The 124,598-nt window shown below is 43.6% G+C and overlaps 2 protein-coding genes across 2 annotated transcripts; one reads left to right on the forward strand and one right to left on the reverse strand.

The window, feature by feature from the left end:
- Positions 1–18,530: 18,530 nt before the first annotated feature.
- Positions 18,531–48,583, reverse strand: C24H18orf63 (chromosome 24 C18orf63 homolog). The gene is made up of 14 exons (XM_061399520.1): positions 48,380–48,583; positions 45,549–45,717; positions 43,213–43,291; positions 40,275–40,331; positions 36,917–37,028; positions 36,161–36,202; positions 33,744–33,820; positions 31,119–31,228; positions 30,129–30,225; positions 29,864–29,949; positions 28,769–28,952; positions 21,932–22,918; positions 21,655–21,741; positions 18,531–20,334 (listed from the first exon to the last, which is right to left on the reverse strand). Exons 2-13 carry the CDS (start codon positions 45,680–45,682, stop codon positions 21,688–21,690), a joined length of 2,019 nt encoding a protein of 672 aa, XP_061255504.1. The 5' UTR covers positions 45,683–45,717; positions 48,380–48,583; the 3' UTR covers positions 18,531–20,334; positions 21,655–21,687.
- Positions 48,584–59,427: 10,844 nt separating this feature from the next.
- On the forward strand, positions 59,428–93,585 carry LOC133237464 (cytochrome b5). Its single transcript, XM_061399521.1, has 5 exons — positions 59,428–59,721; positions 83,930–84,058; positions 86,149–86,178; positions 89,993–90,027; positions 91,896–93,585. Exons 1-5 carry the CDS (start codon positions 59,593–59,595, stop codon positions 91,975–91,977), a joined length of 405 nt encoding a protein of 134 aa, XP_061255505.1. The 5' UTR covers positions 59,428–59,592; the 3' UTR covers positions 91,978–93,585.
- Positions 93,586–124,598: the final 31,013 nt, after the last annotated feature.

The following is a 124,598-nucleotide window of genomic DNA, read 5'->3' on the forward strand; positions in this document are numbered from 1 at the left end:
GTTAATAAATCTTTCTGTCGCTTAGCTGGCACCCTCCTCGTGGGTGCTGTGCAGCCTGTTCGCCTAGGCTGATGGAGAATCCTAAGTGGTTCTCCCCTGGAGGAACTGCTTCTCAGATTCCATTTCCTGGGGTGGTGGGGGGACGGTCTGAAAAATACGGTACTAGGATTTCCATAATATTTAATCCCTCCTGATTAGCATAATTTTCCAATTAGAAAATTAGAGATACCAAGGGAACATTTCATGCAAAGATGGGCTCAATAAAGGACAGATATGATATGGACCTAACAGAAGCAGAAGATATTAAGAAGAGGTGGCAAGAATACATAGAAGAACTGTACAAAAAAGATCTTCACGACCCAGATAATCATGATGGTATGATCATGCACCTAGAGCCAGACATCCTGGAATGTGAAGTCAAGTGGTCCTTAGGAAGCATCACTATAAACAAAGCTAATGGAGGCAATGGAATTCCAGTTGAGCTATTTCAAATCCTGAAAGATGATGCTGTGAAAGTGCTGCACTCAATATGCCAGCAAATTTGGAAAACTCAGCAGTGGCCACAGGACTGGAAAACGTCAGCTTTCATTCCAATCCCTAAGAAAGGCAATGCCAAAGAATGCTCAAACTACTGAATAATTGCACTCATCTCACATGCTAGTGAAGTAATGCTCCAAATTCTCCAAGCCAGGCTTTAGCAATACATGAACCGTGAACTTCCTGATGTTCAAGCTGGTTTTAGAAAAGGCAGAGGAACCAGAGAACAAATTGCCAACATCCGCTGGATCATGGAAAAAGTAAGAGAGTTCCAGAAAAACATCTATTTCTGCTTTATTGACTAAGCCAAAGCCTTTGACTGTGTGGATCACAATAAACTGTGGAAAATTCTGAAAGAGATGGGAATACCAGACCACCTGACCTGCCTCTTGAGAAATCTGTATGCAGGTCAGGAAGCAACAGTTAGAACTGGACATGGAACAACAGACTGGTTCCAAATAGGAAAAGGAGTACATCAAGGCTGTATATTGTCACCCTGCTTATTTAACTTATATGCAGAGTACATCATGAGAAATGCTGGGCTGGAGGAAGCACAAGCTGGAATCAAGATTGCCGGGAGAAATATCAATAACCTCAGGTGTGCAGATGACACCACCCTTATGGCAGAAAGTGAAGAAGAACTAAAGAGCCTCTTGATGAAAGTGAAAGAGGAGAGTGAAAAAGTTGGCTTAAAGCTCAACATTCAGAAAACTAAGATCATGGCATCTGGTCCCATCACTTCATGGCAAATAGATGGGGAAACAGTGGAAACAGTGGCTGACTTTATTTTTTGGGCTCCCAAATCAGGGCAGATGGTGACTGCAGCCATGAAATTAAAAGACCCTTGCTCCTTGGAAAGAAAGTTATGACCAACCTAGACAGCATATTAAAAAGCAGAGACATTACTTTGCCAACAAAGGTCCGTCTTAGTCAAGGCTATGGTTTTTCCAGTAGTCACGTATGGATGTGAGAGTTGGACTGTGAAGAAAGCTGAGCACCAAAGAATTGATGCTTTTGAACCGTGGTGTTGGAGAAGACTCTTGAGGGTCCCTTGGACTGCAAGGAGATCCAACCAGTCCATCCTAAAGGAGATCACTCCTGGGTGTTCACTGGAAGGACTGATGTTGAAGCTGAAACTCCAGTCCTTTGGCCACCTGGTGCAAAGAGCTGACTCATTGGAAAAGACCCTGATGCTGGGAAAGATTGAGGGCAGGAGGAGAAGGGGAAGACAGAGGATGAGATGGTTGGATGGCATCACCCACTCAGTGGACATCAGTTTGGGTGAACTCTGGGAGTTTGTGATGGACAGGGAGGCCTGCCGTGCTGCCGTGCATGGGGTCGCCAAGAGTCGGACATGACTAAGAGAATGAACTGAACTGATTAGCATAAGGCCTTTTAAGTCTCTAAAATATTTTCGTCAAGAATGGAGGCAAAGGAGCCAACTATATATTTTGGGGGTGAAGAAACCCCTTGGGCAGGGCTGCTCACCCTACAGATGGAAACCCAGGTCGTGTTCCCCTTACCTGGGAACAGACTGCTGTGTCTAGGCCCTGATCAGGGCCAGGAGTGGGGGACCCAGGCTGCTTGGGGTTTTCTAATTCCCTTTCCCTCTGATCAGTTTCTTGTTGCCACTGTAGCAAATTGCCACCGACTTATTCTGTGAAGCAACATGTATTAGCCATCTGACAGCTCTGGAGAAGTCTGAAATGGGTCCTGTGGGCTACATCAAGGTGTCAGCAGGATCAGATTCCTTTTAGAGGCTCTGGGAGCCCTGGTCTTTCCAGCCCCTCATTCCTTGGCTCCTTCTTCATCTTCAAAGCCAGGAACATAACCATCCTCATATCTCCTTCTCTGACTCCCCTGTCCTCCTCTTGCCCTTAGAAGAGCCCTTGTGATTACACTGGATCCACCTGAATATTCCGAGATGATGTCCCAGACTCAAGATCTTCAACTTAATCATGCCTGCAAAGCACTTTATGGCGCATAAGGTGACATGAGTTTCCCTTGGTAGGTCAGACGGTAAAGAATCCGCCTGCAATGTGGGAGACCTGGGTTCAATCCCTGGGTGGGGAAAATCCCCTGGAGAAAGGCATGGCAAATCATTCCAGTATTCTTGCCTGGAGAATCCCATGGACAGAGGAGCGTGGTGGGCTACAGTCCATGGGGTCGCACAGAGTCAGACATGACTGAGCAACTTAAACACACACAGGTGACATGTAAAGCCTCCACTTGCTGATACAGGAGACACAAGAGACCTGGGTTTGATCCCTGGGTCAGGAAGATCCCCTAGAGGAGGAAATGGCAACCCATTCCAGTATTCTTGCCTGGAGAATCCCATGCACAGAGGAGCCTGGAGGGTTACAGTCTATGTAGTTGCAGAATCGGACACAATTGTGCACACATACACACACACGTGCACGTGTACAGGGTGACACACTCAGAGTCTCTGTGAACTGGGTTGGTGCATCTGGCCAGGTCTCCATTCTGGCCCCGCCCCATACACTGTGGGACGCTGAAGAAAGGCCAGTATTGGCCAGGTCTCCATTCTGGCCCCGCCCCGTACACTGTGGGACGCTGAAGTAAGGCCGGTATTGGCCAGGTCTCCATTCTGGCCCCGCCCCGTACACTGTGGGACGCTGAAGTAAGGCCGGTTATTGGTCCTTCTCATTCCCACCTTTTTCGCCCTCAAGTCCGGCACGGGCAGCGCTGCCTCCACCGGCTGGATGCTTGCTAAGTGTTCATTGACGGTCTGATACAAGGCTTCTCTTGGACATTGACTTTGCTCCATAAAAGGATGACAGCCCCATCTTCGGAGGGCGCATACACACACACCTGCACCTTCTTTGGTTTTTATCTTTATTATCACCTTCTTTATTCTTTATTATTAACTTCTACCTCATTTTCTTATTTTTTGATTACGTGAGAAGCCTCCAGGACTTAGCAGAGGAAAGGGAGGAGAAAGACGACTAATGGCAAGGCAATGTTTCTTTTATTCTCCAAACGCAGCTGTGAGTAGAGTCAGGAGGGGATTTTGGAACAAATCAGGCAGCCTGGAACTGGGTTTTTGTAAGCACAGAAATGTGCTAGAACTTCACATCATTTCTGCATCTTTTTCCTCTGTTAGATGTGGCGTTTTAATATCCCTCTCTCTTTCCTTGAAACAATAACAGCCCTTACATAATTTGGTGGCTGGACAGACAAGATAAGCTCAGCAGTTAGTTGTTTCGGAAGTGTGAATTTTAAGATTAGGAAGCAGGAAAGGAACACGTTGCTCAGGAAACTCGAGACTCTCAACAGGAATAGATGGGCATGCTTCCATTTTCAAGGTGACCGTGCCAAAGCCTAGGAATTTTCTTTAAAGACAGAACCCAAAGCAATTCATAGTCTCTCTATTTTTTTTAACCTTAAAAGCTTTTTTCTTTTTCTTCCCTTGAATTGTTTGACTTCTATCACTTTCAATACAGTAAACAGAAAAGATGGGGGTGGGATGGGGGTGGCGATGGCCTTTGGGTCCCCAGACCCAATTCCAGGACGTGTGTGCAGGCTTCCTCACACCAACATACCATTCTCAGATGCCAGGTGATGAATTCAACTCACCTCTGAGGCCCTCTACCTGGAGACAGACTCCGATTCCACAGGCCAAGGCCTCAGCCCCAGAAGGTGGCCTCTGTGTCAGATACCAATCTCAAGGCCAGGTTGTTACCTGCACTTCTGACCCACCGGCTATAAATCAGAGGCTCCCACCACCCCACTGCATGTTCCATTCATGTGCTAGGATGGCTCCCAGAACTCAGGACACCTGTTTTCTCACTAGATCATTGATTTACTCGTTGTTTAGTTGCTAAATAACAATGCACAGGCATGAAATTAAAAGACGCTTGCTCCTTGAAAGAAATCTATGACCAACTTAGAGAGCATATTAAAAAGCAGAGGCATTACTTTGCTAACAAAGGTCCGTCTAGTCAAAGCTATGGTTTTTCTAGTGATCATGTATGGTTGTGAGAGTTGGACTATAAAGAAAGCTGTGCGCCAAAGAATTGATGCTTTTGAACTGTGGTGTTGGAGAAGACTCTTGAGAGTCCCTTGGACTGCAAGGAGATCCAACCAGTCCATCCTAAAGGAGATCAGCCCTGGGTGTTCATTGGAAGGACTGATGCTGAAGCTGAAACTCTAATACTTTGGCCACCTGAAGCATAGAACTGACTCATTGGAAAAGACCCTGATGCTGGGAAAGATTGAGGGCAGGAGGAGAAGGGGACGACAGAGGATGAGATGGTTGGATGGCATCACTGGACATGCGTTTGAGCAAGTTCTGGGAGTTGATGATGGACAGGGAGGCCTGGCGTGCTCAGTCCATGGGGTTGCAGAGTCGGGCATGACTGAACCGAACCCTACACAGGCGTGATTGCTTACATCGTTGGCCACTGGTGATTGATTCAACAGCCAGCCCCCTCCCTTCCTGGAAATAAGGGGGCGGGACTGAGGGTTCCATTCTCTAATCATATGGTTCTCATGGCAACCAGCCCCTCCCCTGCATGGGATTCCCTGATATGTTTTCCGGAACTAAAGACAAGAGGCCACATATTATCTCATTTCCCTTATTGCTCAGGGAATTCCAAGAGTTTGGGGAGCTGTGAGCCAGGAACAGTGGATGAATGACCAAGTACATATGTCTCACACTATTTCTCATCTGAATGGCCAAATACACTTTTCCAGGGATCGAACCTGCCTTTCTTGTGTCTCCTGCATTGCAGGTGTTTACCACCACACCTCCTGGGAAGCCCATATCTCTGCTATAAAGCACAATATTGCCAGCGGGCCCTGGGGCACACACGATGGTTCAAATCTGGTGCTTGTCAACACAACAGTGAGTAAAGAGTGAAGGCAGGCTTAGATGCTTTTACAAACACAAGAGGTTACCTGAGGAAGGTGTGCCAGCCCCGTGGTGCTCAGAGGAGCATCACCTGGGAGCTTGCAGGAGATGCAGCTTCCCAGCCCAGAGTCGTACATTTGAGAATCGTCCTCCTCTGGGACAGTCAAGGAGCCTAGTCTGCAGGAACTGTTGTCATCCCTAGGTCCAGCTTCCACTGTCTGAGTTGAGACATTCACGGACAGGATCCCTCTCCCAGCCTCCATAACCCCTGCAGGACATGCAGTTCCACGATTAGCGGTGCGGTCCTTTTGCCCAGTTGTGTCCGACTCTTTGCGGCCCCATGGACTGCAGCACTTTGAGGTTAGGCATTACTGCCCCCTTTTTAAAAAAGGACGCTGAGAAACACTTTCACTTATACTGTGCTCTCTCTGTGGCTGCTGGGCCTCCTCAGACCCAGGGCTATTTTGACTGTACAACCAAAGAGAGTCACAGCTCCTGCAAGGACATCTTGTGTCATTTCAAAGATTCTGGCCCTCTGAATTCCTTTAATGTCATAGAATGAGATAAAAAAGTATGAGGAGGTTGGGATTGACCATGTAAGAAAACTAACACAAGTAATCTGCATTTTCTGTATACAAACATCTACCTGTGTGAGGGGTTTCCTTCCTCTGTTGCTCACAGGGTGGACAGCTGCAGAGAGAGACCCCTTGATTGCAGGTTTGTACTGGCTTTGTGCTGAGGAAGTGTCCCCTACGTTTTACACAAAGAGGACAACCTGGACTGAAAACCTGGAGAGTTCTAATCTCCCTCGTCTGTAAAAATTGCCCAGGTTACCTTTTCTGGAGCTGAGCTACCTTCTCAGGGGAGAGGTGCTGATAAATACATATTTGAAAAGCATTTAAAAGTGCTTTTTGCAACTGCAGGGCACTTTAAGTCTTGAATGGTTGCTAATTACTGTTTTCCCCAGGCTCCTAATTTCTCCAGGTGCCAGAGACCTGTGAGATTAAATGAAACCTTAGTAAATACCTTGAATGCTGCGTTTGTAATGTGGATAATTAACTGTGGTATTTCAAGTTGGGAAATCTGAGGCCATAAAACATAAATTGGAATCCTCCGTCCTGGCCCCCGCTCTCCCTTTGGAGCTCTTATTTATAAGAGATGGAAGTAGCAGCCTTTCTTGAGAATATGCCCAGAGATCTGGGGCTGGGCAAACGTTTGCAAGCCTGAGAAATAAGACAGTGTCGCAGGTTACAGTCCTGGAGCATGTCTCTTCCCCTCGCGTCTCGTGGTGTTGGGCTCTGTCCCTCGTGCTTCTGGCGTGCCCCTGGCGAGCCCCAGCTGGTCCAGGAGCGAGGGCGCGATGCTCGTGTGAGCTGTGTGCTCGAGCAGCCCCCACTGCAAGCTGAACGGTGAGGCAGGGCTGGGAGACGAGGCAGTGCGGAGAAGCCAAGTGCCCGGAGCCTCAGGAGGGATGAGAAGCCCACGGCCAGCGGCTGAGAGCGCCGGCTGTGGACAGTCAGCAGGAGGGCAGTTCTGCTGAGTTCCCACTGCCCCGCCGTCGGCCCGCAGAAGACCCCAGTGCTGTCTGGCGTCTCCGGGTCTCATTAACGCATGAGCATCTTTTCATGTGTTTGTTAGCCATCTGTATGTCTTCCTTGGAGAAATGTCTGTTTAGGTCTTTTCCCCACTTGTTGATTGGGTTGTTTTCCTGGTATTGAGTTGTATGAGCTGCCTGTATAATTTGGAAATTAATCTTTTGTCAGTTGTTTCATTTGCTATTATTTTCTTCCATTCTGAGGGTTGTCTTTTTACCTTGCTTATAGTTTCCTTTGCTGTGCAAAAGCCTTTAAGTTTAATCAGGTCCCACTTGTTTACTTTTGTTTTTATTTCCTTCAATAAAACAATAAATTGAAAAAATAATGCTTGAGGAATAATGCTTAAAAACACACAATGGTAAAGTTTCAAGGTAAATAAAATTGAGTAAGAACTAAGCCCTATAAAAAAAATAAAATATGGGCATTTCATCAATATGAAAAGTGAAAGTGATAGTTGCTTAGGCATTTCCGACTCTCTGCAGTCCCATGGACTATAGCCCACCGGGCTCCTCTGTCCCTGGGAGTCTCCAGGTAAGAACACTGAAGTGGGTGGCCTTTTCCTTCTCCAGGGCATACTCCCAACCCGGGGACTGAACCTGGGTCTTCTGCATTGCAGGCGGATTCTTTACTGTCTAAGCCTGCAGGGAAGCCCCTCATCAGCAAAGCCGGTCCTGGTTTCCCCTCTTGTTTTAGCTTGGCGTCTGTAGGATGGCCATGCCCAAGTTCAAGGGGGAAGATGGAACAGAAGAACAGCTGTTCTTTGTGGGCATCGAGCGGTGCTGATGGTTGGGAGGGCTCTGACACCTGCCTGGCCCTGCCAGTCCCCTCCCTGTTCTCCCTGTGCTCGTGAGGCCCAATCAGGAGTGCTTCACACCGAGGAATGTGTGTGTGAGTTTCTGAAATCATGAGAGCCAGCAGCCTCTGACCTTAAGCTCCACATAAAGAGGAAAGTGCAATGTTCTCAGCTTGGATTAGGAATGTCCTCGCTTGGGGCCTGGCAGAGAGAGCCCGATGGGTACCAGGCCATGGAGAGGAGCGAGTGCTGTCAAAGCGGGCAGAGGCAGCCACCGTGAGGCCAAGAGGGCTGTGAGCACTGCACAGCCTGGGGCTCGCTCCCTGTGTCCTGCCTCACCTCCCTGTAGGTCCAGGTGCTCCGCCCACCAGAGAGGTTAGATAGGCTCACACAGTTCATCTGTTCACAATTCCTATTACAAGATAGGGTGGAGATAAATAAATGCAAAATGTTCATGGAAGAACTCAGAACTCTTTTGAAGAAGGGTGTTGTATTAGTCAACACTCTCCAGGGAAACAAAACCCATTGGGTATATGTACTTCTGTTAAACACACACATACACACACAAGTATGGAGATTTATTATGGGGAATTGCATCATGAAATTGTGGAGGCTGAGCAGCCCTGTGATCTGACCCCTGGACTGTAGCCCACCAGGCTCTTCTGTCCACGGGATTCTCTAGGCAGGAATACTAGAGTGGGTTGCCCTTTCCTTCCCCAGGGGATCTTCCCCAACCACAGATCAATCCTGGGTCTCCTACATTGCAGGCGGATTCCTTACCGCCTGAGCCACCAGGGAAGCCATGAGCAGCTGGTAACTGCTGGGCCAGCAGCTTAAGGACAGTGACAGACACGCATCTGGAGAGAAGCTGAGTTGTTGCCCTGGCTCCCCAGCCTGTAGGATGTGGAGCTTTCCAGTGTTCACTAGAGAGACTAGAGGAATGCATGACATCTCCTCTCATTAGGCTGTGGTTAATCAGGACTTGTGGAACTCAAACTGGAGCCTGGAGGAGAAATATAAGTCAAACGTGAGGGTGATGGCTAGAGTGGAACTTAGTGTGCCAGCAGAGGCACGGTACGACCTCAGATGTGGGGTGGAGGCGGCTGACCATTTCCAGTGAAGCTGTGCGGAGAGAGACGGTTTTACGTACCCCAAGAAGAAACAACCATCAAAAGAGAGTTAAAAAGAGCCCTCAAGCTGTTCTATTTAAAGTTGATGCCGGCTGCCACATGACTCCGTAACCCATTTCACAGCTCCTTCTGTAGCCCACTTCCTCTTTTAAAGCACAAAATTCTGAATGATGGGAAAAAAAAACATGTCCCTTGCTTTCTTCCCTTTAAATATCACTAGATTCCTCAGAATTTGTGACTTTAAGGACTTAAAATAATCCACACTACCTCTGCCACAGTGTCTTCACCTACTTTTATCAGCTGCTCCTTTGTTAATTTACAAGGCAGAGACCTGCACAAGAATATTTATGATCCAACTCAAGGGACTCCGTCTTCTGCAGCAAGAGAACTGACCAGTGTCTTAAAACTTACTAGAATTCCAATGTCGTGAGAACTAAGTGGAATAAGTTCTTAGCTGAAATTCCCAGACACTATTACAATTACGAAAGGAAGAAGGTAGTGGGGATAGGAGCTGGCATTAGAGATCAGTAGGTACCCACCTGAGTTTGGAGGTTATTTTTATGTTCTAACCACTTATGGAAAGCAAGGCAGAATCTGTAATTTCTAATTCAATGATTCTCTTCCTCACTGAAAAATAGCAATAAAACACAATGACTGTGCATGAGACCAGCTTTGTAAAGAGAGATGAATGGAGAGAGAACAGAAAAAATGCAATGATTTCCTCCCTTGTGAGAGATGAGAATTTGAATTTGTCCTTGAGGCTGAATATCTTTTTCTTCTGGGAAGCCACCGCAATGGGGAAAGACCCTCTTCTGGGAAAGGAGATATTTGAAGCCGTGTGGCTCTGGCTCCAACCCCTCTGCATAGTAATATGAAGGTTGTAATTATTGTGGCCCGTCACATTTCTGCAGATTGTGATCCTTTAGAGTAATTTTCTTTCCCAAATATGGGTTTATACTGCAACATGCTGTTCAGTTGCTACGTCGTGTCCTACTCTCTGTGACCCCATGAACTGCAGCACGCCCGGCTTCCCTGTCCTTCACCATTTCCTAGAGTTTGCTCAGTCTTATGTCCATTGTGTCGATGATGCCATCCAACCATCTCATCCTATCGTCCCCTTCTCCTCCTACCTTCAATCTTTCCCAACATCAGGGTCTTTCCCAGTGAGTCAGTTCTTCGCATCAGGTGGCCAAAGTATTGGAGCTTCAGCTTCAGCATCAGTCCTTCCAATGAATATTCAGGGTTGATTTCCTTTAGAATTGACTGGTTGGATCTCCTTGCTGTCCAAAGGACTCTTAAGAGTCTTCTCTAGCTCAAGAGTCTTTGAACTTTCACCACAGTTCAAAAGCATCAATTCTTCCCTGCTCAGATTTCTTTATGGTCCAACTCTCACATTCATGCCAATATTTTATTATTTATTTTTGTGAAGTTGCTACATTGTTCCTCAAAGGCAGTGTTGAGAAAAATCCCCAGACTGTAGGAAATCTATGCAGGTCTGACCTTCACGTCTCTGCACCGGAGGAGAGATCATTGAAAAAGAAAGAGAAAGAAGAAGGAAAAGTCCGGATAGCAAGGCCAGATAAAAAGGGGAAAGTGTCAACTGGCCTTGGGGTGGCCCATATGTATCCCATACACGGGATGTAACAAGTCTTGTATGAAACAAGTCTCAGTAAATTTAAAATAAATGACCACAGTAGACTTCCTAGAAAGCAAAAATAGAAAAAACATCTGGAAAAGTCATAAATATTTGAAAATTAATCAAGCTTCTAAGGAGAAATTTAGAAAAACTCAACTTAAACTGAATTGAGATGAAAGCACATGTTAAAATTATGAGATGTGCTTAAAGCATTGCCTAGAGGGACATTTATAAATGCTAAAAATGCTTGTGTTGGAAAACAGAAAGCTCTAACATCAGTGTTCTGAATCAGTTTACTCTCTGCATCATGCTAGCACAGCCTCCCAACAGCAACCCTCATATCCAGCCTTGTCTTTGTCTAATCCCAAATCCCCCATCCCTTCTGTCCAGCAGCGTCTCTCAGTGTTCCTTCCTCCTTGCCTCCTGCTAGCCTCACAGACCTGCTTTAGTTCCTTAGACTTACCACGCCTTTCTCTGGTCTTCTCACACACAGGTTTTCCTCTGTCTAGATCACTCTTTCTGGGCTTCCCAGGTGGAGCTAGTTGTAAATAACCCATCTGCCAATGCAGGAAACGTAAGAGACGAGGGTTCAATCCCTGGGTCGGGAAGATCCCCTGGAGGAGGGCATGGCAACTGACTCCAGTATTCTTGCAGAGAATCCCATGGACAGAGGAGCCTGGCGGGCTACAGTCCATGGGGTCACAAAGGGTCAGACATGAGTGAAGCAACTTAGCACACAAGCAGACCACTCTTTTACCTCCAGGGCACACTACAAATTCTCACCCACAGAAATATCCTTAAAAGTCTCTTCTTTCTGGAAGCTGTGCTGCTGCTCTAGATAGCTTCCATAATAGCTCATTATATAGGGTTGGCCAAAAGTTCGTTCTGTTTTTTCTGTATACTGTTGCAGAAAGAACTCTTAGGCCAACCCAACACTTCCTTTCTGGTAGCGTTTAACATCTCTTCACAGCCTGATTGCCTCTCTTCCCTGCTGGATTCGGGGAGGACTGACTGGGTCTTTGACATCTGATACACATCTGGCCCCTAGTGCAGTTCCTGGCACATTTGTGTTGTGTTTTTAGTCGCTAAGTTGTGTCCGACTCTTGCTACTCCATGGACTGTAGCCTGCCAGGCTCCTCTGTCCACGGGATTCTCCAGGCAACAATACTGGAGTGGGTTGTCATTTCCTTCTCCAGGGTCCTGGCACATAGTAGGTGCTTTCTAAATATTTGACAAATGAATGAGTGAAAGCCCATTTTTAGTGGAAATATGACCACTAAGGTTTTGGTTACAGGTCGATGAGGTCAGGGTTCTGGGGTTACAGCTTGCAGCCAACATTGGTTATTTCCCAGCACCCACTTGCTGCTGCAGCTTAACAAGGGCCCTGAATTCTGTTTGGGGATCCACGTGGTTCCCAGGAAGCATACATTTACCGTTGCTCCAGTAATTACTTAAATACTCACCCTTGAGAAAGCTCATCAGCTCTTGTGGTTTCAACTGCTTGAATCTGCAGTTTCTCAATTCTGAGTTACTGGGACTCCCTCTGAGGCTCCAGGGCTCTCCCGTCTCCTTGTCTTCCCGCGCTGAGAGCTGGCGTGTGTGACGTTGTCTGGCAGAGCCCCTCTCATGCTTCCTGGGAGGAGGGGTTTGGGAGGGCCTGGGGGGTCACCCAGTACCCTCGAAAGAGCAAAAGCAGAACTGGGCACACATCCGAGGGAAGCATGCCTGATGCCGTGAAGAAGATGAAACAGATAAGAATAAAAGAGGAAAACCAAGTGGAATTAACCTAAACAGCGTCGCTCCCGTGATATTTTGTATATATAAAGCAAAAGGAAAAGGCTGTCTGGCCAAGAGAGAAAAATACTGTCTTGCTCTAACTGTTTAAAAAACCTGTATTAGAGTATAGCTGATGTCCAACGTTGTGTTAGTCTCAGGTGTACAGTAAAGTGAATCAGCTATGGAAGTGAAGTTGCTCAGTCATATCTGACTCTTTGCAACTGTCTAGTCCATGGGATTCTCCAGGCCAGAATGCTGGAGTGGGTAGCCTTTCCCTTCTCCAGGGGATCTTCCCAACCCAGGGATCGAACCCAGGTCTTCCGCACTTCGGGCGGATTCTTTACTGGCTGAGCCACAAGGGAAGCCACACGTATCCCCTCCTTTTCGGATTTCCCGTCCACGCAGGCTGTTACAGACCACCGAGGAGAGTTCCCTGTGCTGCTTCTCTGGGGGCAGGGAAGGAATGAGGTCAGGCAGAGACACTGAAGACGCTCTCAGGGGGACTCCCCAGTGGTCCGATGTCTGAGACACCGCACTGCCAGTGTGGAGGGCCTGGGCTCAATCCCTGGTTGGGGAACTAGACCCCACAGGCCGCAACTCAGAGTTTGCATGGCACAGCTAAAGACGGAAGACTCCACATGTCGCAACTAAGATCCAGCGCAGCCAAGTAAGTGAATGAATATTAAAGAAGAGAAGCCACATGTGCACCCATTGCTGATCCATGTCAGTGCATGGCAAAAACCACTACAATATTGTAAAGTAATTAGCCTCTAATTAAAACAAATTTTTTTTAAAAAGAAGAGAAGCTTCTGAGGTACTGAACCTCGCATGTATACTTTATAAACTCTTTTGAATCCATGATATCTTTCACAATTAGATTTTTTAAAGAGCAAGATGGGACTAGAAAGCAACAATTATTTTTTCCTCGTCATTATAATAATAACGTGAACCGCATTTACTCTGTACCTCAGTTCCCTCACTGCTCTGAGGAGGACTTGGACCCCTCGGCCATGATCTCTTTCTGGTCTTATGTTCTGTCCTTCAGCAAAGAGCAGGCAGGTTTGAAGGAAACTTGAGGGGACATTTGGTCTATTTCCATACTTCCCAGAAGATTTGCCAGTTAATTAAAGCCAGTCCAGGCAAAAGTGACCCAGTTTGACTTGGAAATTCCACTCTCCCCTTCTCCAGGAAGAGATTACACAGCCTTGTTATGTAATCAACTTTAAATGTCTGAAAATTCTTCCTTTTGAGTTACCCAGAGGCTCTATGCTTTGCGGTCTCTTTTCAAACAGTGAGATGACGCGTTCAAAGTTGGAAAGCTTTGGGAGACTAAGTCTAACGAGAGCCGCCTGTTGGAAACGTCACGGTCCCCAAATCCAGAGGGAGCCGTCTACCCATTCCTCGAGCACCGCAGGGTGGAGACGCCACAGAGGGAGACGGAGGTGTACAGAGGGGAGCGGCAGGGACTGCGGGGCTGATGCTCTTCTTGGCCAAATAAAATCTCTGTCGCGTTGGCAGTACAAATACAACTCAGGGATCTCTCAAAGGAGAACCCGCCTGGTGTCTGTTAATGTTCCTATATGCGAGGGAAACTCAAAACCGTATGTTTCAATATAAATGTTTTCTGATCACGTAGAGCAAGCATTCTGGTTCTCATAGCCCCCAGATTTGAACTGCACTTGAAATCAGGTTAACTAGAGCTAAATTTAATCATTGTGCAACCGGATTGGGTGTATACAACCTGGGGTATTGAATGTCCTACTTCATGTTTTTTTTTTTTTTCATGTTGTTTTTACTCTCAGTTTCATCTAGTTATTTCCTCAGGGACTGCAGAGCAATAGTAGGCAGCAAAGTAATGAAATGTGGTAAATCTGGTTAAAGAGAAATATGACTAAAAATACTTTCCTTTGTTTCATCTCAGCAGCCGCATGTATAGCATGGCTTTCTTTAGTTTATGAAGTATGAAAACTAGTTCTTAGGAGAGAAAAGGCAGGCTGGATTTATTGCTCTGGGAAACATAGCTTGCTTAATGTTATAATATATAAAAGTTCTTTGTTTTATAGATATGCCGTAAAAGTCTAGGTCATAATCATTAACTGCTTTTTATGTGTGTGTGTGTGCGCTCAGCTGCTCAGTCACGTCTGACTGTAGCCCGCCAGGCCACTCTGTCCATGGGATTTTCCAGGCAAGAATGCTGGAGTGGGTTGCCGTTTCCTTCTCCGTAATAGTGTGTAGGCACCCATTAGAAGGACGCGATGCTGCTTTGATGAGTGTCTGAAGTGTTAGGGTCTGTAGTGCTAACAATGTTAGCACGCATGTGTACATGAAGTTGGTTTCTTATCCAGTAACTTTGTCAGGATGAACCTCTCGAAACTGAAGTGCTGGGTGGAGAAGCTTGAAGCAGTGCATCCCTCTGCGCAGGACGAGACGAGCCTCACGGGACTGCCCTGTGAATCCCACACCCAGGCGGTACTGCTGCTGCCCTTGCCCTCGCTGCTCAACCCCATGCCCCCAAAGGCAGCTCACTCTGCTTTCAAGCTGCTGTTACATTCTAGGAGCCCTGGGCGCCCACCATCCTTCAGAGAACTGTCAGAATGCAATCGTTATGAACTACAGCCCCATTTTACTACCTTACAGCCCCAAAGGTAAGACCTTTCCGGCTTTTACGCTGTGTGAAGGTTTTTTTTTTTTTTGGTATTATTTTTCTCAAAATCACACACACATATACCCCATGAAATATAACCTACACATTCAAAAGTGCATAAACATATAGATAGAGTTTAATGGACAATTATAAAGTCAATGCTTGTATAATATCACCCAGGACAAGAAATGAAATGGAAATTACCACTGTTCCAGAAGGACTTCCTACCATCTACCTGCCCAGGTTACAGTCACTCCCCTCCCTTGGGAGGCACCACTGTACTGGATTTTTAAACAACAGTTTCTTCGTTTTCCTTTATAATGTGTATACTTATATAGTCATCCCTGAGGGGTTCCCCAGTGGCTCAGGAGATGCAGGAGACTTGGGTTCGATCCCTGAGTCAGGAATATCCCCTGGAGGAGGGCATGGTAACCCACTCCATGTTCTTGCCCGGGGAATCCAATGCACAGAGAAGGCTGGCAGGCTACGGTCCATGGGGTTGCAGAGTCAGACACGACTAACTTAGCACACAGGTAAGCATTCATCCTCAAACAACACGGTTGAGTTTGTCCTCTCTTTGGACTACCCATGAATGGAAGCTCTTTTGTTACCTTGCTTCTTTATGTTTGTAAAATTCGTTACCAGTCATTTAGATTGTGTTTGAGCTATTATGAACTGGGATAGTATGCAATCTTATATGTATCGGTCCCTTTCTGGACTCTGTTCCAGTGGTTTGTTAGTCTGCATACCAATACCGTATTGTCTTAATTATTACAGCTTTGTATAAATCTTGCTATCTGGAGAGCAAGTGCTCCCTTCTTATCTTTTTTCCTCTAAGAGTCTTTGCTTATTCTTGACTTTTACATTCCATATCAATTTTATAAGAAGCTTATCAAGTTCTAAAACAAATATGTTGAAATTTGGATGGAAATCTCTTTCAATTTTTCTCATAGATTGAGTTCCAATCTATGAACGTGACATAGTTCTCCATTTACTTGGATAGTATTTTTTAATATAATTCAATAAAGTTCCATTTCTTCCCAAAGGTTTTGGCATTTCCAATAGTTTTATATGTCTGGTATTTTAAGCTAATTCTTGGTTTGAGGTTTCTTAGATCACCTTGGTGATATACATTTGGGCAGAAATCCACTGGGGGGCCCTTTACAGGTCCCTGGGGGAAGAGAGCATGGAGCTAGTTACAAGGGCGTCCCTTCACTGTGGGCACAGCCTTCAGGGTCCAGGAAAGCGCCTGTGCTGCAGGGCGTGCCGGCATCTCCCTTGGGCTCTCTGTCTCTGCGGGCTCTGAACTTGGACATTTGTCTCCCTTCACTCTTCAATGTCGTGGAAACACAGCTCCATGTCAAGTCTGGATTATCACATATCTTAGGAGCAAAAGTGATTTTGAATTCTCTGTTTACCTTTCTGGTTTTTTCTTAGTGTTTTTTGACTGTAATTCCATATGTCACTTTGGTTCTTCGATGTTTCTACGAACTCTAAGAAAATTCATCCAGCATTTTTAGTTGCTTTCCATGAGAGGGTTAGCTTGAATAACCTAGCGTGCCATTATCAAAAACAGGAACTCCAAAAAGGTAGATAGTTTTCAACTTCTGATCCAGACCAAAACAAGCATTCACCAAGCTGAGAACCAAAGGGAAATGAGGGCAGTGAGGCTGCATTTTCTTCATAAAAGTCCCATATTTCTTTCTTTTTGGTAGTAATGGTAAGGGGCAGACCTAGAACTGGATTTGGAAAAGGCAATTTATATAAAATCCTTACTCTTAGAAATAAAACCTTATAATGATTTAAATAGCATGTTTTTAAAATTCCATTATGTTATTCATCTTAGCTAAATGATTATACTGACATGTGTTCCCTCTACGTGCAGACCCAGGATTTTATTTTAAAAGCTGCTTAACTCAGAGATTTAAATATTTTATTCCCAAACAACTCTAATGGTGAGATAAGTAGATATATAATAAACCACAAAGCCAATAATTTTGCCAGATTTCTCCTTGAATATGACTGCAGTTTCTAGTTTTATATAGGAATATGTATTTCTTTTTTCCTACATTTGTCACCTTCTAAAACATACCTTATTTGTTATGTTTACTGTTTGTCTCTTTCTGCCAGTGTTCACTGGTATATCCCAAGCATCTGCAATAGCTCTTGGAACACAGCAAATACTAAATAAATGTTTGTTGAATGAAAGAATGTGAGACTTGGGGCTTCCCTCGTGGCTCAGTGGTAAAGAATCCACCTGCCAACGCAGGAGACATGAGTTTGACCCCTGATCTGGGAAGACCCCACATACCACAGAGCAACTAAGCCCCGGGCCGCAACTGTTGAGCCTGTGCTCACGAGCCCCGGAGCTGCTGCTCCACACTAAGAGAAGCCACCGCAACAAGAAGCCCGCACACCGCAGCTAGAGAGGGGCTCCCACTCCCTGCAACGAGACAAAAGCCCACACGCCAGCCAAAGCCCAGCACAGCTGAAATAAATAAAACTATATTAAAAAGAGGGATGTGCAACTTTGAGAATAAAGGTTTTGTTAAGGGGTGAGAACCTAAAATTGTTTTACATGGGTCCAGCAGTAAATGCATGCGAAGAAATAGAACCACAGAGGTAAAGGAATTTATTATTTATCCAAGCCTTTCCAGTCCTACTTACAGTCACTCTGACATAGGGAAATACATCTATTTGAAATACATTATTTTCATTAAAAATAAGACACTATGACACCATGTAGGATACAACATGAGTATTTTAAGCATCAATAAATAAAGACCATGACATTTTTAAGCACTTATCAATACTGACCATTCTTAAGTATCAGCAAATACTCAATATATTGTCAGTTTCAGCATAGCAGCAGATGATGTGAAATTTGAAAAAGAGCAAAAACTGGGTAGTCAACTGGCTAGTCAGATAAAAGCTAATCACTGACTAACTCATATTTCTTACTTGCTATGTAAGCAATAAATAAAATATAAATAAAATGAGATATAAAAATTATAGTAATATATAATAAAATACAAATAAAATAGTGATATAGTAAGCAATATTGTGAAATTTAAAATATAAAAGGTAGAAAAAAATTTTAATGTCTATGAAGGTGATTTTTATCATTAATTTCAGCATACTTGGTTTTTAAATGCAATGGCTGATCTTTTCAGATTCTGTATTTAGGCAAACAAAATCATTTATTTATGGTTTTGAAATTGTAATGGTACTAAAGCTAACAACATACAATTGGAATGTGAAAAATGATTTGAGGGCAGAGTTAGGTAGGGGTATCCCACAATGCATACAGATTACCAAAAATTTAAACAAGAAAATAATTAAGTTTTCCTTAATTAGATTTGGAATTATTCTGGCTTTCAAAATTGTAATCTTTAAAATGAATAAAAAACTTCACTGATTTCTCCAGTGAATTTGTGCACAATGTGGTCTGAATATGGACTAGTAAATTATCAATCAATTTATCTTTATAGTAAATCATATATATACACATATATGTATATGCATTTATATGTTATATGTGTATATATATATTTGGTAAATTTTCATTTAGATATTATAAATATTACAAGATGAAAAATAAACCTACTTTACACCAGAAAATATACTGATCCTAACATAAGCAGGCTTTTGCCATGTAGGTTAATATTTATCTAAAGAAATACCTAAAAATTCTAAGTTTTAGACACTAACAGAGTGGAGGAGGGGCTATCAAGATTTTTTATATAATGAACAGGAAGATATAATACACTACTTGATCAAGTGGATTTATCTTTTTAAATTATTTTGCTAAGTCTAATAGTAAAATAAGTTTTACCTACCTGAGGCATGATAACAGAACAGTAACAGGAAGGCAGTCTAGAGATACATGGAACAGAAGGAATGCTGGTTTCAGGAATGAGTGTGTTGTGGATGACTGATCAAGTGATCAAATAACAGCACTTTCATAAACAAATATTTCCACCATAGCCTCACAAAGTGACATACCGTTTTTTACTGCAGTCTACTAGTTGTCCATCATACTAGTTTTAGAATGAGAAAGGCATGTTCAAAATAGGGTTTAAACCAGATGTACTTCCCTAAGAAAATGGTAAAATAATTATAAAGATAACTCTGGACAATAGAAATGTTTACAGCAAAGGTATACAGTAAACTAACAAGGTACAATTTTAATTATATTATTTTTATATTTACAGTTTTGAAATAAAATCTGTGTTCACTTTTGCCTTTAATTGCAATGGTTTAGGGAAGTAGTAAAAGCAGTAAGTCACACTATAAAATTAAGCTCAACTTATATTTGACCCTCTGCTGCTCTTTTTTAATGAAGGATTATTTCAGTGGATCATCAATAAGGATTTTTGGTTTCTTTAAATATCTTACCACAACAATTATACCACATTTTGTAAATTAAATATCTAAAATGTTTGAAAGCCAGAATAATACTTGTTAGAACAGAAGCTCCATTTCAGTTTCCCTCTTTTTAAATATTAGACCAAATGTCATTGTTGACATTTGCTTCGATGTATTTATACTTCTGCATCTTGGCCAGGAACCCAGAATGGAATGGGACTGCTGGACACGAGGCCACACGGTCAACTGCAGTCTTATCATTTCAAGACTGAACGAATAAAATCACCCTCCAGTATCCTGATTATATGACTGAAGGCTCTAGTTCTTCTGTGAAATTTATTTTATTTTTATTGAGGCCTTCCTGTTGGTTTGCCTATTAAACTAAAATGAAATTTAGTGACTCAACAAAGATATGGTAGACCTTCAAAATGTAATGTATATAAACACATTCTTTTTTTTTCTTTAAAAATATTCTATGCTTTATCTGTATGAGAAAACATATTTTGGGTAAAACCAAATGATGTGCTGAATTTGCTTTAAATTAGTATAATAAAAAAGTGTTATCAGTGAGAAATAGATGAAACAGAGTGGCAAAATATTAATAATTCTTGAAGCAGGGTGATAGGTACTCAGAGGTTTTTTACCGTATTATCTGTATGTTCTGTGGTTGAAAATTTTAACAGTAAAAATAATGAATCCAACAAAGTTTCAATAATAAAAAAGCTACTGTATAACTGGACATTTTGCAAAGATCTGTACTAAGACTAATTATGTAACTCGTTGTTATAGTGAAAGGTTGGGAACAACTTAAACATCAATCATTAGGAACAGTCAAATATAGTACATCCACATGCAATGGAATCCTATCCAATGATGAAAAAGCCTGTTAAGTGAAAAAAGAGTTTCCACAGCAGCATATGGAGCCTGATTCCATGTTCACAGGAGTGTGTGCATGTCCATCCGTTGTTCAGAGTGGTTATCTCTGCAAAGAGGAATTGCAGGTGGTTTTTTTATTTTTATTTTTTACCTTTTCTTGAACCTGTTTTGTATTATTCAAAAATTTTACAGGCATATATATAAATTTTATATTTGGGGATATTGTTTTCTATAATAATATCCTATGATTTTTCTCATCATGTTATTCTTCCTAGCTGATGGAATGATTATTTAATTGTTAAAAATTGTGTTAGGTCTTATGTAATTCAAAGAGGGCTTCCCAGGTGACTCTAGTGATAAAGAACCTGAGACGTGGGTTTGATCTCTGTGTTGGGAAGATCCCCTTGAGAAAGAAATGGCAACCTACTCCAGTATTCCTGTCTGGGAAATCCCCATGGACAGAGCATGGAGGGTTATAGACCATGGAGTCGCAAGAGGTGGATAGGACTTAGAGACTAAACAATAAAAAAATTCAAAGTGGCAAAGTGCTATACTTCTAAAACAACATGAAACCCAGAGTAGATGTCATTATCTTAAACAATGGAAATAAAAATTTTTCCTCAACCATCTACTGGTTGTTTAAAGAAAGACATCAAACACTACATGAAACATAAAATTATAAAATAAATGAAAATAGACTTAATTATCTCTTGGTTAATTCAAATCAGGCTAAAATTCTATTAATTATGGAGAGAAATAGCATTTGGAAGAGAAAATAAGAAAATGCTTTCTAGTTCATTTATAGTAAATTTGAATTGAAAATATTCCAGCAGTTCTATGCAGAAAAGTATTTGTGTATATTTTAGTAATATGTTTGTTCTTAGATTAACCAGATGGCAGGACAAAATAAAATGCTTTTTCCAGATGCATGGTTTTGTGATTTCAGAGCTGTGGACTCAGCATTTTCAGCTAAATCTCATGTTTAACTCCAGCCAGCACTGTAAAATTCTTTGGAGTAAACTTGAACTTAATGATTAACTTTGGAAATATCATTTGAAGTTTGTTATCTTGGGTGAGAGTCCAAAAGGTAGGTGCTCTAGCGGCTGTGAAATCCTACATCTTTAGGCAGTCAGTTGCTGCAGCGCCCTCCTCTTAGTCTGCTGAGACCCCACAGTGGGTGGGAGCCAGCGATGGGACCCCTCTACCTCACCCCTCTTTAGGGCCCTCTTACAACACACCACAGCTGTTGCACACAGTCCGTCGTCAAGGGCTGTACTGTCCCCACCATTTACTATTTCCTAGATTTTAAGGCTTCAAGGAATTAAAGGTAGTTCCTTTGGTACATGAGATTGGGGACCCCTAATCTTGATGATTCCAATTTGGGTAATGTCATAAAAAACGACTCAGAAGATATTACTGAAGTTACCTGGTGGATATTTCCTTCTTTCACATCCATGTCCTAAGCTTTAGGAATGAGAGACTTCTTGGGTTTTGATTTGTCCAAGTGATGTATCTGTAACCAGATTGAAGAATCACATTTTATTATAAATTAATTGTATATACTTGCAGGTGTGTTAGATACTCTGATTCTCAGTGTGTTTCTAAGAGATCTTTGGCAAATCATTTAAATCTTTATTTAGGGGGTTTAAAAGTGTATCACATGATGAGTGGCCCCAGATTAAAATTGCATTTTGGTTTTTTACCTGTTTCCTAGCACGGGATTGTCCACAAAGGACAGTATTGGAGTGAGGCTTCTTTGACGTTTTTAGAGAGTCCTGACATAACTTCTTAGACTTGGGGGCTGTTCTGCTTACTGTTAATTGGTGGTCAGTTACATCAGCTTCTTTAGTTTGGTCAACTGATTGCGGCTGTAGCGGTTGGGAATCTTCCGGATCTGTGTCTGACTCAAAAATATGTGGTTGTCTTTTTAGTTTTAGTGACTCATGGCTTTTCCCTAAAACCTGTGTTATATATTTGCTTGTCAAATTCTCTTTTCCATTCACTTGGGAGCCAACAGCACTTTTTAGTACCTCTAAATTGCTAGTTGGCATCTGAAATACTGAACTATTAGACAGGTGTAAACTCGTGATCAATGATTTTCCCCTAGAAAGGGGATTTTTTGTCATATTTCCATAGGATTCAGTGTTTTTTTCTTGCAGAGATCTACAAGTCTTGAGATTCAGATTTTTAGCCTTCATCTGAATGCTATGACTAGGTCTTTTTTTAGTAGTTGGATCTAAATTTGGTTTATCGTCCTGGATCTCACTAGATTTCAGTGAAAACAACTTAGATTCTGTATCAACACGTTTTCTTCTCAGGTTTTCAGGTGCTAAGATACTTTTGGTCATCTGTAGCGGTCGACTTTTGAAAACTGGTATGAATCTAGGGGCAATATTATGTTGGGAGCTAAAGTTTGTGTCTTGAGCATTTCCTCTGGTGGGCTTGGGTACTTCCAGTACTTGTGCGGCCTGGTCAGATGGCGCTTTCTTGCTGCTCAGAACAGACTCTGGCTGGAGGCGCAGAGAGGAGGACCCCGAGGGCTTCGGCGGGCTGACCGAGCGCGCCCCCTTGTGGCACGCAGCTGCTGAGCACGGCGGGAAGCTCGGGGCCCGGGCGGCTCTTGTGGAAGGGGTGTGAGCTGGAGAGGACTTGGCTTGAGCAGTTAGATTGGGCGGCTTGACTTTGTTTCCCTGAAAGGATAAACATTAGAAAATGTAAAACTATCCTTAAAGGAAAATAAATAATTTATAAAATATCATCAAGATAAGAATAAAAAGTAACACTACAATGTATAGAACAGCTAAAGAAAAACAAAAAGCAAACAGGCCTTACTGAGGACATGTGTGTGTTTCTTATGATTTGTATCCTACTTTCGATACTATCCATTCAAGATAATGTTTTAAGATGAAGTTGCGCTCTAAACTGTAAAAACTATACACTTAGCTACTCCCGTTGTGTTTCAAACGTGCTCATGCGTCCTTCTCCCTCAGAATATCTCTCTTCTCTCCATTTTTTTCCCTTTCAGCTTCCCAAAGATCATTTATCAGTCAGTATTTGTCACACACAAAAAGAGGACAGTGTAGCGCTCTTGTCTGTTAGTATGCATGTTCACTCTCCCTAAGTAAATACTAGACTCTTTGAGGGTAGGAAAACCATGTGTTACTTCTTCTTACAGCCTTCACATTCTTAAATCCTCCACACAGTTACCAACAAAACACCTTATTCAAAGAAATTAAAGTAATGGAAGAGGCATTTACACTGGGCCTTTCAGAGTAAGTACGATATTGACTATAGGGCAGTGACTGTCTTAATCATTTTGTCTCTTCATTGCCTACTAGAGTGCCTGGTACTTGGAAGCGTTTTGGAAATATTTGTCAAACTGACTTGTCAGATATATCAAGGAGAAACAAGTGTTCATAGTCTTCTTAAACAAACTGTGGTAAAAAAAATATATATAAAACATCAAATATACCATGTTAACCATTTTTAAGCATACAATTCAGTGGCATTAAGTATACCCCCCACTGTACTTCTGCTGTATAATCATCACTACTATTTATAAAACTTTATGCCAAACAGGAACTTTGGAGGCTTTAAACAATAACTCCGTTTCCTTCTCTTAGCACTCTTTCTAGAGCCTGCTGCTGCTGCTGCTAAGTCACTTCAGTCGTGTCCGACTCTGTGCGACCCCATAGACAGCAGCCCTGCAGGCTCCCCCATCCCCGGGATTCTCCAGGCAAGAACACTGGAGTGGGTTGCCATTTCCTTCTCCAGTGCATGGAAGTGAAAAGTGAAAGTGAAGTCGCTCAGTCGTGTCCAACCCTCAGCGACCCCATGGACTGCAGCCTTCCAGGTTCCTCCACCCTTGGGATTTTCCAGGCAAGAGTACTAGAGTGGGGTGCCATTGCCTTCTCCGTTCTAGAGCCTAGAAATCTAAAATGAACACTTTCTCCTTTGCATCTAGGGTTCAGGATGTGATTTAAGATCAACCAATCAGATGCACTCATACAGTATTTGGAAGAGAGAAGTGAGGTAAAGTCATACTTCTGTAGTTTCTGCTGAAAGGTTTACTTATGGATGACTGGAATTTTGGTGGCAGAGTTAGCAGAAGTTCAAGTGTCCATTCACCAGCTTTGTAGATGTCTGGAAACAGAGCTTAGGACAGTCACTTTCCGGGTGTGGATCATATTAGGTAAACATACCACATGCACTTCACCACACACCACCAACCTCACCCTACGAGGCTTCCCTCTGTACACAGATGCTACCACGGGGAGAATGATGTCTAAATTTGCATAAAATTCTCTCTCAAAAAGATGCTCTGTCAGAAGTGACTAAATCATCTTAAACTGCCTAGAGTGAATATTTTGTTTGACGAAAATATGGTTCAAGAATTAAGTTGAAATCAATTACAGAAAATCCAAGAACACTTTTAGACTCTTGGTTTTTATAAACTGTAATGACTGTTAAACAGCATACATACTACTTGGGATACAAAAAGAAAAACTCAATCTAGGCAGATTTATATAAGAATAGGTTACTTGTATTCTGATATAAAACTCATCTAGAATATGTATCTGAAACGTTTACATTCACGTCCAGTTTTGTCTTCAGGAATATACTTAAATATACTTGAATATTTTCCAGGAATATACCTCTGATGGCAATAATTTCCAGGGGCTTTTTTTTTGCCCCCTAGCCCTTTAATATATTATTTATGCATTCTTTCAATTTCTAAAATATAGTAAACAGCCCAAAGGGGGAAACCTCTAGGTTTATATTCAAAAAAAAATTTAAAGGCTACAAAAAGGGCTTATGTAAACAGCAGATGAAATCATAAATAATTCACAGAACTTAAAATACATAAATGGTCAAAAAACCAAAGCTTTGTGAAATAATAACCTAAGAGAAAACATACGCTTTACCACATTATGACCACTATTCTGCCAGGTGTCACTGTGGCTTAGGTGACTTTTAACTTCTAGAACTGTATACAGTTTATATCTTTGTACATTAATGTAAAATTACAGAGGGAAACCAAAAGCTTTAACCTATATTTAAATAGATATCTAATAGAGGCCTAGAATTAAGGAAATCTTTAATACAGCTTGAAGACTAACCAAAATGATGCATCAAATGTGCTTTATCTATTAAAATTTGGTTCTGTGCCTTGTACCACCTGAGTGTTTCTTTAATTAAAGTCGAACCAGGATTCAGTTAAGCTCAGATTTAGCTAGAGGTTTGTAGGAAATATGGGTCTTGGAAGAAAGTGTTAAGTTTAAAAGACATGACAACAAGGAAACCATCATTCAAATGCAAAATATGGAACATTTTCCAGGGTAAAAAATCCATTTTCCCCAGCAAATAACTGGCATAAATAAAAGGGAAAGCAGTTTGGGATGTTATATAATAAAAGAGATCTAAAAAAATATAACAACCAAATTAAGTGGACCTTTCCTGGATTCTGATTTAAACAAAACCTCTAAAATAAATCTTTGAGATAAATAGGAAATTAGAGTATGAACTAGGCTTAGATGGTAATAAATCTGCCTGCAATGCAGGAGACCCAGCTTCAATCCCTGGGTGGGGAAGATCCCCTGGAGAAAGGAATGGCTACCCACTCCATATTCTTGCCTGGAGAATCCCATGACAGAGGAGTCCATGGGGTTGTAAGGAATCGGACTGAGCAACTAAGCACACACACACACACACACACACACACACGGGAACTACTGTTAAATAATTTTTTAAAAAGCTCTCATCAGAAAAAGACATATATTAATGCTAAAATCTCTATAAATTAAATAATAGTATATCCTGGATTTGTTGTAAAATATTACAGTTTATCCCACACTCCAAAAATATGTCAAGGAGTAACCAGATGGTAGGTATACAAGAGTTCATTATACTATAGTAATTACTTTTATGTATCTTGGAGAATTCTCATAATTTTTTTTTAAGCTAATTGGGCTAGATACTCCTGCTAATTTATGAAACTCTTTTTTAAGTCAGTTGAGTTTTTTCAAGCAGTTTGATCTATTGATTTTTCATTTTTTAAATTTATTCTTTTTTAGTACTACTGCATGACTCTTAGAGCTAACAAGGTGGTAGCAATAACATAAACTAACATTTACTGAAGGCTTAAATACAAGCAACTGTTCCAAGGAGGATTATCTAATCTAAAAATAAAAACCACAAAACCCTGTGTAGTCTGGTGCTGGGAAGGAAATGGTGATGTGCTGCATAGAGCTCCTTCCAGAAAGGGGGATCCTCGCTGCTGGGTGCTATCAGCAAGCCTCCTTTGGCAGTCAGCCCCTGCAGAGACGGCCTCGGTTATGGACGCCCATCTCACCCTAGAATTTGCCTGTCTTGAGGTCGCCCAAATCTAGCAACAGATTGGAAGAGGGTATAAAGGCCTGCTACTTTGGCCAATGCAAAACCACCGTGATTGGCCATTTTAGTACCTGCTTTGGTTTTGACTTCTCCCTTCACCCAATCTTCCTTCCCTGCCTTCCATAGCTGTTGATTCCAAGGGTAGTTCTCAACAATCATCACACACACTGGACTCTGTCTCAGAGCAGGCTTCCTGGAGAGCCCGATTTGTGATGAGCGCTAGCATTACCACTACTGTGGTGCCCCATTTTACAGCTGGGGGAACAGAGGCACAGAGAGATCAAATAACTTGTCCAAGATTATACATGGGCTTCTCTTGTGGCTCAGCTGATAAAGAATCCGCCTGCAATGCAGGAGACCTGGCTTTGACCCCTGGGCTGGGAGGATCCTTTGGAGAAGGGAAAGACTACCCACTCAAGTATTTTGGCCTAGAGAATTCCATGGACTGTATAGGTCATGGGGTCGAAAAGAGTTGGACACAACCGAGCAACTTTCACTTTCACTTTCAAGATTATATAAGTAATAAGGGGTTCAAACCCAGGCAGCCTGTCTCCAGGGCCTGAGCTCTTAACTACAAATCTAAATTTTCCAATTTTAGAACTAAGAATCTGATTCTTCAGGTTTCAGTTTTAATTTTGCAATGTATTTAACTGTGTGGCTTTGGCTAAATTACTTGAATGCTGTAAGCTTCAGTTTCCCTTTCTGCAAAATTGAGAAAACAATTTTTTACCCCAAGGGTCTATTTTGGTAATTAAATGAGAAGGCATACAGAAGGCGCTCAATAAAACTGAGTAGGAGAAATTCTTATTGTCAATGTTCCAATTGTCAGAGGCAATATAAAGATCAGAAATTCCATATAAGTGTTATTTTACATTTAAGAAGCAAATTTTCACAAATACATTGTCTGTATTCACCATTTCCAAAATAGACATGGGTTGGAAATATTAGGTAGTCAATAAATATATAAACATATTTGAAAAAAGTGCATGATGTAATGACATGTCTTCTAAATTCCTCAGATTTAGACTTGGCCAACAACTAAACTCTTTAAAATGTTATGTCTGGCTAAAATTTTAAGATGCATAAAGTTCAAAAAGAAGTCAACTGATACTCATCTACCCACACTCCCAGCGAAATGGCCTTGCCTATAGTACCTGATATCTTGCCTGTCATGTTTTTATAGCATTTATATGAGGTGTTGACCCTTAACCCAAGGACACCAGACCCCCACGCTGGCTAGTGACAGATGATGTGATCTGGCTTGAAAACATAAAGCAAAAAATGTCATGAGGCATACTGTTGGAGCCATAGCAAGTCAACATACATGAAAGCCTAAGTCATTTGAGCTGTGGAGGCTACAATAAAACAAGGCGCTAGTAAGTCAAGAAAGGAGACTCAGCAATATTCCAGTAATCCATATTATATTTCAAACTGCTCAAATTATTCAAACCTTTGTCTTTCCTTCTGATGAAAACATATTATATCTGTCATTTAAAAGAAAGATCTTGTTAAAAAATTTAAATTAAATTTCCATTTGTTCTTCCAAAGCTTCCCTTTTGATTTTGTTGCCTTTTGACAAAGAAATTGTATCCTACTGAGTGTGAAGACAGGCCATCTTATTTTCTTCATCAGTACTGCTTAAACCACTACTTATTTTTTTTTCATAAATAAGATTTCACTTGGCATGTCATCTTACAATAAAAATTTTCTCAAGTTAATTCAATTTCTATCAATTATTCAAAGGCTTTCTCAATCAATTGGACTTTAAATGACAGAACTTCAAAGAAAACTTGGATTTGTATGAGGCAGACGTTTCCAAATTATCCTGTAATTATCATTTATTCTTTGAAAAAGCATGTAATGAACATGTATTAAGTACCGGGAACTTAGGATATGTTCTCTGCCTTCTAGGAAGTCACGCTACATTAATTAGAAGAAATAGACCAACAACTACCATGATACCAAGGTAAATGCAATAATAATAGGAACGACAGTACAATAAAAACAAACAGCAGCAGGGAAACACCGAACTGAGGGAGAGGACCCAGCATAGTGGGTTAGGCTGTCCATCACTGACGGCAAAGATCCGAGGAATAACGTGCAGAGCATGTCTTAGAGAACTTGGTAGGACAGGAAAAACTACTCACCTGCAAATGCAGTGTGGTTAGTTCTTGTGTGTAGTAGCACGGTTTAGTTGTCATCTTTATGGGAAATCCACATATATGGGGCAGCTTAGATTTTAAATCTGAAAGAAAACTTCTCAGCACACCTTCCATATCTACCCTTGGAAAGAACTGTATGGGTTGGCTTCTGACGCAACTGAGAGGGTACCTGAGCATTGTTAAAGAACAATGGGACTTTTTTTGCAGATAGGAGACAGCATTTTTTTTAACTGATGTAAAAAGGTCTGAAAATTGTAACTGCTGAAAAGGTACAAATAACTAAATCCTAACTACTTTAAATTTTAACTTTCACAATAAAAACAACTCACAGTAGTACCCTTATTACCATATGGCTCTTGCCACAGACTGGCAAACTACGCTATCCAAAAAAAGATTTATAAAAAAGACATGATCTTCATAGATTGTAAACGTAAATATTCACAGTAAACAATAAACAGGTTGCATCTCCAAGAACAGTAAAAATTCAGCACAGAGAAACACCACATATGAATTGCATTCAAGCTCTGAACGTGGTTCTTTGAGCAAAGCAGTTAACTTTTTCTGATATAAAACATTCTGAAGACTTGGAATAATGTCTCGGCATCTAATGAAGGGGAATAATTGATAGCTGTTAACTTCAACTTTATATTAAGATTTGGGTTAGGAAATATAGAATACAGAAAGAGAACACTAGGCTCCTCTCTCTTCCTTTTAGGGACCAGCTGGTCAGAATACAAAGAAACAAAAATGATGAAACCAGTATTAATTAAGATGGGAGAGTTTCACCTGAGCACTTGTGCTCTGTGTATAGATTTTTAAAAATAACACCAAGAAAAATATTTTCTCAAATCAATGAGGTGCATTAAGTGCAATTTAAATCCTCTAAACTTTGCCTGTGAAATTATTCTCCAAAAAAGAAATTTTCATTAAGTGACATTCAATTCCATCCTTTCAATGGTGTCCAATATGCCACCGGAGGGAGCCCTTGGCTAAGGAGAATCCTATACAATTTCTTTGTTCCTTTCTACTGGGAGTCATGCCTGGATCCTAGGGAGGGCAGAGAGCATCTGTAAAGGATATGTGAAGAGCCTTTCTCCTATCATTTTGAAGTAGATGCAGCAGTATATTTTAATAGTTCCAAGGTCTTCTGGAAGCTTATAACCATACTAAAAGTTAAGAACAAAGTTGAAATTGTCTTGAGTGAAAGCTAAACTTGAGGTTAAACTACAAGAAGCAAAATTAAATAGCTACTGCGTGCTGTGATTGATGGAGTTGCAAAGAGTTGGACACGACTGAGCGACTGAACTGAACTGAACTGAATGTAATATATATTTCTATTCCTTACCAGGCCATCCCAGTGCATCTGGAAATCTTCATACGAGTGAAAAGGACAGTCAGGGGGTATGGTGTGAAGAATACTTATCATTCGTCCCATTTTCATGCTACGAAAAATACAGTTGGTAAAATACTATGAGCCAGTGCTTAGACATGGAGCTTCCCAGGTGGCACTAGTGTGAAGAAACCACCTGCTGATGCAAGAGATGTAAGAGAACTGGTTCTGACCCCGGGTTGGTTTAAGTCAACTATGTGATTTGGAAAGCATTCAAAAATTATAGCAACTATCAACATATAAGTAATAAGCTACTCATTTGCTCCCAGTTCTAAATTAACATTGTATTAAATTCTTAACAAAGAAATGTTAGGAAAAACAAAGTTGAACTGATGCAAACAATATGCTAGTTACAAACACAGAACAGTGACTAATAAATACAGTGTTGCCACACAGAGGTATGCCTGGTAATTTTAGACTTTAGGGGAAAGTTTGTTAAGAGTTGAATGAATCGGAAGCCAATCTATGTTCCCTATCCACCTCTTCTCTGCTTCAGTGACCAAGTCATAATGCAGATGCCACTACTTAAACTTCTAATCTGGTTAAAATTTCATGCTAATAGTCATATTTATATTAATAACAAGTCATTTTTTCCCTTGAAAATAGTATAAACTTATAACTTAGCTCATATCAAATGATATTGAATCATTAATTATATGTACATGTTTATAAGGTTCTATTGATGTTACATATAGTTGTATATCTATAAATTTTACTGTTTTAAAATGAGGTCTAATAAAGATAAAATGTATAATAAAATTATTTTAGTAATTTGATGGCTTCTCCAAGTATGACAATATTGTTTCAATATATTTTTAGAGTTATAATTCAGTTTCCAAAATTTACAAAAATGGTTTATACTTTGCACATATCAATGTTGAAGCAAAATAAGAGAAAACTACTATATCCCAAACCCAGCCCAGATATGACAAACTGAAATCTCACCTTGGCAAAACGTAGCACCAGTTGCTTAAAATGGACTGTTCCTCAATAACAGCATTCTGGTTAGTCTCAAAACTCTTTATAATACTCTGAGAAATATCAAATTCTCTTAGCTTTTGATAGAAATAAGAATTTAATGCATAAGTAAGTCCGCCAAAGAATTTGGCAAACAAAAGGAAACATTTAAAAACACAGATTTCTTTAAAAAAAAAAAAGAAATAAAGATTTATCACACATACACCGTCAGTTAAGAAACAGTTTCAAAGCCTGTTATTGAATCACGTATGACCACTTTACACAAGGTAATCAGTGTTTCAGCGCGCCCGTTTCTCCTCTACACAGTTTATCGAGTATTTCATACTTTCCCTCTTATGGTCCAAAGCCAAACTCCTATTTTGTACTTATTTGAACTGGCTTTCAGTTTCTTTAATTATGTTAAGTGGGAGTTGAATCTCTGTCCAAAGGAAGATATTCACATTGTCAGAATAACTTCTTAATTAAATTTTAAACACATTTTTTTAAGTGGAGGAGGAGGATGTGTTAGGGAGTTATGCCTTCCTCTGGTCTTCTGGAGGCAAGGGGGCAGAAGCAGCCCCTGTGCTCTTTTCATGTCCCTTCTCCAGGATCTGGAGTGCTGTTTCCTGTGTCCTCAGGTGCCCTGTCTGGCAACTACTCGCCACTTACAGCGCCCTCACTCTGGGTAGTGTGGGCCATTTTCTTATAGTGAGGCAGAGGTTGGAGAGGCCTCAAGTGAGGTGCAAAATAAAATATTAAAGGGTGGAGGACACTGCGTTCATAGAGAACGTTTCACATCTCTCGCTCTTATTCATTCATCTTCGGGGAAACAACATTCTAACTCTACTGCCTGCTGCTTCTCAATGAACTCCAGCTGACCCAGCCAATTTTCCAATTCCTGGACAAGCCATCAGCATTGTAACAAGGCCCTGGCTTAAAGCACTGCCCCCACACTGATTTATCTGCATTCTGCCAATACAAACCTTACAGGCCTAGATCTAGACCCTTTCCCTCCACATTCAATGACTAATTGTGCTCTGAATTTCCATTGCGTTTCTGAGATGAATGGAGATACTAGGAATATATGTGGTGAGGGACAGTGTGGAGGTTTTAGTGGGTGAAAGATTACAGCAGGTTTCGAGCTTTAGGGAGGTTCCTTGTCAGTACAAGATATTCACATTATGCCACTGTCTCTGTGACAGAGAAGAACCAACCTGAAATATATGCGATAGCCCATTCTCAAGCCCTGCCTCCCAGGCCTGACCTTGAAAGGTGTAACACTTTTCATTCAGATAGAGATAGAAAGTTGTGGAAACTTTGTCTTGCTGGAGGTTTATAGGAAGATTGTGACTTGACCGACATGGACAACAGCTGCAAGAACAAAGGATTTGGGCACCAAGGAGTTCGTAACAACTAGCCACACCCGCTCCCTCTTTAGTATAACAGCAACCTGAGCTGGAACTTGGTAAGACGGTTCTTTGGAACGCTAGTCCACCATGCTCTCCAGCTGCTGACAGGTCTTTGCCCAAACACCTCGTGCTTCAATCTACTGGCCTGCCATGCAGCGAGCAGTAAGAGGATGGACTCAGCAGCAACTCCAACTACACATATTCAGGCCAGCTTTCCTAGTGGCTTACATAACTCTTGAGGGCCAGAATGGAGATCCTATTCATTTTTGACTTGTCTATTGCCTTAACATAACAAGTAATCAAAAAATTATAGAGAGACGAATGGAGCAGCATTTGAGCTGGTCCCCGAAGAACAAGCAGAGTGTATAGCACATCAAGGGGCGCTCTAAGCAAAGAGGAGTCTTCTGTCCTGTGCCTGGGCTTTCTCAGTGTGGCCACTGTTGATCATTTGGGCTGGAAAACTCTTGGTGGGGATGGGAGTGGAGGTGCTCCGGTGTGCTCTAGAAGATTCAGCGGCATCCTGGCCTCTATCCACGTAACGCCAGTAGCAACACACCTTCCCACCTAGTGACAGCCAAGTTTTCTGCAGACGTTACAGATGTCTCACGGGGAACAAATCACTCATTTCACCCTCCACCCCTCTCTGCTCAGAACCACTGTCACAGAAGAAGAAAAATAACATTCACTGAGTTACCGTTAATGTGAAAGTTTCTATACTGGGTGCTAGGAGAATAAGCAAAATAGAAGACATATCCTTCTACTAAGAAGGCAAAAAGTGTTAGGTGTAAAAAAAAAAGATGAAAAAAACTATAGTAATGCCAATGTGGGTTTATTATTAATATATTTAGTATGAGCTGATAGAGCACTTTTAACATTTGGAGGTGAAAGAAAAGGCAAAGAGCGGGTGCTGAGGCAAGGCAGCATTGTGGAGTCTTGAACGCTACCTAAAAAGATTTTTGAGAAAAGTAGTAACATAAGTAGATCTGTATTAAATTGACAGAATGATGTTTTCTTTGGTAAACAGATTTAAGACAATATCAGTATGTCAAGTATTTAATAATATGGATTTTGATAATAAAAAATTTATCATCACTCTTATTAAAAATTAAAACCTCCTAGCATATCAGTAATGATAATAAATACATTAATTATATAGTAATAAAAATACATTAATTATATATTAAGAAATGAAAATATGTGGTACCTGAGGTGGTGGCAGTCTGACTGTGTGAACTTCTATGCTTAGACAAACTTGAGTTGATGTTACATTGATATCTAACACTGAAAATAAAATTATTAACCATGAACTTTCTGGAATTATTACTCCAACCTAACAAATAAAGTATTTTAGTAACATAAGAAATCAACTCAATTTATTCAAGTTAGAAATTCAGTTAAGAATTGATTTTTTTCACACATGGTAACATTCAAATAGTCACCTTATATGGTGAATATATTATTTGATGGTCTACAGATGAGACATCTAAAAGAAGACAAACGCACAGAACAGTACTTATGTGGGTATAATGTGTAGGGCACGGTTACAATGAGAAAAATGAGACATCCCACAATTGAGAGGAAAACTCAGCAGACACCTCCTAGAGGCCTGACATTTATTATATGTGAAAAATGAAGACTCTTCTTAAATTAGAATAAGTACCATCCCATGTTTTTGACTTACTAACAAATGTCCTCAAATATAATGGCTGATATATTTCAAATCTTTCAGAGCCCCAAGGCATCTATCTTGCTTTCTCGTAATTATAAAATATTGAAGGCAAAAAGAGAAGAGGGCTGCAGAGCATGAGATGGTTAGATAGCATCATCGACTAATGGACATGAATCTGAGCAAACTCCAGGAGATCGTGAAGGACAGGGAAGGCTGGTGTGCTGCAGTCATGCGGTCGCAAAGAATCGGACCTGATTTAGTGACTCCACAACCTCTAAGTCAGATAGTGCTACCTGAAATACAGCATGCGGGGGCTTTATTTGTTTATTTTTATGGTGTACTGGTAATGTTCATTTCTTGATCTGAGAACTGGTTATAAGGATATTATTAGTTTGTGAAAATCCAATGAGCTATACATCTACAGCTTGTAAGTTTTGCTATAGAATATTACATTCAATAAAACTAAAAGAAAAAGTTCTAACACATGAGTGAGGAGTTTTGCTGTCCTAAACTGTTCTCTTTACTCTCCGACAGCTTAGTCTCCTGATATTGTTTGGGGACAGGTAAAGAACTCATTCATCCAGAGCTGAAGCACAGTGACTGCCACTGCCCAACTTACACACAAACCCAGAGCAAGAGGGGCAAACGGGCTTCAGCTTGAAAGTCAACTCAGATGGAACAGTCCGTGGATTACATGTAGATTTAAGGCTATGGTCAAATGCTGGTGAAAACCACCATGATTGACAATGTCTGTTTGGCTCAGGATTTCCCTCTATCTGCCATCTCTGGACTACTGATAGGAATGTGTCTACCTGCAATAGAGCCATGCATGTCAACGAAACAGTTAGATTAGACCAATCTGCGTCTCTTTCATTTCAGTTCAATCACTCAGTCGTGTCCAACTCTTTGCAACCCCATGAATTGCAGTACGCCAGGCCTCCCTGTCCATTACCAACTCCCAGAGTTCACTCAAACTCATGTCCATCGAGTCAGTGATGCCATCCAGTCATCTCATCCTCTGTCATCCCCTTCTCCTCCTGCCCCCAATCCCTCCCAGCATCAGAGTCTTTTCCAATGAGTCAACTCTTTGCATGAGGTGGCCAAAGTACTGGAGTTTCAGCTTCAGCATCATTCCTTCCAAAGAACACCCAGGACTGATCTCCTTCAGAATGGACTGGTTGGATCTCCTTGCAGTCCAAGGGACCCTCAAGAGTCTTCTCCAACACCACAGTTCAAAAGCATCAATTCTTCAGCACTCAGCTTTCTTCACAGTCCATCTCTCACATCCATACATGACTACTGGAAAAACCATAGCCTTGACTAAGACAGACCTTTGTTGGCAAAGTAATGTCTCTGCTTTTGAATATGCTATCTAGGTTGGTCATAACTTTCCTTCCAAGGAGTAAGCGTCTTTTAATTTCATGGCTGCAATCACTATCTGCAGTGATTCTGGAGCCCCCAAAATTAAAGTCGACACTGTTTCCACTGTTTCCCCATCTATTTCCCATGAAGTGGTGGGACCAGATGCCATGATCTTAGTTTTCTGAATGTTGAGCTTTAATCTTTTTCTAAAAACAAGAATCATGTACTCATAAAAAAAAAATCAAAGCTTTTACTTACAACAGTACTAAAGAATTCTTATAATATGGTTCTAGAGACTATATATTATAAAATACCTACAAAATTAAACTCTTTTTTAGTTATAATTTTCTTTAACTAGTGAAATTTAAAATGCAGCTTTTATTTCAATTAAGAAAAGTGAATTTTTTTCTCATGAAGAATATATATTTTTGAATAAAAAGTGATTTTGAGTGAAACTGTGATTTAACAGTATCTGATTAACTTTTGATACAAGCTAATCATCAAGATTTTAACAACCCAACAATCTATAACACTTTTTAAACAACTATTTTATTAATGTTTCATCTATTAACTTTTATATTTTTACTTACCAACAGCACTTTGCTTTCCCATCTGAGAAAGAAATTCTCTTCCTTAAAAAATTCATAGGATACACCATATTATTAAAACTCATAAATCATGCTTAATATAACTTCCTTATGCAAAGTTATCAAAGCTGCAGAAATGCTTTACAATGCAGTTTTATACAAATGAATATATGATGATAGTTCAGAGAAAAAATATAACACTCAAAAATATCTCTTATATTAAAAAGACAGAAATACTCAATTCTTCCTGCAAATACTTTTTCCTGGTATAAAATATTTAGAAAACAGATCACAACACAAAATTCAGAATAGACTTTTGGTTCCAACAACACTAATAATTCGTGTTTGTTTTATTATAGTGCTCCATAACTTATATTTGTTCCTTTTTAAACATCAAGTATTCTATAATAAAACCACTTTTTTCCATAGAAACACTAGGAGACCTCCTCTGGATATAACTGCAAAGGAAGGAGACGACACTTTTGTTGATGGGGCCTTGCTTAAGAATGTTTGGTTGGGGCTATGCTTTAAAAACCATTCCCTGTGGATACATGTATAATATATGTACAGCTGAATGTTTTTGCTGTTCACCTTGAACTATCACAACATTGTTAATCAGCTATGCCCTAATACAAAATAAAAAGATTTTTTTTGAAAAAACATTCCCTAAAAACAATATATTTTGAAATTAAAAACAGACGTACATAATAGAAGTAATCTGGTTCAGAAAGCCCTAATGATTGAAAGAGATAAAGTCACCTTGTATCAAGAGATGGCCAGCTTTATTCCAGGCTGGAGCAAGTCTAGCCGTGAGTGAATATGAAAGGCAGTTTTGAAGAATTATAGGAATTACTTGTTGTGGAGCCTCCACCTAAAAATATTAAAGCACAAAATATGGGCAAGTTCACAGTAATTGTTATGCTATCCTAGAAACTCAGAGAAAATGCCTGTGCGCTTAGATCACCTCCCAACAAAACTGGGCTATCCTGAGTAGAAGTTACAGCCATCACTCCAGCTAATTCTATCTGGTTCTGAAGTTAAAGAAGTGTTAAAATATATTCACGTTGACATTATGACTGTAATGGCCAAATTCTACCAGTTTACCCTGCCCTTATATGCAGAGTACATCATGAGAAACGCTGGACTGGAAGAAACACAAACTGGAATCAAGATTGCCGGGAGAAATATCAATAACCTCAGATATGTAGATGACACCACCCTTATGGCAGAAAGTGAAGAGGAACTCAAAAGCCTCTTGATGAAAGTGAAAGAGGAGAGTGAAAAAGTTGGCCTAAAGCTCAACATTCAGAAAACGAAGATCATGGCATCCGGTCCCACCACTTCATGGGAAACAGATGGGGAAATAGTGGAAACAGTGCCAGACTTTATTTTTCTGGGCTCCAAAATCACTACAGATGGTGACTGCAGCCATGAAATTAAAAGACACTTACTCCTTGGAAGGAAAGTTATGACCAACCTAGATAGCATATTCAAAAGCAGAGACATTAGTTTGCCAACAAAGGTTCGTCTAGTCAAGGCTATGGTTTTTCCTGTGATCATGTATGGATGTGAGAGTTGGACTGTGAAGAAGGCTGAGAGCCGAAGAATTGATGCTTTTGAACTGTGGTGTTGGAGAAGACTCTTGAGAGTCCCTTGGACTGCAAGGAGATCCAACCAGTCCATTCTGAAGGAGATCAGCCCTCGGATTTCTTTGGAAGGAATGATGCTAAAGCTGAAACTCCAGTACTTTGGCCACCTCATGCAAAGAGTTGACTCATTGGAAAAGACTCTGATTCTGGGAGGGATTGGGGGCAGGAGGAGAAGGGGACGACAGAGGATGAGATGGCTGGATGGCATCACTGACTCGATGGACGTGAGTCTCAGTGAACTCCGAGAGTTGGTGATGGACAAGGAGGCCTGGTGTGCTGTGATTCATGGGGTCGCAAAGAGTTGGACACGACTGAGCGACTGATCTGATCTGATCTCTGATCTGATCCTGCCTCAATAAGCCTAAATCTTTGGATCTCATGTGCTAGAACCTTACACTTTGTACTCTGCTCTGTACAAAGGAAGCCGGCCAGAACTATGTTGTAACATGATCCATTACTGTTCACTCTACTCCAATATCAGAAAAGTTAAATGTTTACATGAGCACACATGGAACTGGCAATTTGTATATGTTTGTACCAGATATAGTGCAACAAGTATCTCTGCTGCTGCTGCTAAGTCGCTTCAGTCGTGTCTGACTCTGTGCGACCAGATAGACGGCAGCCCACCAGTCTCCCCCATCCCTGGGATTCTCCAGGCAAGAACACTGGAGTGGTGCACACAATTTCAAAGGTCAAAGTATTCACTTAGGACCAATGGGATCCAGACACATTGTCCTACTTAAAATAACTAAAACACTGGGTAAATGTTAAATGAAACAATGTTTCACAACACACAGGCCATCAAGCAACAAAAAAAGACAAACCCCTAGGAGTTGGGAAACTCATGAGACCCCAGCATATTGACTAAAGAGGCTTTCCAGGCTGCAGTGCAGGGAGGGGGAATCCTGGAAGAGGCAGCAGGCTCCCTGGGTTGAATGGACAGAACTGAGAGTCCATGGAGGCCACGGGAGCTAGAGTTTGGAGGGCAGAGTATTGAGAGAAGAGAGCTGCACAGAGAGAAAACTCTGAGATCAGCAGAGTCCCTCCTTGAGTATTCAGTTGCATATGGAGTAGCATATTCATATGAGCAAACACTTGGGGCTGTTTGCTATACAAACATTCTTGCAAATGCAGCTGAGACTAAAACACTGCCAGGGCCTTTGTTAGCAAGACAAAAGTGAGAGAGCCAAGAACCCCTGCTGCTGCTGCTGCTGCTGCTGCTGCTGCTAAGTCGCTTCAGCATGTCCGACTCTGTGCGACCCCATAGACGGCAGCCCACCAGGCTCCCCCGTCCCTGGGATTCTCCAGGCAAGAACACTGGAGTGGGTTGCCATTTCCTCCTCCAATGCAGGAAAGTGAAAAGTGAAAGTGAAGTCACTCAGTCGTGTCCGACTCTTAGCAACCCCGTGGACTGCAGCCTATCAGGCTCCTCCGTCCATGGGATTCTCCAGGCAAGAGTACTGGAGTGGGGTGCCACTGCCTTCTCCGAGCCAAGAACTATCACCCAATAAATAAAAAGGAGGAAAATATTTTTCTATGTTAAGATTCCCAAGGGCAAGAAGTTTATCAGGTCCCCAGCTTTATCTCCAGAAACAAGCAAAGTGCTCAGTATATCATAGATGTTCAATAACTATCTGCCATGATTATTACTCATGTACAAAGTATCCAGATAAAGACAAATTGAGCATAATTGTGAAGGCTCAACACAGGTGAGAAGAACACTGCTTTCCCACAGATGGTAAATGATGGCTAAAATCAGCTTTCAGGTTATTCGAGTATTTCTCAGGGAACTGCAAAGCGTCTCTGGGTATTATTGAGACCTCATCATTCTCCTAGAACTTAAGGCATTTCATCTTGAAGATGACCAAAAACCTCATCATTCCAAACTCCACTAGATCAAGGAACAGAGGCCAGCAGTGATACCAGGACAGGCTGCTAGAATAACCAAGGATACAGCGCCTCAGACACCTGCGCAGAGACATGATGGGAGCTCTAGCAAAGTCTCAGCAGCCTGAGTATTGAGACACGAGAAGTGCTCTACTTCAAGTATTCATTTCTTTTTTCTTTGCTAAGATCCAGACACTCATCACCATGGGGAATATAGTCTATATTTTTTTATTCCCTTACTTACTAGCTATATGATTGTGGACAATTTTTTTTTACCTCTCTGGGTTTCAGTTTCTTTATCTGTAAACATGGGATATTTACTTCTTGGAAAATAGAGATGACAAATGAAATTATGTCACATAAAATGCCTGCAATAAAGTACCCAACAAAATTAAGCCTCTTCCCCCTTTCTCTATTAAATGTCCACAAAAAAATTGTCCTGAGAGAAAATATTAGTTTTTTCACATGCACAGAAACAACTTATGAGAAAGATATTCCAATTTTTGTTTACTAACAAAATAAGTTGAATATACAAAATCAATAAAACAACATCTGGAATTATTATCTTTTTAAAAACTTACCTTAGCTCCATATTTTTCCATATAGGCATTAAGTTTTCCAGCTTTATAAAATGTTATCTATTAAAAAAATCCATATTTATAAAAATGATTTAAATGTATTATTAAATAATGCACTACATAAAGAATTTAAACATGTATACAGCAGAACACAGCAGAGGACCATCATCCTAACAGTTTCTATGCTCTTTCACTTTTCACTTTCATGCATTGAAGAAGGCAATGGCACCCCACTCCAGTACTCTTGCCTGGAGAATCCCATGGATAGAGGAGCCTGGTAGGCTGCAGTCCATGGGGTCGCTAAGAGTTGGACACAACTGAGTGTCTTCACTTTCACTTTTCACTTTCCTGCATTGGAGAAGGAAATGGCAACCCACTCCGGTATTCTTGCCTGGAGAATCCCGGGGATGGGGGAGCCTGGTGGGCTGCCATCTATGGGGTCGCACAGAGTCGGACATGACTGAAGCAACTTAGCAGCAGCAGAGAAAGAAGCAAGTGATAATCATTCTCTTCCTGAAATACTGGGTTGACCAAAAAGCTCCTTTGGTTTTTAAGCAAAAATAAAAGACACATTTTTCATTTTCACCAAGAACTTTATTGAACAATGTATTCATCATTTTGTTCTGCTACCTTCTGCCATTTTCCAGGCAACTTCATAATTTCATCTTCCCAAAACTTTTTATCTTTTTGAGCAAAGAACTATTCCAGGTACCTTTTACAGTCTTCCAGGAAATTGACATTTGTTTCCATTAAGAGAATTTTGTAAACAAAAGGAAATCTTAAAGTCCAGTTTCTGGTGTGTATGGCAGACGAATCAGAATTTCCCAGCCAAGCTGTAGCAGCTTTTGTTTGGGCATCAAAGAAACATGCGGTCTTGTATTATCCTGATGAAGATTACACCTTTTCTGTTGACTAATTTCAGACACTTTTTGTTGAGTGCTGCTTTTAGTTAGTCTAATTGGGAGCAGCTTGTTGGAATGAATCATTTGGTTTTCTGGAAGGAGCTCATAATGGAGAACTCCTTTCCAACACCCCCTCCCCCCATATACACAACATCACCTTCTTTGAATAAAGACCAGGCTTAGTTGTGGTTGGCGGTGGCTCATTTGTTCCACAGTCTCTTCAGTCCCACCTTATTGTATAGTATCCATTTTTCATCACTCATAACAATTTGTTTTAAAAACAGAAGCTTTTCATTATGTTTAAGTAGAGGACTGCATGTAGAAATATGGTCAAGGTTTTTCTTGCTCAACTTATATGGAACATAAACACCAAAGTGATTAACATAACCAAGCTGGTGCAACTGATTTTCAATGCTTGATTTGGATATTTTGAGTATGTCAGCTATCTCCCACATGGTATAACATTGATTGTTCTCAATTAATGTCTCGATTTGATCACTATCAACTTCAACTGATCTATCTGGCCGTGGAGCATTGTCCAGTGAGAAATCTCCAGCATGAAACTTTGTAAACCACTTTTGATATGTTCGGTCAATCATAGCACCTTCTCCATACACTGCACAGATCTTTTTGCTGTTTCAGCTGCTTTTTACCTTTCTGGTACAGTGTTAGTCACTCAGTCACGTCCGACACTTTATGACCCCGTGAACTGTAGCCCACCAGGATCCTCTGTCCATGGGATTCTCCAAGCAAGAATACTGGAGTGGGTTGCCTTCCTTCTCCAGGGGATCTTCCCGACCCAGGGATTGAACCTGCATCTCCTGCATTGCAGGAAGATTCTTTACCATCTGAGCCACCAGGGAAGCCCACCTTTCTCATATAATAAAGTATAATTTACTGAAAGTGTTGCTTTTTTCTCCCATCTTCAACATTAAAATGGCTGCACAAAAATGTATCAATTTTGATTTTTTAAAAAATGCATACTGATATGACAGCTGTCACAATACAGTCTAACAGCTGTTTCAAATGAAGTTAAAGACAATGAAGTGCTACAAGTGTCGTCTTACAGAAAAAACCAAATGAACTTTCTGGAAAACCCAATAGAATCTATGGGTACATTTCTAAGTGAGGAAAGCCCTTCTGGAAATGACCTGAATCCAGAAACCATATAGGAAAAGGTCAGTAAATTTCATGTAATAAATATTTAATACCTTCCTTATTAAATAATAATTTCTTAGACATGAATAAGGAAAATGGACACAAGTGGAAGATCAAGAGAAAGTTCAAAACATATTTTTATATGGTGACTTTCTTCTTCTTCTTCTTGCTAAGATTAGGATACTCATTTCCTAAGTTTTTCAGATAGAAAAGAATACAGAGACATTACTGCCTACTTGTTCACTAACATCTGGTCTTTCTTAAAAACCGTATTACGTATAAGAAGATAAAAAATAGATATAAACCTAAAACCTAGAGAAAAATTGAAAAACTAAAGATTTTGAACTATCAGCATTGTTAATAAATATTAATTTCTGGGAAATTAAAATCTCAGAATAAGAGCTATATACAGCACCAGAAAATATATTTCTTGTTCTAATTTTACTAAGAAAAACATTTTAATGAAATTTCCAAAATAAAAAAACATGTCGGCCCCAGTTCTTTAAACATAACTGGAGATCTGTTGGAACAAGGAACTTCTTTTATATTAAATGTAATTCTAAAGAATAAAATATAAAAAAGGATTAAGTCTGTGCTATCTTAAAAACCATGCCGTTAACATATTTTATTCATTGATAATCTTTATTTTAACATCAATGACAGAGAAAACTAAATATGAATTTAGAGCCACAAAAATGGATCTTAAACATGAGGTATATCAAAGTTAAAGTCTGTTAATGTTTTGATCAACCTACAACACAATGTAATTAGTCTTCATAAACTGTCTTCAATTTGAGCTATAATTAATACCCAAATTAATGCTTATCAATATTGCTCTAAATAATTATAAATGATACTGTATAAAATGTTACAATACTAACCGCCATCACCGCCCAGATTTGGGTAAATATTCCAGGTACAGGTGATGTAAGGATATCTTGGTGCAAAAACAGCAGCTGCCTGTGGAGATGAAATGTATTCATTTTAAAGCGGACTGCCCACCCCCTGTTTTCATTTTATCAGAACGTTTAGAAATTGCTAGTTCCCATAAAAGTTTAAGCTTCTTCTAGGCAGGGATTCGGAGAAGGCAATGGCACCCCACTCCAGTACTCTTGCCTGGAAAATCCCATGGATGGAGGAGCCTGGTAGGCTGCAGTCCATGGGGTCGCTAAGAGTCGGGCACGACTGAGCGACTTCACTTTCACTTTTCACTTTCACGCATTGGAGAAGGAAATGGCAACCCAGTCCAGTGTTCTTGCCTGGAGAATCCCAGGGATGGGGGAGCCTGGTGGGCTGCCGTCCATGGGGTCACACAGAGTCGGACACGACTGAAGCGACTTAGTAGCAGCAGCAGTAGCAGGCAGGGACTGTATTACAGATTTCCGTATGTCTCTCCACACTTAGCATGGCACCTTGAATACTGTAAGCATCAGCCAAGGTCTGAACTGAGAGAACTATAAAGTTTTAGATATGATATTAATATAAAAACTTGTCTGCACATCTGTTTCCTAACCTTTTCATCTGTGAACTAAAATTTCTCTTTTAAAACTTCATTTCTATTTTAAGTATAGACTTGAAAAAGTCTAAGCACTATGAAGACTTCAGCTCTTCTAACTCCTATTTCTTCCATTTTCCTTTTTTTTTTTTTTTAAAGTGGTGGTCAGAAGTACTGGAGAAAAGAGTCTAAGGAACAGTGTAGTTATCAACTACTTCAGTGTCAGAACTATTGACTAGATTCTTTTCCTTCAAAAAGGAAATTTTTTGGAGGAAAATGAAGTGGGTAGTGGTTTTAGTTTTCAAAAGACAAATGAACTTACAGCAACAATCATTACAATTCAAATTACCATCAATAATTTTATTAGAAAAGATGGGAAAAACCCAAAAGGGAATAGAGGTAGAAATACAAAAATTTTCAAGATTATTAATCATCAGGGAAACAAATTTTAAAGGCTAGGAGTGCATGTGTGTGTGTGGGGTTACGTCAAAACGTGAGATGGGTCAGTGTGTTTCTGCTAGGCTCATCTTTGTTGGAACTGTGGTGCAGCAGGCTTATTATTACTTTTTTTTAATGTTTATGTATTTGGCCGTGCTGGGTCTTAATTGAGGCACACAGGATCTTTTAGTTGCAGTGTGAACTTAGTTGTAGCATGCAAGATCTAGTTCCCCAATGGGGGGATCGAACTGAGCCCCCTGCCCAGGGAGCACAGAGTCTTAGCTACTGGATCACCAGGGACATTCCCAGGACATGCTTGTATAAGATGTGCCTTTGTCTGACACAACCACGTCTTTGTCCTGTTCTAGCCTCTTTATCAGTTATTGGGACGATGAGTCAAAGCTCCCCTCTCTATGGGCAAGACCACCTTCAATATGAGAGTAAATGGCAGAAAAGCTCTCTTGAGGTTTTCTACTTATTTGCTTCCGTAAGGGGTCACAAGTAAATGTTCAGTGGGTATCAAATTATGCCTTAGCAGGAAGGGTTCCGATTCCTGGATGTACTTGAGTGGGAAAATACACAGTGGTCAGAAGACAAGTTTTATAAATAAGAGCAAAATGGAGGACACTCCAGAGTATTTTACTTCTGACTCCTAGCCATCTTGTAAGTGTTTGCCCCTCTCTGTGAAATTCAACTAGAGATATAATCTTGTTTTGTATTCTAAGAGTTCTTCCTTGAGTGTCTCAAACAATTTAAGGGACTAATACATGGTGGGTCTTCAGTGTTATACTTTAGGCGTCAACTTCCAGAAGTGTTTTCCAAAGACTATCTTAGGTTAGATATTTCAAGATAATTCTTGGAGAAATACTCCTACATCAATCTGAAAATCTAAAAATTATATTATTGTAAGATGTTTACAGTATCTCCTGAAGTGCTTCACAAACAGTAGGTAAACAGTTATTAATGACTATCTCCCAAGACTAAGTTTTGACTTAATCCATTGATTTAATTCATAAATGTCTATAAAATTTTTAAATTAAAATAACACACAAGAAGCCACAAATATAAAGACTCAACAGTGATATATTCTATCTGAAGTACTTTAAGTCCTCCCTTAAATGTAATTCAATATACTTGGTCAGAACAATACTGAATTCCTTTATTCTAAAATTGTATAAACAGATTTAGCAAATGAGTATCTTGCTTTAAAGGAGATAGTATTAAAACAGCTCTTCCAGATGTAAAATTTTGGAAAGTATTAGTTACAAGATTGTGTTTTTTTACCTGCATATCTTCATTTGTCTACTCCTAATCTCAGTGTCTGCCACTCCGTTACTCAATATTATCTTGACAGCACAGAGTTTGTGTAAATCAGGAAGTGTGATGAAGAATAGTGATTGCTGCTTAGAATCATTCATATTTTCCTGTTGACTGAATGCCTCAGTAATCAGGCCTTTAAAAACAAACAACAATAAAAACATAGTAAACTTGTATTCAGTTTACCAATAGGGTAAAGCATTTCAATCCATCACAGAATATTTGATATTGCATTGGTATACAATGGCAAAAACAAGTTTAGCAAATATTAGCAGTTAAATACCACTTACATTTTACCTTTGAGGTTTTCTAATGATAATCCAGAATTCGGGGGGTACAAGTTTTATTAGGATATAATTCATATCACATACAATTTGCCTATTTACCATGTATAATTAAATGGCTTTTACTACATTCACAGAGTTGCAACCATCACAATACACTTTAGAACACTCTGCCACCCCAAAAATAAAATCTAGAATTTTAAACCTGCAGTTCTATATAACAAATAGAATAATTTGAGTACAAATATTACAAAGAACCACCAGCAATGTGTATTAAATGCATACTCTGTTCTGGATACTAGATATGTTTCTGCTATATTGTTTTTATTTAACAAATTCTTTCTAAAATTTTTGGCTATTAAGTTTCTCTTTGTTTTCAGGAAAACAAAATCTTGCCTATGACAACAATACTTCTTAAAAAATCAAAATGTATAGCAAAGCCTTCTGTTATTTTAAGTTATCTCTATAAAGCATTTCAAAGCTGAAGAATATATTTTTCACCATTTTATACTAAAGAAAATTGTTCACTGAGATCTTTAAATTGTTATCTAGCTTCCCTTTCCACTAATTCTCTGGCTTTCCAACTTCTCTGTGGGATGCATTTTACAGTTGATAATTCACAGGGCATACCTTTGGGGTCTATTTTACATATAACAGAAAAGAAAACTGCAATGTGAAATGATTTAATCTCAGTTTCTCTAGGATACACAAACATATCCAGGGAAGGTAACTGGTATTCTGGTACTTCAATCTTTTAAGCATCCACATATTTTCTCTCTTTTAGAGGAGTAGTAACACAGTCCTGGAATCCGGAGTGTGACCAGCCTTAGGTCTGATCTCAGTAACCAAATACCCTTGTGGTGCCATTTGACCAATGGTGGCATTGCCCTTCTGGCTCCCACATGTCTTTCTCACTCAAGTACCACAGTGCTTGAAATTTTCTTTATTAAAGATCATGGAATTTTGATATTTGGCAAAACTAATACAATTATGTAAAGTTTAAAAATAAAATAAAATTAGAAAAAAAAAAAACTGCGAGTACTCTTAGAAAGATTAACACAAAGTCACACAAGGTGTTAATTAATTTGGTGTACCTAATTAAGATGATTGCTGATAGTAAAAATAGAAACATTCCTTCCTTCTCTGTTTTTCTACTCTCTCTCTATGCTAAATGCTGTTGTGGAAAAAAAAAATTTTAATGAAGTACAAAGTTCCAAGGCCAACTCAATCTACTTCACCAAAGTAAAGAACGTCAATAATGAATGAAGTAAAATAAAAAACAAAGAACTGATTACAGCTTGGGCCCAGAAGTACAAAAGTGCACGTTAGTGTAAATAGGTTAGACAGTTGAAATTTAGAGACTGTTGCTTTCATTTCTGAAACACATTTCCCACTAAAATTACTTTCTGCCTCATTCTTCCTTTAAATATCAGCAAATTCACCAAAAAATTCCTGTGAGTGGTCCTCCCCTTCTCTTGTCAACTTCAAAGACTGATCAGAAAACTGAGTAAACAACTCTGACCTTTTCGGGAATAGGCAGGAATTTATTTAATTTTATTACTTAGCATTACATGAAAACAATTTTTTTTCAATTCATAACTGGCAAAACACAAATTAAAACGTACAAATTTCTTGCCCTAGACTGTGTAAGGACTGCATTGGAAGGCTCGAAATTCAGATGATCAGTTAACAGATTGTTTAGAGAGTAGCACCTGTCACATCCAAGCTGATTAATGGAAAACTTGCTGACTACAAAATAACATTTTGACCACATCTCTGCCCTGGCGATAAGTATTACAGTAAGGAACAGGTACCTACAAAATTGTCCATTTGATGACTCAAAACCCCAAGAGAACCAAGGTCATGGTGAGCGCCCAGGCTGTGAAGTCAGTGACTTGCCGTCTAAGCAGCGTCCAGCCCCGCCGGAGCTTCACTGGGCCTGCCTCTGTGGGGCCTTGGTGGGAAGAGGCCTCACTGGGGGTCGGATTTCCACCGGCCCTACCCACCGCTTCCAAGGTCAACAGGCAAGTTTCCTCCCCTGGGGCCTCATTTTCTTACGCACCGTATGGAATTGGTGGAAATATCTCCAAGGTCTCTACCTACCGTAAGTGCCTTATTTAAAAGGCGATTCTATACATTACTGATTAAATTACATGCCCTAATGTTGGAACCCGTGGGCCTTCGTGAAAGAACGATTCTTGGTTCCTTTCCTTTTCAAAAGCTACAACTATCTCTTCAGCAGGCGCCTCCTGTCAAAGCAAGGCCGTCAGAACCGCTCAGGAGGCGACGCTCGAGCCTCGCGGGGGCAGGCTGGAAGCCAGGCCTGGAGCAACCTCCGCAGTTCCCTCTCCCTCTCGGGCTGGTCAGGCAGTTGTCTTCCGGCCTCAGTCTCCTCAGTCTCCTGGCCTGCGTGTTCTCGCTCCTCAGAGCCCTCCCCGTGGCTCAGGGGTACTGTGTCCAGCATGCCTGGCCATCCCAGACCTCCCCTCACCACCCCTAGCGCCCCCAACTTACCCCAACTTATCCCAGCGTACCCCGGCTCTCTCAGCTTACCCCGAGGGCTCCCAGCATACTCTGCGTGCTCCCAGCATGCTCTGAACGTTCCCAGAATGCCGCTGTGTACCCGTTTTTCCCGCCATAGCTTTTGCTGGCATGAGCCGTTCGTCCTGCATCCACGGTTCTCTGAGAGAGAGCTGGCTTTGGCGTTGGTGTGGCCGGCGCGAGGTTGTTGCTGTCTCCCAAACAGAGGTAGGATGCATCCTCAGGGTATGGCCGCTGCTGACTAAAAGATGGGCTGTCTGGCCTCCTTCCCACTTTCATTGTGTTTGTTTGAACTTGTCCATAATAAAAAGCTTTGGAAAATTATGTTTTTGAGAAGTAAAATAGATTGAAGATACAGGTTACAAATTGGGAGAAGATATTTTCATGAAAGTAATCCACAAGTGGTTATTTTCCAGACTATATAAAGAACTCTTGCAGATCAGTTAGGGTAAGACAGTGTGTCATAGAAAAAAGCAGTTAAGTCATGAACAGGTATTTTGCAGAAAGAAGAAGGATGGCTTATAAGCCTGTGGAAAGATACTCAACATCGTTAATTATCAAATCTAAATAAGACCACAACGAGATACCATAGTATTGACAAAATCGTAAGGATGCAGGATTAGATGTCCCATACACTGTTGGAATGCAGGAATGAAAATTTGAAAATAATGTGATGTAATTTTCTGAAGTTGAATGCTGTAACATACCCTTAGACTTAGAAATTCCTTCCATACACTTCCCTTAAAGAGATTCTTGCATATATGCACCAAGAAATATGTTTGTAGCAGCATTGTTTGTTGAATAAAGTAAGTAGCTACAACAAGCAAACAAAATCCCAAATGTTCAGGGACAAGGGAATTGATAGATAAACTGAATTATATTTACATAATTATATAAGGCAAACAAAAAATAATGAACTACAGTTATGTGCAACATGGGTAAACCTTTCAAAATTAAAATGTGAACATATCATAAGTACACACTTAGATGGTTTATCAAAAATGACCATCCTTATATACCTACCACCCAGATCTAACAGTAGAACATTATCTGTATCTAGGAAGTGCTCCTGGTGCCCTCTCCTAGCCACTTACCCACTTCATTCAAGGTAACTATGTCCCAGCTGCTAATATCATACATTACTTTTGCTTGTTTTGAAACCTTATATTAATGGAATCATACAACACAAACTCTCCTGTGTCTAGCTTCTTTGTAAATATTATGTTCATGAGATTCATCCATGTTGTTGAGGGTAGCAGTATTTTATTCATTTTCATTGCTGGATAGGATTCCATTGTGTGTATATATTTATCCTTTCTGAGGTCGAAGGACAATTAGATTGCTTCTAGTTTAGAATTATTATGAAGAATGCTGCTAAGACCATTCTCGTTCACTTGTTATGTTCACCTTCTATTCAACATGGATGAATTTTTAAAAACATGATTTTTAATGGGGAGGAAGGTTCCAGAAGACTACATACAGTATAATCCCATTTTTATAAAGCTCAATCATTCTCCAAGAAAGCTGAATAAATTGTTTGTTGATATATCCATATGGTTTTTTTTTTTTTTTTCTTTTACTAAGCAAGGACATGATGAACAGAATTCAGGATAACAATGATTTTGGGGAGGCGGAAGAATGAGATATGGGAAGAGCCCACAGTCCCCAAGTCAAGTGAAGTGTTCATTGGTATTTATTTATAGTACTTGGCAGAACGCTCTTAGCCCTTGCCCTGCTTCATTTTGTACTCCAAGGCCAAACTTGCCTGTTACTCCAGGTATATCTTGACTTCCTACTTTTGCATTCCAGTCCCTTATGATGAAGAGGACATCTTTTTTTGATGTTAGTTCCAGAAGGTCTTGTAGGTATTCATAGAACCATTCAACTTCATCTTCTTCAGCATTAGTGGTTGGAGCATAGACTTTGATTACTGTGATATTGAATGGTTTGCCTTAGAAATGAACTGAGATCATTCTGTAGTTTTTGAGATGGCTTCAAAAAAAAAATGTATATATATATATGCACATTCCATCGTTTTTTAGATATGCTTCAAAATATATATGCACATCCACTTACATCCATAAGTAATGATATCATGTTTTATACATAAGGATGTAATGTTTCATACATAATAGTGGCCACCTGGGCTCCCAGGTGGCGCTAGTAGTAAAGAATCCACCTGACATGCAGGAGACATGAGATACAGGTTAGATCCCTGGGTCAGGACTATCCGAATATCCCCTGGAGGAAAGCATGGTAACCCAGTCCAATATTCTTACCTGGAGAATCCCATGGACAGAGGAGCCTGGTAGGCTACAGCCCATAGGGTTGCAAAGAGTCAGACACAACTGAAGTGACTTAGCATGGCAAGAATTTTCCTTCAGGGAAAAACTTTCCTCACAGGATACATTTTGATGACAAGCTTTTTGGCAAGTCTATTCAGTTTTCCAGATTAGAGTTACTTAAGTTTCCCTTTATCTCACTTACAGGCATTCAAGATGGGAAAGAATCCTAAGAATTCTGCCTGATAGTTTGACTGTATATATCTCTTTTATGAAGATTAAGATCGTTGTATTGGTTTATATAATGTTTAAATTGTCAGGACATGCAAGATAAGACCATATTTTGTGAGTAGCCAAGTACCACATGAAGATGAAGGTCATTTCTAGAAAAATTACCTGGGGAAGAGTCAGCTGTTTAGACAGGAAACTGGAACTAAGATGACAAAACCTTGATGATGATAGGGCTGAGTTCAGCATGTACCTTCGTCTGGAATTTGAAGAATTTGGATGTCTAAGATTGTATTTATGGGTAGAATATAGTCCGCTGCCCTCAAACACACAGAGGGAGAGGTGGACTCGGGAGGGTGGGTCCCTAAAAAGGGTCCTCACTGGGTGTGCACCTTACAATCACTTGAGGTTTGACAATCAGACAGACTGTTTGAATTGGCATCACTGCTTCATTTATTAAAGGTGAAGGAACGATGTCAGGTTCTCAGAGTGGAAAATTCTTTTATGTTATCCTTTAGTAAAGTTCATTTGAATATCCTGGCCCTGCTGTAAAAAGCAAAGAAAGGGTTCTATCCACACGGATGCCAGAGAGTCAAGGAGATAACGTAGTATTCATAGTAGGTGGTGGGGAGTGGTATCAGTAATCGGAGAGAGAATCAGGGACAGAAGGATATGGAGGGATGCAGTTGCGTACCGGGAAATGAACGTTTATTTCCTTCTAGCATCAGCCTTAGAGGTCCTGCGCGTGCATGCGTGCTAAGTGGCTTCAGTCATGTCTGACTCTTTTTGACCCTATGAACTGGGCTCTCCAGGCTCCTCTATCCAAGGAATTCTCCAGGTAAGAATACTGATGTGGGTTGCCATGCCCTCCTCCAGGGGATCTTCCCAACCCGGGATCAAACTTGTGTCTCATTATGTCTCCTGCATTGGCAGGCGGGTTCTTCACCACTAGCGCCACCTGGGAAGCCCTGCTGCTGCTGCTGCTGCTGCTAAGTCGCTTCAGTCGTGTCCGACTCTGTGCGACCCCATAGACGGCAGCCCGCCAGGCTCCGCCATCCCTGGGATTCTCCAGGCAAGAACACTGGAGTGGGTTGCCATTTCCTTCTCCAATGCATGAAAATGAAAGGTGAAAGTGAAGTCGCTCCGTCGTGTCCGACTCTTAGCGACCCCATGGACTGCAGCCTACTAGGATCCTCCGTCCATGGGATTTTCCAAGCAAGAGGACTGGAGTGGGGTGCCATTGCCTTCTCCGTGGGAAGCCCTAGAGGTCATATACAGCACTTTTATTCTAGTAGGAAGCTGTGTTTCTGACATGGGGCTCCCAACTTTTGAGAACTCTACTGCCCTCTCCGTCATCCATGTTACTTGTACGCTTAGGTGGCTGCATTGAGCACCTTGGACTAGTGTTAGATCCACTCATTCATTTAAAATTTTTTTACATGCTGCTGTTTGCTTTTAGCTTTTTCCCCCTAATTTCCTAGGCCTAGAAAGAAATGAAACAGTTTTACTTTTAATAGTGTTACAAACCAGGTTTGTCTGACATGCAGCAAGCCAAATGAGGTTAGGCAGAGAAAGGGTTTATTCTCGAGGCCACCAAGTGAGGAGATGGGAGAACAAATCTCATATCCACTTCCCCAAAGGCAAGGCACTTGGGATAGTTATGGGATAAATCTGAGGTGGTAGGAGCATGGGGAAATTGGAGGCAAGAAAAATGAGGTAATCATCATTGTGCAGCTAAGCCCCAGACTTCTTCTTGGGACACGTGCTCAGAAAATGGTGGTATTAGTATGTTTTTAGGGTGGAGGTTTTGGCCTTCAGACATCAAAGGTCACCAAGTGGACACTTTTACCATCTTAACCAGTCTTAACTGGCTGGAGCTTGAACTGGACACAGCTGACTCCAATTTCCTAATAAACAACTTGGGCAAACATCTCCTATTATTTAGGCCATGTGACACTTAGAAATACACAAGATTTTGTAAAAACAAAGCAAACTTGATCAGTGATAGCAGGTTACAGGTGTAATAGAACTAACTGATGATTACCCCCCGTTTCAGTAGATGTCCATGGAAACATAAAAAACTTCACTGATGTTCTTGCTAGTGACAGATAAATTAATCCACATTTCTCAGTGTGATTATTGTATAATTTTGATTTTTCCAAGTACTTACTTCCTCTCTTCTGTATCACTTTTATACCCTTATTCATTCAAAAATATTTACTGAGCATGTGCTGAGTGCCAGGCACTGTGCTGGGCTCTGAAGATACAGATGTGACTAACTGTTCCTGTCCTTGAGGAACTTTTGGTCCAGTGAGAAAGGCAGACACATAGACTGGTGATGTAGTGAGTGTGTGATAGCATGACTGGAGAATAAAGGAGCAGAAAGCATTACTTGGAGGTGAAGGGTGTGCTCAGCACATGCCTTAACCACAGTTGACTCCTGCTACTGCTACTGCTAAGTCGCTTCAGTCGTGTCTGACTCTGTGCAACCCCATAGACAGCAGCCCACCAGGCTCCTCTGTCCTTGGGATTCTCCAGGCAAGAACACTGGAGTGGGTTGCCATTTCCTCCTCCAGTGCACGACAGTGAAAAGTCAAAGTGAAGTCGCTCAGTCGTGTCCAATTCTTAGCGACCCCATGGACTGCAGCCCACCAGGCTCCTCTGTCCATGGGATTTTCCAGGCAAGAGTATTGGAGTTAGGTGCCATTGCCTTCTAAGCTGAGTCAAATAGGGTCCTGAGTCTTTGGCCAGGATAAAGGAGGTAAGGAGAATAAGGGGTAAGAGGTAAACTTAAGGTAAGTGGCAGAGGACAGGGCTTGAGCAAGGATGTGAAAGAGAGGAAAGAATGCTACATGTGGGAGATCTAAAATAGCTCACTGTTGCTAGGCCATGAGGCTTGAGGGGGAAATGACAAAGGATGAAGCTAGAGAGAGGAAGCAGATTTTGAATGATTTGGATGATCTTCAAATTCTCAGCAAGGAATTTGAACTTTAGTTATTGGGAGACATTGGAAGGTATTAGACAAGTAGTCTCAGATGGTAAAGAATCTGCCTGCAATGCAGGAGACCCAGGTTTGATCCCTAGGTTGGAAAGATCCCCCTGGAGATGGGAATGGCAACCCACTCCAGTATTCTTGCCTGAAAAATCCCATAGGCAGAGAAGCCTGGCAAGCAACAGTCCTTGGGATTGCAAAAAGTCAGAAACAACTGAGCAACTGATACTAATACAGACAAGTAGTGATGTGATCAGATTTTAATTTGGGGTTCATTATTGATGGAAGATGGGTCTGAGAATTTCAAGACTAAAGGCTGGAAGAACATGTAAGGGAGTTACTGTAAACAGATAGGCAGCTAATCATGAAAGGCAAATCTGGGGCAATGGTAGTAGGGATAAAGAGGAGACTGACCTGTATGATTCCCAATCTTCTGACTTGGCGGACCTGATGATGATAACACCATCAGCTGTATTTCATAAAATTGTCTAGAACCCTGAATTTCTACAAAGTTAAATAGCATATCTGGAATTTTCCGTGTTGGAGAAGACTCTTGAGAGTCCCTTGGACTGCAAGGAGATCCAACCAGTCCATTCTGAAGGAGATCAGCCCTGGGATTTCTTTGGAAGGAATGATGCTAAAGCTGAAACTCCAGTACTTTGGCCACCTGATTCGAAGAGTTGACTCATTGGAAAAGACTCTGATGCTGGGAGGGATTGGGGGCAGGAGGAGAAGGGGACGACAGAGGATGAGATGGCTGGATGGCATCACTGACTCGATGGACGTGAGTCTGAGTGAACTCCGGGAGTTGGTGATGGACAGGGAGGCCTGGAGTGCTGCGATTCATGGGGTCGCAAAGAGTCGGGCACGACTGAGCGACTGAACTGAACTGAACTGATACCATTTTACTCTGTTCTATTTACTTGTGCTGAAGACAAAAAGATTTTTAAAAATAAATTTAATATTGCAATCATGTACAATCAAACATTTAATCTTTTTATTTACCTGCTTCTACTTAAAGATGGACATATTAAATACAAGGAAATATATAGGAATACATAAAGGAAATACGCCTAAGAATGTATTTATAATAAGATTTCCTACATATAATCAGCTTGCCTTGTCTGAAGTTACTGAGGAATGTTGCCCTTCCTCAGCAGTGAACATATGACATTGTATTCTTTGTGATCAGATGATATCTGTTGCTCTCTACTCCTCATTTCTGCCTCTGATATTCAATTGATTAGAGATTGTCAGCTGACATTCTGGTGTGTTATAAATATACATGGGTAAAACAACTTCAAGTCCATTTTAAAATGAATGAAAATGTAAAAAATTTAGTAAGCTTTGGAAATTATTGCTAATAGATGAGGACTTGTTTGGAAATCAACTACATAGGACATGTATACTAGAGAAATAGATATTTTTAGAAGGGAACAGCTAACCTATGCTAACGTATTTAAAAGACATAGGTTTAATGCAAATTATCCATGTAGATAATTTGAATTGGAGTCCATCTTTGTAGAGTGCCCATTTGTCAAGGGAACCTGCTTTCTATGGTTTAGCAAATATAATGATGTGTCAATGGGAAGTAAAGAGCTGCTGAAGTGTGTCTTGTGCATGAGTGGCAGGAGGAAGTAGAAAAGGAATAAAAACTGTAATGATGTTTGCTTATTTTTGCTTCTTAGTAGAAGAGTGAACTTCTACTACAGTATATTTCACCTGAGGAACTTCAGGAGTAGAGTTGGTTTTCTAAATGTTTATTAAAATGTCTTTGCTGGAGGGAACATCAGGAAGTTTGTAAATATCTGTATTCCTTTTAATTTCTTAGGTTTGTTTCTAAATTTGCCTAAATTTACTTCACCTTGGTGGAGATGGAAATGGCATCCCACTCCAGTATTCTTGCCTGGAGAATCCCATGAACAGAGGACCTGGGGGAATTGCAGTCTATGGGTCGCACAGAGTTGGACACAACTGAAGTGCACACACATCACCTCGGAGCACTTGCCATGTAGGATGTTTCCTTATACCAGTGTTTTAAAGTAAGGAAGTCTTGTTTGATAATAGCATTTGCTAAAATCTGTTGATTGCTTTCTTTGTGCCAGACCCTGGCTAAACATTTTATAAGCAATGGCTTAGAGAGTTAACTGATTAGGTCATAGTCATGCATCTGGTAAGTTACTAAACCAGGAATAGGATCCAGGTCACTGGCACCAAAGTTTTGTTTTAATCACTTCTGGAGTTATTCGGAACTGGCACTGAAATCTGAAACAGTCTTGACATTGGATTATAGAGGCAGTTGTCACTGACACACTGCTCTGCCAGAGTCATGTGGAGATTCAGCAGACCCGGGAACTGTTAGGGTAATGGTATACATAGCCTGATTCACTGTTTTTAAAGCATTTAGGACAGTTATAACACTACATACATGTATTTCAAAACAGGAAAAATCCCAATTCAATAATCTAAACTCTCACCTCAAGAAACTAGGAAAAAAAAGAAACTCAAAGCAAGCAGAAGGAAAGACTTGATCAGGAGCAGAAATCAGTGACCAAAAAAGAAAAAAGAAAAACAGTGGAGAAAATCAGACACCAGAAGTGAGCTCTGGAGAAGGCCATGGCACCCCACTCCAGTACTCTTGCCTGGAAAATCCCATGGACGGAGGAGCCTGGTAGGCTGCAGTCCATGGGGTCGCTAGAGTCGGACACAACTGAGCGACTTCACTTTCACTTTTCACTTTCATGCACTGGAGGAGGAAATGGCGACCCACTCCAGTGTTCTTGCCTGGAGAATCCCAGGGACGGAGGAGCCTGGTGGGCTGCCGTCTATGGGGTCGCACAGAGTCGGACACGACTGAAGCGACTTAGCAGCAGCAGCAGCAGCAGTAGCAGTAGCAGCAGAAGTGAGCTCTTGGAAACAAATCAGTAAACCAACAACACTGTAAATTATACTTTTTAAAAATTTATTATTTTAAATTATTTATTTTAATTGGAGGCTACTTACTTACAATATATGGTGGGTTTTGCCATACATCGACATGAATCAACCCTGGGTGTACATGTGTCCCACCATCCTGAACCCCCCTCCACACCCTCTCCACCCCATCCGTCTGGATTGTCCCAGAGCACCGGATTTGGGTGCCCTGCACCATGCATTGAATTTGTACTGGTAATCTATTTTACATATGGTAATATACATGTTTCAATACCATTCTCTCTTATCGTGCCACCTTTGCCTTCTCCTGCATAGTCCAAAAGTCTGTTCTTTACATCTGTGTCTCTCTTGCTGTCTTCCATATAGGGTCATTGTTACTGTCTTTCTAAATTCCATATATATGCATTAATATACTGTATTGCTGTTTCTCTTTCTGACTTACTTCACTCTGTATAATAGGCTCCAGTTTCATCCACCTCATTAGAACCGACTCAAATGCATTCTTTTTTATAGATGAGTAATATTCCATTATGTATATGTGCCACAACTTCCTTATCCATTTGTCTGCCAATGGACACCTAGGTTGCTTCTGTGTCCTAGCTATTGTAAAGTGCTGCAGTGAACATTGGGGTACATATGTCTCTTTCAGTTCTGGTTTCCTTGATGTGTATGCCCAGCAGTGGTATTGCTGGGTCATATGGCAGTTCTATTTTGTTTTTGTTTTTTTTTAAGGAATCTCCACACTGTTCTTCACAGTGGCTGTCCTAGTTTGCATTTCCACCAACAGTGTAAGAGTGTTCCCTTTTCTCCACACTCTCTCCAGCATTTATTGTTTGTAGACTCTTTGATGGCAGTCATTCTGATGGGCGTGAAATGGTACCTCATTGTGGTTTTGATTTGCATTACTCTGATGATGAGTGATGTTGAGCATCTTTTCATGTGTTTGTTAGCCATCTGTATGTCTTCTTTGGAGAAATGTCTGTTTAGTTCTTTGGCCCATTTTTTGATTGGGTCATTTATTTTTCTGGTATTGAGCTGCATGAGTTGCTTGTATATTTTGGAGATTAATTCTTTGTCAGTTACTTTGTTTGCTATTATTTTCTCCCACTCTGAAGGCTGCCTTTTCACCTTGCTTGTAGTTTCCTTTGTTGTGCAAACGCTTTTAAGTTTAATTAGGTCCCATTTATTTATTTTTGTTTTTATTTCCATTATTCTGGGAGGTGGATCACAGAGGATCTTGCTGTGATTTATGTCAGAGAGTGTTCTGCCTATGTTTTCCTCTAAGAGTTTTATAGTTTCTGGTCTTACATTTAGATCTTTAATCCATTTTGAGTTTATTTTTGTTATGGTGTTAGGAAGTGTTCTAGTTTCATTCTTTTACAGGTGGTTGACCAGTTTTCCCAGCACCACTTGTAAACAGACTATCTCTTCTCCATTGTATATTTTTGCCTCCTTTGTAATTTTTTTAAAAAGCACATTGGAAAAAAACAAAAAGAATTACATATCATAAGCAAGTAGGGCTTATTCCAGAGATGCAAGGCTGGTGCAGTATTTGAAAACCAAAGCATTCCATCATGTGAAATGGATAAAGAGTATTTGGAATGTTTGGGAACTTGTCTTCTTGGCCTTGCATTCCTACGGAGGAGGTAAGCAAGGGGGTAGGAAACCAACACTAGCAGCAGCGAGTGGAAAGAACTGTGCTGTTTCCTGGAGGATGACCTACATGTGTAATCCACTGTGTCGTTCTTTTTGGAAGTAAATACCATTGCTGAAAAAGGCCTTAACAAAAATCATAGTCTTTTTTTTTTTTTTTAACGTGCTGGAATTCTCTCCCCCGCCTTTTAAAAATGGAACATTTGTAAATCTTCCTATGGATGCTCAGCTGGGGAGGCCCTGCTCCAGACTCTATTCCAAGAGCTATCAATCATTTAGAATTTACCTTAAACAATATACTGGTGAGAAAAGACATAAGACACTAATACAAGTACTCGCCTAGTCAGGGGTGAAGAAAGAATAACTTCAGAGCCACCGACGTCCTCAGAACCTACACTTGAGGCCGCTTTTGCTTTTTTGGAACAGTTTCTGGGTTTTGTTTTGTTCTTTTTTTCTCTTGAGAGAATGGGTTAGTTCTGGGGCGGGAGGGGATGGGCCAGGCAGTCACAGAGCCCTGCTCCGGGCAGCACACTCGTCCGGCCACGTCCACCAGGTTGCTCTGCATCGCTCAGCCTCGCAGTGAACGCCTACACTCGCTGCGGAAGGACTCTGTTACAAATTAACGAACGCCCAGGTCTGACCGGATTGGGAAACCGCGGCGATTTTGATGTAGGGTCGCTGCCTTGCACAAGGTGGACTCTGCGCTGGTCACCCGGTCTGGTCCACGCGATCCCGGACGCTCTGACCCCGGGCCACCGCCTTCGGCGCAGACGCGAACCCCGCCCCCCCCGCGCTCTCCTAAACTGTGATTGTGAAGGGCATCTTCTGCAGCCAATCAACACCCGCTCACTGGGCGGGGCCCGCCGGGTTGGTGGAGAGCGTCGGGCGGGGGGCGGGGCCCTTGAGCGACAGGAATTCTGGCCAATCATCAGAGGCCGTGCTTCGGCCACTCCCCTCCTCCGTGCGGGCAGCCCTCCTCAGGAGCGGAGCCGAGCCGGGCAGCGGGGAATGTCCCAGGACGAGTTCGCAGAGACGCCCGCTCTTCTCCGTCCAGCTCTCCTGCTGCCTTTAGGGCCTTAGGCTCGCTGAGTTAAGAAATGGCCGAGGAGTCCAGCAAAGCCGTTAAGTACTACACCCTGGAAGAGATCCAGAAGCACAACAACAGCAAGAGCACCTGGCTGATCCTGCACTACAAAGTGTACGATTTGACCAAATTTTTGGAGGAGGTGAGTTGATGGAGGCAGGATGCCGATCGGGGCTTGGGGGGCTCCCTGCCGAGACTTACCTTGCGGGGCAGGATTGGTCTGCGCACGACTCCTCGTGCACACCTGAGTGTGCTCACCCGCGCGGGAGCACCGGGCTCTGCACAGTTGGGAGCACTCCCCTCATCCACACGCCTGTGTCTCTGCCTCCCTCTGTGTGCGCGCTGCCTGAGTGCACACCTGGGAGCGGACCCCGAGTTTGTACCCTTGAGTCTGTGCGCCCGCGTGTTTGTCCCCGGAGGCTGCACCTTCGTGTGCGAACACCTGGGGGCGACCGGAGGTGCATAGGTGCTGCGGCCAGGTGAGCCAGTTTGGCAGACCGCGGCACGCCCTCATGGGGCGGGAGCAGCTTCCCCGGACCCTGCGCGGGCAGGTGGGAGAGCCGCGCTTCGCACTTAGTGGGGAGCAAAGTCGCAAGTGGAATTGAGGGCGCAACCAGGGAGGACTTTTGAAGGTCTTTTTTATCTTGAGTTTGCATAGGCCAGGTCTTCATCTAGGACCAGGGTCGTGCCACTTATTATTCCTGGAGTGGATTCCTAATTGAAGCCGGTGCCACTCCACCATCCACGCCCAGTCACCTGCTGTTCACCTAGAAGGCGCCCAGTGATATTTAAGGTATCCAGTGCTGACTTCAGTGAGGCGCAGTCCTGGACTCCTGCGAGCGGCTGGGGTGGGGGTCGGGGGTGAGGGGGCGAGTGGCAGTGAGGAAGGGGGGAGGGACAGACAAGTGAAAAGAGCCAGTGCGACTTCACCCTTAGGCAGCTTTGGGAATTGTAAAGTAGCTGGGTAACTTAGAGGAAAGCAATCCTTAGCCTTGATTCTTTGCATTGATTATACTTTTTTGCAATAAATTCTAAGGGGTTTTTGTTTGCTACTTTGTGTGTGTGTGTGTGTGTGTGTGTGTGTGTGTGTGTGTGTGTGAGGGCGGGGTTCAGTCATAAAATTTTTTTTAAACAATTTTTTATTGGAGTATAATTGCTTTACAATGTTGTGTTAGTCTCTGCTGTACAACCAAGTGAATCAGCTATATGTATACATACATCCCCTCCCTCTTTTTTAAATTTATTTTTAATTGAAGGATAATTGCTTTACAGAATTTTGTTGTTTTCTGTCAACATGTAACACTCTCCTTCATTCCCCCAGACAATAAATGGGAATGTTTAGTGATGGGAATTCTTTACATAGTTTGTGAGAAAAATGAAGATAGAGGCCTGATCTGAGCTGGATCACAATTTGTATCAAAAGACATTTGTTTTGCAGAGAATGCTTAATTTTTTTAAAGGTTGAAGTTGTTTATTAGTAACATATTTTACTGTTAAATTGTTACCAGGTGATGTACCAGAAGGTAAAATAGTGTCTTGATGTGGTCAAGAGTGGTTTATAGCAGAGGGTCAGATCTGTCCTATCCCTTCTGCTGAGCGACAGAGCTTATTTGCTATTAGAATTTCTTGAACAATCTTGTATCATAACATCAGGCCTAATTGATGCCAGATGTCTACTTAAAACTGTTCCATCCCCATTCCCAAGGTATGTATAATTGTGGGATTTTAAAATCCAATGTGTACATACTTTATTGGTGTCTATAAAAAAATAGTATTTATCAAGTGAAAAAGTGAAAGTGAAGTCGCTCAGTTGTGTCCGACTCTTTGCGACCCCATGGACCATAGCCCGCCAGGCTCTCCATCTATGGAATTTTCCAGGCAAGAGTACTGGAGTGGGTTGCCATTTCCTTCTCCAGGGAATCTTCCTGACACAGGGATTGAACCCGGGTCTCCTGAACGGCAGGCAGACTCTTTACCGTCTGAGCCACCAGGATATTTTATTTGATGAAGCATTTGACATTTTTTCTTTTTTGTGGGGTCTGTCGTGTTCATTACTGTCTCGCTCACCAGATGTCAGTATCATCTCCACCCCCTCACCCCCTTCCGCAAGACAACCAAAAATGTCTCCAACTCTTGTCAAATGTTCCCTTGGGGATAACAAAGTCACTCCCAGTCAAGAATCACTGCCCTAAGGTATATCTTGCATGACTTTTTTTATGGAACATTTCTCAGAAGATAAGAGATTATTAAACTGTACTATAAACCATTTACTCTTATATTTCATTCTTATGAGGCAGAAAAGGAATTGCACAAAGTTTTTAAACAAAACCGGAAGAGATGCAGACCAGCTGTTCAGTGGGTGAATCAGCTGACAGCAGATTCTGTTTCTCACTCAGTTTTTAAGACCCTCTTTAAAAGGAGCTTGGGGAGAACATCTCTCAAGAAAAAAAATGTGATGAATCACATTTATCACTAATATTTGATAACTAATACTTGTAGCTAGGTAACTCAAAACTACTGTTTGTAGTGAGATAAATAAAAACAAATTTTTAGCATTTCATGTATACCAAACTTTTCTTAATTGCTACTTGGTAAAGTGCTCTTTCAGAGAGTATTACCTACCTATAACGCATTTTAGTCAGTTCTAGTGAGGTGGATGAACCTAGAGCCTGTTATACAGAGCAAAGTAAGTCAGAAAAACAAACACTGTATATTAATGCATATATATATATATGTATATATGGAATCTTGAAAGTGGTATTGGTGAACCTGTTTGCAGGGAAGGAATGGAGACACAGACAGACACCAGACTTGTGGGCTCTCGGGAATGGGAAAGAGCGGGACAGGCTGAGAGAGCCGCTTGAAACATGCACATCACCATATGTAAAGTAGATGGCCAGTGGGCATTTGCTCTTTGACACAGGAAGCTCAAACCTGTGCTCTGTGATAACCTAGAGGATGAGGTGGGAGGTGGTAGGGAGGTTCAACAGGGAGGGGACATATGTATACTATGACTGATTCACGTCACTGTGCGGCAGAAACCAACACAACATCAAAAAGCAGTTATCCTCCAATTAAAAAAAAAATTAGCCTACCTTGACTTGAGTTTGGAATACCACTACCCTCTGGTACTAACACTGTTCCTTTTGATCAGTGGTCCAGAATCTGCTGAGTTCTTATCATGGAGACTGTGGAACCTGAGAGGAAAGAGATACCATTTCTATTCTCAAAAGCTTCCGTTTGAGGAAGCAGGAATAACACAGTAAACAATGCAATGGGCGGGGATTTAAGCACAGAAAGCTGTGCTCCATCAGCCAGAGTCTAGTTCAGTGATGGGGAGTGGACCCAGAGTGGCTGTGTGAGGTGTCAGGCTTGGGCTCTGGTGAGTGGGGCCTAATGTCAGCGGTAACAGATGGGCTCCCAGACCTGGTCTGGGTTAAGGTAAGAACCAGGACAGTGGCTGTGCAGTGGGAGCTCTCAGAAGGGTGAAGGCATGCAGCGAGGAGAGAGGCTCGCCAGCCCGCTCGAGCTGGTCATCGGCAGGCCGGCCTTCCCAGAACCTTGGAGGGGCCAGCCGTTCTATTTGCTGTTACCACTGGTTTCCCTTCTGTATCCATCTCTGATTAATGCCGTGTCAGTCTCTGGCTTCCTGCCCCCTAGCACAGCCATCCTAAGATTCCCCGTGACTTCCTGCATCTTAAACACACATCTCATTCAGAGACCTGCAGGGTGCCCTGCTGGTGTTTCACTTCTTCTAGATTCCTCCTGTTCCATCACTTTATTATTCCAGTGCTGTTTAATTCCATCCCTTCTTCTGAAACAAAGAGCCCGGAAGATCTGTTTCTCCCTGCTTGCTCTGCTCCCTTTCTTTGTCATTTAAAACTCCAGAAATTCATCAAAGTTTTGCATGCTAACTAAAGAATATTCTCTGTGTGTGTGTTCAGTTGCTAAGTCTCTCCGTCCAACTCTTTTGTGACGCCATGGACCATAGCCCGCCAGGCTCCTCTGTCCATGGAATTGTCCAGGCAAGAATACTGGAGTGGGTTGCCATTTCCTCCTCCAGGGGATCTTCTCAATCCAGGGATTAAAACTGTATCTCGCGTCTCCTGCTCTGACAGGCGGATTCTTTACCACTTAGCTCCATCAAAGAATATTTTGCTCTCCGTAATTTACCCAAATATGAAAGAAGTTTGTTTTTTGTTTTTTGCCTTCCTACCACTAAAGTGGACTTTCAGTCTTTATGGGCTAGATCTCCTTATATATCATAGCTTTATAGGCACGTGTGCATTCCAGTTGAGAAAGTATGTACTGCGATGCGTGGAAGGGAGTCCTAGTCTGTGCCTGTGCTCTCTGTCCCTCATGTGCCTTATTTAATGTAAAACAGCAGGATGACAATGGTACCAATTTCTAAGGGTTAAGATAAGAATTAAAATAATGCTGGCTAAACAAACAGCACGACAGCAAGCGTGTGGTCTGCACAGTGAATGCAAACCCCTGTACCTGCGCAAGTCACGGACGGGCATGGCTTCTGTAGCACCATACGTAGCTGAGTGAGAATATGAGATTGTAGGTGAAGGTGTAAATTTGGCACATGATGCTGAATTGAAACAAGAGAGTGTTACGAAAGTTATACCGTCTGGTCAAGAATACCAGTGAAGCTTCTAAGTTGTGCATTGAGCTCCATCTCCAGGAATAATAGTCTTATAAAGCTGTTTTGTTTTCCAGAGAAGAGGAGACACCTGAGAGGGAAGACTGGCTCGCGTTTGCTGGCAATCTGAATAGCAACAGGTGTTCAGTTACTATCTGACACTGGCTACCACATTGTGAGCCTCATTGCCCATGTATTTCGAAAAAGGTGGTTTGTGTTTTTTCAATTCTGATTTCTAGTTTTTGAATTCATATTTGTGAAGTTGAGTCTTGTCATTTCTGATTGTGTTGTTAGCAAGGTTAATGATTATAGAACTTTGGGGCCAGGGAGAGAAATGATTTGCTTTCCCCTTTCTGCAGCTGAGGCAATAGCATTTATCCAGGTTTTACCAGTACTGTAGGAGAAGAAAGTATGACTTAATAGATGGCAGTAATATTGCTTTCAGTTCAAGTCATTACATGTTTCATTTGTAAAACAAGCATCTTGAAAAATATTAAGAAGCATAATACTTAGTGTCAAGTTGCCCCCCTTCCTTTATATGATCAAAATGGAAACATTTCTACAGAATGTTTTCTGGTGAGCTTGGGGCTCTGGTGCTCTGTTTCTGCACCTTAGATGTCCTTTCACAGCTTTCTGCCTCACGGAGCTATCGGTCCCTGACTCATTTCTGCTTTTGGAGTCTTAGGCAGTGTACTTTATAGCAGTTTTTGTTTTAGGGACTTACTTTCTGTGATTTTTCCTCGAATATGGCTACCCACTTTGCAGAGGCAAATGGTTCCAAGCCTGGGGGGTCCAGGAACAGAGTGTGGGTGTGGGTGCTTACAACTCAGTGTCTTTAATTTTGAAAAACACAAAAGACCCTACATCTTTACCCTTGGTAGGACTGTCATATTTAGTACTAAAATCCGAAATGCCTTTGCCTTTCTTCAAGGAAGTTTGATAATACTCTGAATCTTATACTATTAAAAAGCTACAGTTGCAACTATGTCTTTGAGTATGAAACAGAAAGGTTATTATTATTCAACATATGTAGTTTAGTAAGTAGAACTCAGAAAATGTGAAATCCTTAGGTGGAAAATAAAAAGGGAGCCCTGGTGGTAAAGGTAGCGTAGGCTTCTTGGTAAATGGGCATCAGAGCCTCAGCTCACATGGTGTTGTGAGCCTGAGGGCAGGGCCTCCTGTATAGTTTCTGCTTGTGTCTGTGGAACTTTCTGGTGCTTTTGAGAAGAGGGCCCAAGAGTGCTTGTGAGGCTACTTTGTTTTGAAACAGTAAAAAGAAAAAAATCAAACATTTAACATTGTTGACTTCTGGTTTTTGTTTATCTTTAAGATGGATAGTTCTGACTAAGGGAGAACAGATTATGCCAGCCAGTTTAGATAAGTCAAAGAATAAATAATGGTCATTTCTACTTAGTACAGATATCTATTAAAAGTCCTCGAAAGCCACAGAAGACAGCCAGTAAGTACCAGTTATTATCACGGAGTCAGAACAGCCCTTGTCGCATTAGACATTCATGGGAATGTATTGTGGGGGGTTGGGGGTGAGGAAAGCCAGATCTAGTCCTAGTATTATTTTTGAGGTGACCTCAGGCAAGGCAGGTAAATACTTTAAATCATTTTCTTCATTCCTCCGTGGGGAATATCCTGCACCTGCCTATACTTCAGATTTGTGAACACTGGAAGAAGAATGTGTGTGAAAACACTTGGAAAAGTATGTTAATATTTCACTTAAAGTTTTCTTATGAAATAAGTGTCATAATTACTTTTTGTTCTGCGGTAGGACCAATATTTACTTAGTAGGAACACATCTCAGAATTTACAATGATGTGCTCGCTTCAGCAGCACATATACAGAAATTGCAGTGTTAGCCAGTAAACAGAAATGGTTCAAAATACAAATATTCACTAGAAGTATGTCGTTCAGTCACTCAGTCATGTCCGACTCTTAGGGACCCCGTGGACTGCAGCACATCAACCTTCCCTGTTATTCACCATCTCCCAGAGCTTGCTCAAACTCATGTCCATTGAATCAGTGATGCCATCTAACCATCTCATCCTCTGTCACCCCCTTTTCCTTGTGCCTCAGTCTTTCCCAGCACCAGGGTCTTTTTCAGTGAGTCAGCTCTTCACATCAGGTGGCCAAAGTATTGGAGCAAAGTATTGGCCTGAGGTAACAGCAGACTAGCTCAGGATTTAAGAAGCAGTGGCTCAAAGCCACAGTTTTGAAGTCGGTTTTCTTGGAAACATTTGCTTCCCTGTGTTTATTTGAGAGCTGCTTGTGTCTTGCACAGAGTCGTGAGCTGGGACCAGGAGGGTGAGTTGGAGAGGTGGGGCTCAGTCTGTGCTGGGCAGGGAGCAGGTGGCCTGTGCTGATGCTGGGAGGATCTGGAAGCTGCGTGGTTCAGGGAGTGGGCGGCCTAACCGCCTAAGGTGTCAGGCGTCCCTGTGCCTGGCGTGCAGGCCAGCAACCGGCGGCCCTTCTGTGGTGAAGGCCCTGGCCTGTCCAGCATCTACCTGCTTCTTTGAGAGCCTGCTCTTGCTAACCATGGGCAGGCTGTTGACTGAGCTTCATGCAACTCTGTCACAAACTGGCCAGGACACCAAACAGATCCAGCCTGCTCTCAGAAAGCGTTAAGTCATGCTAGTCACACGCCTTCCCCTGGTGGAAGTCCTCAGTGGGTTAACAGTGATGGAGTGGAAACTTTGCGAACGTTGGCTGACCCTCAGTGTGTGCTTGATAGAACTCTAAATGCTCTTTGTGTGTACAACCCTCAGTGTGTGCTTGATAGAACTCTAAATGCTCTTTGTGTGTACAACCCTCCTTCACACTGATACTTTTACTCCTCGAAACCATCTTTTCAGGTTGGTGGTGGCGGTGGTCGTGGCATTCACCTTTTTAAAGCAGGTTGGTGGTGGTGGTGGTCGTGGTATTCACCTTTTTAAAGGATAGAAAAAGGTGGCTTGGAATGTTCAGTAACCTGCTCAAGACATTCCACCAGTGACGATCCAGCCAGGGTTTAAATCTGGGACTAGGACTCAGGGATTTTGCTAATTCTGTGATTAGGGTGTGAGGACTAAGGTAACTAGTACAGCTTTAAAGGAAAAGAGCCATCCAGGTGGTACACAGTCGCTGTTATTTGCTTGAGATTTCCTCCGCAGCAACCGCCATCCCGGTGTTCTCCGTAGGAAGCAGGGAGAAAGTGAAGGAAAGTCGTGAAAGAATAAAAAGAAAACCTTTGTAAGGCAAAAGGCAAAAATGTGCTTTTCTCTCCACCCCTGCTGTCATTTTACAGTGTCGCCTTCTAGAAGGTGGCGAAACCAGCCATTCCAGGTTTCCTCAGGGGAGTTTTTTAGTAGATTCTGGGGGAGTCTTCAAGGATGACTCCTCGTGTTAGGATTTGTTCCTCACACAGATGACTTCAGGATGATCTTAAGAAGCCGTATTATTTCAGTCAGGAAGGAGATTGCTGGGCTCGGGTGCAGAGGGTTATTGTTGTTCTCTGGACGCCCTCTTAAATAACTGGCCTGGAAGGGCTTGTCCTGCATGGAAATCGGATGCGGCTTCTGCTCTGATAAAGCCCTTCTGTGGGTTCAGTGGACACCCTGCCCGCCCCTCCCACCCGCTTGCTGATCCTCTGTGCTCTGGGTGGCACCGTGTTTCCTTGACTGCCAGCGCCTCCCCCACACACACGTGGCTCCTGGGCGCCTCGGGCAGGCCTCTCCCTCCTTCCTTCATGCCATTTCCTGTCTTCATCCTCCTTTCTTATGACTCTAGTTCTTAGACTGTCTTCCCCTTCAGAGCACGTGTCCTGCAACCCTTGTGGCTCAGTCAGTAAAGAATCTGCCCGCAATGCGGGAGACCCAGTTTCAATCCCTGGGTCAGGAAGATCCCCTGGAGAAGGGACTGGCCGCCTACTCCAGTATTCTTGCCTGCAGAATTCCGTGGACACAGGAGCCTGGCGAGCTACAGTCCATACGGTCACAAAGAGTCAGACATGACTGGGTGACTAACATTTTCACACTTTCACTTTCATCACATTGGTTGTTGCTTTATGAGTTTTCAGTTCAGATAATTATTAGGTTGTTATTATATGAAAGGATATAATTTCTGGAAGGACGTAAAGAGCTTCATTTTCTGGAAACAGACTGTCGTTTTTCTTCCTGGTGCATGTAGAATAAGGTGCCGCCCCTCTCCTGGTGCAGGAACCTCAGCTGTTGCATTACCACCACCTCGCCCTCCATGCCTTTCTGTGTCCCTAACAAGCGGGGCTTGTTTCTGCCCAGAGACTTCGTGCGGCTTCCCTCTGCCTGGTGCGCCCTTCTTCATCACGCACTGCAGGTTGCCGCCCAGTGTCTTTTCCTGACACAGGGATTTCCTGCCTCAGCCTGCAGTGTCAGAGAGTCCCGGGCTCTGTGTTTTCCACTTTGGCTGTGCTGACTCAGCCAGGGTCACGACTTCAGCTGTGCTGACAGCTCCTGTATTTCTACCTCCAGGTTACAGAGACCTCCCTCCCTCCTACACTCTGGATTCTTGCATCCGAAACCCCCTTCATGTCTGCTCTCGGATCTCTGACACGCTTCTCAGACCCAGCGTGTTAAAGACCGAGCTGACCTTTCCTCTCACGGTGTGCTCCACTGGCACCTTCCCCATCTCAGTGATGACAGGCCCATCTGTTTGCGTCCTGTCTGATCCTTTTGTCTCTCTCACACCCGCACTTTCCCCAGAACATTCTGTGTGCTCAGCTTTTACAATGAAGTCAGATCTGACTGGTCTGTCTTCTCCCCTGTGCTGTCTCCCTGCTCTGAGCACCATCACCTCCCGCTTGGCGGCCTTCGCCCCTGACTTTTACTGTCTTATAGTCGAGTGCTATTTAAAGATGTCAGATCATGTCCCTTTCCTGTTTAAACATCTTCAGGGGCTAATTACACCACTCAGTTTACAACTTTGGATATAGCTGCAATAATCAAAAAAGTGTGGTGCTGGCCAGAGAGACATGTACACAGATCAGTGGAACAGAGTAGAGAAACCAGAAATAGATGCACACGGATGCTTTTGACTTTTGACGGAAATGCAAAAGCAATCTGATGCAGGAAGGACAGCCTTTTTAACAAATGGTGCTGGAACAATTGGACATCAGTAGTCAAGAATATAAATCTTGACCCAAACATCACACTTTGTACAAAAATTAACCCCAGGTAGATCATAGATCTAAGTATAAAATTTTTAAAACTTTCAAGAGACTTACGATTAGGCAAAGAGTTCTTAGACATAACAGGGAAAGCATGATCCATAAAAGAAAAAGTGGATAAATTTGACTTCATAAAAATGAAAAACTTCTGTTCTTTAAAAGACACTGTTAAGAGAATGAAATGACAGAGGCATTGACCAGGAGAAATCTGTTTCTAATCTCATATCTGACAGAAGATATATTTAGAATATATAAAGAATTTTCTAACCTCAACAATAAGGAAACAAATAATCCAAATAGAAGAATGGCGAAAAAGACTTGAACAGACATTTCCTCCAAGAAGACATATGAATGGCAAATGTCAACGTGAAAAGATGTCCAACATCACTAGCTGTTGCTGCTGCTGCTGCTAAGTCGCTTCAGTCATGTCCGACTCTGTGCGACCCCATAGACAGCTGCCCACAAGGCTCTGCTGTCCCTGGGATTCTCCAGGCAAGAACACTGGAGTGGGTTGCCATTTCCTTCTCCAATGCGTGAAAGTGAAAAGTGAAAGTGAAGTCACTCGGTTGTGTCCAACTCTTAGCGACCCCATGGACTGCAGCCTACCAGGCTCCTCTGTCCATGAGATTTTCCAGGCAAGAGTACTGGAGTGGAGTGCCATTGCCTTCTCCGTCAGTGGCTGTTAGGGAAATGCAAATTAAAACCACAGCTACTACAACATACCTGTTAGATTGGCTACAGTAAACAAAAAAACTCCAGGTAACCCGGGTGCCGGTGAGGACGTGGAAATCCTAAACTGGTCTTGCATTGCTAGTGAGAATACAGAGTGATACAGACACATTGGAATCAGTGTACACATTTTAAAATCTATGCTAAATGTAGACTTACTATGTGACCCAGCAGTAGGCCTCCTTGACATTAGTCCCAGAGAAAGGAAAACTTACATCCACATAAAAGCCTATATGCAGATCCCAGCAACTAGAACAATGCTGGCACAGAAAGAGGAATTGACACTGATTAATTGAATGAATAATTAAAAGTCGATAAGTATAAACAATGTCAGACAATAGATACAGAATGGCTGTTGGGCTGGCAGCTTTACTTGTAAAGCCCCAAACTGGAAACAGCTCACATGTTCCTCATTGGGTTCCTGATTAGACTGGTAGATTGTGGAGGGAATACCCCAACTGGAAATAGCTCACATGTTCCTTGGTGGGTTCCTGGTTAGACTGGTTGATGCATGGAGGGAATACCACTCAGCAATAAAAAGGGAACAAAGCAACCAGTGGCTCAGTGCTATAGAATCCACCTGCTGCTGCAGGAGACACAAGGGATGCGGGTTCGATCCCTGGGTTGGGAGGGTCCCCTGGAGAAGGAAATGGCAACCCGCTCCAGGATTCTTGCCTGGGAAATCCCATGCACAGAGGAGCCTGGTGGGCTGCAGTTCATGGAGTTGCGAAGAGTCAGACACGACTGAGTGAATACACCACCACCACCAAGGCATCTCCAAGGCCCTGCGTCACTTGGCACCCAGTTGCACCTGTTTCTGTCTCTGGTGTCTCCTCTGGCTGCCGGCGCATCATGCATCACACATGCTGATGCCCTTGCTCTTCTGTGAACTTGTCAGGACCCCTCCCCCCATATGGAAAGTTATCCCCCAGATCCCAGCAGGCTTCCTCCTTCACCTGCTCTGAGAGGCCTCTCCTGACCTCTGTTTCCCACCAGCCATCTCCCCAGCCCCCTGCGTTCCTGACCCCACCACCTTGCTCTGGTTTCTCTTTTTCCCTATCACCTTCTAACATGTTGTATAATTTACCTATCATGTTTGTGGCTTATCTGTCGCCCTCCTCTGGAATGTATACTTGTGAGTACAGGAGTTTCTTTCTGCTTTATTCCCTGGTTATATCCTAGCAACCGGAACAATGCTGGCACAATAAATATTTATTGAATGAATAAGTAGAAGTTTATAAGTGCAAAATATTAGAAAATCAATGTGGAATGGCTGTTGTTCTAGCTTGGATAATTTCCTGACAGCTTGTTTTATTTCTCTCTTACCTCTAGTTGCCTGCTGTAGCCATTAAAAAAAATTTTTTTTTTATGCTAGCTGTAAAAGGAAAGACCAGCCTGAGGATCTGGTGTTGAGGAGGACTGGTTCCGCCCTCAGGCCCCCTCTCTGTCCGCCTTGGGTCTCAGCCGTCGCCTGTCCTGTCCTCTCATCTTCTGGCCGTTCCAAGTCCAGGTGGATCCCAGAGGAAACAGAGGAACAGCCCCTTCTAGATCGTGACCCATCTGCCGCTGGGCTCTCAGCCTCAGTGGCTTTGCTTGTTCTTACGGGGAACGCTGGGTTGAGTCAGCTCACGCGGCATGTGGTGTGTGTTCCAGCCCCTCTCCATGTCTCAGTGTCCCCTGCTCTTGTCTCTCAGAGGCAGACGTGCCCTGCCCCATCCTCTAGTCCAAGATCATGACCTCTCCATCAGGGACTTAACGTTCCCTTCAGGGGCCAAAGGAGTTGCTGTGTCTCCAGTGAACTCACTTATATTTCCTACTGAGACATGTTTAGTGATGGTAGAATTAAAAATATCGGTCCAGGCACACTGACCGATGTCAAGTTATGCCAAGTTACCTCTGATTCATGGTAAATTTGGAGCCACACATTTCCTGTCTCAACGCTAAAAGTAACCATGAATGATTTTGCTTTCTTTTCATTTTTTGGAGGAGAGAAACTAATAGCATTATATTTGCAGCTCACAGCTGCATTGCTTATCTCCCCTCATCCTGCTGACCTTTAAGAATTGTTTCAGGCAGAAAGTGTTCTTTGTCCTTACGATATGTTGTTTCTGTGAACTCTTGTCATTGGTTCTGTGGCTCAGTAGGATCAAGTCAGTTAATTATTCCGCAGAAATCTCTTGAAGGGCAGGATGGAAAGAAGGGGTCTTTTGGGGTTTGGGGTTTGTTGTTGGACTTGAGTTAGCAGGGTCTGGGTCCTGTGTGAGGTCTGTGCGAGGCTCTTTCTGGCAGCATTGACTGGTGTGGTGAATGCCTGTTACACACCAGGCATTCTGCTGGTTACGTGATTTAATCTCTGAAGTTTAAGTGGGAGAGGCATTTTGCAATGGAGAAAAGGCAGCTCAGGAAGAGCTGGTACTTTCCTGGGTCGCTCTACCAAGACTTGGCAGGGCTGGACCTTGAATCCGGCTTCCTCTGCTTCCAGCCCAGGCGTCCTTCCATAGCACGTACTGCCTGCCTGGGCTTAGGGGCTGAGACAGCTGAAGACCAAACCACAGCCACAGTGCCGGGGCTTGTGGACGAACAGGGGACCGCGGGAGGGTCTGACTTCACGTTTTGACGAGGGACTTGGCAAAGTGTCACTTATAAAGTGATTGGGAGGTGACGTGCTTGAGTTCCTTTCTAATTGCCTGCACCCCGCCCCCCATCCAATAACAAAAACAAATGAGAAGGTTGTCACACAGGGTGTCTTTATTCAGAATCCAGTTACTTACGGTACCTGCAGTTCCTCCAAGTGCTGCTGTGTCTCTCTCTGGGCCTTTGTGTTCTCCGTTTTCTTTGCATGGACCATCCCCCACCCATTTCCCCTCGCAAACCACCGGAGAACCTTCCAATCCAGAGTGCAGGCGGCCCTCAGGGGCCCGCTTCTCGCCTCAGGTCTAGGAGCGCTCAGCCCTCCCTCCCTGTGTCCTGGCTCGGCACCTGGCACTTACGGTGTTTAGCTCTCCCTGTCTGCATGTCACTGCGGTGTGACTCCTTGAGGGGAGGGGCCGTGACTTACCCGCCTTGGAAACGACGGAGCCTGGCATGGCGCTTGGCAGATATTTGAGTGAGCAGGCACGTCTCATAAGCCAGCTGGGTGAATGCAAAGATGGGTTTGTATTACATTTCATCTCTCATCTTCAGAGTGAAATGAGAATTACTCCTTGGAAGAAAAGCTATGACCAGCCTAGACAGCATATTAAAAAGCAGAGACATTATTTTGCTAACAAAGGTCTGTCTAGTCAAGGCTATGGTTTTTCCAGTAGTCATGTATGGATGTGACAGTTGGACCATAAAGAAAGCTGAGCACTGAAGAATTGAAGCTTTTGAACTGTGGTGTTGGAGAAGACTTTTGAGAGTCCTTTGGACAGCAAGGAGATCCAACCAGTCCATCCTAAAGGAGATCAGTCCTGAATATTCATTGGAAGGACTGATGCTGAAGCGGAAACTCCAATACTTTGGCCACCTAATGTGAAGAGCTGACTCATTTGAAAAGCCCCTGATGCTGGGAAAGATTGAGGGCTGGAGGAGAAGGGGACAACAGAGGATGAGATGGTTGGATGGTATCACCGACTTGATGGACATGGGTTTGGGTAAACTCTGGGAGTTGGTGATGGACAGAGAGGCGTGGCGTGCTGCAGTTCATGGGGTTGCAAAGAGTCAGACATGACTGAGTGACTGAACTGAACTGACTAAATTCAAATGATGCCTGTGAGCCTCTGGCCTGGGGCTTTGCAGTGAGAAGCTGCACAGGCCCCAGTCCCCAGGGAGCAGAGCCGCACAGAGGTCTGAGGGTCCCACCGGCTTGAAGGCCATCATCCTCTGCCCTCTCAGAAAAACAACATCTAGAAATGATAGGGAACATTCAGCTATCTTGTTATTTTTTTTCTAAATCCTATATAAATTGATTGCACTCCAAATGATTGTTTTCATTTTTGGCTTAACTATTGAAGATAACGGATAATCTCTTTAAATAATTTTTTTTTTTTTGCCTAGTCATTGTTTATAGATGGTCTGTTTGTGCCATCTTTTCTGGCAGTGTTAAGTGTTTGGATTGAAAGGTCTTGTTTAAAACTCCAGAACTGGTGGACTTTGGATCCACATAACATTACATTTACATGGAAAGGGTTTTGCTGCTGTTGTGTTTGTTTGTTCTCAGATAAGCGAGTCCTCAAAGGCAATGACTTTGACCCAACTGGTACTGCAGTGTGAGTCTACATACCTTGTGGGTTTTTTTTTTTACTGGGAAAACCTCAGAGCCAGACGGAGCCCTGAGATAGAAGCAGGTCTGTCTTTGTAACCTTCCTTAGTTGGTGAGGCCGAGGAAGGTGGGTTCCCTGATGGCTCAGCGGGTAAAGAACCCACCTGCCAATGCAGGAGACATAGGAGATATGGGTTCAATGCCTGGGTAAGGAAGGAAGGAAATGGTTACCCACTCCAGTATTCTTGCCTGGGAAATCCCATGGAGAGAGGAGCCTGATAGGCCACAGTGTGCTACAGCCTGTGGGCAAAGCACACACGACTGATCACATACTTGGAATAAGCCATGGAGTTCCTCAGCTTTAACCAGGCCACGTGTCTTCTTGGTGAGATTCTTGGAACTTTGGTTGTGAATGAAGCTGGTTGTGTAGTTTCTGTCAGTGTGGAGGTAACCCTGATAGCCTTGCTATCTCTCCTAAGAGAAGTAGTCCCACGAACACTTGAGCTCCACCTGCACTGAGCACTTTTTTCAGATCAAAACAAATTCTTACCAGTGGGAGTATTTGGAAAGAGGTAGGGTGCATGGGATCATGGCTGGTCTGGCTTTGTAAGTGAAGGGTGACATGCTAGTCATCTGGTTTAAGTGTGTGGGTTTTTCACAGTGGGTAATCAGTGGTGTTTACCTGGAAACACTGGAGTGGCACTGTTAATTAAAGGTGAAGTGAGACTCTAAAGTAGCGCGACATTGCAAATCAACTATATTTCAATTAAAAAAAAAATGAAGTGAGAATCTGAGCTTGTTTCTGTTCAGTTCAGTTCAGTCGCTCAGTCGTGTCCGACTCTTTGCGACCCCATGAATCGCAGCACGCCAGGCATCCCTGTCCATCAACTCCTGGAGTTCACTCAGACTCACGTCCATCGAGTCAGTGATGCCATCCAGCCATCTCATCCTCTGTCGTCCCCTTCTCCTCCTGCCCCCAATCCCTCCGAGCATCAGAGTCTATTCCAATGAGTCAACTCTTCAAATCAGGTGGCCAAAGTACTGGAGTTTCAGCTTTAGCATCATTCCTTCCAAAGAAATCCCAGGGCTGGTCTCCTTCAGAATGGACTGGTTGGATCTCCTTGCAGTCCAAGGGACTCTCAAGAGTCTTCTCCAACACCACAGTTCAAAAGCATCAATTCTTTGGTGCTCAGCCTTCTTCACAGTCCAACTCTCACATCCATACATGACCACTGGAAAAAACCATAGCCTTGACTAGACGGACCTTTGTTGGCAAAGTAATGTCTCTGCTTTTGAATATGCTATCTAGGTTGGTCATAACTTTCCTTCCAAGGAGTAAGCGTCTTTTAATTTCATGGCTGCAGTCACCATCTGCAGTGATTTTGGAGCCCCAAAAATAAAGTCTGACACTGTTTCCACTGTTTCCCCATCTATTTGCCATGAAGTGATGGGACCAGATGCCATGATCTTAGTTTTCTGAATGTTGAGCTTTAAGCCAACTTTTTCACCCTCCACTTTCACTTTCATCAGGAGGCTTTTTAGTTCCTCTTCACTTTCTGCCATAAGGGTGGTGTCATCTGCATATATGAGGTTATTGATATTTCCCCCGGCAATCTTGACTCCAGCTTGTGTTTCTTCCAGTCCAGCGTTTCTCATGATGTACTCTGCATATAAGTTAAATAAGCAGGGTGATAATATACAGCCTTGACGTGCAAAAGACTATAAATAAGGCTTAATTCATCATGGATATTTGGAGCCCAGTGAAGAAAAGTTTACCAAGTTCATAGTATTTTCTTCCTTTTTGAGTTCATTCTTTAGAAATCAAGGGATGCCCCTTTTAGATCATTGAGTACTGTACAGACTCTGCCAGGTGACCAGGTAACGGGGAAGGGTGCCCTTTGCTTTCTGTTGGCCATCACGTGTCACATTAACATGTTGATGGTTCCCTTGTCACCTGTCCTCCAACTGGAATGAGCTGTCGTTTCCTTGGTATTCATTTAACACTTTTTGTTTTCTGCCTTATTTGCATTCCTCTCATTTTTGTACACCTGGCAAACCCTTGACTTTGATACATCCTCAAATCCAAAAGTACAGTTACAACTATGTTATTAGGTAAAGTGTAACCGAAAAGCCTAAGAGACCACTTCTGACCTTTAGTGATTATAAATGGAAGGCTAAAGCCATAAAACATTTGTTATATGAATACAAACCACAGTTCTGTATGAGATGACAGTTTTTATTGCACTGTCGTCATACAGATAAGAGCTTCCTACTCTGACCCTGTTATGCCCAAGGTTGGTACAGTGGTCAAACAGGTCATTCTGGATCCTGAAACCTGCCACAGGGAAGAAGAGTGGTTTGGTCTGTGATCATCTTCAGTTTTGCAGTGGCCTCTCCTTGAACGAGTCTGTTGACAGAAGCTTTTTCTTCCAAGACAGTTTGGTTTGTGTTGAGCTCCTCCTCTATCCAGCGACCCTTCACTATAGGCCTCCCCACCTTGAAACCAGGTGCTGACATGGCTGTGGGCGCCCCTCATGCCATCGCTTCTTCTATCATCACCATGCAGAGGAGCACCCTTCTTGACGTACAGAGCTCATCATTCCTCTCTCTGTCTCTCATACACACACACGCACGATGAATAAGTGCTCATGTCCTTCACTGCAAATGAAATCCCTTTCAGTTTCCACCTAGGCTGTCCCTGTCTCTTGAAAAATATTTGCATTGTCCGCAGCTACACTTTCTGATATGATAGCTAATAGACAAAAAGTGGCTACTTAAGTCTGCACTTAGTCACTCAGTCATGTCCAACTCTTTGTGACCCCATGAGCTGTAGCCCACCAGGCACCTCTGTCCATTGGATTCTCCCGGCAAGAGTACTGGAGTGGGTTGCCATGCCCCCCTTCAGGGGCTCTTCCTAACCCAGGGATCGAACCCTGGTCTCCCACATTGCAGGCAGATTCTTTACTGGCTGAGGTATGAGGGAAGTTCCAAGAGAAGCCCAACTTAAGTTTAAATGAATTAAATACAATTTATGTTGTTTCTCAGCTCTATTTCAACGGTTCAGTAGCCACTTGTGAGTAGTGGCTGCCGTATGGACAGTGTAGACCTAGAGTGTCTCCATCGCAGACAGCACAGACTGGAGCGCCCGCTGGAGCAGCCTTCGTGAACAGCTGCACTTTTGTGGGCTTGTGTCCATACAGCTATGACATCGGTGGGGTTGTTTACCTCGTAACTCCCAGCCACTTCTGAATTCACATCTGCTTGGAAACCGAATTTCTAATGTATGCCAACGAAACCACGCTCTGTTATGTTGTTTATTCGCTCAGTCGTGTCTCATTCTTTGCGACCCCATGGACTGAAGCTCGCCAGGCTGCTCTGTCCATGGGATTTTCCAGGCAAGAATACTGGAGTAGGTAGCAGTTCCCTTCTCCAGAGGATCTTCCCGGCCCAGGGATTGAACCCAGGTCTCCTGCACTGCAGACAGATTCTTTACCACTGAGCCACCAGGGAAGCCCTGCTCTACTGTACTTCTTGATTTTTTCTTCACCAAATGTGACTTAAAAAAGCCATCTGTCACTCACACGAAAACGGAGCTTTCATCACAGTTGTAAGAAAAGACGCGGCATCAGAAATTGGTTGAGAATTAGCACGCTGCTCTGTGACATGAATGAGGGGAGCTGGGGAAACACTGGCGGTAGCAGGGTGCCCGTTCACTCCCGCCTCTCAGGGAAAGTGGTTAGACTCCTGCTTCAGCAGTGATGCTTGCTACTGTGTGCGTAGGCCCCGTCGGGTTGCTCGGGTCACTCAGGAATAGTCAAAACTCTGAGGCTTTATCAGTGAAGGCCGAGGTCTTTCCTATGTTTTCTCCTTCAGCCTCAAATTCATTGTATGCTTTTTCAGAGTCCAATCATGTCGATTTTTCGTGCACTTTTGGGTGTCGCACACAATGCTTTGCACATGGTAGTCATAAATATTTTGATTGAACGGACGAACCTATTGGCAGGGCAAGAATAGAGACACAAAGAGAGCAGACCTGTGGACACAGCGGGGGAAGGAGAGGGTCATGTGAGACACATGTGGCCATGTGTGAACTAGACAGCTGGTGGGAAGCTGCCGTGTAACACGGGGGCTTAGCCACTGCTCTGGGATGATCTGGAGGGGTGGGATGGGATGGGGCGTGGACCGGAGCTTCGAGAGGGAGGGGATGACATTGTTGTATGGCAGAGACCAGCACAGCATTGTAAAGCAATTATCCTCCAAATAAAAATTTTAAAAGTGAATTAAACAGCAAGTGAATATGAAATTATATGTTTTCTGAATGGTATGAACTATTGTATAGTTCAGAAAAAGGAAAGCTGTGTGAACGAGAATAGCTGCAATGGGAAAGTTGTGGTCACTTAACCAGTTGTATATACTAGTTCTAAGACCAGTGTGTAATCAGCTGTGCATATGCTTTCCTTCAAAATTACAAGTATTTCTGTGTATCTCCTCCTGGATCCTGCAAGTGATTGATAAAATAGAGCATGAGGATTACGAAGTGCTGTGCAGGAAAATGCAGCCGGGGCTGGGGCCACGGTGTGGGGGGCACGGGGGGGCTGGGGGCACAGTGTCGGGGGACAGGGAGGGGCTGGGGCCACGGTGTGGGTACAGGGAGGAGCTGGGGCCACGGTGTGGGGACAGGGAGGGGCTGGGGCCACCGTGTAGGGACAGGGACGGGCTGGGGGCATGGTGTGGGGGGGACAGGGAAGGGCTGGGGGCCACAGTGTGGGGACAGGGAGGGGCTGGGGCCATGGTGTGGGGGGGACAGGGTGGGCCTGGGGCCACATGTAGAGAGGACAGGGAGGGGCTGGGGCCACCATGTGGGGACAGGGAGGAGCTGGGGCCACGTGTGGGGGGACAGGGAGGGGCTGGGGGCACAGTGTCAGGGGACAGGGAGGGGCTGGGGCCACCATGTGGGGACAGGGACAGGCTGGGGGCATGGTGTGGGGGGCCCAGGGAAGGGCTGGGGGCCACGGTGTGGGGACAGGGAGGGCCTGTGGCCACGGTGTGGGGGGACAGGGAGGGGCTGGGGGCGTGGTGTGGGGACAGGGAGGGGCTGGGGCCATGGTGTGGGGGGCAGGGAGGGGCTGGGGCCATGGTGTTGGGGGGACAGGGTGGACTTCCTGGACGGGCAGCTTGGTGAAGGTCTGTGGAAGGCTGACGTGAGCAGAGATAAAGGAATCTCGTCAAGGTCTGGGAGACGAGCATTCCACAGGAGGCGGCTTTGAGTTTCTGAGACGGGGAACCGTCTTAGCAAGTCTGAGAGCCGGTCCTCAAGCCGTGTGGCTCGGACTCAGGTGCGTCCCTTGGAGGCTGTGGGAAGACGTGGCTGAGTGCAGTGGTGGCGGTGTCATCCTCAGGTTGTCACTAAGGTGTCTGTGTGGCTTTTCTACTTTACCCGTTATCTCTCCCACTTCTACTCTGACCAGCTCCCTTGCACTTAGCTAACATCTGAGCATCCTCATGGCGTGAGGGTGTCAGGAGAGTGGACTGTGGGAAGAATCAAGACGCAGCAGCAGACCAGGCAGAGGACAGCTGTGGTCGTCTGTTCAGGAGGTGCTGGTGCTTTGGTCTGAGATGGTAGCGGTGGAAGTAGGGAGGGGAGGTTAGATTCTCAGTATGCTTTGAAGGTAGCCAACTGAATTTGCTGACGACGGGAATGAGAAGGAAAGAGGAATGAAGTTTGATTTCTAGTTTTTGGCTGCAGCAATCAAATAGAAGGACTTCCCAAGTGGCTTAATGATAAAGAACCCGCCTGCCAATGCAGGAGACCTGGGTTTGATCCCTGAGTCAGGAAGATCCCCTGGAGGAGGAAATGGCAACCCACTCCAATATTCTCACCTGGGAAATCCCATGGACAAAGGAGCCTGGCAGGCTACAATCCATGGGATCACAGAGTCAGACACGACTGAGAAACTGAGCTCATACACACAACTGGATACATGGTGGCAGCGTTCACTGAGAATAAAGACTGAGGAGTGTGTCTGGGGACAAAGGGCAACATTAAGCTTGGGTTACGTTATGTTCAGGGTGCTCCCTAGATGTTGCGTGCACGGGCAAGAAGGCTGTTGCAGGTGGGAGGAGTCTGGACTCAGGAGCAGCCTGATGTACTGCACATACTGGAGAACAGGTATGATCACCAGGGGAACGCATCCAGGTAGGATGGGAGAGTGCCAAGGACTGAGTGTTGGGGCTGAGACTCCAAGAAGGTCAGGAGTGGCCAGCAGAGTTCAAGGGGAACTGGGAGAGCCTGTTGTACGGGAAGCCACATTAACAAAGCATTTCAAGGAGCAGAGATCCACTGCTGGCGTCCCCAGAAGCATTGATGCTGTGAGTGATAGGAAGCCGGTGGTGATCTCAGTGCCAGTAGCCACCATCCTGTTTATCCCACAAGAATTCACCACATCTTAGTGAAAGTGTCCTTAGGAACGGGTAAAGGTTGTGATGATTGATGTCTTCTGAATTATGGACTATGCCGGTCTTTCATCTTTTAAAGTCTATTTTGTATTTATTTCCCTGCAAATAACTCTTAAAGACAAAAAGGGTGCAAAAACCCGAAAGCTATTCTGGTTGTTTTATTGATATTCCCTGGTTTGTATCTGGAGATTCTCCTATGTTATTGGTGCACGGTGGTACCTGGTGACCTGATAATAAGTAGTGATTTCATAGAAGGAGATACGGAGTTATGGCTTCCCAGATGTGTGGACACAGTGAGTACGGGGCCAGGGGGAGGTGCTTCAGGAAACAGTCCACCCCCTAAACCTGGTCTCCTTTGCTCACTGTGGTGTCTGGCATACCTTGGTGTCTGGCACGTGGGGACACTCGGGATGTGTGTGTGGAGTCAGTTAACTTTGTGCGCGTGTGCTCAGTCATGTCCAACTCTTTGTGACCCCACGGACTGTAGCGTGCCAGGCTCCTCTTGGGAATTCCAAGGCAAGAAAACTGAAGTGGGCTGTCATTTCCTTCTCCAGGGGATTGTCCCAACCCAGGGATTAAACCCATGTCTCTTACGTTGGCAGACAGATTCTTTACCACTGCACCACTTGAATTAACTTTTGTTTGTTCAGTCATGAAGTCGTGTCCAGCTCTTTGCAACGCCATGGACTGCAGCATGCCAGGCTTCCCTGTCCTTCACTATCTCCTAGGACTTGCTCAAACTCATGTCCATCGAGTCGGTGATGCCATCCAGCCATCTCATCCTCTCTCGTCCCCTTCTCCTCCTGCCTTCAATCTTTCCCAGCATCAGGATCTTTTCCAGTGAGTCAGCTCTTTGCATCATATGGCCAGAGGATTGGAGCTTCAGCTTCAACATCAGTCCTTCCAGTGAATATTCAGGGTTTATTTCCTTTAGGATGGACTGGTTTGATTTTCTTGCTGTCCAAGGGACTCTCAAGAGTCTTCTCCAGTACCACAGTTTGAAAGCATCAATTCTTCCCATATCCTTAACAGGACCCAAAAGTTAAGGAACTCATGAGTGAAGCCACCCACACGGAAGAAACAGTCTGTGAATTTGCATAATTTCTCATTTTGTGTCTCCCACATTGTTGCTTCTGTACCTCTCAGGCTGTGCCCAAGACTAAAAAGACTGAGGATTAACAAGCCGTGTTTGTTACTGTCACAACCTTGGAGTTGCATGAGGAAGCTTCAGGTTGGCTTTCAGACTGAGCTAGCTTGTACCTCCAGGGCAGCTTCCCACATCTGAGTGGATTCTAGTATCCCGTGTCCCAGTGGAAGACTTAAATAAGTGTGGAAATGCATACAAGATGTAATGTTATTAGTCATTTAAACAGTCATAATAAGAAAAGATAGTCAATGACATTGCAAAGTATTTAATAAAAATGCTGGATAATATTTATTGGTTATATTAACACATACAGTAACACACTTATTTTTTAAAAATTATGTGAGATAAGTACACTATTTTCCCAAGTTCACATAGCAACGCTAGGCAGTACTGTCTCTGTATATATTATAGTCTCCTTTAATCTAACAAAACTGTATGCCTTAGGTAATGATCATGATCTTCTTTTAAAAATTATTCATACATATATGTATATGTCTGGAGGAGGGCATGGCAACCCACTCCAGTATTCTTGCCTGGAGAATCCCATGGACAGAGGAGCCTGGCGGGCTACAGTCCATGGCGTTACACAGAGTTGGACACGACTGAATTGGCTTAGCACGCATGCGTGCACATGTGTGTGTATATCCAGTCTTCTCTAGATGCTGAGATTATGGGTGATTTAGGTGATTTTTATTTTCTTTCTTGTGCTTTCCAGTGTTTCTATACTGTAGATGGATAGGTTTTACAAGTAGTAGAGAAAAAATTAAGTAAATTTCTGTAGCACTAGATATGTCTAAATGGTAGGAGTCCACCTTCTACAGCCTTTGTGCCTCTGCACCTTCTGTTAGTGGGAGAAATGAAGAACAGCCTGTAGTCAATCAGGTAAGGGAGAACCCTCTTGTTCTATAACTGGGCACTTGTGGGTGATTGGCTCAGGGCAGGGTGGATTTGATCTAAGGAGGTTTTTCCCCCTGCAGAAGTGTTCAGGATGACGTGAGCAAGCACCTCCTCTTCTTTGTCTGAGAGCCCTCTTCCCCAACCCGAGAGTCCGTGTCTGTGACCAGCTGCCCCCACCAGTCCTCGGTCCCTGCGTGGCGGCCATCCTGGGTTGCACCAGTTAAAGCAGCTGGGCTGCTGAGATTCCACAGGAGGCTCTGTCCGCCCTGCCCCCTGTAGAGCTGGGCTCTTTCTTCTTTGCCTCTGTTGTTCCCCATCAGTCATATGTCCCCGTGGCACCACCTTGAGCAGGTCTCTCCTACACACGTTTGCATTGCTGTTTCTTCCTTCTAGAAAGTGAGTTTGTCCAGAGGCAGGGGATCTGCTTGACTGGACGTTGCTGTACTTGCCAGGCATACAGAGCACTTGAATTGTCTTGGATGTAGTAAGTCCATGATTAGGCAAAAGAAGTCAAACTTGAAGGTATATGAACAAGTTGAAAATAGATTGGCTAAATATTGAGAGTCTGCCTGCAATACAGGACCTGGGTTCGATTCCTGGGTTGGAAAGATACCCAGGAGTAGGAAATGGCAACCCACGCCAGTATTCTTGCCTGTAGAAAGCCATGGACAGAAGAACTCGGTGGGCTACAGTCCACGGGGTCACACAGAGTCAGACACAACTGAGAAACTAACACTTTCCCTTTTGAAGATTGAGAAGAGTTTTATGGCAAAGCAAAGAGGACATTCTCGAAGGATACAAATGTGTGCCTAATGCTTTGGTTGCCATGTGAATAACTTAGAAATGAACATCTTACTGTTGGAGGAAGTTTTTCTGTACTTACAAGTAGGAAACTGAATACAAAGGAATTGCTTCATTTAGGAACAAGTTACACTCCCACACTGTGGCTGCCAGAATAGCCTTTTTGGTTAAGTAAACCAGCCACTTCCTTTTAACTCATTTGCCTGGAGGAAAATATTCATTTTTCTTTCTCTTCTTCAAACAGCATCCTGGTGGGGAGGAAGTCTTAAGGGAACAAGCTGGAGGTGATGCCACTGAAAACTTTGAGGATGTTGGACACTCTACAGATGCTCGAGAATTGTCCAAAACGTTCATCATTGGGGAGCTGCACCCGGTAAATACCTTTTGGTGGCGGGTCGAGGCGGGGGGCGGGGGGGGCGGCCTTGTTTCTCTTTAAGGCTATGGCTTGACCTTACTCAAACCTTTAGACTTGCATATTACAAAGTGTAACAAGGAATAAAGCAAAAAGCAATTCCTCCTGACTTCAGAACACCATTTCATCAAAAAGTAAACTGACCAGAAACTTCTTTGCACTCCCTGGTTGCATTTTTCATGAGCACTCAGAACCCTCTCATCCAGGGACATGTCCTGGTGACAGTGCATCCCAGACTCTGAAGTCCCCTGAGCAGCGGATTTTAGAAGGTGGGGTGCTGGCCCAGAGCAGTGTTATTTTTAATTTTTTTTTTTTGACCAAAATATCTTTCTTAAGAAGCTCGCTTCTTTTTTTCTTTCTTTGTATTTATTTAAAAAAAATTTTAATAAATAAAAGTTTTAAAAATAAAATAATGAAAAATTAAAATTAAATTTTGAAAAATAAATATATAAAAAGAAACTCCTTTCTACTTTTGTTAGTTTGAGGATATTTTAATTCTAAAATGTGATTTAGAAATTTTTTAAAAGATCAGCTGTTAAATGAATAAACCCTGCCTCCTGTAAAACCCACACACAGTCCTCATCCTTCTCACTCTACCCGAGATCTTTGAGAACATCTCCCTTGGTGCTAGTCCATGGACTGACTTTGGGGAAACAGAGGCTTATTTCAGCTTTTCTATAATCCCATGGGTGTAATAGGAGTTGAGGCCCTTGTGGAGCATTTTGAACTGTGCACGTGTGGCTGCGCTCACCCATCAGCCAGCGTTGCCAGGAACTTTGGAGATGTGCAGACCTGGAGTGTGGAGCAGGCAGCTGGGGACCCTGCACCTCCGCGAGGGTGTGGATCTCCCCTCTGAGCTGGTGCCTGCCTGTCTCCTCCCCCATCTCTGGACACAGTACCAGTGGCCCACCTGAAGGGGTGGAGGGGCTGCTAGAAGTGGGCCCCAACGAGGAAATAACACAGCAAGAAGCCTCGACCCCAGGGAGCACACCGAGAAACCCTATGAAAAACACCCCGTGAGGATGTGTGTTGTGTCTGGTTGCTGCTTCTCGTAATGGCCACTGTTGAAGGAGGGTTGAAGCAGGCTCTCTGGGGAGGGCCTGGAGCTGTCTTAGAGTGGTTTCCATTGAGTGGGGAGGTGGGCTTTTGGGTACTTTGAGAAAGGCATCTTCATTTCCCAGCAAAGTTTATTCACCCACATGTTTTCATCTTTATCTTCATATTTTACCGAAGTGATGTAGTTTCATGGTAATCGGAGAGGCCTGCCCTTTAAATGTTCCCTCCTGTCCTTATTCTTTCCCTTCCGAAGCTTCTGGGGTTGGAGCAGGTGAGTTTTCAGGCTGTGGCTGTAGCGTGTTTGCCTCACCTGTAATCAGCCTTTGTTGTTGAGTTGCTAAGTGATGTCCAACCCTTTGTGACCCTGTGGACTTGCAGCCCGCCAGGCTCCTCTGTCCATGGGATTTCCAGGCAGGAATACTGGAGCGGGCTGCAATTTCCTTCCCAGGGTGTCTTTCCGACCCAGGGATCAAATCTTCATCTCTTGCATTGGCAGGCGGGTTCTTTACCACTGAGCCAATCACCCTTTTAATGCACTTTATTTTAGATGGAAGTTTGAGTAGATTATGACCCTACAATTGAGAGACTGCAGGAATTCACTGAGTATACCACACAGATTGCACACCCATACACGTATATACACACACCTGAAAGGCAGTTTCAGAGGAAAGAAAGGAAAAATCTAATTAGATCTCAGCTGCTCCCTGAATTACAGATCAGAATCTGAGTCTAATAAATGTATATACAGATCAGCATATAAATATGACTATCAAAAACACTATTTTAAATTTTGGAACTCTAGATCACAATACGTCTCAGCACTTTAAATTGTTGCAGTCGGATAGATCAAACTGGGTATTTAATAACTTGGGTAGAACCTAAAATGCTAATTATTGAATAGCAGTGTTTTAAATGTCAGTAAAAGCGAACACTTCAGAAATGGTAATTTTGTAGATGTTTTTCCATTCGTAATGGGCTTTGTTTTTTTATTGCAGGATGACAGATCAAAGATAACCAAGCCTTCGGTATGTGTGACCATCTCTGGTATCTCGGTGGCTACATTATCTTCGTTGTATTTCATACCTGTCAAACTGGAGGGCAAAGGTCATTTACTTACCTGAGACCAGCACAGGTCTTTCTAAGTTAGATGAATATGTACCCTGTTGGCTCCAGCAAAATTTTTTGTCTGTTTAGATCCATCAGTATATTTTATTAGGATAGCTTTATGTTCTCCTCATAAGATTGTCAATACTTAAAATAACATTTCCATCATCATTATCAGCAGATAACTTTTGAAGGGCTACTTCTACTTTTTATTTACATAAGTAGCATTGTGCTTCTGAACTGAAACATTTGACAAAAGTCTTCTTTTCAGAGAACTTAAAATCTCAGTAGAGTCTTCATACTTAAACCTTTAAGGTGTCTGTCAATGTCTTCTTCATCTCCACATCTCTGGGACATAGTAGGTGTTCAATAAATATTTACTGGTTGAATTGAATGCTAATTAAATAACTTTTTGATGCATTTTTCCTTAGGAAAGGAAATAATTCCAGTGATGTTCCTTTTATGCCCAGGCTCACCCGCCTTCTCTCTGAACTGATCAGCTCATTTATATGACCTAGTGCCTTCTTTGAGGCTCCCTTTTGGACTGCTGAAATTCTCTGGTGCTTCAAGTCTTTTGCTTTTTCTTCAAAGTCTGTCAGGGAATAAGTGTAATTTCTCCTGTTAGGTGTTCAGTATGTTATCTTGGCACATATCGTTCAGCTATAGTAAAATGAGGATTTGATAAGGCTCATCACCTGAGCTTAGAACTGATATAGAGCCAACCGTGTCCTGAACCACGATTCCTGCCAGCAGAAAGCACCAGTCAGAGCTAAGGTCTCCCACACAATCGCTTTACTCCCGAGAGACGCACTCTTTGCTCCTCTAGAACATACATGGCTTTGCTTACTGCAGAGCAGAAGTGGGGGAGTGCGGGGCTGGAACTTGCTGGTTTTCAAGGCCAGAAGCAAACACATGGACACTTTTCTAGGTGTATCTTTCTTGTGCTTGTAGCTTACTAGGAGAAGAGAGTTCTTTGTTGTGTCTGTATAACTATCCATCTGTTTCCAGGCTGATAAACATACACTGTGGTCTGAATTTTTGAAATGCTGCCTGCTTAAACTGAATTGTGAAATAAGATGTACCAACAAGTATTAGCTTGAACCCTCCAGAGGGAAACAGATTGAGTTACCAAGTTAAGCTATTTGTGTTAATAAATACAGAGACAGTGCAGTTTTAAGTGAGCAAATCCAGATCTATCAATTTGACATGGAGGGTATCAGTAATGGCAGTGCCTACTGATAGGTTTCTGTGGTTGCCGTCTTAAAACCTTTGCTATGTAAGTGAGTTGATTTGATTCTCAAGGTATCATAGGGGAGCTCCTGGACCTACCAGAATGTAAAGAATGAAATTCCACCTTGTTCCAAGCTTTGACTTTGTTCAAGGTCACACACTGTAGAACCACTGCTAGCACCATTTAAGGCATAGTGCTCGTGAGTCTCTCAAGCCTCTGTAGGCTCCGACCTTTGCATAAAAGGCATCACTCCATCAGCAGTATCTTTAGGGAAGCCTTCCAGTGAAGGAATGGGCTTAGTCAGATGAACTTATAAATGACTTGGATGAGCTTTGCATGAGAGCTTATCACGTGTTGATTTCATCACTCCGCTTTTCCTACCTGAAGCTGAACCCCTCAAGTTCACTGTGTGAACAGGAGGCACAGCCTGTAATAAAGACCGCAGGCTTTCCCCCATCTTCCTTGACAGATTAGTCAGTTCCATACTAAAACCCAACTGGGGCCCAATGCTAAGTGGTGACTCAGACTTGTCCTAACGCTGAAGCATCCCTGGGTTATTATCTAACAGATAATAAGCCATCAAAAAGTGCGTATTGTCTTTTACAGTGCAGCTCTCTGGAGGATCTTTGTTGTTGCTGGTGGTCACCACACCCGAGTAGTGCATTCCACTCATGGTAGCAACGAAGGTGGAGGAAGGCAGGCCAGCGAGTTTCCATGCAGAGTTGTTAGCACGTTTGGTGCAGTGCATGTGCTGGGCGTGACAGAATAACCTCTGTTCACTGTTTCAGGCTTAGCTTTCTAGTGTGCCAATAACACTTCACCTTAAATGGACTATTGCATTTGTTTCAGAACTGATTATGTCTTTGTATGTCTCTAATAGCTAAATAATATTTTCACATTGTCCAGTTACCTCTTGTAATCCTTGTTCATTTTATTTGCCTATACAAAATGTGAAAACTAATCTTGCAGTAGTTATGAATACTTTTGTAGTCTCTTGAGATTTAATGTTGCTTCAAAAGATAATGACTGTGAAGTTTTCTATTTGAATGACTGTGTTTTTCCCTCCTCCTGTGTCAGGAATCTTAAAGGCCATGTCTCCAGGTTGGTGGGTGTCATAACTGCTTTGCCTGATTTTCCCCTGGAAGGTTTCTGCCTTTTTACGGGAATGTCTTTAATGCGCTTTGCTGTGTGTAGCATTGCCTTGCTGCAGATCAGTGAATGTTCGCTAATGCTTTTTTATTTGTGCTTTGGGAAACTACAGCTGCATTATTTCCGTCTACCCTCCTGTGAGGCACTAATGCTTTGCTGGTGTGGAGCTTCAGGAGTGCTTCTTAACAACTTTTCAAGCCCGAAAAAGCTTACATCCTACTTGGCCTTGGTTACCCCATTGTTTGGGGCAGACTGTGTCTTCCCAGAGCCATCTGCAGCTCATTTTCATGGTACTGATAGGAAGGACCTTTCTCAGAAGGTGTTGGAGGGTAAACCAGGAGGCAGCTGTGAATGCCCCTGGCATCTGAGGATTTCTTGGTGGGTGACAGTGTGATGTCAGCCTGCGAGGCCGCCAGTTTTTTTTTGTTTTTTGTTTTTTTTTTTTTAAAAACCTGCCAGAGTTAAAGAAGACCAGGAAAGGTGGTCCAGACTGTTACAATTTAAATGCCACTTCTTTTTTTTTTTGACACTTTTTTTAAATTTTGTTATTATTTTTTTTTATTTTTAAACTTTACATATTTGTATTAGTTTTGCCAAATATCAAAATGAATCCGCCACAGGTATACATGTGTTCCCCATCCCGAACCCTCCTCCCTCCTCCCTCCCCATACCATCCCTCTGGGCCGTCCTAGTGCACCAGCCCCAAGCATCCAGCATGGTGCTTCGAACCTGGACTGGCAACTCGTTTCCTACATGATATTTTACATGTTTCATTGCCATTCTCCCAAATCTTCCCACCCTCTCCCTCTCCCACAGAGTCCATAAGACTGTTCTATACATCAGTGTCTCTTTTGCTGTTTTGACACTTTTTAAAATATAATCTGGGTAAGCTTTTACTTCTATGAGATTTGATGAAATAACTGATGTTTTACTGAACATTTCATTCCTGCTTTTGAAGAATGAAACTGATCTCCTTAAAGATAATGATACATTTTTTGTATGTATAAGTGATACCTGTGTTCAGTTTCTACATTAAGCATTTAAATGTCTGTCAGGTACAGAATTAGGTAGCCTATTAATTTTTAACATTTTCTTGCAAATTTTCGAGGTTATGTTCGTAAGTAATTTAAATAGAGACCCTTCTTAAATTTTTTTTTCTTCTGAAAAAATGGTGAGTTTGGGTATATTAGTGAAGATTATGATGTCATTTTCCCTTCAGACTTTTTTTTTTGAAGAATGCATTGAATAAGACTAATGAATTGAATAAACTGTTGTGATCTTATTTTAAAGCAGGTTATAGTGAATTGAATGAACGTTCAGATATTCCCTTTAACTTACCTTTTCTTGTGTTTCAGGAAAGTATTATTACTACCATTGATTCAAATCCCAGGTATGTGGTAGTTTTCTTTAAAAGTATGACCGATCAGAAGGCTCCTAGAATCAGAGTTGGGCTAGAGGGTCTCTCCCCACACTCGAGGCATCTCTGTTGCTTGAGCTCCCGCCATGCTCCTCTCTGTGGACAGGTTGGGGTCCTCTCCACTTAGCACCCAGACTGCCCAGGGCCTTCCTTCCTAAACTGTCAGATGGCTCAGACATTTCAGACAACCCCACGTCTCACCCTGCTGCCATACCTCCCTGGAGGAGCAGAGCAAACGGAGGCTCCTTCTCCCCTCTGTGGGCTGGACAACCTTTCTATCTTTAGGCGAACATTCCATATCCTTCCTCATTTGATATGTGGCCAGTTTCTTAAATTGTCATGATTATATCTCCCTAAGCATGGTTCGGTTTTCCCCTTGTCCCTTTTCTAGTCTGTCCTGAAATTGAACCCAGTGATCCAAGTAATAGCTTGAGTCACTTGTTCTAGGCACTTGATTTCTTCATATAGTTTAAGATCATATTGATAGCTCCCAGGTGGCTCAGTGGTAGAGAATCTGCCTCCCAAAGAAGGAGATTCAGGTTCGATCCCTGGGTCGGTAAGATCCCCTGGAGGAGGAAATGGTAACCCACTGCAGTATTCTTGCCTGGGAAATCCCATGGACAGAGGAGTCTGGTGGGCTGCAGTCCACGGGGTTGCAGAGTCAGATTCGACCTAGCACGCACAAGATCATCCTGACGTTTTTGGTTGTTCTACCATCCTGACTTATGGACTGCCATCAAATACAATTTTTTGGACCCAAGCTCGAAGCCACACACTCCTGCCTGTTATATTCTGCCCTAAGTTTGCTGCCCCCAGGCTGCTCATATTCTGGTACATTCCCCGCAGTATTTCCTCTTGCTTTACCCTGAAATGTCCGTCTCCTCCTAAATGGAAACTGAAAACCTACCAAATTACACTCGTAATCCTTTTGCAATTTAAATCTTGATTTAGAACTTGCTATTTGTGAAGAGTATTAAAGGACAGGAAGTTTATGACAGAAACCGTCACGTGTGTGTCAGCTGTTACCTGCTCTTTCTCCAGATTCTAAAAGTTCATATCTGTATTAATGATCTTTCCAGCCCTGCCCCTGATTAATCTGTCATTTATAGTAGATCAATGTATTGGGACTGAACAGTATATAAATTAGGATTTTTGTGAATTCACATCTATGGACTGCAGATTCAGTCATTTGGGCATGCTGTTTCTTAACACATTAAACCTACTGCACACAAGTGGCAATTAGATTTTCTAACCAGAATCACAGAATGTTGAGCTGCAGTGCTGGTAGCAACCTTAGTAACCGTGTGCTTCACATCCTTTAGCTTTGCAGCTCGGGGCACACAATTTGCCCTTGGCTGTGGAGCCTGCTGATGGCTTTCTTTAAATGAGAAACCTGCTCTTCTGCTTCACAGTTCAGTGCCATTGTTAACTTACGGGCGTATCTAGATCAATACCTGTTTACTTTTCTGAACTTGTGATATGAAACCCAGAATTGATGTCCTTTGGATAAGTCACTAGTCCTTGGTGGCATCTGTTGAGGGAGTGATTCATAGCTGTTTGTGTAAAATTATAGAAATAGATCTAAGTGGCACTGTAAGGGCATTCAGTTTCTTATAAGGCTGGAAGGGTGGAGCAGTTGTCCTGGTATACCAGGACATGTGTTATACCAGGACATATGTTGTACTCACTTCCCTTTTAGCAATTTAGAGTGAGCTTTTCATCCAGAAAGGTTAGAGGGGTAATAGAACACTCCATGGTGACTGTCATTGTAAGGAGACGGAGCAGAGTTTTGAGTCTCCTGCATGGAACATCACGCAAGCGTCATTGCTCTTTCTTTCCAGCTGGTGGACCAACTGGCTGATCCCAGCTATCTCAGCGCTGTTTGTAGCCCTGATATATCACCTCTACACTTCGGAGAACTAAACACATTCTCAGAAGCCAATGGAAGAAAAGACTGCTTTGGTCCAGGGAGAAAGAAGCCACCACTCTTAACTTCAACTGACAAACCCTTCACCTGAAAATAATCTGAATACACCTATTTTCCTTTCCTCCTACATTAGACACAAAACAAACCATAACTGTTCCATTCTTTGGACTATTGAACTTCTAAAGTGTGCCTTCTTATTCACCAACTTTGTTTTGCTATTCCATCACTACATCATTTGCTTATTGTGGACATGATCTTTTAAAACATACCACCATGCTGAGCTGTCTGTTGGGTATATAATTGTCTTTAATGTTTAGAATCTGATTACTTGGCGGTCGTTTAATGCGCTCATCTTTCAGACCCAAGCTGTCTGAGGTAAGGAGGGGTGTCCTTGGGTCGTTTCTTGTGCTGCTTCATCTAATTGAATCATCAGATTTTGCATGTTTCTAGTGTAGGTTGTTTTTTTTTTTTTTAAGAAGGCCCAGAAATAATAGCTTAAAGATTTCTAATAATTGTTCTACAAAAAAACAGTCAGATAGATGATAAAAAGAGAAAGTGGCCTCCAAGACCTCGAAAAGATACTCTATCTCGTCTTTGATTAAAAACACCAGCAATGTCAACAAGAAGCCTAAGAACCATGAGAGAACATTGCCGCTGGCCCATCTCTGAGCTTAAACAGTTTGCACAAAGGTTTTGATTGCACAGAGATTCTCAGCTAACAGTTTCTCAGGTTTTACAGACTCTCCTTCGGAAGTGAAAACTGCTTTTCTGCCCCCATAATGAAATCTTGATTCCCGAGTCTGGGTTCTTTGGGGGGGGGGGGCGGGGAGGCGGGGGGCGGGAATCTAATCAGCATTTATAGAATATTTTCTTCTACTACATCAAAATACACATTTTTAAGCTCAGACGAAAGTTTGATTGAGGTAGACAACATTATGGGTCACAATTCAAAGAGAAGAAATCCTACAAAGCATTTTCTCAGACTGCAAATCAATGAAGCTAGGCAGTAATGGAAAAAAGAAAAAAAGCTGGAAATATCAAAATATTTGCAGGTGGAACTACACACTGCCAAATAGCATGTGGGTCAAAGAGGTCCCAGACAATTTTTAAAATGTCTTGAACTAGTGATTCACTAATTTGTACAAACACACACGAGATTATGGGACATTCGGAGTCTTGATTTTTGAAGAAATTTAGCTCTAGTGACAGGCCCGAGGGAACTCTGGTGTGACTCTGATTCAACCATCCCATTCTTGTTTATTCTCTACCCTGTGCTTTTTTTTCCCCTCTCAAAAAACTTGAGAGATGAATTTATAGACTCGAAATACATCATAGTTAGCGATGATTGTCCGTTGGCGTGCTAGCCGACTGACGAGCCACGGCATTCATCAGAAATATCTAAAGCACATTAAAGACATTGTTTAAATTTCAGAACATACATAGATTTTTATAATCAATGACATGTACCACCCTCTGCCTCTTTTGTGACTGGAGGTTAGAGTGAGTGTTGGAGGGCGGTGGGGGAGGTGTCTGTATCACATGGGAAAATGCCTGGCAGAGGACTCCTTTGTTCAGATTTTAATAAACATATTCCTGGAACAAAACTCATGCCTCTCGTGATGGACTTGAAGCGCCCGCCTCCCTCTGCATGTTGGTACATCTACAGACAAGTCAGCAGGCTCTGCTGTAACGTGCCGTCATTACTGTATAGTCATGAATAGGTCAGCTAAATAAAAGTAACCGTGGACCTTCACCCTGCTTTTTGATGCTACCTATCAAGGGTTTCCATGTCGAGTCCCCCAGTTCTTCCTCTGGGATAGTGGAGCAGTTGGTTCACGGCTCCGGATGTGGTTTTCAGCATGATCATGAATGGTGTGTCTGGAAATAAACAGTATAACCAAAGCGATTGAGGCAGGACCCACATCCCCGGCCCCCAGCCCCATAGCTGGTTCCTGTGAAGCTTGAAATGACCACCAAACTCACACTCCAGTGAATTATTTGTATGTCCCTCATCTGGATCACTTAGAGAGAAGCTTGCTTTAAATTAGGATGAGGATGAGATACTTGGAATGGGAAATTTGGGCAGAGTGACTGTGATTGCAGTATTTACAGTTAAAAGCCGTGTCCTGTCCGTGTGCAGAATCTGTGAAGCTGGGTCTCCCCAGCCTCTAGACGCCTCTTTCTGCTCTGCCCTGGCTGCTGTGTCTTCACTGTCACCTTATCTGGAAGCCCAGTTTGGTTTGGCTCCATATCAGGGTGAGGAGCTCTGGGACTGGGGGTAGTCCACAGTCGCCCTTAGAGATCAGGGTCCACTCCTGTGCCACCAGCATTAGCAAAGACAAGCTTTCATATCACCCCTGCCCTCTGCGAGCCTGATCACAGCCCTGGGAGGAGGAGTGGGCATGGAAGAGAAGACGTGATGGCAGGCATCGGGCTGGATTTCCCCGTCTGCTGTGTCCAGCTGCCACAAGGGTGGACTGACTTGGGAGGGCAACCAGAGAGGAAGCTGTTTTATGCAGGAAGCCTGGCCTCAATCTCTAGAAACTGTAGAAAGCGATTCAAGGGATTCCCATGGTGACTGGAGGAGGGGCGGGGGGCTCACCTGGAGGCATGTTTTGTAATCAACAGTTGTTTGAGAACCTGAAAGATCTCGCAGTCATTCTCTAAATTCTAAAACATAAATCACAGTCTTAATTTGTTTTTTTGAAAGTCAAACATGAACCTTTCCATCAAGATAGAAAACAAATCCAAGTTGTGGGTGGCAATGATGCATCTCTCAAGGAAAGTCCTAAAAAAATGAAGAAATAGGTAACCCTGCATTTTGCTTCTGTCTGCTGTTGCCTCATGCCTAAGTATCTTCCTAGTTATTCCACTTTCCTAGTGAGGTTGCTGATGCAAAGAACCCTTAAGTCGTGATAATCACCCCTGTGAACTTCGGAGGCAGAATTTCTTAAATAAAGGTTAGCTGTTAAGGGCAGGTCTTTCTGATCCCATGGTCAGTTTCTGCACCTGGTGGTATTTGGCTTTTCCAACTAAAGTTGGCTCAAGGTTTCAGGTTGGCGGTGGAACAGTTATACTTTTGGGGTAGGGCTGTGAGTGGACTGCACCATTCCCTTAAAGAAGAAAGACACAAGTGAGACAAAAAAATTTTTTTTTGACAGTTTCATTTGTTTTTTAGTTCTGTTACTGCAAAAATGCTAAAATTAATGGTGAATGCATGCTGTGCATTTATCTATAGGTTCAATACATAGACAATAAAAATATTCAGTCAAGGGGAAGTACAATTCATTTTTTTTTAACTTTACAATATTGTATTGGTTTTGCCATACATCAACATGAATTTGTCATGGGTGTACACGTGTTCCCCATCCTGAACCCACCTCCCACCTCCCTCCCCATACCACCCCTCAGGGTCATCCCAGTGCACCAATCCCAAGGATGCTTGGAGACAAAATTTTAAAACACTTATTTATTTATTTGGCTGCAACAAATCTTAGTTGGAGTTTGTGGGATATAGTTCCCTGACCAGGGATTGAACCCAGGCCCCCTGTATTGGGAGCTCAGAGTCCTAGCCAATGGACCACCGGAGAAGTCCCCAAGTGAAACAAGCTTGCTTATATCTGCAGCTAACATCCTCCAAAAAAAGGATACAAAAGGTACAACTGCAAAAATTGTTTACCTTCAATCCAAATAATTTAAGAAACCATTAAAATGACATTTTAGATAAGAAAATTCTATTTTTTTAGATATTCTTAGAGCCATGGAGGAATTGTGGTAATAACTGAACAATTAGAAAAGTTCTGGTAGAAAGAATTTAAAATTCACATGATATGTCTAAGTAACATTGATCCTGTGGTGAACATTCAATCACTTTGAAAACTCTTGTTTCATTGTCCTTATATTTTATTCCTAACTGAATTTATTTCACCTTTATGATTATGCTTGTCATGTGATAGCTATTCAGGAAGAAGTCATCTGAGAATTGTCAGATGGACATATTTAATACAAGTCATAGCATTGCTCTCACATTCACTTTCTCAGTTAACCAGTTCAAAAACACAGTACAAGGTTCATAATTATTTTGGAAGAAAACATAGGCATAGTTCTTGATGATTTTGGAGTAGGTGATCATTTCTTAGATAGTGATACCAAAACCACAAACTACAAAAGAAGAAATAAACTGAATTTCTTCAGAATTAACAACTCTGTGTTTTAAAGGACCCCATCAAGCAAGTGAAAAGACTACACACAGAATGGGGGAGAATATTTGCATATCATATATTTAATAAGGGACTTCTAAGGAGTAAGTCGAGGCTGTATATTGTCACCCTGTTTATTTAACTTCTGTGCAGAGTACATCATGAGAAACGCTGGGCTGCAAGAAGCACAAGCTGGAATCAAGATTGCCGGGAGAAATATCAATAACCTCAGATATGCAGATGACACCACCCTTATGGCAGAAAGTGAAGAGGAACTAAAAAGCCTCCTGATGAAAGTGAAAGTGGAGAGTGAAAAAGTTGGCTTAAAGCTCAACATTCAGAAAACTAAGATCATGGCATCCGGTCCCATCACTTCATGGCAAATAGATGGGGAAACAGTGGAAACAGTGTCAGGCTTTATTTTTTGGGGCTCCAAAATCACTGCAGATGGTGACTGCAGCCATGAAATTAAAAGATGCTTACTCCTTGGAAGGAAAGTTATGACCAACCTAGACAGCATATTCAAAAGCAGAGACATTACTTTGCCAACAAAGGTCCGTCTAGTCAAGGCTATGGTTTTTCCAGTGGTCATGTATGGATGTGAGAGTTGGACTGTGAAGAAAGCTGAGCACCGAAGAATTGATGCTTTTGAACTGTGTTGTTGGAGAAGACTCTTGAGAGTCCCTTGGACTGCAAGGAGATCCAACCAGTCCATTCTGAAGGAGATCAGCCCTGGGATTTCTTTGGAAGGAATGATGCTAAAGCTGAAACTCCAGTACTTTGGCCACCTCATGCGAAGAGTTGACTTATTGGAAAAGACTCTGATGCTGGGAGGAATTGGGGGCAGGAGGAGAAGGGGATGACAGAGGATGAGATGGCTGGATGACATTGCTGACTTGATGAACGTGAGTCTGAGTGAACTCCGGGAGTTGGTGATGGACAGGAGGCCTGGCGTGCTGCGATTCATGGGGTCGCAAAGAGTCGGGCACGACTGAGCGACTGAACTGAACTGAACTGAACTGAAAGAATTCTTACAATGCAATAAAAGATAACTCAATTGAAAAATAAGCAAAGGATCTGAGTGTACATTTCTCCAAAGATGATGTACAAAGCCAATGAGCACATAAATGAGTTGATTTCAACCAGCATTAGTCATTAGGAAATGGAAGTCAAAGCCACAGTGAGATACCACTTCACACCCACTGGGAAGGCCATAATAAAAAATCTGATGGTGGCAAGTGTTGACAAAGATATGGAGAGATTTGAACCCTTGTGCATTGCTGGTGGAAATGTAAAATGGTGCAGCCACTGATGAAAACAAGACGGCAGTTCCTTAAAAAGTTAAAACATTCCTATGCTAAATCATATTGGAAAAGAATATTAAAAAGGGAATGTATATATAACTGAGTCACTTTGCTGTATGATAGAAATTAACACATTGTAAGTCAATTATGTGCATGTGTGCTCAGTCATGCCTGACTCTTTGGGACTCAATGGATTGTAGCCTGCTAGGCTCCTCTGTCCATGGAATTTTCCAGGCAAGAATACTGGGGTGGGTTGTCATTTCCTACTCCAGAAGATCTTCCTGACCGAGGGACTGAACATATATCTCCTGCATCTCCAACACTGGCAGGCAGACTCTTTACCACTGTACCACCCTATACTTCAGTTTAAAAGATATTAAACATAGAATTACCTATGACCCCAAAATTCAATATGTTCAATAAAATTGAAAACAGGTACTCATACAAAAGGACTTTCCAAGTGGCACAGTGGTAAGGAATCCACCTACTAAACAGGAGACATGAGTTTGATCTCTAGGTCAGGAAGATCCCCTGGAGAAGGAAATGGCAACCCACTCCAGTACTCTTGCCTGGAAAATCCCATGGACAGAGGAGCCTGGTGGGCTACAGTCCATGGGGTCACAAGAGAGTTGGACACAGCTTAGCGACTAAAACAACAGAAAACTCATACAAAAACTTGTACATAAATGTTCACAGCAGCATTGTTCATAATAGCCAAAAAGTTGAAACAACCTGAGTATTTGTTCATCAACAGATGAATGGATAAAAGATGTTTTATATCCATGCAATGGAGGATTATTGGATGATAAAAAGTGCTATGTGTGTTACAACATGGCTGAATCCTGGAAACAGTACGCCGAGTGAAAGTGGCCACAAAACGCCCTACTGTGTACGACTCCATTTATATGAAGTGCTCAGAACAGGCACATCTGTAGAGACAGAAGGGGGTTGCCTACGGCTGTGGAGAAGTGGAGAGTGACTGATAATGCATATGGGATTTCTTTTGGGGGTAATGAAAATGTTCTAAAATTGATTAGGATGATAGCTACACATATCTGTGAATGTATCAGTACTAAAAAATGTTGAATTATGCGGTTTAAAATGGGTGAATTGTATGGTGTGGGATTATAATATAGGTCAATAAAGCTGTTATAAAAATTCAGCACGGGGCTTCCCTGGTAGCTCCGTGGGAAGGAATCCCGTGGACATGGGTAATGCAGGAGACATGGATTTCATCCCTCATTCGGGAAGATCCCACATGCCGTGGAGCAACTAAGACCGTGAGCCAACCTGTTGAGCCCATGCTGCACAAGAAAAGCCACTGCAGTGAGAAGTCCGTGCGCCGCAACTAGAGAAGGCCCGCACAGCAGCGAAGACCCAGTACAGCCAAAAATAAATAAAATTATTTAAAAAATTCAGCACAAACAGCCCCTGTTGTTGTTCAGTCGCTAAGTCCTGTCCAACTCTTTACTAATTCTGTAAAGAATTTACTGTAGCCCACCAGGCTCCTCTGTCCGTGGGATTCTCCAGGCAAGAACACTGGAGTGGTGTGCCATTTCCTCCTCCAGAGAATCTTCCCCACCCAGGGATTGAACCCACATCTACCTGCATCTCCTGCAGTGGCAGGCGGCTTCATTACTGCTGGGCCACCAGGGAAGCTCAAACACCTTCTGCCTCCAAGACATTGGTCCTTTCACGTGTCTGTCGTCTTGGAAGCATCCGTCCGGTCATGCCAGCTTTGGGAGTCACTCGAATCGCACTCACACACTGCATCACTTCCTGAAATCAGCACTCTGGTAGAAGTGGCCTCTTGAAAGATGTGGGGTGTGAAGACAGAGAAAGGACTCTTTCTTTTTACTTAATATTGTGTTCTCTTATGTTTTTTGAATGAAAATGTATAACTTGTGCAGTTAAAAATAAGAAACAGCTCTATTGGTCGGTCTGTTCTCTACTCAAAGCCACCTCCCTTCTCTACCTCCAGTGTCCCCACCTTAGCACAGGCCTTCAGCTCTTTTCTTCTGAACGTCAGCTGCAAATGCTCCCTGCCTTTTCCCGCTACTAGCTCTGTTCCATGGTGTATCCTTTAAGCCTTGTCCAATTCATCGGACAGAGGAGGTGTCTGTTAACTGATTAACTAAACTAATAAATGACTGAGGTCCGTTAGCCGGTCTCCCACCTCACATCTCTGTTTCTAATCTTTTGTTTGCTTTATTATATTGTTCTAAAATACCATTTTGATGTCACTCTTGCACGAAAGCTTTAGTGATGGCGCTAAGTCTAAGGCAGTGCTGAAGGCACCTGGCAGGGCTGCTCTTCAGCCTGTAAGGATATTAACTTTAAGAGCTGCAGCCAGAAGACTCCCAGTTTTGTATACTGGAGCCCAGGTGCATTTTTGCTCAGGTGTGCAGTCGTGTCCGACTCTTTGTGACTCCAGAGACTTGTAGCCCACCAGGCTCCTCTGTCCAAGGGATTTCCCAGGCAAGAATACTGGCGTGGGTTGCCATTTCCTCCTCTAGGGCATCTTCTTGACCCAGGGATCGAACCCGCATCTCCTGCATCGGTAGGCAGGTTCTTTACCACTGAGCCACCAGGGGAGCCCAGGTATGTTTAGGCTCTAGCAGTTTCTCAGCAATGACAAGAGGTGGAGAAAGGTGTTATCTGACAAAGCACTGATATTCTTAGCATGTCAGAACCAGTTGGCCAGTGAGGTTAGTACCTAGCCCTGGAGCCTGTCCAAAAGATGGAGGGTGAGGGAGGCTGGAAGGTTATCAGGTGCAAACAGGAGGGCAAGGCTGCTTACACACCCAGAGGTCAGGGAAGTTCTGTGCTCTTGGAGCTGAGTTTGATTAACTTCTGCTAGTTACTGTTTATCTATGCTGAGCTGCAGTATCTCATGACTTCAGCAAAGCCACCCCAGACCTAAGCCTGTAGACTCTTCCAAGCTGGTAAAGTTTACTTGGCAGTAAGCCCTCCCTAAAATCCTTCCTTTTAACAAAAAGCTGTAGGTTTTAAGGGCTCCGAGTGACACTCTCCTTCTGGGGAAACTGATTATTTGAGTATTCAAGACTTACCACTGAGGCCGATGATAACTAGAGAAAGCATATTTCTCTTTCCTCTTGGTGTGAGATTGGTCACTGACTTACCCTTAGACAGTGAAACACTGGATATCTCATAGGAGAATTCCCAACAGATACAACTGGGAACAGCTCAATGTTTTTGGCTAAAGTCCCTGGTGGTTCAGACAGTAAAGAATCTACCTGCAGTGCAGGAGACCCAGGTTTGATTCCTTGGTCAGGAAGATCCCCTGGAGAAAGGGAGAAGGGAATGGCTACCTACTCCAGTATTCTTGCCTGGAGAATCCCATAGACAGAGGAGCCTGGTGGGTCACGGTCCATGAGGTCACAAAGAGTTGGACACAACTAACACTTTCACTTTTCATAAATTAGAACAAAACACTTTAAGGGAAATCATTGCCTTTATCTCCAATGCCGTGACTGCTTATTATGTTTCAGAATCATCTCTTCTGCTCATTATGCCCATTCTTAATTGGTTCTTTACTTTTCAAGTTCAAACTGGATTCCGTAACACTTTCATCTCTCTCCTCATGAACCTGCTCCCGCCAGAGTCAGTGTGTAGCTCTCTTCACTTAGGTCCCTCTTCCGTTTAAAGCTGAGTCATGTCCAACTCTCTGTGACCCCATGGACTGTGGCACCATCTCCCAGAGTTTGCTCAGACTCATGTCTGTTGAGTTGGTGATGCCATCCAACCATCTTATCCTCTGTCATCCCCTTCTCCTCCTGCCCTCAGTCTTTCTCAGCATCAGGGTCTTTTCCAATGAGTTGGTTCTTCGCATCAGGTGGCCAAAGTACTGGAGTTTCAGCTTCAGCATCAGTGCTTCCAATGAATATTCAGGACTGATTTCCTTTAGGATTGAGTGGTTTGATCTCCTTGCTGTCCAGGGGACTCTGAAGAGTCTTCTCCAGCACCACAGTTAGGAAGCATAATTTCTTGGGCATTCAGCCTTCTTGATGGTCCAACTCTCACATTTGTACATGACAGCTGGAAAAACCATAGCTTTGACTATTCAGACCTTTGTCGCAAAGTGACATCTCTGCTTTTTAATACACTGCCTAGCTTTGTCATAGCTTTTCTCCCAAGAAGCAAATGTCTTTTAATATGCTTTTAACTATAGCCCTGGGAAACACAATTCAAGTGCTTCCAGTAACACAACCCAGATCTGTCTCTTAGGAGACCAGCCTCATCCTTCTCTGCAATGTGATATGGGTAGGATTGACCCAACTCCTAAATCCAAGATGATTAATTTTCTTGAGCTAAAAAAAAAAAAAAAAATCCCATCTCTTGGCCACAGTGGGAAAATATTTTGCACTATCAGAACCAAAGAGGCAGAAGAGCTGTTTGCCAGTGATAATGGGGAAGTGAAACTCCTTCCCCCCTCTGTGTGTGCTGTCAGAAGAGACTTTCTCTTCTCCTGAATGATAGATGTAAAAGTAGATGTCATGGGTTGCTGTAGCCATTTTGGCATCGTTAGGTATCTTGGGTCCTACTAGGGTGGAGACTCATGAGGTCTGGAGATGAGCCTGTCCCCATGGAAGAGAGATTGAAAAGACTGAGAAAATCTGCATTCTTAGAGACACTGGCTGAGCTGTGGGATCATGCCTCTCTTTCAGATCTATCATGGGGCTTTTCTTGAGGTCAGAAGCCTATGGTACTGCTTATAAATTGACAGATGTTGACCTATAAGAATGGCAGTTTCTTTTGGTTCATCCTGAGAGTTGACATTCGTAAATCCCTTTGAATGTCTAAGTCAGTCTGAAGTGAGCTGTAGCTAAGACAGGCTGGAACTCAGAGCCTCGCACCGAGGAGAAGCCGGGCGTGACCACTCCAGCACGCCTCTGTGGCACTGTTGCTGCTACTGGGCCCCTGCTGCTGACACCCAGGTGACACAGAGACACACCGGTTTGCTCTGTAGCAGTGATGGCCACGGAGAAGGCAATGGCACCCCACTCCAGTACTTTTGCCTGGAAAATCCCATGGACAGAGGAGCCTGGTGGGCTGCAGTCCATGGGGTCACTAGAGTCGGAAAGACTGAGCGACTTCACTTTCACTTTTCACTTTCATGCATTGGAGAAGGAAATGGCAACCCACTCCAGTGTTCTTGCCTGGAGAATCCCAGGGACGGGGGAGCCTGGTGGGCTGCCATCCATGGGGTCGCACAGAGTCGGACACGACTGAAGCGACTTAGCAGTAGCAGTAGCAGCAGCGATGGCCATAGGCTGCTTGGCGGATGCCCAAGGTGGGCAGATGAGGGGCAGGCTCGGACTAACCGACCCCAGGTTCCTGAGAGTCCCTGCCTGGGAGAATTTGATTCAGAGCAGATCTCAGCCCAGCTCAGTGACTTGGAGTGAATTCACTGGCAAGTGTCCTCCTCCATTTGGGGAACGTCCTCAGACTCAGAGGGTGAGGGGGACAACAGCTATCTGCCATGCACGTTGCCTCCTCTTAAGCACCTACGTGGCTGAAAACGAGCATGCATGCGTGCTAAATCACTTCAGTCGTGTCCAACTCTATGACCCCATGGACTGTAGCCCACCAGGCTCCTCTGTCCATGAGATTCTCTAGGCAAGAATACTGGAGTGGGGAGCCATGACCTCCTCCAGGGGATCTTCCTGACCCAGGGATCGAACTTGCATCTCCTGCGTTGGCAGGCTGCTTCTTTACCATTAACACCACCTGGGAAGCCCAGTTGAAAACAAGTGCCTTCTGGAAATGTATTAGGATGGATGGCGGGGCCTCCAGGTGCCCGCAGCTTTTTCAACTCTAAGTTAATACTTGGGAAAAGCCAGAAGGGATTTCGGTGCAGTGAGGTAAGTCGGACCAACAGCAAACTTGCTGGCTGAAGGAAGGTTTTGTGGGTTAGACCATGCATACGTCAGACAGTTGATCTTTCCTCCTCATATTGCTCAATAACTTGAGACCGTAGTTAATTAGTATTATTAACCTATGGTGTTTCCTCAGGGAACAAGCATTTGCTTAACTGGGGGAAGAGTAATCAGTAAGTTAGAGTCTACACACCTCCTGCTCCTCCGTCACATGTGTCTGTTTTACTGATTTCTCCTGACAGCGCCTCCTCCATTCCTGGCTGAGCTGATGGGGCCCTGGGCAGGTGGGGTACCCTGTGGGGCACTGCACCCTGGCCTCTTCACTCCTGCCCCTTGCCGGGGTAGGAGCTGATGTCCAGGAGGGATGACGCCTGCTCCATAAGCCAAAGAAGGCAAGTCCTGGGCTTTTCTTGGTCCAGCCAAGGTCTGTGGAGGCTCTAGCACTTCTTGCCCTTCCAGTCGTCAAAGGGTGGCTTGAACCCAACCACAGGGTGAAACGCATTGTTGACAAAAGCTCCGAGCCCTAACATTTCAAATCAAGAATTCTTTGGATTTGCGATTTCATGGTTCTTTCCCTCAAGGCAGGGAAATTGAATTAAACTCGTTTATTAGTCGAAGACGGTCCCCTTGCCCCCAATGACATCAGGTTGTCGTTTCTACACTCTGTCTCAAAAAAAATTTGCCTATGTTCCTTACTGAGACAAAGCACACAGGAGACAGCTCAGCTTGTTGGTGTACTTCCTGCTAGGCAATCTCTTGCATTGCCAGGGCTGACAACCAGGGGACTATTCAAGTCTTTAACCACCTCATTCCTGTGCGTCATACTAAGTCTCTCAGTTGTGTCTGACTCTTTGTGACCCCATGGACTGTAGCCCGCCAGGCTCCTCTGTCCATGGGATTCTCCAGGCAAGAGTACTTGAATGGGTTGCCATTTCCTTCTCCAGGGGATCTTCACAACCCAAGGATCGAACCTGTGTCTCCTATGTCTCCTGCACTGGCAAGCAAGTTTTTTTTTGTTTTTTTTTTTTTTACCACTAGCGCCACCTGGGAAGCCCAGTTTATTCCTAAGGAGTCAAAACAAGAATTGCAAAGAATTATACTGTTACAGTGAGAGTCAGATTCCAAGCATCTGTCAGTGTTCCCCTTTCCGAAGTGGAGACAGGTTCCTAGAATTCAGCAGTGTTTGATAGTCACATGAGATGAGTCTTTTCATTGTAATCTTTTCTCCTTAAAGGCGGAACCAACTCCTTCCCATGCACTGCTTAAGCTGTCTTTGATTCTTGTGTGGGCAGAAGAGAAGAAAATGATGTATTTAATACCCAGTGTGCCTGATTTAACAGTTGTCCTTAAGTATAACCAAATGAGAAAATAATAAAGTGACCCTGCAAACTGTAGCCCACCAGGATCCTCTATCCATGGAATTCTCCAGGCAAGAGTACTTGAGTGGGTTACCATTTCCTTCTCCATGGGATCTTCCCGATCCAGGGATCAAACCCAGGTCTCTTGCATTGCAGGCAGATTCTTTACCAACTAAGCCACCAGGAAAGATCCTATATATATATATATATATTTATTTATTTATTTAAATAAGTGTATATTAATGTGATGTATATACGTGTGTTTCTTTCTCCCAGCTTCTGGGGGCTCGCTGGCTCCGATGGCCTTGGTCCACAGAATCATCACCCCGTCTCCGCCCTTGTCTTCACAGTATTTACCATGGGTGTGTCCTCCCAGGCCATCTGGTGAGGACAGCAGCCACAACCGGATGCGGGGCCAGCCTGCTCCAGCTTGACCTTGCCTTGGCTAGTTGCTTCATTTCCAAACAAGTTCACGCTGGGGGTTAGGACTTCAATATATGAAGTTGGGGAGAAATCACTGCACCCCGACCTGCTGGTAACGTTAACACTGGGCCAGAATTTCAGGGAAACTGTGACCCAGGGCCCACGTTTTTAACTTTTTAGAGCAGAAAAGTAATGTGCCAGAAATTGGTTTTACTTCTCGTTGGGGGAAGAAAAGCGATTAAAATGAAATGACTACTAGATCCAGACGGGCTTATCTGTCCTGGGAAAGTGGCACCGGGGCAGCGTCCAGAACCAGCTTGTGCAGGGACACGGCCGGAGGCAGCCGGTCCAGATGTCGCCTCTTTAATGTGGGCAGTTCGGGGGTTATCCGACTCCTTGGGCTCTGTCTGCTCCTACATGTATGTCCTCACGAAAGCCAGGGAAGCCAAGAGCAAGGCCAGGAGAAGCACAGGGCCTGACGTGAGCTGTGATGGAGAAGCGGCTCCCGGGCGAGCAGGAGCACTGTGTGTTTTGCACATGAAGCGCAAGGACCTGGCAGTGATGACAAAGTGAAGTTATACCAGAGTTATCACAGCTCAGGCGTGCCCCTGAGGATCCGGACTCAGACACATCTCTGCACCGCTGAGAGCCTAAGCCATCTTCTATGACCTGTACCAAGGACACCACCAGTCACACCTGCCAGCTGCAACCTGACAGTCTCAAAGTCCCCTCTTGTAACTCTGCAACCGTTGCAGCCCCCCACCAACCCTGACTTAACAAGTACCCTCACTTCTTGCCAGATCCAGTGATAATTCTTGATAAATAACTCTTGTAACTGAAATCTTGTGGGTTTTGCTTTTATAGACTTCCCACGCTGTTTTTAGTCTGGCAGAATGCGATCCAGGTACTTCTTGAACTTGTGTGTCCATGGCTGCAGTCCATGGCCTGAACAAACTCCAAAAGCAAACACCTTTTTATTTCCATCAGGTCTCAGTTTCTGAAATGTTGGTTGACAGTGGATGGGAGCCCAGAACGAAACCCTGTGACTGTCATGGATAGTTTCGGCCTCGGGTGATTTCGTCAGGGTCTGCTGTTCCTTCTCAGTTGAAAACCTCTTCCCTGCTTGGCAGTGCCCTTCCCTGCCTTCCCAGTGCACATGACTCAGCACCTTCTGGAAGGAGAGCTTGGCCAAAGGTGCTGCGAGGCTTGTGGGCGGAGTCAGGCAGGCCTGTGGGCACATCTGCTCTGTGCAAGTGTGGTACAGGCTTGTGTCAGCTCCAATCCCAAGGTCACTAGTCAAGTGATCTAATTTTCAGTCTTTACCTGGGAAGAACGGGCGTTTGCAATAGATGTGACGCTGTGTAAATAGAGCCTCAAGCTCTCTGTTGAGTCTGTAATGAACAAAGATTTAGAAGTCACATCTCCTCACAACTGGAGCTCCCCTGGCACTGTCACTTCTCAGGCCAGCACTGGAGCAGACTCAAACAAACAGGCCTCATCAAAACTTCCTTTCCACTCCAGGCTGACTCTGCGGGGCAGGAGCTGAGTCAGAGCGTGTCAAAGAGAAGGCATGGGAGTGAGTGCACGTGATGGAACCCGGGCAGAGAGCCTGGGGCAGGATCAGAGACGTCTCTAGGGGACCGCGGCTCCCTGTTTATTTCCGACCGTTGTCTCCTTTTGTGCCATTATTTGCCCAGTGAGTTTGTCCCCAGACCTTGTCTTGACTTCTGGACGGTCTGCTTTGCGTTCTCCAGTACAGATGCCGGGAGGACCTGTGTGCATCTGCTAACTGTCGGCTACCGACTCTGCAGCTCCTGGATGAGCCCTCCTGGGTCGGGGGATCTGTGTCCAAACCGTGGCCCTGGTCGCAGAGCGCAGCCCCAGTGCGTCTTGGCGGCGGCGCACTGCCGCCTTGCGGGTACTTTGGACATGTGCGTGGACCCTTTTTGTCTTCTGGCAAAACTGTCCTCAAGCATTCAATGTATTGAAATAAATGTTACTGTTTAATTATGAACTGCTTCCATTTTATTTTCCCTTCATATTAGATTGAGGTTGTTATGATGATTCTTTCCGAGAGTGTGTAAGTGCTATCATCTAGGAATTACTTCAGACTAAGATAGCATCACAAAATCTTAGTTTTAAAAGAGTGCATATGGGGTCTGATTTGAGAAGGAAATGGTGACCCACTCCAGTAGCCTTGCCTGGGAAATCCCATGGACAGAAGAGCCTGGCAGCTACAGTCTGTGGAGTTGCAAAGAGTTGGACATGATGTAGCAACGAAAACAACAACTTAGGGTCTGATAGCATTGAGAACCTGTAACTCCCATGTCTCCTAACATATAAATATAAATCATTTCATTCCAAAGAACGATTGCATCTTTCCTTATATTTCCTATGTTGACCCTAACTTTGAGACGCCTGTCAGGTTTTGGGGAGACTCTTCCACCAGAATCGACACGGAAGTAGTGAGCCGTGTTCCTGCACAGTGGGTGCAGATGAAAGGCGCAGGTGTGGGATGTGAGACAAGTTCCTTGTAGCCACTCTGCTGAGCTCAAGTGGGGAAGACTGCACCCGGGGAGCCAGGTGAGCCAAGAGCCTTTGGCAGAGACTGCATACCCGTTTGATTTTATCTTATCAGCCAGGTGTTTATTTGCTCTGGATTTCTGCTCCGTCATCTAGACCTTGGATAGAACCCTTGGTCACACATTATCATGACCTCTGGTTCAGAGTGGTGTGATTTGCTGGACTGGGGAAGAGCCGCGGACGCATCTCGTGCAGAATTCCGTCCCTCTGCTACATGGCATTCTCACATTTGCATTCCCAGAGCCTTCTCGCTCATTTCTGTGTGTTTGGGGCAATGATTCTATGGGGCAACATGTGTCAGTCCCTAAACTGAGCACCCCCGCCCCTTTGTGACGACCCCCGTCCCTGAGCCCCAGCGGACACCTACACCTCCAGTTCTCAGCTGTTCGAGGACAATGCTCGATTCCTCCCCTCCTTGCCCCGGTGACGAGACTCTTGGCTGGCAGGAATATCACTGCTGGTCATCTCGCCTCCCCGGGAATGCCACAGGCGCACCCTTGGGTCACCTTTCCTTTCTCCACATCTCTCCACAGAGCAGAGTTTGTGTCAAAGTTTACCCCGTGCACACCAGGTCGAGGAGCTGCTTCTGTGAACCACAAACTTCCTTCCTGTTGGTTTGAGGTTCAAACCACCCATGACGGTTCTCTCAGCCCCAGGCGTCCCTGATGGGGCAGCCCTGCGGGGTGGCCCCTCTGCCGCCCCAGAGCCTGCCTCTGAAGTGCGCGAGTCACCCTGACAAGCCTGCAAGGAGGCGGGAGCTCAGACAGTCCCCGGGCGTGCAAGTCCTTGGGGTGGGTTCCAGCATTTCCTCTGTGCCGTCTGTGCCTGGCGGAAGCAGGCAGCCATACCTGCCGTTTCCTGACCGCTGCCTGCTGAGCATCACACCTCCATCCTTTCACTCCAGCCTCACAGCAACCCTGCAAGCCCACTTAGCCTCTCACAGAGAAGGACAAGGAGACTCAGCAAAGCTCAGGGACTTGCAGAAGGTCACTCAGCTCGGAGGACCCACGCGTGTGTGTCTTAAATCACTGCTCTAGCTGCGTGCAGGCTTCTGGACCCGGCTCTGCTCTCGGCATCCTGCCCCCTCCGGTTCCCGGTATCTCTGTGCTCCTTCCACCCTGTCCTGGCTCATAGGAGCTCGTACACTTATTCTTTACTGGTAAAGGAACCGTGATGAACTGCTTTCTAGAATAGTGGCATCGTAAAGACCTCCAGAGCTACAGTCCAAGGAGACGTGAAAGAGTCGGACGTGACTTAGCGACTGAACAACAACAACAAAAGGTCTCCAGACACTGGTGGCCTGGAGAATTCCATAGGTCGGTCTGGATAGGGCAGATGTATGATTTTCAGTTGTGGGGGGCAGGATAATCTGTACTTTGTTGTAGCTACACCTGTGTGCTTATCTATATTGAAATTATATGTGCGAGAAGAATGTGATGGGTTAAAAGCTATGTCCTCTGGAAAAGACATGTTGGAGTCCAAAGCCCCAGCACCTCAGGATGTGACTTTATTCAGAAATAGAGTGGTTGCAGATGCCATTGTTAAGATGTGGTCTACTAGAGCAGGGTAGGCCCTAATCCAGTATGATCAGTGTCCCTATAAGATGCTCTCAGGGAGACAGACCGAGGGAGAACGCCTTGTGCTGGTGAAGGCAGAGAGAAAGCGATGCAACCGTAAGCCGGGGAAGACAAAGGCTGCTGCAGCCTCCCGGGCTGGGAGGCGGGCCCCTGCCCTGCTGGGCTCAGACGGGGCCCAGCCCTGCCCACACCTCAGTTTTGGACTTTTGGCCCCCAGCGCTGCCAGGCAGTCCGTGTCTGTTGTTTTCAGCCCCTTTGGTGTGTGGCCTCTTGTGACCAGCATCTCCAGAAAACTAGATCAGGGGAGAAATGGGGCGGTGCCCCGTGTGAGACGCCGGGTTAAGAGAGGCTGACCCGCCCTGGTTCTCCCACAGGTCATGCATGTCTGTGTGCCCGTGGACCTTGGCCTCATAGCATACACAGATATTTAAACAGTAGAAAAGATTCAAGTAAGCCTGTTAATTAAATAAGTGCACATTAAAAGATCAAAAGTGCATTCAGGTTTGTTTGTAAAATGGTTGTAAAATGAACTGAGGCGTGTTTTCATTTGTTGGCGATAAGAATGGTGGTAATGTGATGCTTTCCGTAATATGAACCAGTGCAGAGAGGGCAGAGGATCAGAAATGCAGGCTGGCAGCCACATGGTGGATGCCCAAGGAAAGGCCCTCCCTCCATAGCTTTGGAAAAGAGGACTTGGGCTTTCCTGTGACCAACGTACACCAGTTCCTTGGTCCCCACCTGTCAACTAACCGCGGGGACCTCCTTCTGTCAGCTGAACCCAGGTCAAATTCCTAGAGGCATTTTCCTGAGTTAGGAATGCCTCCTTCTTCCTGCCCCTTCGTCTGGGCTTTTCTCACCTGCTGAATGGCCCCCACGGGCCCTTTCAATCACACTTCTTATCACCATGTCACCCACTGGGTTAACCACGCACTGGGTTGCTGGGGAATTTCTCCTGGACTAAATGTTTCTCATATATTAAGAGTTAATCTGGCAATCGGCCATATCCAAGACATGGGAATTTCTATAAGAACCCAGTTTCTTCAACAACTAAATGGGATCAAAAAGGAAGGAGAACTATTATGGGTTAAAATACTCATAAGAGATAGACCCATCATGTTCGCTTAGATTTTAATTTAGATCAAGTGTGAAAAGACACTTTTGAGATAACTGGAGAAGATTAAGCATAGACTGGGCATGTGTGCTGTGTTCAGTCTCTTCAGTCATGTCCAACCTCTATGGACTGTAGCCTGCCAGGCTCCTGTGTCCATTAGAGAGGGTTGCCATGCCCTCCTCCAAGGGAGCTTCCCATCAGCTGGGTACTATCAGATAATTAGATTATTGCTTTTTATTTTGTTGGAGATGATAATGGTGTTGTCCTCAATTTTGGAGATGCATATGAAAATATGTCTAAAGTTTGCTTTAAAATTCTCTTGCCAGAAAGTATGGGGGAGCAAGGGGTGTGAACAAACCAAGAACGGTGGGTGAGGCCACACGGGTTCTTGCGTGGTTGTGTGCACTTGAAATTTTTCAGAAGACAGTGGTTTAAAAAGCACAATGAGCCATGTGATTTTTTTTTAAGGTTTTCAAAATGACATTTATTTCTTAGACGTTGACACATGCACAATAGGAAACCAAACAATACAAGAAGCAAAAAACAAACTCATTCATAAGCACAAGCAGTTTACCGTTTGGTGTGTCCCTCTAGGTCTCACTTGCATATTTGCACAGCAAAGCATCCATTTTTATGTAGTTAAGACCATACAGTTATGAATCATGCTGCTTCACATATCATGAATATTTACCATCTCAAAGCCCCAAAGCTATGAGTATCCTGATAACCAAGAGTACTCTTGGAGCTAGATGTAGTCCAGTCCTTACTCTCTGAAATGCTGGAGGAGGGGTAAGAGGAAGGTGAGGGGAAGGGCTCTTGGCTAATATTCCCACATCTAGAAGACAGTGTACGGCTGCAACCATAGGCCTGTGTGTGCCTTTTTGTAAAGTATCTATGTTTATTGTGGACAAGGGCTACATGCTCTTTGGTGCCAGGCTGCCGCAGAGTGTGCGTGGGCATCCTTGAATTCATCTCATCAACATGACAGCAGAGCACCCCCCGTGGTTTCCATGAAGGTCCCAGAAAGTTCACTGCTCTGTTTTTTAGTTAAAGTATGCTGGTGGCTTGCTGTCCAAGGTCACGGGAAAGATTCAAACCCTAGTGACCCGTACGGGGGTTCAGATGTTGACAGCTCCATCCTGGAGGGACGTTTGATCCTGGCAATACCTGCGCAGAGCCGCACCCTTTGCACCGGAAACCCAGTCCTTTATCACGGTGTCTGTATCGATTTTCTCTTCATCTGAACTCTAGGACCCTTTGTTCCTGGGAGAGAACTGTGTTTTATGATGCCGGTTCTGATAAAAGCTGACCCTTGGAAAGGACATCCCTAAGATAGGGATGCACGAATTTGTCCAGTCACTCAAGACATTGTTGAGCGCTGTGTCCATCGAAGGACCTAGAAGCAAGTACGCCTCGGAGCAATGAGCACACCCGCACCCAGACCTTGGTGTCGAGTACTATTTCCCACCAAAAGGAGCCAGGTGGACTCCTCGTAGAGATGGCTGATGTCAGAGCTAGGACGGCGTAGACTGCATGAGTGTGGGATGGCATATGCCACAAAATAAGGAGCGATTAAAAATCAAGATGGGGCGTGTTGAAAGGACACGGGAGCCGACTTGATGGGATTTCATCGGCCAAATCTAGCTCAATTTCAGCAGCCAATTAAGCACAGTAGAGACTTATTGACTATTTAAAAAATAGCAACCTTCAGTCTATAATGATAATTACACGATAAATGAACGGGAGAGAAAGGAGGATTACAGGAATGCCCAGTGCTGGCTGGTGACGTGTGAGGAGTGTCAGCCGTGGCATCGTGTGCAGCCGTCACGGTAAAGATGGACTCAGGCAAGAGTTCCTGCTGGATGCTGAGTCTCAGGGGAGGTTTGTGAAGATCAGCACACGTGCACCCTTTGCAGGGGAACCAGTGGGACCATGTGTATGTGCTAAGTCACTCAGTCGTGTCCAACTCTGTGATCCCATGGACCAAAGCCCCCAGGCTCCTCTGTCTGTGGGATTCTCCAGGCAAGGATACTGGAGTGGGTTGCCATTCTCTCCTTCAGGGGATCTTCCTGACCCAGGGGTCAAACCTGGATCTCCTGTGTCTCCTGCACTGGCAGGCAAGTTCTTTACCACTAGCACCACCTGGGAAGCCCACAGAGGAACCACGCTATAGGAACTGGGTGACGCTTGATGGGCATTGTCAGAGAGGGTCCAGAGGCCACTGCAGGTCTGCAGGGAACACAGCATTGCTTATGTGGCTCACAGGCAAGAAAGGTGTCCAGCCCTAAATGAGAGCAATTCTATTCAAAAGGGAGGAGGAAATTATTCTTCAGAAACCAAATACCATAAAAGATTTTTTTTTTTTTTTAAGCTGCTGGAATGTTCCAGGGTAACGGTGACTAAGGAGACACGGTAGATGTATGAAGTACCAGATCCTGGGTGCTCACTGTGCTGGAGGGAAAAGTGAGGTAAAGGGTGTCAGGGGTCTGTTGGCAAAATCAGAACCCGGATGGCGCCCTGGCAGGAGACGTGGCGAGTGAGAATGCACTGTGTCTCCCGGCGGCTGCGGGATGTCACGGTGGGCCTGGGAATGCCGCTTGCACTGGATCTCCTGTGCTTGCCGGAGCTGCTGCCAGGAGCCAGGACAGCCCTGCCCAGCCCGGGTCTGCACCCCACGCTCCCCTCCTCTGACCCCCTCGTCGTGTCTCTGTTCCCAGCCAAGCCCCAGCCGGGCCGCTCTTCTTCTCCAGGACTCCCTGAACCACCGAAAGGTGCAAACTGCTCACTCTTACCTAGCAGATCGGCCGCCAGTTGGTGAGCTAGAGGATATTTTCTTCTAGCACATTTGACATTTCTTTGGTGAGTAATGACTTGCTTCCCTGGCTTTGTTTTTTATGAGTGAGTCTCTTCTTTCGGTGTCCTGGGTTCTCAACATATTTGTTTCTGAAATGGCATTTCTGATGCAGAAAGTGTATATAATCGGAGCGTGTGGTTTTCATTAATAAAAGGGTTGTCTTTCAGCAATGTCATCACTGGACCAGGCTACAGCACCCCTCACTTAGGGTGTCCACACCCGTCCAGGGAAGCTGGGGCCTGTACTTTCTGGAGAATGACTGGGCATCACAGGAGATATTCACTGGTGAGGAGGCCTCCATGATACCAAGTCTTTGTAGAGGCCTGGGGCTCCCAAGCCTAGGAAGAGCAGAGGGCAGAGGGCAAGTAGCTGGCCATATCCTCCTAGCCTCCCTGGCTGCTTCTCCTTGGAGCTGTCGGCTCCCTGCGTTCTCTGCCTCTGGAATGTTCTCTGGGTCTGCCTTGGACTGCGGCTGGCCAGCTGGTGGGCAGGCTTAAAGCGCCTGGGAGGCGATCTCCTAGGAGCAGCTCCATCAGTGAGGGCTGGAGTGGGGGGCCAGCGCCTCCCCTTCCTCCTCTCGGTAGGGCTGAAGTGTGCCCCATGCCCTCGCTGAGCCCTGATGTTTGTGCCCTGTCCCTGCTTCACTGTCAGAACCTTGGCTGCCTGTCTGCCCTTCCCTGGCTCACCCCCCACATGCACTGCTTGTTCTCGTGGGCTTGTCCCAGGATCGACCTCCTGGGACCTCCTAGCCCAGTTTCAGATCACAGGCTTCAATGGCAAAAACCCAAGCTCACGAACTCAAGTTCCATCCAATCTGTGTCTGTGCCAATGTTCACTGAGTTATCTTTTCATTTTCCTTTTCAGAATAGTCTTCTAAGGAAACCACTCAATAAAACCTTAATTCATATTTAAAAAGATATCATTGCTCATATTAACCTACTTAAGAAACATCTCTGAAGTTAAAAGCAAGGATGGGAGCTTCCCTGGTGGCTCAGGAGTGAAGAATTCACCTGCCAACGCAGGAGACATGCGTTCGATCTCTAGTCTGGAAAGATTCCACATGCCTCAGGGCACTGGGAGCTACCGCCACTGAGCCCATGTGCCACAAGTGTGCCCTCGAGCCCATGCCCAGCAACAAGGGAAGCCACCTCAGTGAGAAGCCTGCTCACTGCAGCTAGAGAGCAGCCCCAACTCACTGCAACTAGAGAAAAGCCCACAGAGCAACCAAGACCCAGCACAGCCAAAAAGAAATAAATAAAGCCAGAATGTTCATATTAGCCCTTATACAGTGCTAAGGCATAATGCTATGTAATATTACTTTATGACAATGACAAGCCATCTGTAAATATTCTTCCAACAAATATTTTAGGAGTTATACTTCTCAGCTGTTGGGTTATTTAGAAATCGATTTCAAGGACTATTAATTTGTGACTGCTTCACATATATTGCCTGGTGGATGGAAGATGCCAGCAGAACTTGAGCACGTGGCACATCACCTTTGGAACTATAGGAATCGTCAGTCTCTAGAAAGCGTGATGACTGACCAGCACCTTCTCCTCATTGGCGCTTTCATCTATTGAGCATGTATTTTTCAAGTGCTGCTCCCTGTTGGAACCACTCGTTTCTAGAGACCTGGAGCTGTGAGCACTTAGCACAGGTGGTGGGCAGGTGCAGGCAGGGAGGGCGTGGGACCCCTGCCATCACAGATGTTTGCCCCGTGTTCCGAGAGAGCCCAGGACTAGAGCCAGACAAGAGATAAATAAATGTGCGTGACATGTAGGATTCAAAGTACTGTGTGCTTTCTACCCAAATGAGAGCCTGGGTTGCCCCAAGTCTGGCTTCTTCTCAAATTTTTCATTTGAAGTCCCATATGTCACAGTTGAGATTGATATTTCAAGCCGTCTTGCGACACAGCTTGGGGCTGGTGCAATCGATCATTCGCAGGGCGGCCTGGCCTCGGGGGCCATCGGGCCGGGCTAGAGGTCTGTTGCCTCATCGTAATCTCCTGGGCTTCAAGTGAGAGCTCACATCTTTTTCTTGGCAACCGGCAACGGTTGAAACAGGAAGGAGCGCTGGGCTTAGGAGCAAGGAAAGGTGGGTTTTCAATGTGGGCTTTGCCCTTGACTGTATGACCTTGGCCAGCAAGCCACGCCCCTCTTTGGGTGCAGATTTCTTCAGTGGCAGAGCCCTGGGTGGTGATGAGTACACTTTGTTGCAGAAGGGCCTCTGTAGGGAAAACAGGGTTAACAGGTCTCCTCTGCAAAACGGAAGAAACGGCAACTTAAAATCAGGAATCGCAAGGCTGCATCAGCCTTTGAATGTAACATTCGAGACGTCTTTCTCCTGAAGATAGACAGTATGTCACTTGTAGGTGGCTCCTTATTAGGTGAGGTCACCCTAAGACTTCTTGCAGCTTGAAAAGTTTGATTTCCCCCACCCCCAGCCCCCAGTCTAACCTCTGGTAGTAGCGATGGTTTTGACTTCCTTGAGATACTTGGTATGTCTTGAAAAGATATGTAGAGGGATGCAAAAGAGGTGCTTGAAATCTGCTTGCCAGGGCAGAGTTCTGGATGCACCTGTGATCTGGAAGGTGTGTGGGCGAGGGGGCCAGCTCATTCCAGCTCTGCCCGGAGCAAGTCCACACTCCCCTCCCAGGTGGACTACAGGGATCCACCGGACCCAGAACCTCACATCGGGAGTGGTGACCTCCTTATCTGACATGGTTATTTGCTTGTTCGATTTTACCTTTGTTGTGTTTTCTTTGCCCTTGACATTTATTCACATTCAGTAGTTCTATTTACAAGTCACAAGAGTTCATTCAGATGCATCATGGTGAGTCCTTGGGGTTGTTGCCCATCAGAGCCCGTTTTGTGAGCATGACCTGCTTTATGTACCTGGGTTCTACTCACCCTAAGCCTGCCGTGCAGGGTCCTTGGCAGTTTGTGCCCTCAGATTTCTTCCTCATATGTCCCCTGTTTGGCTCTGTGTCACTTGGGGCTGACCCTGACTCCATTTCCCAGACTCTCAAACTAGTCAGTCAATCCTAAGGGAAATCAACACTAAATATTCATTGGAAGGACTGATGCTGAAGCTGAAGCTCCAATACTTTGGCCACCTGATGCGAAGAGACAACTCATTCGAAAAGACCCTGAGGCTGGGAAAGATTGAAGGCAGAAAGAGAAGGGGACAACAGAGGACGAGATGGTTGGATGGCATCACCAATGCAGTGGACATGAGTGTGAACAAGCTCTGGGAGATGGTGAAGAACAGGGCAACCTGGCGTGCTGCAGTCCATGGGATCTCAAAGAGTCGGACACAACTACGCTACTGAACAAAAACAGCAGAAAGGTGATTCAGTCAATGGAGACCAGGGTCGGAGGACTGATCAGGAAGAAGGGACAAGCCACAGGGGCTTTTCTCCCCATGTTTCCTTGGGTCTCAGGCAGTGGCTGCACTTTCTGGTGCTGGCTTTCTGTTGGACAGGCCTGCCATGGCTCCCACCTCTCTGGGCTAAACCGTCACCTGTTGTTTGAGTTAGGATGCTTAAGGGTTTGGGTTTGGGTTTCAGGGGTTTGGGATACAAACTAGAGGCTACATTCCACTGATGTGCAGTAATAATGATCACGCAGATGGTGCTGGAAAGCTTCTGAAACAGCCGTCCAGTTCTGAGCTGGAAGTCTTGGGTTAGGCACAAATCCAAGAGGTCACTCAGAGGTCAGCGTCAAAACAACGGTTTATTTCTTGTAGCCACAAGGCGGGCCTGGCTGTGGATCAGGCCCAGTATCTAATTGTGCGGCCAGAAGAAATGATAACCAGGACTTCCCTGGGGGGTTGGTTAGTGGTTAAGAATCTGCCTGCCAACACAGGGAACACGGGTCAGATCCCTAGTCTGGGAAGATTCCACATGCCAGGGGGCAGCTAAAACAGTGAGCCGTAACTTACTGAGCCTGAGCTCCAGAGCCCGTGTCCAACAACAGGAGGAGGCCCTGCGATGAGAAGCCCTCCAGCCTCAGCTACTGAGCAGCCCCCGCTCGCTACAAGCAGAGAAAGCCCGTGAGCAGCAATGAAGACCCAGCTCAGTCAAAAATAAGTGAATAATAATATATTTAAAAAAGAAAACCAAATGATAACCACAGTAAGTCCCTTATGTTAAATTTATGGCATTAGCGGGGAAGAGGAGGGACCTGGGGATTTGGGAGTGAGACAGCTGAGTGGACTCAACTAAGAACCCGGACAACCCCTACTCCGATTGCTCCAGCCTGTCTCACTAGATTTCTCCCTGTCTGAGGAAAGCAGGCTTTCCTGCATAAGGACTGTGTGCTGACGTCTGTTCTCACCACCTGCCTTTGCCCCTAGACCTATAACCCCGGGGGGTCCCAGGATTTTTGTTCCCTGTAAATGCTTGTCAAAGGGTCTCTACTGCAGAGAAGACTCAGTAGTCAGTGGATGACATGGTCCATGCTGTGGACCAGAATCTTCCTCCAGCTCCATGGAGGCTCAGTGCATCATGGGAACAGAGATGGAGGTTTTCAACTGCTCAGCACAGACATCCTCTTTCTCAAGGCAACCTGGGTACCACCACCGCCAAGGGCCCAGTCTGCCAGCAGGACAACCATGGATGGATGCTATTGCATGGTAACTGTGGGGGGCAGAGATGAGAGGCATTGCCGGAAACCTAGCTGTGAGGTACTGATGTCGTGCTCCTCTCATCACGACTGGTTCTTCATGAATGGAAAGGCATCCTTTCTGGGTATGGATTTGTCCTCCCTGAATGAAATGCTTGTGTGAACTTCAGACACCCCTTGCCCAAGGTCCTGGAGCCCTGTATGGGGACCATCCTCCTTCCTGGTGAAGACATGTAGCCCTGGGCTCCTCTCTTCTCACCCTCCAGCCGACTATCACGCACCCCATCAGTGGCCCTGAAAGAACAGAGCAGCCTGGCAGACAGCCCCTAGGGACGCTGGGTACCATCCCACAGGACATGGCGATGTCTTAAGCCAGTAGATGGGTTGATGATGCTCTTTGGCCCTCTGTCTGGGAACAACAGGGTGGGACCTAATAACCCACAGAAGAGTTCTTGCTTTCTGTTCTCACAGCTTTGAAACCTGATGGTTTAGATGCTTCAGTTCTCATTTCAAGAGAGGAAAACTTCCAACAACAAATGATAAACTGGGATAAACCATAATGGAAAAGAATATGAAAAAGAATACACGTAGATATATATAACTGAGTCACTTGCTGTACAGTAGAAATTAGCACAACATTCTTTTCTGTTTGTTTGTTTTTAATTGGAGGCTAATTACTTTACAATATTGTAGTTGTTTTTGCCATACACTGACATGAATCAGCCCTGGGTGCAATGCATTCCCCCATCCCTCCCCATCCCATCCCTCAGGGTCATCCCAGTGCACTGGCCTTGAGCACCCTGTCTCATGCATGGAACCTGGACTGGCAGTCTGTTTCACATATGATAATATACATATTTCAATGCCATTCTCTCAACACATCCCACCCTCGCCCTCTCCCAGAGTCCAAAAGACTGTTCTATACATCTGTGTCTCTTTTGCTATCTCTCATATAGGGTCATCATTACCATCTTCCTAAATTCCATATATATGCATTAGTATACAGCATCATTGACTTGATGGACATGAGTCTGAGTGAACTCTGGGAGTTGGTGATGGACAAGGAGGCCTGGCATGCTGCGATTCATGGGGTCTCAAAGAGTTGGACATGACTGAGCAACTGAACTGAACTGATACTGTATTGGTGTTTTTCTTTCTGACTTACTTCATTCCGTATAATAGGCTCCAGTTTCATCCACCTCATTAGAACTGATTCAAATGTATTCTTTTTAATGGCTGAATAATATTCCATTGTGTATATGTACCACTGCTTTCTTATCCATTCATCTGCTGATGGACATCTAGGTTGCTTCCATGTCCTGGCTATTATAAACAGTGCTGCAATGAACATTGGGGTACATGTGTCTCTTTCAATTCTGGTTTCCTTGGTGTGTATGCCCAGCAATGGGATTGCTGGGTCGTATGGCAGTTCTATTTCCAGTTATATAGGAATCTCCACACTGTTCTCCTTAGTGGCTATACTAGTTTGCATTCCTACCAACAGTGTAAGAAGGTTCACTTTTCTCCACACCCTCTCCAGCATTTATTGCTTGTAGACTTTTGGGTAGCAGCCATTCTGACCGGTGTGAGATGGAACCTCATTGTGGTTTTGATTTGCATTTCTCTGATAATGGGTGATGTTGAGCATCTTTTCATGCATTTGTTAGCTATCTGTATGTCTTCTTTGGAGAAATGTCTGTTTAGTTCTTTGGCCCATTTTTTGATTGGGTCATTTATTTTTCTGGAATTGAGATGCAGGAGCTGCTTGTATATTTTTGAGATTAATTCTTTTTCAGTTGCTTTGTTTGCTATCATTTTCTCCCATTCTGAAGGCTGTCTTTTCACCTTGTTTATAGTTTCCTTCATTGTGCAAAAGCTTTTAAGTTTAATTAGGTCTCATTTGTTTATTTTTGCTTTTATTTCCATTACTCTGAGAGGTGGGTCATAGAGGATCCTGCTGTGATTTATGTCAGAGAGTGTTTTGCCTATGTTTTCCTTTAGAAGTTTTATAATTTTTGGTCTTACGTTTAGATCTTTAATCAATTTTGAGTTTATTTTTGTGTATGGTGTTAGAAAGTGTTCTAGTTTCATTCTTTTACAAGTGGTTTACCAGTTTTCCCAGCACCACTTGTTAAAGAGATTGTCTTTTCTCCATTGTATATTTTTGCCTCCTTTGTGGAAGATAAGGTGTCCATAGGTGCTTGGATTTATCTCTGGGCTTTCTATTTTGTTCCATTGATCTATATTTCTGTCTTTGTGCCAGTACCATACTGTCTTGATGACTGTAGCTTTGTAATAGAGCCTGAAGTCAGGCAGGTGGATTCCTCCAGTTCCATTCTTCTTTCTCAAAATTGCTTTGGCTATTCGAGGTTTTTTGTATTTCCATACAAATTGTGAAATAATTTGTTCTAGTTCTGTGAAAAATACCATTGGTAGCTTGATAGGGATTGCACTGAATCTATAGATCGCTTTGGGTAGTATAAGCATTTTCACTATATTGATTCTTCCAATCCGTGAACATGGTATATCTCTCCATCTATTAGTGTCCTCTTTGATTTCTTTCATCAGTGTTTTATAGTTTTCTATATATAGGTCTTTTGTTTCTTTCTTTTTTTTTTTCTTTTGTTTCTTTAGGTAGATTTGTTCCTAGGTATTTTATTCTTTTCATTGCAATTGTGAATGGAATTGTTTCCTTAATTTCTCTTTCTGTTTTCTCATTGTTAGTGTATAGGAATGCAAGGGATTTCTGTATGTTAATTTTGTATTCTGCAACTTTACTATATTCATTGATTAGCTCTAGTAATTTTCTGGTGGAGTCTTTAGGGTTTTCTATGTAGAAGATCATGTCATCTGCAAACAGTGAGAGTTTTACTTCTTCTTTTCCAATCTGGATTCCTTTTATTTCTTTTTCTTCTCTGATTGTCGTGGCCAAAACTTCCAAAAGTATGTTGAATAGTAGTGGTGAGAGTGGGCACCCTTGTCCTGTTCCTGACTTTAGGGGAAATTCTTTCAATTTTTCACCATTGAGGATAATGTTTGCTGTGGGTTTAGCATAACATTCTAATCAAGTAGACGTCAATACAATTTTTTTTTTTAAAAGGAAGGTGGGCTGCGTGAAATTGGACATTACCTTAATCGCCACCCAACTGTCTTGATTCCTTGTGCCACTCAGGGCTGTAGGTCACATCTCCCCCACATCTGGCCTTACAGGAGAGATTCCAGATAAACTTCCTTTATCTGCCCATTCATCACCTGAGAAGGTTTGAAGGTGGATTAACACTATGTTTTCATCACCTGGGGAGGAGGGTTGAAATTACGAAAACTATTAATAAGTCTTAACATGAAAATATTTGAATGCAAAAGAGAAAGCAGGTTAACTAGTAATTAGCAGCAGCCGGTGTTTAGAGCAGAAATGGGGAGAAGGCGGGCACTTCTATTGGTTCATGTTTCTACTTAGGGTTGGAGGGAGGCAATCTACCTGCAGTTCGGGAGACCTGAGTTTGATCCCTGGGTCAGGAAGAACCCCTAGAGAAGGGAATGGCAACCCACTGCAGTATCTGTGCCTGGGAAATCCCATGGATGGAGGAGCCTGGGGGGGTACAGTCCATGGGGTCGCAAAGAGGCAAACACAACTAAATAACTTGGAGCCAGGCTGCCTGAGCTCAGAAGTTGGCCCTGTCTCTCAGTGGGTGAGCTCAGGCGATCTGTACAGACTCTGTGTCTGAGTTTCCTCTCTGATAGAACAGAGGTGGTAACGGCTCCTACTTCCTAATGTCACTGTGAGAATTCGGTGAGTGAGTTCATGTAATGTGTTTGGAGCATCTTATTGTATTTAGTGGGTATTCAATAAATGTTAGCTCTTACCTGGGTTTTGGTAGTAAGGTAATGTTCACATAGGCACAGATTCTGGGCTAGAATTGTAACATGTTCAGATTGATGAAATCTAAATAATGAATCATAGTTTAGAAAATAGTCCTTGAGAGTATACATGATTTACCTGTGAGTTTTGTTCATGTGTGTTCTGAACGTGGTACATGCCCTGTTTTAACAGCTTTATCGAGATATAGTTCACATGCCAATAGGTGCTCTATTTCGAGAGTGGAAAATATTCTAAATCTGGAGTCCTGGCTAAGATCACAATAATAATACTGTTATCAGACATGCATATCTAAAAATAGAATTTCTTTTCTATATCATTTCCCACAGTTAGAACTATGTCTGGTTATTTTGATATATAATTGCATTTTCAAAGTACCATGAATTACACTGCAAGCACTAGTTCAATTAAACATTTTGTAGTAATTCACCTTTATATCTCTCCTATGAAGATCTTTTATTTCTGACTGCTTGCAGCATAATCGAGCTTCCCAGGTGATGCTAGTGATAAATAACCTGCCTGCCAATACAGGAGACATAAGAGATGCTAGTTCGATCCCTGGGTCGGAAAGATACCCTGGAGAAGGAAATGGCAACCCACTCCAGTATTCTTGCCTGGAAAATCCCATGGACAGAGGAGCCTGGTGGGCTACAGTCCATGGGGTCAAATAAGAGTCAGACATGACTGAAGCAACTTGGCACGCACACAGCATAATACAATTATATCACCTTCCCAATGAATGTTTATAAGAAACTAAGTAAAATAATTATTAAACATTCAGCATTTTTATGATCAAATGTGGGTATTCATTTTCTGAAGCCACTTTTGCTTCTAGCACTGAGTGGAATTGAACAGACATGAATAGGGACGATTTCACAGTTCACTGAACCAAACTAATGGGTCTCATCTTTCCCGCTTTTTAATTTCTGCCATTTCAATGACATGCTGCCCTCTTTTGATTATATGTCATGGACTTAGAAATAATATTCCTATATCACACAAATGGTATATTTTTTCTGATAGATGCCATTTCTCACTCTTCTATACCGATTTATTTTTGGTTGACAATACTCAAGATCTTAAGCCAATTGCTCTTTGGAAAAGCAAAACTTAACGTCTCACAAGTCAACTCCTGCTGATAACACCCTGGTGTCAGTGAACCTGCTACTGTCCTCTGCCTCCTCCTCCCATTCCCCCAACCCTGCTGCCCTTTGCATGGAAGCATTTTATAGAATGGATTCCCAGCTACTCAGTCATAGCCAGTGAAAGATAAATTTTTTACTAGTCTCATGACTCTGAGAAAAAGTGAGTTGCTCACTCACTTAAGCATGTGAGCTTTTAATCTCCAGGAAACTTAAAAGTGCTCTTAAAGCTTAAAACCTTGACCAACTATTGCTTAATAAGTTTCATCTAAAAAATAACATATCAATAAGGTCAAACTCTACCTCACTGCACCTCATCTAAAGTTTCTTGAGTGACATTACTCACATTAAAAAACTGGAAAATATTTAAAATACGAATTTAAGACTCTCTTTAACTTCACCTACAAAGACTTAGATCTTCCCTGATGGGAAGAAGAATCTGCCTGCAATGCAGGAGATGCAGGAGACCACGGTTTGATCCTACAATCAGGAAGATCCCCCTGGAGAAGGGAATGGCTAACCCACTGCAGTATTCTTGTCTGGAGAATTCCATGGACAGAGAGAGAGAGGAGCCTGGCAGGCTATGGTACATAGGATCACAAAGAGTCAGACACAACTGAGCGACTAAAACACTCTTTCACAATACATGTTTAATATCACCAGTTAATAGAACATAACTGATCTTGGATGTTTTAGAGTATGGGTATTATGCCATGTGTCTCCTTGTTACCAAGGAGAAGCTGGGTGTCAACTGTCTCAGTCACTCTGAGGAAGAAACTGAAGTTCTGAATGGTAAAGTCACCCAATGGCAGTATAAGAAGGCTCCCAAAAAGGACCAGGTCTTCTGAGCAATGGATCCTCAGCACTGATCATAAGCAATGGATCCTCAGCACTGATCATAAGCTCATCATAGGCATGCCTTAAATGACTGTTGAAGGAAAGATGTTTTTGAATCCCTGGTCTCAACATAGAATACTCTTGAGTAAAAGGTACAAAAAACTGAGTTATGTATGATCTGACCACCAGAAGTTGTCTTAAAAAAATAACCCCCCAAATCAGCTTGCTTACTTGCAACTTGGATATCCATGTGATGGATGTCTGTGTCTTGCAGGTGAGAACCATCCCCACCATCACCCAACAACTTGCCACTTACTTGGAGGTGGTCACCTTTCCCGTGCCATTCCCATTCCAACCAAATGTCTCTGGCAGAATTGCTGGGCTCCCATTAAGGCCACACATGACTGTTGTTGTTGTTGTTATTGCTGTTCAGTCGCTAAGTCATGTCTGACTCTTTACAACCCCATGGACTGCAGCACACCAGCCTCCCCTGCCCTCCAGCTCCCGGAGTTTGCTCCACTTCGTGTCCATTGAGCCGAAGATGCTATCTCACCATCTCATCCTCTGTCATCCCCTTCTCCTGCCTTCAATTTTCCCCAGCATCATGGTCTTTTCTAAGGACTCAGTTCTTTGCATCAGGTGGCCAAAGTGTTCGAGCTTCAGCTTCAGCATCAGTCCTTCCAATAAATATTCAGGACTGATTTCCTTTAGGATTGACTGGTTTAATCTCCTTGGAGTCCAAGGGATTCTCAACAGTCTTCTCCAGCACCACAATTTGAAAGCATAAGTTCTTCACTGCTCAGCCTTCTTTATGGTTGAACTCTCAC

This window comes from Bos javanicus, chromosome 24, assembly GCF_032452875.1.
Source record: "Bos javanicus breed banteng chromosome 24, ARS-OSU_banteng_1.0, whole genome shotgun sequence".
NCBI classification, from domain to species: Eukaryota; Metazoa; Chordata; class Mammalia; order Artiodactyla; family Bovidae; genus Bos; species Bos javanicus.

Coding starts and splice junctions, on each gene's coding strand:
- C24H18orf63 (XM_061399520.1), bottom strand. CDS start 45,682: ATGAATGATTCTAAGCAGCAATCACTATTCTTCATCACACTTCCTGAT. Junction 28,953..29,863: donor ATAGGAGAAAGGCTCTTCAC/ATATCCTTTACA, acceptor AACAATGCTCAG/GTACCCTCTCAGTTGCGTCA. Junction 21,742..21,931: donor AATCCCGTGCTAGGAAACAG/GTAAAAAACCAA, acceptor ATCTGGTTACAG/ATACATCACTTGGACAAATC.
- LOC133237464 (XM_061399521.1), top strand. CDS start 59,593: ATGGCCGAGGAGTCCAGCAAAGCCGTTAAGTACTACACCCTGGAAGAG. Junction 59,722..83,929: donor TGACCAAATTTTTGGAGGAG/GTGAGTTGATGG, acceptor TTCTTCAAACAG/CATCCTGGTGGGGAGGAAGT. Junction 90,028..91,895: donor ACCATTGATTCAAATCCCAG/GTATGTGGTAGT, acceptor CTTTCTTTCCAG/CTGGTGGACCAACTGGCTGA.